At 35.0% G+C, this 144,179-nt stretch overlaps 4 protein-coding genes, 2 long non-coding RNA genes and 1 pseudogene across 20 annotated transcripts in view; 4 read left to right on the forward strand and 3 right to left on the reverse strand.

The window, feature by feature from the left end:
* The window catches only part of LOC114261301 (uncharacterized), a 9,354-nt gene extending 9,178 nt beyond the window's left edge, over positions 1–176 (forward strand). The window contains exon 3 of the long non-coding RNA XR_003628899.2: positions 1–176. This exon is cut by the window's left edge and continues 152 nt beyond it. This is a non-coding gene — a long non-coding RNA (uncharacterized LOC114261301).
* A 14,886-nt stretch (positions 177–15,062) lies between these two features.
* Positions 15,063–25,124, forward strand: LOC114291709 (microtubule-associated protein 70-1). Its single transcript, XM_082898597.1, has 11 exons — positions 15,063–15,406; positions 17,479–17,564; positions 19,748–19,813; positions 19,905–20,075; positions 21,376–21,546; positions 21,666–21,821; positions 21,933–22,079; positions 23,199–23,270; positions 23,349–23,894; positions 23,972–24,159; positions 24,883–25,124. The coding sequence occupies exons 1-11, from the start codon at positions 15,193–15,195 to the stop codon at positions 24,899–24,901; spliced, it is 1,836 nt and encodes a 611-aa protein (XP_082754723.1). The 5' UTR covers positions 15,063–15,192; the 3' UTR covers positions 24,902–25,124.
* Positions 25,125–33,512: 8,388 nt separating this feature from the next.
* Positions 33,513–85,613, forward strand: LOC114273973 (DNA gyrase subunit B, chloroplastic/mitochondrial). Of its 5 annotated transcripts, none has more exons than XM_082898602.1 (22): positions 33,513–33,787; positions 34,384–34,528; positions 44,141–44,221; positions 44,329–44,442; positions 45,676–45,732; positions 49,005–49,106; positions 50,058–50,208; positions 50,325–50,401; positions 56,491–56,601; positions 58,387–58,457; positions 58,833–58,974; positions 64,190–64,288; positions 64,440–64,568; positions 64,653–64,767; positions 80,204–80,271; positions 81,483–81,596; positions 81,673–81,789; positions 81,920–81,973; positions 82,059–82,164; positions 83,512–83,642; positions 84,402–84,475; positions 85,348–85,613. In XM_082898602.1, the coding sequence occupies exons 1-21, from the start codon at positions 33,645–33,647 to the stop codon at positions 84,468–84,470; spliced, it is 2,196 nt and encodes a 731-aa protein (XP_082754728.1). In that variant the 5' UTR covers positions 33,513–33,644; the 3' UTR covers positions 84,471–84,475; positions 85,348–85,613. The 5 variants fall into 5 exon arrangements, with proteins under 5 accessions (XP_082754728.1, XP_082754727.1, XP_082754725.1 ...); XM_082898599.1 differs by having other exon boundaries at positions 33,524–33,787; positions 34,366–34,528; positions 85,326–85,613; XM_082898600.1 differs by having other exon boundaries at positions 33,524–33,787; positions 34,366–34,528.
* LOC145804505 (ADP/ATP translocase, mitochondrial pseudogene) lies at positions 53,164–53,992 on the reverse strand (annotated as a pseudogene).
* A 4,290-nt stretch (positions 85,614–89,903) lies between the features above and the next one.
* LOC114274367 (uncharacterized) lies at positions 89,904–102,672 on the forward strand. 5 transcript variants are annotated; one of them, XR_014346363.1, is made up of 5 exons: positions 90,038–90,201; positions 90,507–91,308; positions 91,505–91,686; positions 96,879–97,061; positions 101,605–102,030. It is a non-coding gene; the product is annotated as an uncharacterized LOC114274367 (long non-coding RNA). The 5 variants fall into 5 exon arrangements; XR_014346362.1 differs by lacking the exon at positions 91,505–91,686 and adding an exon at positions 96,745–96,787; XR_014346361.1 differs by lacking the exons at positions 90,507–91,308; positions 91,505–91,686 and adding an exon at positions 102,112–102,672 and having other exon boundaries at positions 89,904–90,201; positions 101,605–101,820.
* On the reverse strand, positions 92,613–102,440 carry LOC114317061 (uncharacterized). Its single transcript, XM_028263756.2, has 8 exons — positions 101,376–102,440; positions 97,452–97,584; positions 96,892–97,107; positions 96,396–96,551; positions 96,011–96,263; positions 94,634–95,034; positions 93,185–93,301; positions 92,613–93,086 (listed from the first exon to the last, which is right to left on the reverse strand). The coding sequence occupies exons 1-8, from the start codon at positions 102,377–102,379 to the stop codon at positions 92,751–92,753; spliced, it is 2,616 nt and encodes an 871-aa protein (XP_028119557.2). The 5' UTR covers positions 102,380–102,440; the 3' UTR covers positions 92,613–92,750.
* Positions 102,673–111,372: 8,700 nt separating the features above from the next.
* On the reverse strand, positions 111,373–115,248 carry LOC114274003 (uncharacterized). Of its 7 annotated transcripts, none has more exons than XR_014346365.1 (5): positions 113,083–113,895; positions 112,937–112,996; positions 112,721–112,824; positions 111,611–111,722; positions 111,373–111,498 (listed from the first exon to the last, which is right to left on the reverse strand). XR_014346365.1 is itself a non-coding variant. In XM_028215870.2 (5 exons), the coding sequence occupies exons 1-4, from the start codon at positions 114,966–114,968 to the stop codon at positions 111,614–111,616; spliced, it is 375 nt and encodes a 124-aa protein (XP_028071671.1). In that variant the 5' UTR covers positions 114,969–115,248; the 3' UTR covers positions 111,373–111,498; positions 111,611–111,613. The 7 variants fall into 7 exon arrangements, 3 of the variants coding, with proteins under 3 accessions (XP_028071671.1, XP_082754729.1, XP_082754730.1); XR_014346364.1 differs by having other exon boundaries at positions 111,611–111,741; positions 113,083–113,868; XM_028215870.2 differs by lacking the exon at positions 112,937–112,996 and adding an exon at positions 114,901–115,248 and having other exon boundaries at positions 113,083–113,176.
* Between the last annotated feature and the right edge of the window lie 28,931 nt (positions 115,249–144,179).

Below are 144,179 nucleotides of genomic sequence, written 5' to 3' on the forward strand. Positions count from 1 at the left end.
ATGAAGATGTGGGAAAAAGAAGCCTTTGTTTGTTCACCTCTTGAATTTTGTAGCTCATATTATATCTTTCAGTTGGGGGGAACATGATAGTTATACATGTCTAGCTGAAACAATTTTTACCTGAGTAACTGTTATAACTGTTTTCATGCAATGTTGTTATGACTATTTGATGACTATTGCTTAGTAATCATTTTTAGAAAGGTTTAAATTTTGTAATTGGTGAAAATTTGGGGCATATAACTCGATTCACATGGAAATGATAGGCTGCCATTTTTGTCATACTGACGTAACGTAAATGATATCTTAGTGGTGATACTATTTAGGCTTCAATAAGGCTACTGGAAGAAGCTCTCTCTGGATGTTCAAATGGGGAACTTCTGAGGTCTTCTGAGATTTTTACTGGGGCTTTCTCATTGCATCCACGATCTGCTGTTTGGGAAGCAGTTCTGTCTGCTTCTCCATCCCCTGGAAACCACTTAGTTTTCATGAGAGAATTGAAATATGTTGTGTTTGGATTTTGGATTTTGGATTTGTGGATTCATTCTCTTTTACCCTTTCTTTTTCTTGTCACTCCACAAATCGCTATCCTACTTTTGGTGGGGAAAAAGCAGAATAGGTTATTTAGCTTTCATCCTTCAAGATCCCTCCACTGTGCGGGGACAAATGCCGATTTTGGGAGTTGGTTCTATGCAAGCATAAAAAACTTAAAGTGAAAATAAGAGCGCTTATCATTCAAAATTAAGCGTTTAAACACTTGGTAGAGGTCATAAAAGTGTTACTTTCCAATGTTTTTGGCACTATGTGAGGGACATTGATTTCATGTCCTCTCATCTGAAAAGCTTCCATCTTTTTAAGTCCAGGTAGTACCACAAATTTCAGGTGGTCCTGCTTTTATGACCCCGTGATCTGGTGGAGTTTGTTTGGTCAGCTTTGGCCGTTGCTGCTAATACAGATACAGCTGCTTGTGATTGCACTTTTTTTGTTGTATTCCTCTTTGTTGCTTATTACCTCATATTTGGAAGTTTGCTTATCCTTACCCTTGTATTGTTCTTGTTTGCTCTCAATGAATTACTTGCCAAAAAAACTCCATGTTCAGCTTTGTTTGGGTGTGGGATATGAACATTTTTTTTTCTGCTTTCCCTGCTTGCTTGTGCCAACTGTCCATGTTGTTACTTGAAGCAAAGGTCTGTTCTCTGGAGGTGTCTGTTTCTGTTTCGTGATCCAACAGTGTATTGTGTTGGGAAGTCCCATTAACTATATGTTGGAGAAAATAAAGTAAAAGTAACAATTATTTTTCTGGTCAGGTTAAAAAATAGTAAGGAAACGAATCGGGATTAATTCAGTTGACAGTTGATCAGAATTCAGAACTCATATACCTCACTAGGTAGCCCAAGTTTGTTGGACCAAATCTCGCCAAAGAGGCAAGACTCTATCTCTCTTAACTACGGTGTTTGATGTATCAAAAAAATGAGAAGAAAATAATTATATATTAGTCCCAAAAAAATCATTTTCTCTTTTCTGTTTAATTACCTAATTTTCTTTTCTCTGGACAAGTTTGTGATCCAAACTTTAGCCTCAAATACCAATTTGGGGAGTCTATGTAGTGCATCTGTTTACTTAACTTACATGATAATCGACAATCTACACTGCTTGGATTCATTAATGGGATAGGGCTTGCTATTTGGCTTCGTTTTGATCTTATGTTTTTTGATTTCCAATAATTGAAGAGTTATTTGTGAAGCTAAATTTATTATTTTTATTATGTCTGTCAATTTTATTTTATTTTTTTTCTTTACTTGTTAGAGGACTCCTCCTCACCTTGTACTTTCACTTCCTTTATCAATAAATTTTCTTTTGTTGCTAAAAAATAGCAAAAAACACAGGCTACACCACTATCTTCTAGCACCTCCTGACTTTGACATTGGAACTGCTTGGGTTCAACTGTTGTCCTAGATTGTAGAGTTTTCAATAATTAAGTCCAATTGTGTTATCCCTATCAAGGTCCTCCCATTGTGTTGCATCTAGGGCCGGAAGAAAAATTGATAGAAGTGAACCGATCATTCAAGGTTGATCAAATTTCAATTCTCAGTCACTTTTTCATAAAGTATAGTATGTATTAGTCGTGTGAAATATTTTACACTGATATCGAACAAAATATTATATTTAATTACTTTAATATTCTAATTCTTTGAGCATTAGAATGTAAATCACAAATAATACACATTTTGTCAGGCATTTATAGTTCAACTTTTATCACTTCTCTTATTTGTTTTTTATGTAAAATTTTACAAATTTCTCTAAAATTCCTTGAAGCCTCATTAAAAAAACCGACAAAAACAAACCTTTGCATGTGATTGGTTTTAATTTATCAAATCAAACCGTTTACAATTCTAATAGCATGCCAAAACTAATAAATGGGCTTTAATTATTTGTCCATTGTATGGATTTAGCTTTAAGCCTTTCTCTAGTGATGATATCCACTAGGTCTCAAAGCAATAGTAGTAAATAGTAAACACTAACCAGTGTATTTGTTGAGAATTAAGCTAAACCTGAACTAAACCCTTACATTTTTTTTTTTTGTTGTTGTTGTTGTTTTTTATTTTTTCAATAAATGGGATTGAGTAGCCATTATATAACTTGATTCTGCTGGGTTGACCAGAGCTGAATGGCTGTGGCTTTCCGTGGCGGTGCCAGAAAATTGAATCAGAGAGGCACTTATTAATTACCATATCAATAATTTTTACAAAAGTATTTTACGCAAATTTTTACGATGGATTTCGAGGAACATCAAAAAAATAATGTTATTTGTAACTAGTATATTACCGACAATACCAAAAAATATAGATATAAGTCTTAAAATAAATTATATAATGATAAAAAAAAAATTATACAAAATTTGATTAAAAATTCAAAATAATGATAATACCACATCATCATTGATATGTGATACCACCAATTAATAGTACATAAATACATAGAGAATGAACCTCACATGTCAAATATAACTAACAATTCAATAAATTCCGTATATTTATAGTGAGATTACTTATATTTACATGTCAATAATAATGACATCACCGCTACATTCAAAAAATTTCATAGATAATATGGTTTATAGTAATCTCTTCATTTTCAATTAAAACAAATATTATTATTCTCATAATTTTTAAAATGTCATTGGCATTTCACTTTAATAATATTTTTGTAATTTTTTTCTTTAAAATATTTTCTTTATGTTTGCAAATTTTTTTTAAAAAAAATCTCAAAATCCAGGGGCACGTGACCCTTCTTGACCTTCACTCCCTCCGCCGCTGGTGGCTTCCCTCCGCCAAAGGTCCCGTTTCGATAATCCGAACCGTTTAATGTGTAGAATTCGTCGAATGCTATATGTCCTTAAAAAATCACGTTGATCAAATATTGATAGCTATCTCATCGTATCAGTTTTCTATCAATCGTTTATTTTTTCATCATCTATTTTTTTATACAAAACGGATTTGATTACATAACTATCGATATCCGATCAATATAATTTTTTTATAAATATATAGTACTCAACGAGTTTTACACGTTGAACGGTTTGAATTATCAAAATAGGACTTGTAGCGGGCCTCCACGGGCCCAATAGCACTGGAAGGAAGCCAGGCCCTACTTTTTATTGTAAAAATTTCAAACAATGGCCTCCCTCTTGGGCTTTACTTGTTTATCAATGTATTGCTTATTAGGTGAGAAATATTACACACCTATGTCCCTAATTTTTGTGCCAATATTCACCTTAATTTTTGAGAAAAAAAGTACACATAATTCAATTACAGAAAATACATAAAATACCATGGGTATCATATATTATGAAATATATACTCATGCAAGCGTTTGATTTTTATTTTTTTATTTTTAAATGAGAAATTTCATAGGATCATGAATAACTTTCTCACATACACATGTTTTGGTCCTACAAGAACGTCACATATATAACACTATTCTAGGCAATGTTGAGGTTTGACTTTTCCAACTAAAAATATATATATATTTACTAATTGTTTAGGAAAATGTAAAAATAAGTTATTATTTTATTCTTATTGCAAATAAGTTTTACAGATTTCTTAATACAATCCAAAACAGGTTATTTTTTAAAGTATGAAATATTCTAAACTATCAGTCAAACGTAACATAAATTTGAAATACATCAATCAAATTTAATTACCTTATACATTCTAAACTCTTTCACATTCACACCTATGTGAACTCTTAAATACACATAACAATATACAATGAAGTTGCTCCATGATCCAATATTTTACTGTTGTTAATTTTAAAGGGTATATATATATGTTTCATTCTAAGTCAAATTTTACTAGAATTTCTTATAAAAAATCATCCAGATAGAATTTTAAAACTATGTGATGACACTACTGGTTCTTTGGGAAAGGGTCGGGCTGATCCAGGCCTCTCACACCGCTGTCCGACTGCTGGGCCCACTGAGTAACCTGCACAAGAGTCCAACGGGGACGAGCAAGTTAGAGAGGAGAGATCAACGGAAAATAGAGATAGGATGGTGATAAAGAATTTTACCTTCTCTTTGTCTTAGAAACCTACTTATATCCTTTGTTCATCATTTCCTTGTCCACTCCGACCTGTCATGTTAGCCGAAAGTCTATGTTCTAACTTACCTTGTTCATGGTAAGGCTATTCTGTTCCGACATGAAGGGGTTATCGTAATAAATGTTGCAGGGAACCTCATTAATGGCTGGATTTTTGTCCACTTGTGTGGCTGGTTCTTCTCTTGACAAGTGTTTAAATGTCATTGGTTCTTGGTGCAACGTTGGGTTCTAAGGATGTTGAGTTTTAGTATTTGAATCATGAATTGGGCCTTAAGTGGTGGGCCAAAAGCCCCTATGAGCCCACCTATGTCACTATGAATCACCATAGCATTTTAATTAAAATATTATTTTTTTAAAACAACCAAAGGTGATATGATCACTATTTTTGTATGAGATATTCTACAATAAATACTCTTAAAAAATTACGTATCATCTATAAATTATAATATTTTGTGCCTCATTTGCAAAACTAAGGGTCAGTTTTGTTTAATTTTAGAATTATGATTTGAGTGTGGAGTTACATTTTAAGTTTTAAGTTTTTAAATAATGATTTGAAAAAAAAAATGGGGGTTTTTTTTAAAGGTCCCTGATATTAAGATTTTATAACATAAAAGACACTCAATATTTTCATAATGTCTAAGGTCCCTCAATATCAATCCATAGAAAATTCGATCCAGAGAATTTCTCTGGACACATCACAGAGAAAATTCCAAATTTCTCTGGATATATCACATAGAAAATTTCAGAGAAAATTTCAAATTTCTCTGGATAGTGCTCTGTTTCTTGAAGCAGTGGTTCCACTATAGAACGAATTGATTTTGCTGTGCTACCCAGATCCAGATCAACTGTGGCACAAGTCTTTAAGTAGGAATGCTTCCATATATTAAAACTATGAAGCTTTTTATCAGATTCCAAATCAAATTTCCAGAGAAAATTTGATACATAAAATTTCTTTGGACATCACAGAGAAAATTTCAAATTTCTCTGAACATATCACATAAAAAATTTCAGAGAAAATTCAAAATTTCTCTGACACATCACAGAGAAATTTTGAATTTCTTTCTCTGGATAGTGCTCTGCTTATTGAAGCAGTGGTTCCACTATAGAACCAATTGATTTTGCGGTGCTACCCCAGATCTAGATCAACTGTGGCAAACACTCCCATCTCGACATGCCTTCTTCTCCCAAATCCTTCTATGCTCGCCCTTCTTCCTCTTCTTCCTACTCTCGTAGATCCACCGTCTTGATCCTCTATTTCCTGATCGGACTCACCGGCTTCGTCTTCGATTTCGTTGCGATTTCGAGACAGCCTTTGGGATATAAATGTAGAGACGATAAACCTCAATCTGTGTCGGTGGTTTGGGAGCGAAGCAACGGTGGTGGGAATGGGAATGGAAATGGAAATGGTGATCAGAAGAGGTACAAAGTTATAGGATTCGTCGGAATTCAAACTGGGTTCGATCGTTGCGTCAGACTTGGATGCCGTCGGATCGACAAGGGCTTCAACGGTATACTTCTCTATCTTTAATCTAATATACAGGTGTGTTTAGGGACCTTAGACATCAACAAAAAAATTGTGGATCTCTTCCATTACTAAAAATGTAAGAGGGACTTTAGACTAATTTTCCAAAAAAAAATTATTTGATTATGAGTTTTGAAAATAATTTTGGGATAATTTGGCTGTGTTTGGTTTGCTTTTGGAATCATGATTCCAAAGGCAAAGTTTTAAAATCATTTTTCAAAATTTATAATCAAATACACAATTCAAAATTACTTAAAACTCAATTCAAAAATTAATTTCAAGACTCATAATCAAACACACAACTCAAAACTCAACTCAAAACTTTTTTGATAAAATAGTGTTGAAAATGGTTAGTGATGAAATTGTTAAATTATTTTTATAAAAAATCTAAAAAATTATATTTAAAAAATATCTAAAAAAATAATTTTTTTTTTTCAAATAACAGGTTGCAATTACAAAAATTTTAAAAATTTAAAAAAATAAAAAATAAAAAAATTGCACTATTCTAGTCGCCAGGCCGGTCAACCAGCCGTACGTCCGAGAGGGTCTAATCTGCTCTTTTTAAAATTTAAAATTAAAAAATTTATTTCAAAACACTTTTTAAAACTCTTTTCAAAACTTATAACCAAACAAATTTTCTCTTTTCAAAACTCAACTTACAATCCCACGCTCAAATCACAACTCTAAAAAGAGAATCACAATTCTAAAACTACCAAACACAATCTTTATAATTTTATTATTATTATTTTTTGATTAATTGATGTATAGAATGCAAGAGAATGTGAAAGGAAAGATAAGAGAGAAAAAACGATTGATTGATTGAATAATAATAATAAAGAGAAGAGAGGAGTTTTTAAAGTAATTTTGAGTTGTATTTTAAAAATATGTTTGGTTAACATGTTTCATCCAAATCATGATTTAAAAACAGAGTTGAATTTTGAAAAATAAACTTAAAAAAAGTTATCACTCCAAAAAAAAAAAAAAAACAAAAATTCGAAAAAGTTATAAAAAGTCAAAATTTTACATTATATACATCAATAATTTTTCTCACAAATATTTATTCAACTAAAAAAACTCAAATATATTAATTTTTTTATTTTATAAAATTAAAAAAAAAAATCACCCAAAAAAAAAAAATCTAATAACTCAGTCTGGACTTGACTCATTATTTTTTATAATCCCAAACGTACATTACAAGTCCTTCATCGTACACACGTGGCATGTGTAGAGAAATATTTTGTTTGTAAGCAAAGACATATTCATATTCATATGATTATTAAGATTTGATTTTATTATACTATATACATACACTGTTACACATATGTACACTCAAATTATTATGTGTAACAATTATAGGCACTCGTGTGGTGATAGTGAAGTGAAAGAGATATAGAGATATAAGCCTATGAGATAGAAAATATTCAATATTTTTAAAACATCATGTGTTTATCTTTTTTTTACTAATTATTATATATTATGATTTTTTATATTTATTAATTATTCAATATAAAATTATATATTTTATATATTTTTTTAATTAAAATATTTTAAAATATTACGTGATCGTACCTCAAACGATTCTGTTAAAAAGATCCTATTAAATGTGTATAAAGCAAACCAAAAATAGGACCCCAGCAATTGGTTAGATTCACGCTTTGTCTCGCAAGGCATTGCATGTGCTCTTACCTTTCACTTTAAGCCCACTCGCATGTGCTCTTGTCTCTCTCTCTCTCTCACCAATCTTTTTTGCTTTCTCTCTCAGCATTCTTTTACATTTGATCCAACTTTTCTTCAATATGCCATTATACTTTTGTTCAATTTGTTGCCACAACTTTAAATTCGACCAAACCATTCGAATTTAATTCAAATTTGTGTCGTAATTAAGCTCACTTAAGGAAGAAATATGACACAAATGAGCCGAGTTCAAAATTTTATTCAAGCTCAATTTAGACTTCATTTGGAAAGTAATAGTTTTAGTTTAAAAAGTCAAAAAATTATTAAAAAAATAAAAAGCCTATAACTTATATTAAAAAGTCAAAAATTTTATTTTCTCTCTACTTTTTACATATCTTTTCGTAAAAAATTAAAAAGTCATTCTAAACATACAAGCTTTTTTACCTCATATTTTAGCTAAAAAATCAAAAAGTTATTAAAATAGTATGTTTTCAAACTAAACCGTAGTTTGAGATAAGTGAATCAAAATTGATCCAATTTGAATGTCTTTGTTATATTAATTCAAGAAAAAAAGAAAAACACAACAGTTTTCACTACTATTAAAACATTTTCATTGATTTTAATTTTTTTAGAGAAATTATTAGATAATCTTAAGGTATTCTTAACAAATAAAAAATTATAATATATACTGAATATGTTATCATTTGTCTCTCAATTATTTAACAAAGATATATTAAATGTCATTTAAAATTAATATAAAATTACTGAATAATTAAATTTTAATTTTTTAAAAATCTTTTTCAAATATTCTTAAAATAAACTTCTATATTAAAAACAAGAGGTACAGTGGCATTTGCGTTATAAAAAAGTCATTTGAGCTTTATATTTGGTTTGGAATGTTTTAAAAAAGTGTACTTTTTGACTTATTGACTTATATGGGTTGGGTTTGGGTTGGATTTGATGTGATGTGATTTAAATAAGATGATCTGACTTAAATAGGATAGTGACTTTTTGATTTTTGTATTATTTAGTGTACCCCAAATCAAGCCATTAGGGATAAAAATATCATAAAGTTAGAGGTTGTTAGGAATGGTCTAAATAAGTGTATTTTTTGTCTTTTTACGAAAAGATGTGCAGAAAAATAGAGAGGTTATGTGATAAAAAAAGATAAAAAGATGAATTATTTTGTGTATGCCAAACTTGGCCTTAAAAATTCTATCAAAATTTCTACCATATATCTCATATGAGTATAGGATTTAGAAGAACTTTTAAGATTTCTAATATTACTCTTTAGAGATTTTGCTATCCAATCTATCTATACTATATATTAAGCAAAATGAGGTTTTTAACTCCCAAGGCTTGTGGGAGGTTTAATATCCCAATCTGAATTTTTTAAATTTTTTATTAAAAAAAAAACTCAGTATTTATTGATTTGCTCAAAATTCCCTGATCAACATTTATTAACTTTTTTCAATCCACATATCTTTTCACATGCCTGCATTTATTGATTTGGTTAAAATCTCCTAATCTGCATTTAAAATCCCCTCAAATAAATATAGATACAATCCGTGTATAGTTACTGTAGTACCCTTTTCAACTTCTCCCATACACTATGATTAGTGATAAAATTGTTAAATTATTTTTATAAAAAATCTTAAAAAACATAATTTATATATTAAAAAAAATCTAAAATAAATATAAATACCTATAATTATCTCGTGCATAACATGAGTTAGGCTAGTATCTAAGGCCTCGTTTGGGAATATGATTTTTTAGTAACTTTTTGACTTTTTGGCTAAAATGTGATGTAAAAAAAACTAATATGTTTGGGATTACTTTTTCACTTTTTACGAAAAGATGTGCAAAAAGTAGAGAGAAAAGAGAATCTTTGACTTTTGGTATGTGTTGTTGGCTTTTTGATTTTTTTAATAATTTTTTGACTTTTTAACTAAAAATGACAGTTGCCCAACGAGGCTTAAGTAAGATAAGTATAATGGCCCTGTTTGGTGTAGCTGTTAAAACAGATTATAGATTATAACTTAACAGATTATAAATTATGACTTCAATCAGAAGTTGTTAATTTGTTTGGTATAGCTGTTGGATTATAAATTTCAATTGCTGAGTACGTGTTTGTTAAATAAGCTGTGAAGTAACTTTTTCAATTAACTTTTATTTTTTATTATTCATTATTTGTCCACATTTTTCATAAAAAATAATAATAATAATTTATAATCTATTTGGGTCTTTTCTTTTTTTTAAAAAAAATAAAAAATAAAAAAATTTAAAAGTATAACCGTAAATTAATATGTCCACAGCAGAAGCTGATAATCAGAAGTAAGGGGTAAACAGCTTCTTAGAATTAGTTTTTTTAAGTTAAAATAAATTGTTAGAGTCATAAACTGTTTGAAATAAATTTAACCAAACAATTTAAAATAATTTTTCAAAAACTAAAAGGTATAAGTTGATTAAAAAAAACTTAAACAAACACCCCAATGGGCATGACAGATGGCCAAAATGACATATATTTCTATCATTTATTGATTGTCATATTGTAAAAGTAAAATTCAAAGAGTCACTTTAAAATTGACCCCAGGTGTTGAAAACATATCAATCTTTAATCCAATTTTTAACACATGACAATTAATAAGTGATCTACATCATCTTGGACAGTTACACTATATATATATATATTTAAATTATGATTAGTTGAAGGATTTGATAATGGAAATAAAAAAAATAAAAAATATTTTTTTTTTATAAGATTTGAATTTCAAATAATTATATTTGGTTGAGTTGAGAAATTAATAAATAAAAGAGTCCAAGTGAATCAAAAAAATAAAAGGTGTGATTACATTTTCTTTTCACTTTCTTTTCCTTTATATTTTCTATTATAACTAAACAAAAAGTGTGATTGGATTTTTTGCACTTTTTGTTTTTCTTATCAAATTCTTTAACTAAACACAATCTTAAATAATTGAATTTTTTAATTTTATTTTTTGGCTTGTTTGAATTCATTCAACACATGGGCCCCATTTGAGGAGTGTGTGATTTTTAGCTAAAAAATCAAAAAATTATTATAAATTATCTCATTATTTTTTCTATATATATATATATTTTTTAAAAAATCAAAAAAATCAAAAAAAAATATTTCCATAGTGGAAGCGTTGGAAATACTGAAACGGTAGTTTCCACACAAATTATAACCGACCACATCACATCAGTTCCTACCGTTGGGATTAAAAAGCCAAAAATCAAATCTAGCCGTTGGATTGTTGTAAAGATGGACAAGTGTTTGGTGGTCCCTACACATACACAGAATGCTTTACCCGCCCACCCACCTAGACCTCATTCTGAATAACACCTAATCACATTTGAACGAAACAAGCATTTATAGCCGCCAGATCAAATAACATCGTAGGGCCCCAATTCAATTACAATCTATATAATAATATATCATCAATGCTCACCTGATTAGTAGTCGAAGCATAGCAGTATGTGTACGGACGAGTTTTTTACTTTTTTTTTAAACGTGTTGTAGTTTGGACGGTTCGAGAATTAAAAGGATAAATTATAAATATATTTTTTGAAATTTATTTAAAGTAAAAAGATAATAAATATTTTTTTATTAAAAAAAATTATTTAATAGAATTAATTAAAAATAATAATTTATAATTGTTCTTTTATACAATAATAAAATTACTTAAATTATTAATTAAAATATATTTATAATATCATTAAAAATTATTAATGGACTTGATAATTTATTAATAAAAAGGACTATTTGTTATGAAATTAAAAATCTCAAGAACTAGAATGTAATTTTCAGAATCACAAGGGTAATTTATATTTTAATCAAACCTCAAAGAATATATTTGTAATTTACTCAATTACAAATTGAATAGCAAATTAACCGATAGATAAATCACAATTTAAGTGTTTTTGAGCAGATTAACAGATTGAAAAATATTTTAACTAATTATTAAATATTTACATAATATGTAATAGTAATTTATATAATATTTTTTATATATATAATACCAACTAATTTTACGTAATATGTTTCATATATATATCACTATAAATCTATAAATAAATTTTATATTTTAAATCTTTTTTACACTTATTTTTATTTTGATATTTTATTAGAGATTAAAAAATATATACTATATATTACGGGATGGTTTGAGATGATTTAAATAAGTGTACTTTTTTACTTTTTTATGAAATATAAGTTGAGTTTGAAGTGAGATGATATGATTTACATAGGATAGTGACTTTTTAACTTTTTATCTTTTTTAAGGTATTCCAAACAAGGCTTAAGTATAATGAAGTAATTTTAAAGAGAGATTTTATAATTTTTTTAAATAAAACGTACAAATTGACTCAGTTTTTTATTGGGAAAATCGGTTTAAGGTCCCTATCCAACTTTTAGTAATGGATTAGGTCCACAATGTGTTCTTTTGTAGCCTAAGGTCCCTCAATGTTATTTTAGAGTGTAAAATACCTGTCTTACCCTTATTTATAATATACGTTGTTTTGAATTTGGCAGCTAAAGATCATATTGGTATTTTGTGGGAGATTACGTGAGAATGAACTTGACGATTCAGATTTTTGTGGAGATTTCTAGGGTTTTTGTAGGTGTTGAAATCTTGTTCGTTGTTTGTAGGTGTTGAAATCCTATACGAGTTGAAATCATGTTCGTTATTTGTAGATGTTGATCGATCGTGTAGGAGTTGAAATCTGGTTCATTGTGTTTGATTTGATTTCATGTGGAGTTGAATTAGATAAGTTTTCAATTTTTGATTTGATTTGATCGTGTAGGTGTTGAACTAGGTTTTTGTTTTTAGTTTTGATCAATGTGAGAGAGACGAATTCAGTGTTGTTGTTTTTGATTTTTGAAGTTAATTTTTCATTATCTGTTATTGATGAATTTTCGATGGAGTTGATTTTGATTTTTGGAGTTGCTTTTTCATTCTCTGTCAACATGGTTATGAGTTGTTTTTTGGTGCTCTGTTTTTCTACGTTTTTGTGCTCTGTTTTTTGTTCACTTTGCATTTTTTGTGTAGTGCAGAGAAAATTGCAGGTTTGTTACTATAATTGAACTCAAATCACAGAGAAAATTGTAAACTTGTAGTGCAGTGAAAATCACAGAGAAAATTGTAAGTAGGCAGAGAAATTTACAGATGTAGCAATAGAGTAGTAAGTGTTTTTTTTTTTTTTTTTTTAATTTTTTGAATTGAATGTTTTGTGAACATAACAGATCTTCTCTGTGATTTTTTTATGTGCTTGTGTTTGATATATTTTTGTCTCTTGATGTTAATGTGTTTTTGTTTTTGTTATATTGAAAGTGAATATGAGTTCACAAATTTCTCTGGACTTTTCTTTGTAGTCCAGAGAAAATCATATGATTGTATTACAAATGATAAGTATTACAAATTTCTCTGGACTTATATGTTGTGTTTTTATGTGTTTTTATATGTTTGCACTTTTCAAAGTTTTCTGATATGTTTTCTTTGCACTTTTCATTTTTTTTTTTTTTTTGCACTATTCATGTTTCTGGACTTTTCTTTGTAGTATAGAGAAAATCGTAGGTTTGTTATTATAATCCAATGAAAATGACAGAGAAAATGTTAAGCTTTGTAGTTGAGTGAAAATCACCCTTGAAGTTGGTGTCTTGATCTTGATGCTTATTGCTTTTTCAACTTGGACTTGTTTTTTTTTTTGTGGTGTTCTAGTGCTGCTACTGCGTTTTGATCTAAGATCATAAGACGCAGACACTGAGACTTTTGGTTTCTTTTTCAGGATTTCTGGGGTTGTGCTGCTTCTGCGCTTTGCCATTTCTATAGAATGAAAACATAAACATTAAATCCCAGAGAAAATTACAAGGTAGCAATGATTACACAACAGAGAAAATTACAAGGTAGCAACATAAACATGACAGAGAAAATTACACAACAGAGAAATTTTGAGGAAATGGAGCATTAAACAAAATAAATATGCCAGAGAAAATTAGACACAAGACATAAACATATTGTGGCCAGAGAAAATTATAAATGCTGCCAGAGAAAATTAGACACACAAGTAAGAAAAGTAATTTGGCCAGAGAAAATTAGCCACACCAATAGAGTAGTAAGCCACAGATAATTTGCTTGAGAAAATAATGCAGAAACATAAGCATGCCAGATAAAATTACACAATAGAGAAACACAAATGTAACAAGCCAGAGAAATTTACAAAAACAAGAACACAAGAAGCTTCAATAAGAAGCCCCAAATGCACAGAAAGCAGTTCAATTTTGACAGTTGGAAGGAAAGCAACCCATCATCAGTTGGAAGCAAAGAAATTCTGGACTTCCAAAGAATTTCTCTGGATTCAACCCAGAGAAAAATTTCTCTGGTCCAGAATTTCTCTGGAATGATAAAACTCTGATTTGATCAATTTGTCATTGGTTTTGCTGCTGCTGATTCAATCACAATTTCCTGCACAAACAAATTAATAGTTCTTCTATGAGTTTGTGATAGATTTTCTTTAAACTTAATGGTATGAATTTCTCTGGGTTGAATCCAGAGAAAATTCAAATTTCTCTGGATCACTTTATCTGGGTTGAATTTCTCTGGGTTGAATCCAGAGAAAATTCAAATTTATCTGGATCACTTTATCTGGGTTGAATTTCTCTGGGTTGAATCTAGAGAAAATTCAAATTTCTCTGAACCTGAAGATATTATATTCAACACTGGATATATATATATATATATATATATATGTTTGCAACCATAGATAAGATAACTAAGAGTGACTGTTTGATTATGGTTGCAAATGGTCTTAATTGATTAATTATGATATATATACTAGTCAAGACTGTAAGCAACAGATTGTATATATATATGTATGTATCATATATATATATATACATCTATCAACTCCACTCTACTCTGTTTGTTTACCCAGAAAATCAAATTTGTCAAACTTAGTACTTTTGTTTTGCTGAATTTGTTTTCGTACTCACCGGAAAATACCCAACACCAGTACCAGCATGACAAAGGAGAATATCCAACAGACGTAGGGTATTTTGGTCCAAAAAATTGATAAAATGAGCTGGTATTTTGGTTAGGGACCTGAGGCAGTATTACATTTTGTAATGTCCTTTATGCAGAAAATTGTTATTATTAGGGAGCTTAAAAAAAAAACCCCTTTTTTATTTTATAACAGCCTATATTTGCCCAAAAAAAAATAAAACGTACAAATTGACACGGACACATATTTATTCCTAAGCTTTCAAAATTAATCTCTCTCCGTGTCTCTGTGGTTTTTAAACCCCGCCTAAACCCCCCCCAGCTTAATCTTGTCTATTATAACTGCTCATACTCTCTCTCTCTCTCTACTCTCTCTCTCTCTCTAATGGCGAACAATCACGATAGATGCAACGGCAATGCTACGCCGGGATCGGAACAGGCGATGATGAAGCCGACGGTGCTGACAACGTCGAAGTCGCGGAAGAAGCCGGCAGTCGCCATATCCCGAGCTGGCTCTGAAGTCGACGACTTCATTAATCTCTTGCACGGCTCCGATCCCGTCAGAGTCGAGCTCAGTCGGCTCGAGAACGAAGCCCGAGGTTCATACCTCTCTCTCTCTCTCTCTCTCTCTCTCACGCACACACACTGTTTGTTAGAGTCAAGCTACATGCAGGCACAAACGAAAATGAAGGCTTGAATTAGTTAATTTTCCTGGAAAGGTTTAATTTCCATGGAAAAAAAAAAAAATGCCTTCTCATGTTTCCTTGTATTTAGAGATGTGTGCGTGTGTGTGTGTGTGTGTTTTTGTGACATGGTTAATACTGAAAATTTGAATTTTTATTGTTTTCAGATAATTGAAAACATTTTGGTTAATTTGGGGCGACATTATTTGGAATTTTTTTTTTTTTACCTGTTTTTTGCTTTTATGTATACTTCCATTTTTTTTTTTTGTTCTTTTTTTTAATACAAAAATTCAATTGCGTTTCTGTTTGGTGGTGATGAGATAAGTTTAAGCTCTGTTTGTTTGAACTGCAAATTAATGGTTGAAATTTTCACATAGCGAAGAGGATGTATTTGAGGTTCCAATTGTGTTCATGAATATCACGTCGATAAGTCATGAATTTTGCAGGAAACATTTCTGTGTATTGTTGTTTTATTTTATTTTATTTTTTTGTTAGTATCTATCAGTTTAGTTGGATTTTTTTGACAAAAACATTATTCCCTTGGCAATAAATTGAGCCTTCAATATTAAGCCTTTGGGCATTTTTGAATGAGGCAATCAAATTAATACAATGCTCTCATTGGATTTGAAAATATTAATTTAATATGGGTGGCTCAAGTTCCATTTGGCATCAGGCACTTTTGTTGTCATTAGTTTCGACCGAGTTCCCTTTCTACCTGCCTCATTGTGGAGACATTTTAATCTGAGTGAACTACTTCCCAGGGAAACATTAAAAGTTTTCTCAGAAAATTATTTGAATACTGGGTGATATTGGAAAATTTTATTTAATTGGAAATTGGAAATGGAAATTATTTGAATAGTGGGTGATATTGGAAAATTTTATTTAATTGGAAATTGGAAATGGAAAATTTTATTGTTCAATTGATTCCGCCCCAACCCCCCCCCCCCCCCCCCCCCTCTCTAAAAATGAGTGCTTACACTGATATTCAATTATTTCATTGACTAAAATTACTAAATGGACAAATATTTTTGTGCAACTTCATTGAATGAGGTATTTTTTTTCTCTATTCCTTCGATAGGCAGTCTTGTTGCAGGGATTGTCTCGAACACATGCTATTCCCTTATCTGAATCATGTTATGTTTGGGATGATACTCACACATATTGAAGTATCCATGTAGACTCTTTTTTTTTCTTTTTTTTTTTAAAAGTGTTAAATTGTTGACTACTGACTCATCTAATTAAGCTGTTAGAGAGATGAGTAAGTATATTTATGTCCTCCACACATCTCCTCACGTGTGTCAGGCTTTCCTCCATAAGTGGGTCAAAGAAGTGCAAGTATTATAATTATCAGGTAGGTAGTGAGGTTTGAACTTAGGATCTATTTATCATGTTGTGAGAGATACATAAAAAAAATATCAACATTGGCCAAAAAAATCAATTACTTTACTAGTACATTATATCACCTCCCCCCCCCCCTTATGAATCATCAAGATGATCATGGAATATTTTTCTTTAAAGATGATATATAGTAGTTGTTTGGCATGTGCTAAAATAGCACATACTATTATAGCACATTATCCTATTTAGGTCACAATCATCTTATTTAAGTTGCATCACATCTCTACCACATCACTTCAAACCCAACTCATATTTCATTTTTTTCATAAAAAGTCAAAAAGTATACTAATCTAGTACTTCTCAAACAACCCATAATATGGGTATAATCCTTTTTGTTAAGTACCTTAGTATGCTCACTTTTCTATTCTCATAACGGAACAAAGACATTCTTAGGACTCATTTTTGTTAGTCCAGAGTTTATTTGAGGCAGCTCTTTTAAAATGCTTCTGACTTCTGAGCTAAAGCAAAGGTGTTTAACTACTTATATATAAATCAACAAATGAAAAATATGATAGGATTATAATTTTAAATGTAGACTGGGGTTAGTCCAGTTATCTGATAGGGTTTATGTTGTTTCTTCGCATCTGCAGACAAGGACAGGGAATTGGGAGATGCACATGCAGAAATCAAGGCATTAAAGTACTCTGAACGTGTAAAAGAGAAGGCAGTAGAAGAGGTATTTTAATTGGTTTTAGCTCCAAGAGTTTGCTCTTATCTGTACCTTCTCCAGTTAATTTTTCTATATTATCAACAAGCAGGGTTACCTATGTGTTGATGGATATGAAATCGTGGCCTTTCTCTGACTCTATGGTCAATCCTTATATTTTCTTACCAAGAATTTCTAGTTTTGATGGTACTTCTTCAGCTGATTGACAATGACAAATTTCGTTGCAATAGAAAGAGAACTTATTTTTCTATAGCTCTAATAACTCATTTGAACAAAATGAATTTTGTTAATCACTAATATTCAACTAAAGGAGTCAAGAAACACTAATATGCATCATTTCTAGAACTTGAACATGTTTTAAATTCAGATATCCATATTCTATTGAGAGCCCTCCCGAGGAGCTGAACTACATTTTCATGGCTGATGTGATGGGAATCTCTTTTGAGAGGCTTCATAATTAGGCTTGTTTATTCATCTCCTTGCACCAAAAAATATATTCTATTAGAAGTTCACAAGATTAACAAACTGAGGAGCATCTCAAGCAATAGGATGCGGCAGCTAGTTGTAATGTCCCAGATCTAAATTGTGGGTCTACTTTGAAAATTTGAGCTTTGGTTGAGGATAGGAAAATGCCATTGTAGTTCACTTGTTCTGCAATAACCTATAGGTCATCATTTTGAGGCCTCATTAAAATTATGATGGATTGTTGAGCAAGGGGCCTCCTTGGGCTTTTTCTTAATGGTTGAGCTTGCATGTCTTGCTTTTTGTTAGGCATTTTCCCTTTCTTCATTTGCCTTTGAAGGATTCCACATTCTATTTTTTTCGTGTTTCCAAAAAAAAAAATGTGTGGTTTTTATATAGGAGAAATAGAAGTTTAACATAGGGTTTTCAGAACTGCAAAGTGTGCATTCTCTGTCTGTTTACTATTTAACTAATCTTCCCACAGTAACTGTTTGTGTGTAACCTTTGGTCTTTCATATTGAGCTTGTTGAAGTGACATGTCTATTTTTCACTCAATACATCTCAAGGTGCATATATTGTCCTGATGAGGCTGGCTAATGCATAAACACTTCATAGTGAAACATTTCATCAATCAATACCAATTACAGATTTATTGACCGTATGTCATTTGCAAAGTTGAATATCTGGCGGTGAAATAATTTTCATGGATGTTTGTAGGCCTTGTCACTCAATTCCATACTCATTGCAGTACAAGATAGTCCAGATTCTGGGTTTATATGTTTTTGGTAAAACAAGCAATTTGTTGCGGTGAAAATACATGAAATATGATTTATTTATTTTTTTCTTTGGGGTGTACAATATTAGTGAATTTTTTTTTTATAAAATCCCACTTTCTAGGTCTTGTAACATTCTATATTATTACCAATCCATAGTTGAATTTCACCAATATTGGTTGGCTTGTTTAGTTGATCTGCTCAAAGTGGTTCATAGCAGATCGATAACATGGCAAACATTGAAGGGCAATTACCATTATGTTTGCTTGTGGACCTATTAAGTAATTTTTTATTAGATTTATTAATTTATTTATTTTTATCTTTATAAATGGCATTGAACCTTCAAGGACCTTATATTGATGTCATCATTAGGAGTTAGAACGAACAAGTAATGTGGAAGTTCTCTTTTGATTGAACACGATGGTTTATATTTCTCCTTAAGTATTATTTTTACATTACTAAATTTCTAGACCATTCACGTAATAGTCAAATTAATCAATAAATCTTTTGGTGTTTGATTTTCTTGCAACATATTTTGATACTTTCTCCATAGGGTTCACTTTTTATGCACATTAATATGCTTTTTTCATTTTGTTCTTATTTAATTTTTTTTTTCTTCCAAAAAATGCATTTGTCTTGTTTTTGTACCTTTTTCCTCCAATCTATAAAATTCATCTTCACTTACTATAGTTAGTTGATGAAAGAATGGAGCTCTTTGGCTAAGAAGTAGGATTTTGTTGTTTTTTTTGTACTTTATCCTTAAATTTGAAATATTCATCTTCACTTGAAAGAACTTGCTAATACATAAATCAAGCTCAACGCCAAAAGCTTGGATTAAATAGTCTTGAATTGATTTTTAACACATTCAAGGATTAAGTTATAAGTTAAATTTACTCTCTTTCTGAATATATTTATAGTGATGCTGCTCATTTATTCTTTTGGTCAACGCCATTGTAGCTAACTGATGAACTGAATAAAGTAGATGAGAAGCTAAAAGCTACTGAAGCTCTTCTGGAAAGCAAGGTACTTTGTGTTGTGATTCTGTTTGTTGAAAGCCAGCTCTTCGTAGAAGTTATATTCTACATGTGCTGATGGGTTTGCCTTAATTTTCTAGAACCTAGAGATTAAGAAGATAAATGATGAGAAAAAGGCATCTTTGGCTGCACAATTTGCCGCAGAAGCAACCCTTCGAAGAGTCCATGCTGCTCAGAAAGATGATGAGATGCCTCCTATTGAGGCCATAATTACTCCACTGGAGGCAGAGCTAAAACTAGCTCGGTTGGAGGTAAATATCAACTTCTCCAACAATGACTTCATAACTTTCTTTCTTTGCTCTTGAGTCATGGCCATGGTGTACTTTTTCCTAACTAAGCATGGTCATGCTGTACTAATAACATCATCCATTCCTACATATCGTGATTGATGTAGAAAGCATTAGGAAACACTCTCGTTGTAGCTCCGATGCCAAAGTTGATATAGGATGGTCTTTACTGCCAAATAATCATAAGTACGTGGGAGCAGGTTAACAAATTATAAAGTTAGGGTTAACAAAGTTTTAAGGAAGGGATTTTAGTTAGGCAAAGAAAAATAAAGTTTTGGGGCTGCAGTATCAACAGATAGTAAAAAACTAATTTGCATTTAACCAACAGGTCCATCTCACCAATTCTAATTCAACCAAAAATATGTAGTTGTTGGAAATGAGGGCTAATTAAGAGCTGTAAAAAGAGAGAAGAAAGTGAGCAAAGTCCTTGAGAATCACTCTACCTAGGGTTAAAGCTCCACATCTGTCACGAGAGGCATAAATTTTGAGAATTGTCTTATGCTCTTTGTTTGCATTTAAGGTACTGTTTTCTAACATTTGGGTTGCCCCTCAAAATCATATGAATTTTTATATGGCCCCCATCACAAGAAAATGTTCACTCTGCGCATTTATTAAATGTTCTATGTACTTCCCCAGCAGAAGAAATTTCTGGGTCAGCTACTAGTCACGCGACGCCTAGGTCTAGGATTGCATCACACAAATCTTAAAATGCACAATCTTTGGAAATTTCTCTTAAAACTTGCTTGTCCTTGATTCTAATGTGCTACACCTATACGTAGACTTCCAACGGCAACTAATTTTTGTACAAAGTCTAAATCTCAAACACTAGATAGTGGTGATTTTGGAAGCTTTTAACAAGTATAAGCCAACCTTAGAACTATTAAAGACTACAGAAAGAGCAAATAAAATGACCCAATAGTACAATCCATTTCTAAGGCTTTTTGAAATTGGCTAAGTATTCTTGAATCCAAAAGTTAAAGAAGAGTGAACTAAAGAAATATTGGCAGCATGTTTACTCAAAGAAAGCATAGACCAAAACTAAAACTTGATCATGAAAGCCATTGGCCCACCATAAAATCCAACCAATTCCTAAAATTTCCCTCCTTCAAAATTTATATTTCCTTGAACTTTTTATGGATTCTATGAGCTTTCTTGGCCCCATTGTGAAAGTGTTCAAGCCATTACGGGGATTTGTTATTCTATGTACAGGATTATGTTTGAAGGATAAGTCTTTTAATTATGCATGAGATTTTGGCTTTGTTAGGTGGCAAAGTTGCAAGATGACAACAGAGCACTTGATCGCCTTACCAAATCTAAGGAGGCTGCTTTGTTGGAGGCCGAGAGAACTGTTCAGATGGCTTTGGCGAAAGCAGCCTTGGTTGATGATCTACAAAACAAAAACCAAGAGCTAATGAAGCAGATAGAAATATGCCAGGTTTTATTATGTTTGAAAGTTCTCATTTTTAAGACTATAGATGTAAATGCATGCATGTACTTTGGTTATCGACTACTGCTGTGCAAAATCTGAGGTATTATGTATTCCTTTTGTTTCAGGAGGAGAATAAAATCTTGGACAAAATGCATCGGCAAAAGGTTGCAGAGGTTGAAAAACTAACCCAAACTGTTCGTGAGCTCGAGGAGGCTGTTTTGGCTGGAGGGGCTGCTGCCAATGCTGTGCGTGATTACCAGAGAAAAGTGCAAGAGATGAATGTAATAACCTACTAAGCCTAATATTCGTGGAATTGTTCTCGAAATAACTGGTGGCTATCTCTAATTTATAATTTTTTTACGAATCTGGTTCTGTTTTTAAATCCTGTGTAGGACGAGAGAAGAACTCTGGACAGAGAACTAGCTCGCGCAAAGGTTACAGCAAATCGGGTTGCTGTTGTAGTTGCAAATGATTGGAAGGATGCCAATGACAAAGTAATGCCTGTAAAGCAATGGCTTGAAGAAAGAAGATTCTTTCAGGCATGTTATATTCAAAATCACTTTCAATGATATTTTGAGATTTGCATCTTCCTTAATTCATCAAATAGTAGTGTAGCCACAAGTCAGATTCCATGGCTTTCAGTGAAAAGCTTCACATCACTGCAGCAAATTACTGTTTAACATCACAGTTAATAAATTCTCCCATTCTGATGGGATTATCATTTTATCCATTGGTGATTCATGTAGACTCCCTTGGTTTCTTGTGAGTTGTGAGAATGGTAGAAAAATGTACTTGGAAATTTGCTTTCCGTAATATCTCTTGATATCTTAAATTGACATATGAACAAAACCAGGAACCATCAAGAGTCTATACTGTTCCCAATGTCCCATGTAATTCTCTAATGGGATGCTATTTCTCATATCTTGCGTGTGATATCTTAAATTGGCATATGAACAAAACCAGGAACCATCAAGTGTCTGTACTGTTCCCAGTGTCCCATGTAATTCTCTAATGGGATGCTATTTCTCATATCTTGCGTGTGATGAGTATAAAGTGAGATCATTTTTAAAAGATATGCAAATGCCTGGAGAGCTGAACTAGACAGTAGCCACTATGTTGTTTTCAGAATTACTTTTGAGCATCTTTGTTTGGCCCTTTGTACTAGAATGTGGTTAGTTTCGGTATGTGGAACAAGATCGGGAACGTGGTATGCCACATTATCTAAAATGTGGTCCGATAAGGGTAGACTTGTTTAGATTACACTCTAAGAATTTAAAATACTTCAAGAACAATTTTCTTTTAACAATTACACATCAAATAAAATGTTGCTTTCTTTTTTCAAATTAATCATGTTAAAACATATTTTTATGAGCATTAAAACCCAATTTTATGTTTTGTGATGCCGAAACTCCACTATTTGATTTGTTTTTTCTCCTAAAGTAACTTTTAAGGTCTATATTGGAAAATATTTTTGGGATTGCTTTGGATTGCTAAATTCATTGTTATGGAACGTAAGTGTACCATGTTTTGGAATATGCGTTCCAAAGCGTAAATTACTGAAGTATTAGGTGTTTTCTAGTAACACTGGTTTGGCCATTTCCTCGTCTCAGCATTTTGATGTTTCAAATAGAATAACATAGTATGGTATATCCATGTAGGGAGAAATGCAACAGCTTCGAGACAAACTTGCAATAGCAGAGCGCACCGCAAAGGCTGAGGCACAGATGAAAGTGAGTAGCTTATTAGTTGCTTTTGTTATTTCTACCATAGACCTTATGTTAATGGCCTGTTGGTTGATGCTTACACAGGAAAAATACCAGTTACGATTTAAAGTTTTGGAAGATAAGCTTAAAGCATCTCTTAATGGTATTTCCCGAACTCCCAGCAAAGGAAGAGGCATAAGCAATGGACACTCACGACGCCAATCTCTTGGTGGAGTGGTGGAGAATTTGTCCAGAACACCCTCGAACGGTTTTTTGTCAACGAAAACAAATGGTCAATCTGGGTCCTTCCGGTCCAATAGTGCTAGTGCATTATTAAAGCATGCGAAGATTTCAACAAGATCATTTGATGGTGGAAGCAAATCAGTGGATAGGGATAAGTCAGTTCCGAATACAATTGAGAAAGATGACAGACCCATTGATGCCGGTGATCATATCCAAAGTAGTGAGATGTTTTATTCACACGAGGGGAATGGAAATGGGAATGGGATTACCATTGACAAAACAAAAATAGAACATGAAGATTATGTTTCTGGAATGTTGTATGATATGTTACAGAAAGACATCATAACTTTGAGGAAAGCTTGCCATGAGAAAGATCAGAGCCTTAAGGACAAAGACGATGCAATTGAGGTGAGAGATCTTATGTATCAGTTTAGCGCTCTGTGTGTGTGTCTCTGACACTATTGTCTCTGATGTGCACTATCCAGATGTTGGCAAAGAAGGTCGAAACATTAAATAAAGCAATGGAAGTTGAGGCCAAAAAGATGAGGAGAGAAGTAGCTGCCATGGAAAAGGAAGTTGCTGCAATGCGTAATGGCAAGGAGCAAAATCGAACGGCACAACGCCTCAGTGCTCCCCGTGGAGCTGTAAATGGTGTTCAGTTGCATTCATCAAGGTGAATTCTTTATATATGTATCTGGCTTCAGTTTGTAGAGGCTTAAATATTTGGGTTTTTTTTTTTTATTATTTTGGTTTTTGGTATTTTTTTTATTTTATTTTAACTAGTATCTGGTACCCTTGAATTTATCGGGTATACATATCTGATGAAGGTGTTTATTGCATGTGTGTGTTGTGCATACCCTTTTGATGATTTTGATGAGCATCTGATTTATTTTAAGAGAAGACATTCGTTAATGCTGTGTTTGGTTGGGGGATTTGGAGAGGGATTTGGAAAGAGAAAGGGAAAAGGTGTGTGAAACTATGTGAAATATAGACATAATTTATTCACATTTCACCTACCTTTTCCATTTCCCTTTCCAAATCCCCTCCCAAATCCCCCAACCAAACACAGCATTTGGAACAGAGATGGGCTGTAAATCTGATTCCATGAACATTCTCCGTCTTCCATGAAAACCAATGCTATTTGAATAGGTTTAGTAGTTTCCTTGAAAAAAGATTGCTTTTATTCCAGACAAAGTGAGTTTCTAGCTATCCAATTTCATTGTTAATTGTATGGAAAATCTACTAGTTTATGGATCAATTCTGCTACAAACGCATAAATCAGACATAGATATGAACACAGAACACACAAGAATGGACAAAATATAACAAAATTTATTAGTGTGACCCGCTTCTAAAATCGGTTTCTGTGGAACTGACTAGTTTGCTTAATTTTCAGGAATACTCGAAATTTGTAGGTAGCAGCAGATAGGTGATCATTTCCAATGCTAGAGAATGTCATACTGAAGTTGATTTGTGCAGTCAATAGGTTGTATGCATTTATAATGATTTTTTTTTCCCTCATTGGCCATCTTGTTTCGTTTTCTCAGCCAACTGGTAGATTTGTAGAGAACTGACTTCAATACAGATCTTGTTGTATATTTGTGTACTAATGGTATTATTGAAAAATTTATCCCTCAAGTCTATTGTGCAATTCATATAAAAATGTTGATTTTGTAAAATCCTATTAGGGAAGGTGTAGTATCTCTAGTTACACTCCACTAAAAAGTTTTAATTTATCTCCTTGCATTCTCATAATTCCATACATACTCCCATTACTCTCTTCATTTCCTCACACCCCTTACGCCTTTCAAAACCAATGGTGGAGTCAGGTCACATATTAATTACAAGAATAAAGATTGGACCCCCTTTCTCTCACCCCCTTTTGACTCCCTTTCTTTTTTGATTGACCACTTTTTCTTTTTCTTTTTTTCTTTTTTTTTCCTTTTCCTTCAATCACCACCCGTCACGTGTGTGTGGGGGTGGTGGGGGTTGAAATTTGAGGGGGTCTAAATCACTACTGTAATTACAATCTCAAATTTTTTCTTCCCCAATCATTAACAATAACATAATAATAATTTTTCGAGCTAATGTTAAACATTAAAAATTAATATTCATTGCAAAAAGTTTTTAATTTTAAATTTTTACAATTGATCCTGACGAGTTTTCATCTTTTGAAATCTTTCCATGATAGTATCATTGTCAATGCCATCAAAAATATCTCTCAATGTAGACAACCAAGCTATCATTCATCCATTCATCACCCATTCGGTTCTGCAACCGATTCTTCACAATATTCATAGTTGAAAATACCCTCTCAACAGTAATAGTTGCAATAGGTAAGATTAATGTTAAAGTCAAGAGCAAATACACCAATAGATATACTTTGTCTCTTTCAGTCTCCACCATTTGTTTAGCAAGATCGACAATTCCATTCAACATTAAGAACTCATTACTGGATAGTATATCGATAATATATGTATCAAGTTGACCATCAAGTACCATGAGCTCCACTGATGAAAATTCTTTGGGAAAAAATTCAGCAAAATGACAAATCAAAATTTCTAATTTTAGCACAAATTATAACAAATCAACATCGCTAATTTAAATATTAATCACTACAAATTAATATTTTTAATTTTAGCACAAATCAAATCCCTAATTTTAGCACAAACAACAACAAACCAAAATCCCTCATTTTAATATAAATCACCACCAATTAAGATTGGTAATTTTAGCATATCAAAATTTATATTTTAACATAAATAATAACAAATCAAAAATTTTACAAATCAAAACTTAACAAATAACTATGAATTAATACTCATAATTTTTATCTAAAAGGTAAAAAAAATAAAAATAAATAAAGTCACATGTAAACAATGAAGAGAAAATACCAAGTTTGTAGTGTGGTCCCAAATTTGTGTTGTGTGATTCTAATTTGGTGAATCGCAAATCGGTAAATTACAAAGTAACAAAAGGAGATAAACAAGATAAAGAAAATACGAAGATACTTAACAAGTACGGTGAATAAATAAAAAAAGAAAGAATTTCATACACTTTTAGAGTTTTAGAGTTTTAGCCTTACTGTAATTGGAGTTGTGTGCACTCACTCAAAAAAAAAAAGTTATGTGCCAGTATTTGGTTGGGATTGGGATTTCACAAAAAAAAAAAAAAAAAATTTAAAAAAAGAAAAATAAACAAACAAACGTGGGTGCGTGTGGTGTGTGTCACTGGGTATGAGATCCATTTGGGAGGGTTGTGTATTAGGAGGGGCATTGTGTGTGAAAGTACCCCACTAAAAAAAAAAAATCAAAAGTTAGGGGGCACGTGACCCCTGACCCCAACATCCCTCCGCCACTAGCCACAACTACTTTCGATCGTCGTAGCAACCACCTCCTTCACTTCCAACCGTCACCTCCCAACGTTTTCCACTGCAACCACTGGCACTCATTGCATTCGCAAAATCTGAACCCCAGATAATAATAACCGACCCAATAATAAAAAGAAGAAAAAAAAGAAAGATCCCATGGATCCATACGTGAGACACGAAATAAAATAAAAAATCACTGAAATAGAAATCATACCTCTCCCTCTGTTTATGTTACATAAAATTCATGCATCATATATATCACATACAATCTTATTATTCAACATTTACGTGTTTCTAGATATACAATATGTGATACAGTGAATATACTTCAAAATATTTAAATGCTTCGTGTTGTAAATTGTAATCAACTAAAAAGAGCATAACCCTTAAACAAGATATGCGGCGGACAAGTAAAACTCCGAGCCAATCAATAAAACAGCCACTGCTCATATCCATAGGCCTACTCAAGGCTGTGATCTAACATCAACACTTGAAAAAATTTAAGCAATGACTGGTAAACCAAAGGTCTAGTAGAGAAATCTTTTACTCTGCTAATATAAATTCCACAATGTATATGATCATGATACATTACGCCGGCCTTAAGTTTTTAGGGGGCTTAAAACAAAACTAAAAAAGGGGCCTACATTCATAAAAAAAATAATAAATAAAAAAAACACTCTATTTAGTATTATTACTGGCGATTGATACTAAAATAAATATCAAAATGTATTCATTCTAGAGTAAAAAAATAAAAATTACCATTCAATTCACAAATCACAATCTACTAATTATTTTATATCTGATAGCAAAGAAAATATAAAAAAATAATTTAATGAAACAAAATTATGGCAAAAAAAGTAAGAAAAAATTATTTATTCCACTAAAATTTGATAGATAAAGACGGTAAAAAAAAATTAGGACAAATTTATTATTCCACTAAAATCTGATAAAAAAGAAGGTAGAAAAAAATTAGGATAAATTTATTTGTTCTATTAAAATTTGATAGTAAGAGGGAGGGAGAGAGAGAGAGAGAGGAGACTTACTGTGTGTGAGAGAGTGAGTCGCTACCGTTGTTGATTTCCAATCAATTTCGGCCGCTGCTTAGTGCTCTGCTTATACTTGGTATGCTTCCTTTCTTTCGTCACTTTGTGATAGAGAGAGATTGAGAGCTTGTATGTATTAATCTTCTCCCGGGGCCATCAACACTTTTTGTAGATATTTTAATTTTAATTGAGCCTAATCATACTTATAAATAAATATGGTCTAACAGAATATTTTTGGACCCTATGAATTGGCTTAACAAAAATAATTTGGGTCAATTTAAATTTGTAATATACTATAATATTTTACTAAATTGGAGCTCCTATTTTAGGCCAAATTTTTGGGGCCTAAGGCAAAAAGCCTCAGTGGCCTTAGCCCAAGGCTGGTACTGGATACATTATAAATACAATAACTATGCTTGGTTGCATTTTTTTTGAAAAATTGATTTGAAAACTCTTTTTTGAAAAAAAATCCTTGTTTGGTTTTCCAAAAAATACATCATTAAAATTTCAAATTTCCCTCCAAGTTAATGATTGAAACAATTAAAAAAACACAAAAAATTCACATCAAAACATTCTCTCACGTACATTATATATATATATATATATATACATACTTGGTTTTATGAAAATATAATGTGACATGTACCCATTTATGGGTATATATCTTACCATTAACTGTATCACTTTTTTATAAAATTTCCACTCATTGCAACCATAGAAAAGTGATTTTTTTTTTCTAAATTGGCATTCAAAAATTTATTTCATATAATCAAATTTTCATAAATGTTATGCACAAAATGAAATCATAAATTTGTTTTCACAAAATTGTACACTTGGCAGATTTATGTACAAAATTTTCAGAATAACCAAAATTTATTTACAAATTTGCTTAAATGGTAAATTTATACAAATTTCCAAAAAACATAAATTTATACAAGTTTCCAAAAAACACAGTGAATTTATGTACAAATTTCCGGAAACCAGAATTTCAGAAAAAACGCCCAATTATTTCAAATTGGCATTAAAAAAAATGTGAATTGATGTGTAAATTTATTTATGAAATCATAATTTTTTTTACAAATTTACAATTTAAAACAGGTGTGTTTGGTAACGTTTATGTTTTCAGTTTATATTTATAAAAAATTTATAAACTGATTTTTGTTTATTTTTTATTTATTTTTAGAAAAACATAAATTACAAACGCGTTTGGTAATTGACAAAATGTTTAAAAAAATTTAAAAATATAAAAAAGAGTGAAAAATGGCAAGTGGCGGCGGAAGACGGTGGTGTAAAGTGGTGACGGTGGGTGGTGGGTGGGTGGGTGGGTGACGGTGGCGGGTGGTGGATGGTAGCGAGTAGGTGGTGGCGGTGGTGGTAGCGAGTGGTGGGTGGTGGTGGCAAGTGGGTGGCGGATGGCGGGTGGTGGATGGCAGGTAGGTGGCGGATGGCGGATGGCGGGTGGGTGGCGGATGGCGGGTGGGTGGTGATGGTAGGTGGGTGGGTGGGTGACGGTGGCGGGTGGTAGCGAGTGAGTGGTGGTGGCAAGTGGGTGGCAGATGGCGGGTGGTGGTGGGTGGATGGGTGACGGTGGCTGGTGGTAGGTGGTAGCGAGTGGGTGGTGGTGGTGGTGGCAGGTGGGTGACGGGTGGATGGTGGGTGATGGTAGTGGTGGCAGTGGAGGGTAGGTGGCAGGTGGTGGTGGGTGGCTCGTGGTGGCTGGTGGGTGGTGACTGGTGGTGGCGGATGGTGGTGGCGGACAGTGGATGGTGGTGACGGGTGGTGGGTGGTGGTGGTTGGATGGCAGGTGGGTGGTGGGTGGTGGTGGTGGCGAGTGGGTGGCAGGTGAGTGGTGGCGGGTGGGTGGTGGTGGCAGGTGGGTGGTGAGTGGTGGTGGCAGGTGGTGGTGGTGGTGGGGGATGGGTGGTGGTGGCGGAAGACGATGGTGGAAAATGGTGGCGAGTGGTGACTAGTGTTGGGTGATAAAAAAAAAAATTAAAAACTGAAAAGGGAAACACATTTTTTGTATTTTTATTTTTTGGCCAAATTTATAAACTGAGACAACTAATTTATAAATCAAAAATTTTACTAAACAAGTTTTTATTTGAGTTTTTAAAATTTTTGTAAATATAAATAGAAAACTGAAAACGTAAGTGTTACCAAACGACACCCATATATTTATGTTTATATTTATTTTCGAAATCGGAGAATATCCATGAAATTTAAATAAATAGTCAAACTGAAAAATAGTTTTGGATTGTCTGTCTAAATAATAAAAAACAAAAAATGTACCTATATGTAAAGGTAATAAAGAGGCAAGAGGCTATGAAGAGGAGTACAAGTAGGTTGTATTAAAGCCTAGGCTATTCACATCACGTGAGGAATCAGATCTTATATATATATATTTTTTAAAACATAACTCATTTTTCAGAATAACCAAACAACTTGTATAAAATTTTCTAAAAACCGTGTTCAAAAAATCACAACCAAACACAGTGAATTGAATTCAAAAACTGTTTTTGATTCAAAACAATCTTTTCATTTTCCAAGAACATAATATCAATTTTGCAAGGTTCATCAATTATACAAGTCTCGTTTCAATACACAAAATAATCCATTCAATTAACCGAGATAAATCCCTAGGTCAATGTATCTGTTAGTGGTCTCCCGAAGCACCACCTAATCACCTCCACTTATTGGTTACTAACAAGAAGAAAATTGATACATAATCTAGTGTAGATTTTCAGTCTTTCACCTTGAGCCAACTTAATCACATTCTCATTCAGAAAAAAACATTTACAATTTTAAAATCATAAATCAAGAGTTTCAAATATCGTTTTTAATTCCACAAATTCTATTCACAAATCATGCTTATGAAATTCATTTCAAAACATACATTTCCAATTCTCATTCAGTTTATTTTAAAATCAATTCTTAGTCATCTCTTTCAATTAATTTCACAATGTTCAACCAACAGTTCTCAAACAATATTCATTTCCATCGCAATGATTTGAAATTTAAAGTCCAAATCAAGTCAAGAAAATGAAGTGTTGAAAGTTGAAAAAGAGCAAACAAGTTTTCCATTTTGTGTCGAGCACAGTCTAAGTGCTTGAGCACTAACGTTGCTGAAGAGAAAAATATTTTGCAACATTGTGCTTGAGCACAAACATGATGTGCTTGAGCATGACCAATTTCAAAATTTTCCTATTTTTAGGGTTATGTTCAAGACAAAAAGAGGTACCAATGTCCTTTGAAAGGGTACTTTTGGGGCATGTTTGATTTGGTGGATTAGAGCATGGGATTGAGATTATTAATCCGTGGGTCCAATTATCCTATATTTGTTTTAACATTTTGGTTTAGGATTATTAATGCGATGGATAATTAATCTAACAAATTTATAGGATTATTAGTAATGGAGTAGGGGTGAGATTATTAATCCAATGGATATTAATCAAATTGGATAGTGAATACCACACTAATTTAATAGAATTATTAATACTTCACTATTAGTCTTGTGAATCAAACATGACCTTGAAGGCTTGGCCTTGGCAAAGGGAACAAGAAGAAAGAAATAAGTTTGACGGTGAAATTCAAAAACGAAGCAGGGATTGAAAGATGGAATCACTAATCTATATGGAGATTTCTTCTACAATCATAAGTGACTATAGACTCCATCTTGGGGTTTGATGAAACCCCAAGAGTTTTATATTTTTACTTGAGATTGATGTATTATGATGATGATTGTATAACATTTTTCAGAGTTTTTATGCAAACAAACTCTTTATTTAAATTCATATGTATTTAATTTTCTCGATTTTAAATACATAATTATAAAATGGTATTTCTTTGCATATATTAAAATCGTCGGATGAGTCATACCTAGAACACTGCTTAGGGACTTGGGGGGGGGGGGGGACTCCAACCTTTGGCCACCTCTTTCCTCATTTTTCTCTTCTACTTTTTGCCTTTTTGGTTCAATAAGCCATGGGGGCTCTATCTTCCCGCTCTCTCCCTCCATGGGAGTTGTTCTTCCCCTCTTGGTGGAAGTTTTTTGTTGGTCCTCTCCTCTCCCCTTCCTGCTGACGCTAGATCTGCCTTGTTCTTCCTCCACTGACTCACGCCGAAGCTGTGACCAACATTTCGCCACCACATCTAGCCGTTTTGGATCTAAGGTCAGGTCCCTTTTTTCTTTTGCTTTGTTTTCTTTGGTTTTTGGTTGTTCTCTTGGAGTCCATTGGTACTGTGGTTGTAACCTATGATTTATCTCAAATATGCTCTAACGACAAACTCTTATGATTGGCTTTGCTTCACAATACTAGCACAAGTACTATTGTGCATCTGGATATTTTCATAGTTTTTCATCTTTGTATTTCTTGTAATATTTTTACTTTGTTTGGTGTATAATCTATTTATTGGATGGACTGTTTTGTAAATGCTAGTTGGCTATCCTTAATGGAATTTTCTTCTAATAAAAAAGGGGGTCATACATAGGGAAGGCAAGGTGTGTCTATGGCATTAGTTTAACGTAGATGCTTTGTGTCAACAATGATGATTCATGTACCAGATTTGAATATATGAATTTTTCTTGAAGATGTTATCGGGTTTGTAGCCACAATATATCATTATCACCATAATAGTGATTTTTCATGAAGTGAATCAATAAATCCTAATTATGAGATTGGTGGTGGAGTAATAACTCTAAAACCCTCACTTTCATATCTAATCTTAACGTTACATTGTTTTTGTTAGGTTTAGTTTTTAATCTTCTTTTTTTTTTTTTTTTTAATTATCATCATATGAACAATCTTTATTGAATTAATTTAGGAGTTGATCTGAAATTAATGTACACTAGCCTATTTGTTATATTGGAACGATACCTGATCTTAATCGCTATTCTATTGAATAATAGTTTTTATTTAATTTTTAATATTTATGTTGGGCATGAAAAGTGACCCATCAATCTCTGTTTTTATAGTTATAGGTCTGGTTTGGAACCGAATTGGATCATTTAGATATATACATATATATAATTTGTTATATACGTAAACACTCATATATCTTATTAATATCTAATATATTCATAAGTTGTAATTTTTTTGGTTTCGCAAGTTTGTTCTTGTATAGTTGTAAACAATTACCTAAACAGTATTTTGTGATCATATTATGAATGTTGACAATATTTTAAAAAATCTTAATTCTAACTTGAACCGAACGGGGGTTAACTAGTTCGGTCTAGTTTGATTATAAAATTTTCATAATTTGGCTTGATTTGTTTCTAGATTTTATGGAATAATAAGCAATAGTTTGGTCTTTGTTTCCTTCTAAACCAAACCAATTTGAATCATACCAACTCTTAAACTTAAAGATAAATAAGCCCAGTGAATAAGATTGACTCGTAAATGTTCCATTGGAAAGCTGCCGCAGCTTCTATTATCGGCCCAATGAGCTTGAGCCCAGTCTAAGATTAGCCCATTTCAAAATATTTTAATTGGGCCCCACCAAACTTCAATAAGCCCAAATCATTTTGGGCTAACCCAGATTCTACCATTGGGCCCAACCAAACTTGGCCCAAATTTTTGTTCTTCCAATTCAAAAACATAAGGTAGGGTTTAGAGGGAAAATTGAAAGGGTTTTATATCTTCATTCATATTCATTCATCCAAATTCATTACCAAAAATCAAAAGAACTCACAGCACAAGCCTCAATTTTCTCCACCGAGAAAGCGCGAAAAAATTTTTGCTTACTCGAATGGCCCTTCTGAAACCTCCTCTCAACTTTGCACTTCGGTTAATGGCCTCGCGTTTTGTCACTTACTCATCTATTCACTCCCGCGGTCTTTCTCTCTCCTCATCCTCTTCTCTCTCTCGCTCTTCGCTTCTTCTCAGAACCAGGTACCCTTTCTGTATAACCTGTTTGGTTTCTGAGAAAAAGTTGGAAAATATAAGAGGATATGCTTTCAACTATGTGTCTTATGTATTTCTGTGCCTTTGCACAGGAAAAGTAGTAAAATGGGACAATATTTAGACTTTTGTTTGAATGTCTATGTATATTTCAAGAGTTTTAAAGTACTAATTAGAATGCTTTCTTTAATTTTTCTCTTATACCATTAAGACTAACGGGTTGAAATACGTGTTTCTTTATTTTCCTGCATTTTCTCGCTAATCAAGCAGAGTTTTAAGAGTTTTGAGTAGCTATGCCATCTCTGGATTAAAAATTACATTCTAGATTCTTTCTAGTTGTCTTATATATTAAGCCTATTATGCTGGATTTGGGAAGTGATTTGGAAAGAGAAAGAGAAAAGGTATGAAAATTCTTGAAATTTAGCATTATTTCATTCACATTTTACTTAATTTTTCTCTTTTTCTTTTGAAATTTCTATCCAAATCCATGAACCAAACATGGCCTTAAGGTTTGAAATTGGGGTTTCTTTACTTTACTGCATTTTTTCATTATGTTGCGTTGTTAACAGGCTCTACTCTTGCTCCAGGATGAGTTTTCGATTGCGAAGGGTGTCAAGTAGTTTTTTGATGCAAAATGTAGTGTCTCCGCGAGCTTTCATGTCATCAAGCATTGCAACAGAAGCTGTTCAGGAAAGTTCGACCTCAAAAGCTTATGGGTCTGAACAAATTCAGGTAAATTGATGGGTTATGATCATTATGGCACTGCTGTTTGTGCGTGGTTAATGCTATTTAGATGTTATTTTGATGGCTTCTCAATGGAGGAAGAAGTCGTGGTGAGTTAAGTAGTTATATGTAATATGCATTATAAACATAAGAGCTTTAGTTGGTGAAAGCTATAGTTGACGGAATTCAATGGAGTGGTGGGAAATATGTAGAAGTAGCAGAGAAAACAAATGGGAACTTGGTTTTTATAGGCCCCGATTTAGGTTGGCAAAGCTTGAATTTGATTGAAAATTTGTCAATGTGCTATAAAGAAGAAATTATTGACAATTTTAGCTGTCATTCAAACTTGGTAGAGTCACATAATATACATTTTCTAGGCAATATGTTTTAACAACGCAAATAAATGAGAAGAAAACATGTGATATAAGTAAAGTATAAAATCAATCATGAAATAATTGACTATTTCTAACTTTTCTTAATATGTGATCATCATATGACCACAATCCTCTTAGTGCAAGCTATGAGTTTTAACATTGCCCATTTGGATCATAAAATCAATACTGTATTCTCAATGAATTGTAATTAGTTAGTGTGAAAGGTGACATTGTTGAGTTGGTTGCTAAATATATATAATGTAAAAGGGAAAAATTCACTTTATTCCTCTTGTGGTTTAAGGCAGGAGCACTTTACTCCTTTATAGCCAAAGACCCCATGTGGTTTCAGACTTAAACTATAACCATTACTTTTTTCATCCAAACTAACGGTAGGGGTAATACACGCCAACTTTGAGAGTGGGTCTATTTTTATATTTTAAATTTAAATTTAAATGAAAAAATACATTTATGCCCTTATCTTCATCACCACCACCAAACTCTAACAACCCTAACAATGTTACCCTTCACTTCATCTTCTTCATTCAAACCATGTCAAAACCCTAACCTAGCTCAGCAACCCTCTCTCAGTCCCTCATGTTGTTGTTTTGCCACCTCCCTAGCCCTTCCCACCCCCTCCAGCCACCAAGCTAGCATCCCTCTCTTTCTCTTCTCCTTCATCTCGTGACACCATCCCTCTTTTATAGCTCCCCTTGCCACCATCCATCACCTCCCTTGCCTTCCCCACTTTTTTAAGCCACCATGCCGCCACCCTTTTCTCCTCCCCCACCACCGTCGTGACCGCCTCCCTCTTCCCGCAATACCCTTGACCGTCTTTCCCTTTGGGTGTAAAAAGTAAACAATTTTTTAGCACAATAAGATCTCTATGCTAATTTAATAATAATAATAATTTGTAGATTGGCTTTTTCTATGGTGATTCATAGTTCGGCAATAGGAAGTAAAGACACGCTGCATTGATGTCAAATATTTTGTTTGATTGATTGATTTTGTTTTTTTTGTGGCTTTTGCATTCCTTTGATGGTGATTTTTTTCCCCTTTTAACCAATTGTTTGTGATATCTATGATTGATGCAAAGTCAAACAGTGAGCTTTATATATATATAAATATAAATATATATTTTGTATATATGTGTTTTTGTAATCATAAATGAGGTTAAATTGGAAATTAAGTTAAAAAAATTAGAATTCAAAATTAGAAATTAGGTTATAATTTTATGGTCTTTAAGTTAGTATGTAGTTAAATTTAAAAACTATGTCTATGGCAGGAGAGAGAGAGAGAGAGAGAGAGAGAGAGAGAGAGAGAGAGAGAGAGAGAGAGAGAGAGAGAGAGATTTCCCCCGCTCCGCACCTGCACCTGCATCCGCATCCGCATCCCCCGCCCCGCATGGGTTTTCCTTGCCCCGTTGAGGAAATGGGACATGGATGAGTTTTGCTTCCCTGCCCTATTTTATCTGACCCCCGCTCCGATTATATTTATTAATATATTTATATGTATATAATATATAAGTTTTTTATTATAATAAAATTAAAACACTAAAATATTGTACTTAATATTAATTTTTACTCATTTACTTTTTATCTTATATGTTACAATTCTTTTTAAGTATAAATTATTATCCGTAATATACTATAGTATTTATGATTTTTGTTAATATTTTCATTTTTCAACTTATAAAATTAACCTATCTCCCGGCCCGTACCCAACACCCCCCCGATTTGCCCCACACCCGATATGAAATGGGGTGGGGTGGATTACAACAAACCCGACCTGTGACCATCCCTATGCTTTGTCCTTAAGCCACAAAGGGATAACCAATAAAATGACAACCTTATTGAGTAGGCAGCTATGATATGTGTAATCTGAAAAGAGTCCACACTATGTTATGCATTAACCAGTGAGTGAAGGGAAAATTTATCAGATTGGTGGCTATAACATACACAATCTAAAAATGTTTCAATTAAGTGATATTTTACCAAACATATTTGCATTAGAATATTGGAGCATTGAATTATTATTATTAATTGATTGGCACACCCCTAGAAACTCATGGAAGTACATGTTTCGAGTCTTTAGACCCCCAAACCAACATATTGATTTTTTAGCTTGTAAATGCTATTTGGGGAATTTTATTTACATGATTACGATGAGCATTTAATTTTAGAACTGTTTCTTCATTGGTTTGTAATTTTTGTTTTTAATTTGTTTTGACTCATGATTATTAATCAAATAGTATTTATTTATTTATTTATTTTATATATTATTTCACATTAGGTTGTAAACAAATTGAATAACTAAAGCATGCTTTGAGCTTTACTCTCTTAAAGCCTGCCCAAGTCAACTGTTTATTTAACCATGTTGAGGTTGAGTCATAATTTTACTGTCACCTAAGAAATGAGTCAAACTCAACCATTATGGTGTTTTTTTGACTAGGCTCATTGAAATGGTATGATACTTTGGCATTTGTGTTTCTGTCCCATGATAGTTTTGTCATGGGTATTTTGGTAATTTTCATTATTGCTGTCATGGGTTGTTTTAATTGGGTTTTATTTATGTTTCTTATTTAGTTTTAAATTAGTTTTAGAAGTGAAAGATAATTTAGTAGTTTCCTTTTCTAGTTATAGTTGGTTTAGGAAGTCTCAAGTCTATATAAAATCATGTAATGCTTCTAATTCAATAGAGTTGGTATTTTATAAAAATTTGAGAGTTTTGAAGCTTCTTTATGGATTGTGTGATACAATCAAACTCTAGGTGTGATGCCTAAGAGATTCTAGGAGTGATTTCTAGATTTGTCTCCTTCTTCTCGTTCTTTCCCTCTTTTATTTTCTCCACTTTTAACAGCCCAAAAAATACTGTTCACGGGTACTGTTCACAGCCCCTAAATAGTGCCAAAATCCCATCTTTTCATACTTCAACTCTTGCCCATTATTTACCCTAAACGAAGACTACTTGTCCCCTATACTTCTATTGCAATTTCAGCCATAAAATCCAATTAAAACCAGCCCCAAAAGCCCAGATTTGCTGCTGCCCTAATTGTCCTACTCATTAGCTCAATTGTGACCCTTCCTAAGATGTATTTACATTTAAACAAGTAAACATAAAAAATATAATAAAATAGTGGTTAAATGTTTTTATAAAATCTTACCTGGTGTTTTTCTTTTGACCACTCAATCATGTTTTGTGATTTTGATTTTGAGCATTAGAAGTAAAATAATGAAATTATTAAGCTAACACCTAATGAAAAATGTGGCAGCTTTTCGAACCAAAATTTGATATCAGAACTTCATCATTTTTTTAATATATATATATATATATATATATTTTTAATAACTAGAACCTCTTAGAAAACACAAATTTATATTTTTTAATTTTTTTTTATTTCTTCTTTTACTTTTGTCATTGTTAAAACCTATCACCTACTTCATCCACTAAACCTAACCCACTACACCACTACCATCTCACCATCACCTACTTCATCCACTAAACCTAACCCACTACACCACTACCATCTCACCTACTCCACTAAACCTAACCCACTACACCACTACCACCTCCACTTCACCTACTCCTTACCTACTACATACTCACCCTCTTCTATATATTAGGAATCATGAATCATTGTAATGTATATTAATAAATCAATCAATAATACATCAATATATACATAATTGATTCTCTCTCTCTTTCTCTATACATTGATTTTTACATGGTATCAGAGCAGGTTTAGAACCTAATATTTTCGCTTCATCGGCGGGCGGCAACCTCACCTTAGCCGCCCGCCGGACCTCATCCTATTCCGCTGTCCTCTCTATCAATACATATAGCTTCCAGTTCGTCGCCACCAGAGGCGACTTCTCTACATACAAAGATCAACCACTCTCGTGGGGTAACAAAGATATACATACATGGGTCTTTCTCTCTCTCTCCAAGATGGGAAGTAGAGGGCAGTTCATGGAAGTTTGGAGACCAAAACTAAAGCAGGCATCACTACCTGGCTCCATGGTTTCACCGAAGCTCTCTCTCTCCACATCCATTGTACATATTCAGCTTTATTATAAGCAGCATGTGGTACAATGACATTGCTAAGTATGGTTTTCTTGCGCATGCAAAATCTGGAAATACTGTTACTGAGCTATCGAGCTCGCCGAAAGCAACTCAGACGGATAAACCTACTGACCTTGGGGGAGTCATGATTGGAATAGCTGAACAGGTCTATTCAGTCCTCCTCTTGAATGTATTCTTCCTAGAGTTTTTTGTTACAGGATACATACCTTACATTGGGAAGATGCTGAATTTCTTACTTCTTTCCTGGATGTATGCTTACTATTGCTTTGAGTACAAATGGAACTTCTCTGGACTGAGTTTGGACAAAAGACTTGATTTCTTTGAATCCAACTGGGCATTCTTTGCTGGTTTTGGAAATCCATGTATTCTGGCTATTTTCTTTTTCTCTCCTCTTGTGAGCTATGGGGTCATGGCTATACTCCATATGCAGCAACAAGATGCCCACGTCGCCGTCTCCTTCGAGATCCCCGACCGCCGAAGTCGTCGCCACCGGCGCCCTCCGCCTCCTCGAAGCCGTTCGCTCCCACATCTCCGCCACCAGCCGATCCCACATCAAATCCTATCAAGCCGGATCCTCCGAAATGTTCGGATCTACTCTTCCTCCATCGAAAGGAGTTGTTCCTCTTCACGATCTCCCATATCAGAGGCCCTGGAACAGTCGCCTTTAGCACACTTATCTCTGCTCGCGCATCCTTATACATGCGCTGGAGCAGAGCCAGTTGGGCGTTTAACTGCTGCACCTCATTTGTCCTACTCTGCAGCCGGTGCGACAAGTTTGTGACCGCAGTCATGGTTTCCACACATGACTTCAATGTATACTGATTGGCCTCAATATCCGTTTGCACTGCCATTTTTTGCTCCACCGACTGCATCGGAAAGTTCAACGGAGCAAAACCAGAGGTGTTTGGTTGAGGTTCACGGGCCACCGCACCAGTTATCTCTCCTGTTGACTCGTTGAGGTCAGGAAAGAGAGTGAGCAGACCACGGGAAGAAGAGGCCATGTTCTGGGTAGCTGAACGGGAAGAAGATGCCATGTTTTTTGGGTTGCTGAGTGTTTCAGAGAAAGGTTGGTTACAGAATGGCAACAGAGTGTTCCAGAATCTCTTTCTCAGAAACGGAAGAGTTTTTTCAAAGGATTTTCGGCGGTTTCAGACTGGTTTGCACAGCCTCCGCCTCAACCTTGGTTAAATAGCCGAGGCCGACACGCCACTCTGTCGCTCACGTGCCTCGCCGCGTCTCCGGCTCACCTTTTGATGGCTCGACGCTTTCTGTCAGGCACGCCTTTTGATGAAGTGGGCGCGCCTTTTGAGGGCGCGACTTTTGAGGGCTCACTATATACATCCATATATATATATATTTGGGCAGCCTATATACATACAGTGTATTTTTTAAGGGTCCGACAAGACTCTATAAACTGTCCCGACATTGATTCCGGTTAGCTCCTTCAAGGGTCCGACAAGACTCTGTAAACTGTCCCGACATTGATTCCGGTTAGCTCCTTCAAGGGTCCGACAAGACTCTGTAAACTGTCCCGACATTGATTCCGGTTAGCTCCTTCATGGGTCCGACAAGACTCTGTAAACTGTCCCGACATTGATTTCGGTTAGTTTCTACAAGGGTCCAGCAAGACTCCGTAAACTGTCACAACAACTATCACAACATTGTCTGCTACAACGGTCCGACATGACCCCATAAACTGTCTTCTACATCGGTCTGACACCGCCATCCAGTGTCCTCTACACCGTTATGACACCACCATACAGTGTCCTCTACAACGTTATGACACCACCATACATTGTCTTCACCATCGGTCTGACACGACCATACAGTGTCTCCTATCCTCTTTTCTTTTATGTATTCGTCTATTTTCTTGTTTTGTTACTCTCTCCAAACTCAAGTTGGCTAGTTCCTATCCCCCTTGAGTTTGCGGGGGGCTGTTAAAACCTATCACCTACTTCATCCACTAAACCTAACCCACTACACCACTACCACCTCACCTATCACCTACTTCATCCACTAAACCTAACCCACTACACCACTACCACCTCACCTACTCCACTAAACCTAACCCACTACACCACTACCACCTCCACTTCACCTACTCCTTACCTACTACATACTCACCCTCTTCTATATATAGGAATCATGAATCATTGTAATGTATATTAATAAATCAATCAATAATACATCAATATATACATAATTGATTCTCTCTCTTTCTCTATACATTGATTTTTACAGTCATGTTATTGAAACTTCTATATCTTCAATTAATTGAGAAAGAATGTTAGTTGTGACGACCAATCTAGTTTTTAGTTGCATGAAGTGGAAGTGGGAGCGGGGCCAGTGGTGAAGGCTAGGGCTGCAAATGAACCGAGCTGTTCATGAACAAGCTCGGCTTGGCTCGTTAAGGGCTCGGCTCGGTTCGTTTAGTAAACAAGCCGAGCTCGAGCTCGCATAAGCTCGACTCGTTTATCTTTATTTAAATTATATAGTAAATATATTATTTATATATTAAAAATATATAAATATATATAAATAATAATATAAATACATTTTTTATATATTAAATAATATAAATAATATTTTTAATTTAAATATTTATATTTAAATAATATAAATAATATTAAAAAAAAATTATCGAGCCGAGCCGAGCTTGAGTTTCATTAAAATTAACGAGCCGAGCCGAGCCGAGCTCGAGCCCGAGCCCAGTTCCTTATCGAGCCGAGCTCGAACTCAATAAACGAGCTCGATAAGTAAACGAGCCGAGCTCGAGCTCGGCAAGGCTCGGCTCGGCTCGGTTCGTTTGCAGTCCTAGTGAAGGCCGAGGAGTGAAAGCATATGGAAGTTTCTGAGGCTGGTAATGTGTATATATTTTATAAATTAAATATATAAATATATTCTAAAAATTATTATTTTTTGCTTGGTTGAAATATATGTTAAAATATGAATAATTATTAGAAATTGATGTCAACTACAAATTGTCTTTGTTAAGTATAAATACATATTATGTAAATAGAAACTACTAGAGAAGTTTGAGTTACTTTTCTTTTATTTCTGTGATATATGTATGTTTGAGAGGTGCTTAATTGGGAGCGAATTTGTTTATTAACGGAAGTGATTTCCTTACAATTTCTTATTTCGGAGCGTAGAATCTCGTTTCTGAGTAAGAAACGTCACCCAAGTAGGAGTTTCTTGCTATTAAGATCTAGTTTTTAACTTGAAAGGGGTGTAGGTACAGTCAAAAGTTGGCTTCAATCAATTAAAAAATATGAAGCAATCTATTACAGAAAGGCTTATTTACTTGATTCAAGATAGTTGATTTTTTCGAACTTCAAATACTTTGATATTTGATACAACTTTTCATCTTGGAAATATTTGAAAATGAGGAAGGAAAGGGTGAGACATAAATGAAAATATAGAATCATCTTCTATAGTCACTAACATTATTTATTATGTTTATAGATCTCCAACTCATTGGGGAGATTAGGAAAATGGGCATAGAATAGAAGAGGCATTGATCAATAGTTGAGATGGGATATCGTAAGAGAGTGTTGGTTCAACGAGGATGGAAAATTATAGATTTGATTGATGAAGAAGGAGGTTTGAGTTTGTTTGCGATCGTGGAGAGATGCAGAGTATCCAATCATCTAGGTGTCGCTGTCAGATTTGGCTACAGGTTGAGGAGCTTAAGTGGTTCTTTGTAGTGTTTAGGGATGCTTTGTCCTTGTTTCATCAAAACTTTTGTTGATGTTTGGGTAATAGTTGAGGCAAGTAAAGGTCAAATAGGGGTGGTTGGTTTATTTATCAAAAAAAAAAAAAAAATAGAGGTGGTTGGTTTTCGAGTGTGAGCTGTGGAAATCGAGAGGTACCATTTTGTGTTCTTATTTGAGTTGAGATGACATGGGTTGGGGATGAATGGAGGTGGTACAGAAGTTTTAGGAGTTCCAAGGTTGAAGGAGTTCATAGATGATGGTGGATAGTTGATCATAGAAGATGGTGATAGTCGATCGTTTCAATGGTAATCAAGGATGGAAAGAGAAGGGTGCTTGGTGGTCTAATCATATTAGATCAACAGAATGTGGGTTGGTGCTGTGAGAATGACTTAATTGCCTTGAACTTAATTGAGGATGTAGATACACAGATTAGACAGGAAATGGTTGCGCAACGTAGCCAATCTCAAGTTATTAGGATCAAAGTTTTTTAAGGCTAGCGTGCAACATGAGGCACTTTACCCCCTCATGAGGCGAGATGTAAGCTTTTCAATTTTTATTTTTAACAAATATAGAAAATATTTTATAATGGTAAAAAATATTAAAAAAGTTTAATATGAAGGTGTAAATACTTTTTTGCTCTAGACGTTGAGCATTTCACTGCAGTTATGGAAGTTTGCCCTTATTGAAGGTGAAATTGACATTTTAAGCTTTAATTATCGAGCTTCTCACTTGAACCTTAGCTTTGTGTTTTTTCTTAGTTAGTCGTTTACCTGATTTTGCCCATGAAATGTCTTTATAAAAGAGATTCTTCTTTTTTATATTTAAACCATCCATTAGACTAAGTGTAATAATACCTCAAGACAAGTTCTCCATATGCGTAATCCTCGTATTATATGCAGAAGGGGTACAAGCCGCACCTTAGATGCTCGCGTTAGATTGTGATGTGCAAGCCTTTGGAAGTGTTGCCTAAAAATCAAAACCTCAATGCGAGTGTCAATAATGCCTTTTAAAACTTTGATTAGGATTAAGGCATGTGGAATTCGTTTGATTTAAGTTATGTTCATGAGGTGTGACCCACCGCTTCCGACAGGCCTATGAACATATGTTGTGAATTGTGGGCAGATTCATATTATTAACAAACGCATAGTTTTGGAGTTTTCTTTGATTCTCTAAAAGAAATCGTCAACACTGACAGATGCCATGGAAATCACCATGTGTTGTTCATAGATGCATAATTCCATTTTTAAATTTTGCAGTAGCCTTTTTGAAATCACATTTCTTGTCATAAAGAAGCAGATGAACTGTACAATGCAATTCATTTAGGTGTTTATGGAAGCGATTTGAAGATACTATAGACGTATGCATATACACATATCTTGTAATCTTGTTTTAGCTCTCCTGTTGGCTTACTTCTGGTTTATTTTCCTATGATGGCTACCTGATTTATTCAGGTACTGGAAGGTTTAGACCCTGTTAGGAAAAGACCAGGAATGTATATTGGAAGCACCGGACCTCGTGGTTTGCACCATTTGGTATCTTCTTTGCTTTTTTGCCTTCTCAGCTTTAACACTTCTCATTGTGCCAAGTCTATTTTATCTAAACATGAGTTACAAGATTCACTGATGTTGATTTCTTTTAGGTTTATGAAATATTAGATAATGCTGTTGATGAGGCACAAGCAGGTTTTGCTTCAAAGATAGATGTCGTCTTACATGCGGACAATTCAGTGAGCATTACTGACAATGGGCGTGGGGTATGTTTGTATTCTACTTTCTGTAGCCAAGTAGGAGTTCTCTTAGGTGTAAAGATTTGTTGAGGCATAAACCAGACTGTTTTCTTTGCAGGGGATGTATTGAGATTCTTGACATGGATGCTTAATGTTAGCATGCTCTCACATGACTATATGCTCGGTTTTTGTGTGCACGTGCATGGGTCCCTATTTAGCCACATTGTACATTGTTGAATATTCTGGCAGTTTGCTTGATTTTCTACGGTGTGATACAAAATTGGATGAATGTGATGTTGTGAAAGAGATGTCCCTCAAATGGTATTTTGCATGATATGTTTTTATATGCAAATAATAAATTTTTTCTTTCTTGAGAAAATTATGATGTGCCTTAGTAGTTGTTTACATTGAACTTTTCTCGTTGGAACCTCAATGAATAAAATGCAGGAGGCTATCATTACGTATTTGATACAACCCAATATCCTAGATCTCTAATAGTGGCCTATTCAACCATATTTATATATTTTTAAGTCCTATTTTATCTGGGACCTGTGAAAAGATAAGTTTGCAAATAGATATATTTAACATGTTGGAGTCTTACAAGGATTTTATCTTCTGAATGTTGTTTCAGTTTATAGAAAATCTGGCTTAAGGAATTGGACATAGACTTGGTTTTATTCTCTATTTCTTTCTCATCCCAAATTTATGGAAGAAGAAGCTCAGCCATGCATGACGCACACTTAATGAACTTGTTGAAAGAGTCCTGATTATCCCCAACTATGGATCCAATTTATGCATATCACTGTGACTAAGGAGTAATTCACATGATGTTTCCTGCTTAGACTGCTACTTCTTTGGAATCCATACGGCATACTTGACATAATTTTGGGATACGTATTTTTAATAGTTAATGATTTTGAATTGCGATGATTATTTGGATGTGATATGCATATCAGTGTGACTAAGGGCTAATTCACATGATGTTTCCTGCCTAGGCTGCTATCTGTCGTGGAAACCTTACAAAATACTGGACATAATTTCGGGATATGTATTTTTAGTTGTTAAAAGTAAATGACTTTGAATTGTGATGATTATTTGGTTTCTATTATGTTTAGAAAGTCTACACTAAAATGCTGCTTTCGTATTATGTTTAGCAAGATGTCATGTTGTTAGATTTTGCTTATAAAATTCATTTAAACCAGCTTTTGATGTGTTATTGCAACTTTTCACTTACTTCTATGTATCATGTGTGGATTGCAGATTCCAACAGACTTGCACCCAGTGACCAAAAAATCGGCTTTGGAGACTGTGTTGACGGTATTATTGCATAATGCACAAACTGCACTTTAAATTTTCTAGTATGGTTTAGACTGGGGGTCATCTGGTCAACATTCCAAGCCCATGTTTTTCCAGTTTAATTCTTATTTTCTATATGTTTGTACAAAACTCATACTACGCATGCCAATTATGTGAAACAAGGGAAAAGGACAAGCTTTATTTGTTTATTTCAAACCAATGCGGCTCACTTTAGGTCTAGTGGGGGCAGTTGCCCCCATTTGAGTTTATATTTGTTAACCACTGTAACTATTATATTACACATTTAAAATTGATTTAAGTTCAGGCGATTTGCCCCTACTCACCATGTTTTTTGATTGATAGGCCACACTTTTGCTTGTTTATGGTTTTGCCCAAATGATTTTTGTCTCTATTTTTTAATTTTCTCCATCTTTCTATATTTTTTTCAGTCTCTTTTTGATTTCTAATCATATTGCCTCTCTTTTTCAATATGGCACATGCATGTTTGATGTTGACCTAATAAGCATGTACATGGCTACGTGACACGATACAGACACACCAAAGCAACAAATTTTAAAAAATGCAGAACATGAGACATGGGGGACACGTTCAAAATGTATAGTTTTATATATTTTCTATATATAAACACTTCATTTAAAGATGATAAAATATAACATAATACTAATTTTTAAAGTTTAGAGGAGGAATATGTATAAATCTACAATTTTTTTTTCTTTTATCATTTGATCTCATGTTATTTTTTTCAAACTTGTAATGTGTTTCATGTGTATCTAAACATTGGACGTGAATTTCCCAAGTGTTCAAAAGTGTGTTTGGGTCTAAAAATAGGACACAAGTATTACGTGTGTCTAGAATTGCCAATTAGAAAAAATCCGTGTATAGTTTAAGTAAGATTTGCCCCTGCTTGGCAAAAATCCTAGCTCCGCCCTGTTTCAACCTTTGAGTTTTCAGTGTACTATGTAAACCTTTGTCAGATTTTCTTGTTGGGCTTTTGCAGCTATGTGGGAGGAATAGTTTGGATGAATGATAGGAAAGCTAGCAAAATAGAAGTTGTTAGTAGGTGCTTCTGTATATGTTTGTACTATATGTATATGTTGATATATATGTAGAAAAGAGACATTCATATGTTTTTTATTGATCTTGAGAAAGCATATGATAGAGTGCCTCGGGATATAATCTGGTGGGTGTTAGAGAAGAATGGGGTGACAAAAGGTTATATTGATGTAATTAGGGATATGTATGAAGATGTGGTGACCACTATTAGATCGCCTGCTGGAGAGACAAGTGAAATTTCATTTACTGTAGGGTTATGGATGAGTTGACGAGAAATATTCAGAATGATATGCCACGGTGTATGCTTTTTGTAGATGATATCGTGTTAGTGGATGATGAGACTAGAAAAGAAGTTAATACTAAGTTGGAGACTTGGAGAGAAGCACTTGAATCTAAAGGATTTAGGATAAGTAGAATAAAGACAGAGTACATGGAGTGTAATTTTAGTAACAATAATAATGGAAGCAAAGCAGAAGTGAAGATTGAGAATTAAGAACTACCTAAGAGTGATTATCGTAACGGTTGGAGAGATTGGAGCTGATGTGGTTCATAGAATTAAGGCAGGATGGCTTAAGTGGAGGAGCATATGAGGTACTGTGCAATAGACAAGTACCCACTAGACCAAAAGGAAAATTCTATAGAACGGCTATTAGATTAGCGATGTTGTATGGGACGAAATGTTGGGCAGCGAAGAAATAATATGTAGATAAGAGGAGTGTTGCTGAGATGAGGATGCTAAGGTGGATGTGTGGCAAGCCTAGAAAAGACAGAGTTATGAATGAGTATATTCGAGAATAGGTAGGAGTAGTACCGATAGAAGATAAATTGAGAGAGAATAGATTGAGATAGTTTGGTCATATACAACGGAGACCAATAGAGGCAGCAGTGAAGAAATGCGATACAATGATGGTAGATGGAAGTGTTAGGGGAAGAGGCAGACCTAGATTGACGTAGGCTAGTGTAGTAAATAGAGATATAAATCTTCTTAATTTGACTAACGAAATGGCCTTTGATAGAGCCGAGTGGAGAAGAATGATTCATGTAGCCGATCTCATTTGATGGGACTTAAGGTTTGGTTTGGTTATATGTATTAGTGCATCCATGTATAATCTATCTATTGGGCTTTTGCAGCTATACATGAGGAATAGTTTGGATGAAGGTTAGGATAACAAACAAAATAGAAGTTGTTAGTGGGTGCTTTTGTATATGTTTGTATTGTATGTATTGTTAAATAGCTTGATATACAGTTTTGCGTCCATTTGCTAACAACTTAGGCTTTTGGGAAAATTGGTGACTTAACAAGGTATCAGAGATTTGGTTGAGAGAGGTCTTGAGTTCAAGTCTCTCCGTTGGCATTTGGTATTATGGCCCCCATTTGGTTTCTTCCTCTCTGCTTGATTGTTTGCTTCTCCTTCTGTTTGTCTCTCCACATGCAAATCGGGGTTGCACATGAGGGAGGGTGTTAAATAGCTTGATATACATTGTTGGGTCAATTTCCTAACGACTTAGGCTTTTGGAAAAATTGGTGACTTAACATGCATATATCTATCTATACTATTATAAAGTGAACACAAACTCTTATGGTGTCCTGAACCTCTACTCTCCTCATGCCATGTGGCAGTATTTTTATTTTTTAAAAAAAAGTTAAACAAAGAGATGGGCAAGGCTTGAACCCATGACCATGGGTTTAAGTACGAGCACTCATACCACTTAAGCTAAGTACACATTATATTATTAATTTCATTATTATTATTTTTTATTCCTACTTATTTAAATTGCACACACATCGTGTGTGCCACCCACTAGTATATATATATTAGTGCATGTGCATCCATGTATAATCTATCTTTCTGTATATTTATATAATTACATTGCTAGAAAAAGATGGACGTTTTGGGAATTGGCAATCCGTTATGTTGGTCGATATGACTTGATAGATAGATTTGCAAAGAAGAATGTTTAAAAAACTGTGTTTTTAATATTTCTACTATCAATAAAACATGGACACAAAGATAGAGCCTGGATTCAATTCTTTACTGACATGCATTCATAGAAAATATGCATAAACAAAGCACAAAGCTGTGAGGACATGTTGATCGGCACATGTATGTGTTTTCTCATGTATACATATGTTACAGTATATATATTTGTTATTGAATAGCTGATTGAGAAAATCTTTCTAATTGTTCAAATATGGTGTAAATAATATTTGGCAACAGATTTTACATGCAGGTGGCAAATTTGGTGGTTTAAGTAGTGGTTACAGTGTCTCAGGTGGACTACATGGCGTGGGTTTGTCCGTTGTGAATGCGTTATCTGAGGTGTTTACTTTCATTTCTTATACCTTTATGGGCCATTGCATTTAAGTTGATTCAGATGTATGTATCTATCAGTTTTGTTTAGTCTTTTAAATGTTGGAGGAGAGCATTTGAGTTCCTCTTGGCAGTGAAATATGATTTAGGCTTTAATGTTCCAATTTTGATGCACTTACCTGTCCTTTCTAGTGCAGATAGTACACCTGTGGAAAACTTTATAGGGTTTTAACATTACAGTATGGGTTTTTGATTAACACTGAAATGAACCTTGTACTTCTATTCTGTGCTACATGCCTACATTTAGAATATTGATGGAAGGGATTACTAATGCTGATTGCATTTTCACACTATGATATTATTTAAATAAATAGGTGTCTAAGGGCCTGTTTGATATCCTTTTCATCATTTTTATTTTCATTCAGTTCTCATTTTCTCAATTTCCAGCAATGACTATGAATAATGAGCAATTTGCCCACCAAGTGGGTGGCAGGAGCAGCTAGCAAGTGAACCGGGCTAGGCACTTGATGAAAAAATTATTGGACTTCCTATTCCTTCTTGTTGGATCGTACTAGGATTCCCAATTTTGACAACCGTGTTTTAGGATAGCACAAGAATCTCCAAATGTTTTTGCTTTAACTCTCTTCATCAGAGTTCAACTACTTTGCCTTGATTTGGCTGTTAAACATGCTGCTTGTGTCCCTTTGCTGTCAAACTGTATTAGGCACTCTACATTTTACCTGCTAATGAACATTCCACAACTTCTTTTCTTCTTCTTCTTCTTTTTGTTTTTTATTTATTATTGTTATTATTATTTATTTTTAAAAACTAAAATTTTTATAATTAAACTTTCCCAACTTGTTATGTCTTAGTTATATTAGGGATTTCAAGTTTGCTGGCATCAACGGTTTCTGTTTATCAGGACCGAGTCATTTATTTCTGTCATGTCTTGGTTCACAGGCATTAGAAGTTATTGTTTGGCGTGATGGGAAGGAATACCAACAAAAATATTCCCGTGGAAAGCCTGTAACAACTTTAATATGTCATGAGCTTCCAGATGAATCAAAAGATCGTCAAGGGACACACATTAAGTTTTGGCCTGACAAAGAAGGTTAGTCATGACTTCCTGAATCCTTTATACTTCTCATTATCTGGTCATTCAATTCCTTAGTGATAGTTGCTTTTAATGATTCCATATTCTTTTTCTGACTATGAACCTTTATGCAGTATTCACTACTGCAATTCAGTTTGATTACCCCACCATTGCTGGACGAATTAGGGAGCTTGCATTTTTAAACCCTGAGGTGGAGTCATTACAACCTGCTTGTAGTTCCGTTGCATCTTTGAAACTTTTAAATCTTGATTTTAGCATGTCTCTTGAATTCTTCATTTTTTCTTTTTGGATTTGGTGTTTTTTTATTTATTTATTTTAATACTTTGAACAAGGTGGAATTTTCCTCGACATTTACCAACCTTAAGTCGAATCTGCTTTCTATTTTTGCAGCTCCTCGAATGTGGAGATGTGGTCCATCTCAATCTGATGAGTGCATATTGTGAAATATGCTGGATTATTCTTATGTTATTTAGATTAGTACTTAATGGTAGTTTAGTCTTGGCATATGCAATTAAGATTTTAGAGTTTCTTATGTGCCTATTTAACTTGTACCTTGCATTCAATAATGAAATAATAATAATCTGATTACCTTTGCAATTGTTTCACATATCGTACTTAAAATTTCTTTGCGATAAAACTGTGTCCATGCAATAATGTTAGAAGATTATATAGGTAAGCCGGTGCGTAAAAAGGGCTGGCCTGCTCTACCTCAACTTGCATTGCTCATCTCCCCCTACATATCTCAAACCTGCAGACGGAGCAGCAGGTTGTAGAATTTGAAGCTATAATGAAATAACATAGGTTCCACATTAGAGTTGGCATAATGAATGGCCATAGACTAAACTGGGGACCTAATTCGATGCAGTGAGCTTGGTATCGCATTTGCTGATTTCCCCCTGTTTAACTTAGAGGGTGCCCGCTGCCTCTTCTTCAGATGTGTCCTTGACAATCTGGCAGTTGTCAGCCTCTGCTTTTGGTGCTAGGAGTGCTTGGTTGTGAGGCTTTCCTTTTTCTCAACAAATTTGGTTGTGTCAGCCCTACAGAATTTTATGCAACATAAGCCTACAAGAGTTCCTATCATCCAATGTTAAAATTGATGTATTATTGATTGATGTATGTTGTATATTACAAATGGTGAGGGGCTCCTTATATAGGAGATGTAGGTATAGTGGAGTAGGTGGTGGTAGGTGTAGTAGGTGGAGTAGGTGATGGTAGGTTTGGTGGTAGGTGGAGTAGGTGATAGGTTTTAACAGCCCCCGCAAACTCAAGGGGGATAGGAACTAACCAACTTGAGTTTGGAGAGAGTAACAAAACAAGAAAATAGTCTAATACATAAAATAAAAGAGGATAGGAGACACTGTATGGTCGTGTCAGACCGTTGGTGAAGACACTGGATGGTTGTGTCATAACGGTGTAGAGGACACTAGATGGTTGTGTCATAACATTGTAGAGGACACTGGATGGTTGTGGCAGACCGTTGTAAAAGCTAACCGGAATCAAATGTCGGGAGCAGTTTATGGGGTCATGTCGGACCGTTGGAAAATACACTGTATGATGGTGTATATAGGCTGCCCAAATATATATATACATGGATATATATATCGAGCCCTCAAAAGTCGCGCCCTCAAAAGGCGCGCCCACTGCATCAAAAGGCGTGCCCGACAGAAAGCGTTGAGCCATCAAAAGGTGAGCCGGAGACGCGGCAAGGCACGTGAGCGACAGAGCGGCTTGTCGGCCGCGTCGTCAGTGTCGATATAAACCAAGGCGGAGGCTGTGGAAACCAAACCAAGCTGAAACCTCTGAACATTGTCATTCTGAAACACGCTGTAAAAACTCTGTATCCAACCCTTCTCTGAAAAACTCTGCGTTTTCGGAGAGAGAAACTTTGTAACACTTTGTAGTCCAGAAAATGGCCTCTTCTTCCCGTGGTCTGCTCACTCTCTTTCCAGACCTCAACGAGTCAACAAGAGAGACAACTGGTGTGGTGGCCCGTGAACCTCAACCAAACACCTCTGGTTTTGCTCCGTTGAACTTTTCGATGCGGTCGGTGGAGCAAAAAATGGCAGTGCAAACGGATATTGAAGCCAATCAGTATACATTGAAGTCATGTGTGGAAACCATGACTGCGGTCACAAACTTGTCGCACCGGCTGCAGAGTAGGACAAATGAGGTGCAGCAGTTAAACGCCCAACTGGCTCTGCTCCAACGCATGTATAAGGATGCGTGAGCAGAGATAAGTGTGCTAAAGACGGAAAACAAGGAGCTGAAGCGGAAGGCCACCGTTATGTTCCGATTTGGAGGTCCGCCATATGCTGCAGTGGAGGAGCAGGGGGGAGTGAACGTGCTCAGTGGATTGGGAAACACGGAGGCAGCACCGTCAAGGGTCGCCTAGGACGGAGGCAAGAAGAAAAGACCGGCGGAATAGGCGAAGAAGTGAGGTCGGTGGGTGGCCGGCTGCAGAAAAGAAAAACAAATCTTTGGGTGTTGTGTTTTGGTTGGTTGGTTGTGGGTTTTTTTTTTTTTTTTTTTTTTTGTGTGTGTGTGTGTAAAATTGTGATCGGGGTTGATCCCTGAGATGAATAAAAGATGGTTTGGTGTGCAAAGCTATATGGTATGAATGGAATTTGAAAAAGATTAAAAATAATGTGAAAGAAAAATAAAGAAAGAAATAATAAGAATAAATTTGAAATCAAAATGAAAGATGGGGGAAATAAGGAAAGTGGTTCACGTGGTTGCTTGTCCCACTTTTTTTTTTTTTTTTTTTTTTTGTGGATTAATAATAATAATAATAATAATAATAATAATAATAATAATAATAATAATAATAATAAGGAGGAAAGCATGTGCGCTGGTGTGAGAAAATAAAGAAAATAAAATTGAAGAGAAGTTTGTGAATAAAGTTGAAGTAATAAAAATAAAAATAAAAAAGAAATGTGAGATTTAAATTTGTTTGGACGGGTCCTACCACTAATGGAAAAGTAAGATGATGGGTGTGCAAACCTTGTGTTTCGTTTTCTTTTCAAAAAGATGGATTAAAATAAATATAAAAAAAGGAAAAGAAAGTTGAGTGGGGAACAGGAGTGATGCAGACAAGCCCACGTGAGTGAAAGAAAAAGGATAGTGGGTGTGAAAGTTGAAAAGCCTCTTAAAGTAATCCTTGAATGCAAAGTTCAAGGCCTGAGTGGGGAAATAACGGATGACATTAGCAGTATTCCCTCTCCACAATGATCCAAACCCTTCCCCACGAATTGTTCTCTTGAAGCATTCTCCAATTCCCTTGTAGGGTTCAGCAAGACGACCAGTCTTAAGCATCTCATCCTGGTTTTGGATCAAAAGCTTTACACGCTCAATTGGAGCAGCAGCAGTTTTGGACACAGCAGCTGAAACTCCACCCATAAGAAAATCAATGGCAAAACCCGCAAAGCCTTTCTCAGCAGGAGCTTGAACAAACACAGGTGAAGCATTTGCAGCAACCAATGACAGATCATGGGTAGTTCGGCATGTTTGTGTCATGGGATACTGCAACGCAACGCTAGAGTAATTCCCATATGAAAACCGTCTCTGGTAAGGAGCAGGCTTCTGATAGCCCCCATAGCGCATTTGCGCATTGGAGCTCAGATGTAGCTGGCTAGCTACCTTATGAATGATGGTTGGGTGCTGATGTTTATCAGCCATTATGTCTTGGAAATGAGAACCCCGACCGTTCCGATCGGACCAAAGAACTAAATTGAGAGAGAGAAAGTGCTGTTTTAGAGAGAGAAAGAAGAGAGAGAGAGAGGGAGTGAAGGCATGTGTAGAGGTCCGGCGGGCGGCCAAGGCGAGGCTGTCGCCCGCCGGGGAAGCAGAATTACTAGCTTCTTAACCTTGCTCTGATACCATGTTAAAATTGATGTATTATTGATTGATGTATGTTGTATATTACAAATGGTGAGGGGCTCCTTATATAGGAGATGTAGGTATAGTGGAGTAGGTGGTGGTAGGTGGAGTAGGTGATGGTAGGTTTGGTGGTAGGTGTAGTAGGTGGAGTAGGTGATAGGTTTTAACATCCAAGATACTAGGTTTGAGAATAAGGTGACATCCCTGGATCTAGTGGTTGTAGGTGGGGCTTTAGGCAGCTGACTGCCTGAATAGAATCAATCAGTATTCTATTGATTGTAGTGTTATGTTGTAACCAGTGATTGCTCAGGTCAGTGTGTGATCACCTTTGGTGAAGCAACTCTTCAGATGCTCTCCCCGCTTATGCCAAATACCCCTGGCTGGTTCCACCGGGTACCGAAGGAACTTGTTTGGGAATAATGGGGCCTTACTTATTCAGGGGGACTTGATTCTAAAGTGGAATGTTTGATAGAATCGATATTTCACAGAAGAATGGCTTATTCAGGGGGACTTGATTCTAAAGTGGAATGTTTGATAGAATCGATATTTCACAGAAGAATGACTGAGGCCAAAAAATCCTTCCTCACATCCTCTTGCAATATGTGGCTTAATCTATAAGGAAGTTAACATACCCTGGGAAAATATATTGTGTCCGTTACTTGTCAGCTTGATTTTTGTTTTATGTCTGTTCCTTTTGTAAAGCTTGCTTCTATCTATGTATAGTGCTTCCCATAAATGAAATCAATAACATCGACGTAGATTTTTGTTGGCTTGCATCTGATTAGCTAGATAATGAGAGACCCAAAGTAATGGCAATAGAAAGAGAACGAGAGATCCAAAGTAGTGAGAAAATGACTTGTAACTGTGAAGCTATAAGTATAAGGTATCATACCCTTGGGATTACAAAATAACCTGAGATGCGAGGGAGAAAGTTTTGTTTAACGTTTCTGGATATTTCTAAGTAGGACAACTCGAAAGTACTAGACTTCAGTCCCAAGCAAGGTTTTAAAAAGCGGCCGCAACCGTTACGTAACGCCGTTTCGTAACGGTTTTGGTGATTACCGCCACCCGTTACGGCCGCTTTTGCAGTGTGATTGAAATTCACAGGTGTGTCGACTGTAGTGGTTGCCGTAGCGGTCGTAACGGTGCCGTAACAGTCGTAACGGCCTGTTACGTACTGTTACGTAACGGTTCCGAACTGTTTCTTTCGAAAAAACACACAAAAAAAAGCTGAAAATGGTGGAAGAGAGATAGAGAGAAGAGGGAAGATAAAGAGAGAAGATGGAAGAGCAAGAGATAGAGAGAGAAGATGGAAGATGATGAACATATTATTGATTGATTTGTTGAAACTGTAAAACTTATGCTATTCTATTCAGTTGCTATCACTCAACCATTTTGTTTGTGTGTGTCTATCTATATATTGTTGGATAATAATAATAATAATAATAATAATAATAATAATAATAAATGTGGTCATTATCTATTTGGCTTGGTTAAAATATGTATATATATATATTTAGGCTCTTATTTATTCTCTTACTTTGGTCATTGTTTATTTTATATATAATAGTTAGTGATGGATTTTTTGTATAATATAAAGCCATTAATTATTAAAATAAAATGTGAAAAACTCAGTTTATAGTGATTTAAAAATATAAAATATATTAGATCATACTTAAAAATTTACAAAAATTGATCAATATTTATTTTAAACCTAATAAATATGATCATGGAAAAAAAATATGCGTATAGGTAAGTTTTTTTTAAATTGTGCTAAAAATAAAAAAATTCACGGGTCCGGTTACCGCAACCGTTACACTACGGCCTTTACACCCCGCAACCGCAACCGCAACCGCAACCGCGCCACCGCCACCGTTACGGCGACCGCAACCGCTTTTCAGAACCTTGGTCCCAAGAAAGTTGTGATTTCAGGAGTGGATTTTGGAAGGAAAGAATTCATTTACTTCCTGCAAATTGCTTACGTAAGAACTAGTGTCAAATGACGTATTGTTTGAATATGAATGATGCAGAATTATATTGTTAGACAATGATAATCTTGGAGGATAATTAGTTTTTCCTGTATCTGATGTGCGTTTCAGGTTTGATGATTGGAGATCAATGGCAAGTCATTCTAGAACAAGTTCCTGTGAAAATAATTGCTTATTCTTTCAGAGAAAAGTTTTTTTCAGTATCTTACAGACTGCCCAAATATTTTTAATTTGCTTTATGTCAATTATTGTCTCTCATTATATACATTTCTTGTCAGAAATGGATCTTTAGCCTTTAGTATTATTTTTCCAATGGTAAAATGTAATTTCATTTTGTTGATGTGCTGCCAGTTTTTGTGACTTTTGTGTCCATGTATTTTATGGTTCACCATCCTTCTTGTTTCAATCTTTACAGCTTGCTATTGTTCTTAAGAAAGAGGATACAGATCCAGAAAAGTGCCAGTTCAATGAATACTGCTATGCTGGGGGATTGGTTGAATATGTGATGTGGCTAAATACTGACAAGGTGAGCTTGTTTCTATTTGTGTATTCCTTCTATTCTTATAGCTCACTAATTTTGTTATTGCTATTTATCAATTCTTCAAGTTTACACCATTTTCCATCCAAACTGAAGTATGTAAATCTTTTCTCTTTTTCTTTTCTTTTCTTCCCTCTACGTTTCTCATCACTTTGCTGCACCAATCACAGCTTTGTAGATCTTGTTGCTTGCACATCTTTAGCTTCAGCAGTATGATTGTAAAACCTCAAAAACTATTTACTTCAGCATCCATTTAGGGTTACTGGGTCCAACTAGAAATATGAAAAGAAAACCCATAGCCCCCTTTAAGTTTTAGATGAACTAAACGTAACACCAAAAATCAAACTCGAATGAAAAATTTGAATAGATGAACAAACTAATACGACTATTGTGACTTGAATCAAACTTGAACAAAAAAATTGAATAGATGAGAAAACTGAGGTGCCGTTTGGCAACGTTTACAGTTTACTATTTTTTGTACAAAAAACATTAAACATGGTTATGTTTGTTTTGGATAAAAATGAAAACAAAAAGCATGTTTGGTACACAAGTATTTAAAATTTTGTTTGGAAACAAGTGAAAATAGGGATTGCGGGAGGTGACTGTTGACGGTTGGAGATGGTGTTGGAGGTGGTTGTCGACCACTAGAGGTAGTGGCCGAAATTGTTGCCACCGGTAAGAAGCAGTTGGCAATGATTGGAGGTGGTTATTGGCCAAAAGAAGTGTTGGTTGAAAGTGATTGTCAATAGTTGGAGATGGTGGTCGGTCCACTGCCTAAAGTGATTTTTAAGAAAAGGTGGTGGCTAAAGGTGGTTACTGCCAGTGAGAGGTGGTTGGTGTGGTAATGACAAGTAGTTAGCGGTTAAGGGAGGTGGTGGCCAAAGGTGGTTGACGGAGGAGGTCATTGATGATGGTAGCCGATAAGGATGAGTAGGGATGGCAACGGGATAGGTTTGGGGTAGATTTGTCGTTCTCCGCCCCCCCCCACAACATGTCATATAATATATTGTGGATAATAATTTATAATTAATGAGAGAAAGCGAAACCAAGTTTACAACATTTAATAAATTTTGTAAACTGTTTACAACTTTTTGAAAACGAAAACAGAAACCAAACGAGTTTTTGTTTACAGTTTTTAAAAATTCTCTAAATATAAAAGTTAGCAATCAAGCCTAATATTGTTGTCAAATCGTGAATCGTTTTGCTAAAATAGAATATTCACTTTATTTTATATAGTATATAATTTTATATGTACATATAAAATATACACAGTGCTTAAAATGGAATAAATATCAATATAGCTAATTATTATTATTTTTGTTTCTTTATAGATAGATGAAAACAACATCGTCACATGTATTATGCAAACAAACACAAAACAGAACACACTCTTAGTGAATTGCAAATTAAATCTTTTTATTTATTCAATTTCTGAATCAACATGATTGGAATCATTTTGGTAAACTCTTATCAAATTGTATGAATTGAATCGTGAATTGCATGATTCTAACAACCAGTATATGACTATTGTGACTTGAGCAAATCAACCACACAATTTTCTTTTGACGCCTGATCATCCAGCTTTTGCTCCCAAAAGTTGCATGTGAATGTTGATAACATCACAAAGGCTGAACTTAGATGTTATTTTTCTGTTGATATGTGAAGGCTGGATATGATTGTTTACTAATTGCATGATTATGATATTCACTGCTATAGAATTGACATTTGCATTATGCTTTTTGCTGAGTATTGACTGACAGTTCTCTGATCCAGAAACCACTTCATGATATTGTGGGTTTCAGAAAACAAGCAGATGGGACCACAATTGATGTTGCTTTACAATGGTAAACATTTGTCTCTTTTTTTCCCCCTACCTTTTTGCATTTTCTGAACTTTTTAATTTTTTTTTTCTTTATTCTTTTAAATACTTTCTGTTGATACACAAGAAAGACACAGAAACTGATTCCCTAAGTTTTGTTGGTTGTATCATTATCTTGTTGATGCCTTTGCATGGATCAGGATTTGTTAAAAGTTGGAGGGACTTGGTGCTTTTTTATATAAAATTTATATTTATATAAAAAAAGTAAATATAAAATATTGTTCATGAGTGGTAAATGCAGAAACTCTTTGGTTATCTGCTTCAAATTGCTTCAAATGTTAATATGGTAAACCAGTGTAGTCAATTGTTTTTATAGTTTTGTTCTCAACCTTTGTTATAGGTGTTCTGATGCGTATTCGGATACCATGCTGGGATATGCTAATAGCATACGCACAATTGATGGTGGTACTCACATAGATGGAATGAAGGCTTCATTAACAAGAACTCTCAACAACCTTGGGAAGAAATCAAAAATTCTCAAGGTGCTTTTGTTTTTTTTTGGTTTCTTTGTCTTTTTCTTGCCCGTTGTTTGGCCTTTTCTTTGTTTTCAATGAAAATCTTTGATTCTTCTTTGCTTTCTATCTGACTGTACTTTTTTTTTTTTTTTTATCTCCTCCATCTTTTTGGTAATAAAACGATCACCTGTACATCTTTGATATTCATATTGTCTGTGCCACTAGAATTATGTTTTAGAAGCAAATAATTTACTAGAGAACAAAAAAACATGTTGAAAAGAAAGAAGTTTGGTTGATGTCTACCTGGATATATACGTATTGATTTCTTTGTTTATGTGGATAAATATGTTTTGATTTCTTTGTCTTGTTTTTCACCTTTTCTTACAAACAGATGTATGCCCTTGGGAATGACTGCTTGTTCCACTTTGTTTTTCTAAACAAAATCTCCACTTCTAAGAAAAAGACATTTTACAAGTTATCTGATTGATGTTTAAATAATATGATGAGTGATATTGTTTTATGTCCTCTGCTTTTTTATGTAGTTTTAGGAATTGGCTTTACAATGGAAATAAGTTTACAATGGCTGAGTCAAACTCGATATTTTGGTTGTTGTGGGGTGGACGGTAAGGTTCTGAAAAGCGGTTACGGTCGCTGTAACGGTGGCGGTGGCGCGGTTGTGGTTGCGGTGTGTAAAGGCTGTAGCGTAACGGTTACGGTAACCGGAACCGTGAATTTTTTTATATTTCGCACAATTTGAAAAAAACTTACCGATACGCACATTTTTTTTTCTATGATCATATTTATTGGGTTTTAAAATAAATATTGATCGATTTTTAAAATTTTTTAAGTTTGATCTAATATATTTCATATTTTTAAATCACTATAAATTGAGTTTTTTACATTTTATTTTAATAATTAATGACTTTATATTATACAAAAAATCAATCACTAACTATTATATATAAGATAAATAATGACAAAAGTAAGAGAATAAATAAAAGCCTATATATATATATATATATATTTTAATCAAGCCAAATAGACAATGACCACACTTATTATTATTATCATTATTATTTTCAAACAATATATAGATAGACACACACAAACAAAATGGTTGAATGATAGTAGCTGAATAGAATAGCATAGGTCTTACAGTTTCAACAAATCAATAACATGTTCTTCATCTTCCCTCTTCTCTCTCTATCTCTCTTCCCCCATTTTCAACTTTTTTTTTTTTTTTTTTTTGTGTTTTTTCGAAAGAAGCAATTCGAAACCGTTACGTAACGGTGCGTAACAGGCCGTTATGGCACCATTACGACCGCTATAGCAGCCGCTACGGTCGACACACCTGTGAATCTTAATCACACTGCAAAAGCGGCCGTAACGGGTGGCGGTAACTACCACAACCGTTACGTAACGGCGTTATGTAACGGTTGCGGCTGCTTTTTAAAACCTTGGGTGGACCTAATGTCATGACTTTTCACCAATTTGGTTATATGTTTCAGAATTTCGCATGCTGTCTGTGTTCAACTGCTAGTTAAGTATCTCCCCTTTAAAATAGTACTTTTGCTCCTTCAACCCTGGTCTTTCCTAGGTGGCTTGCAGGTTAACGGCATACAATGATAATGCGCTCGAATTAAACTTGAACTTATGTAGAAGTGTACATTTTAGGTGGTGCTTCCATGGTTGAGTACTAAGAAATGGACACGTGACATGACACAAACACCACCCAGATAATGCCAACATGGAAAATTTAATAGAAAAATATAAGACACAAGTGGAGGACACCCAAAATATATGGTTTTATATATTTATTATATGGCATATACAAGGATAAACAATCATTACATGTATATATTAATCAAAGAATAATTTTTAAATTCCAAAAGAGGAGAATATGTATAAATTTATGTTGTTTTTCTTTTATCATTGGATTCCAAGCTATTTTATTTAAACTTATAATGTGTTCCATGTATGTAAAAGGAATAGAGACTTGTTACCCAAGTGTTTGAAGCTTAGTAGCAGGAATCGTCTCAGATGGCGACGACTCTGAGGAAAAAACGCGATTTTGCGCTTCTGAGGAAGGATCGCATCAGAATCGCGAATCTGAGGAGAGGGAAACGCGAATCTAATGCGGGAAGGGAGCACTATTGAGAGGGCAAGGAGAGTACCTGGTCGCTGGCTTCGATCCTCCATTCGACGACTTCGATCTCGTCGTTTGACTTCCCCGTCGAAGCCCTAGTCTTCGTCCCTCTCTTCGAAGCCCCAGGTCTTCGTCTCTCTCTCTCTCTCGCTTCTCTCACCCTCGATCTCCTCTTCGTCTCTGTTGCGTCTCTGCTTCTCCCTCTCTCGATCTATGTTGCGTCTCTTCTTTTCCCTCTCTTTCTTCGTCTCTGTTCTCTCTCTTTCTTTCCCTCTTCGATTTCATTATTTTATATAATATAATTTATCATATATAATATATATATATAAAATATAATTTATAAATTATAAATTATAATATAATATAATATATATATATATAATATAATTTATAAATTATAAGTTATAATATAATTTATCATAAACAATATAATTTTTATTTGTAAAATAAAAAATTATTTATTTTATTATATATAATATAATTTTTATTTATTATTTATTTTTTTAACAATTATTTCTTAACTTTTTAACATATAATAAATTATCTAATTGTTTAAAAGAAATCTATTTAAATCATATATAATAAAAAAATCTTCAAAAATTTATGAAATAAAACATCTAAGTTTTATTTATTATTTATTTTAACATAATTTATTATTCATTATAATAAATAAAATACAATTAATAAAAATAATACATAAACGCTCCTAATTTACAACTTCTCTAAGTGGCCACGCTCCCCCGCTCCTGGCCCCGCCCCCGCTCCCGCTTCGTGCAACTAAGGTTTGAAGCATATACAAGCCTAGAAAGTTTTTAAAAACAGTAATACATGTTTGGATGTGTATCCGACACATGTTTGGAAGTCTTCAACAAGTGTCGCGTTGTGTCGGTGTCCGACACGATACATGAACTTCTTAGAAGTGTCTGTGCTTCTTAGGTTGAGTAAAGACTTTCATCTTTTTCTCAAAGTTTTAACTGACACTTGATATTTTGTTTAGCAACTAATACGATGATTGTAAGAGGTTGGAGTCTTGTATGCTTTGATCTCAGGGCATGAGATTTACCAAAACACTATTGACTAAATTTCATATTGTGTTATGGACATTTTGATCGAGTACTTTTTTCATATTTTTTTATTTAGGTTATTTTATCTTTCCTTCTCTTGAAATTATTTCAATTACTCTCTCTCTCTCTCTCTCTCTCTCCTATGTGTGTGATTACAACTGCCACCTAATGTAAATCAAATGTAAAGTTTTAAACATTGGAAAATTTATGCAGAGAACTAATTAATTTCTTCTGTGTACCAAGTTCACCTCTTGCATTGCAAAATGTACTATCTACTATAAAATAGACAAAACTCTAGTTGTATTCATTTCGACTCTGGAGAGATGTTAACTAAAATCAGTACTCATTAGCTAGTGCATGGTATATGGAGATATTTATACTTCTTTTCACATATGGGAATATATAATTCAGACTCATGTGACAAGCCAAGGCCCCAAAAGGGTCACTAACAAAGTACCTCACATAGAAGCCCATTTATTACGCAATATGGACAAAAATGGTGCTGCTTGGATCTTGGGTAGAGCCGGGTGATATTTTAGTAGGTAAGTTAACGCCCCAGATAGTGAAAGAATTGTCGAATGCTTCGGAAGATAGATCATTATGAGCCATAGTTTGTATTCAAGTATCTAATTCGAAGGAAACTTACTTAAAACTACCTCAATGTGGTAGGGGTCAAGTTATTGAAGGTTGGGTTGTAGTTATAATCCAGAAATGATTTTTGTATATATTTTACAAAAATGTGAAATCAAAGTAGGTGATGAAGTAGCTAGAAGACATGGAAATAATGATATCATTTCAAAAAATTTGCCTAGACAAGATATATAAAGGTAATGAAAAATTATATTCTTACATAAAATTCATGCATAATACTTGACAAAAATGATGTGGCAGTGTCATTATTGTAAATAAATCTATCTTCAATGGTGTTTTGTTTTGAAGTGAAAGGTTTACAATGAGCCACATCATTATATATGAATTTTTTTGTTTGTATAGAGCATTACTCAAAGGTAATTAGTATAACATAAATGTTAGTGATGTGAATCTTAAAAAAACTTTTACAATAACATGCGACAAGCCCATAGATATATACTATATTTTGGCTTCCTCTTAAAAGTTAGAGGATGGAGGAATTCTTTTATAGACCTTTCAATTTGGGACTGAGGAGCAAAGATATATGTTACTGGAGATGAATTATTACTTTTGTAATGAAAATTTATTATGCTTATGCTTAGCAATTTAAGTGGTAGTGTATTGGGGGTGTTTGGTGAGTTTTTTTGAGCCAACTTATGGCTTCTGGCTTTTAAAAAGTTATTTTGGACTGTTTGATTAAGCTTATTTCAAATAGCTTCTGATTCTAACAACTTATTTTAAGTCAAAAAAGCTGATTCTGAGAAGTTGCTCACCCTTTGCTTCTGATTATCAGTTTCTGCTGTAGACATGTTAATTCACAGCTACACTCTTAGATTTTTTTATTTTTTATTTTTTTAAAAATAAAAAAAGACCCAAATGGACTATAAAATATTATTATTATTTTTTATGAGAAATGTAAACAAATAGTGAATAATAAAAAATAAAAGTTAATTGAAAAAGTTACTTCACAGCTTATTTAACAAACACTACTCTGCAACTTAAATCTATAATTCAACAGGTATACCAAACAGATTAACAGCTTCTGATTAAAGTCATAATCTATAATCTGTTAAGCTATAATCTATAATCTGTTTTAACAGCTACACCAAACAGGACCATTGTATTGTAGGCATTTAATATGTATATATATATATATATATTTACAATTGAGCATTTTCTTTTTCACAGTATGTTTATTTTTGAAATACATAAATTTTCTTCTAATCCCTCCCAACCTTAGAGTTTTTCATGTATCCTTGCTCCCCCACCCTTGCTTTGTGCAACTAAGATCTTGCCTTAAGCTCTTGGCTTTATTGTGTTGACTTTCCACATTCTCCTTGTGTTTTAACATAGCCAAAAACTAAAAAGTATGACTATTAAAATCTTGTTTCTTTGATTCCAGGAGAAGGATATTAGTTTAAGTGGTGAACATGTAAGGGAGGGCTTGACATGTGTAATTTCTGTCAAAGTACCAAATCCAGAATTTGAAGGACAAACAAAGGTATTCTCAATTTCATCATCGCATTCACGATCACTGATGCTTTGGGTCATGAATAATGATTTTAGCAACTCGAAGTTTGAGATCATCAATCACCATTTTCTTTCACTGCAAATGTTTATATTACTGCTTGTTTCATCTTTTACCTTGAAAGACAAGGTTGGGGAATCCAGAGGTGCGGAAAGTGGTTGATCAATCTGTTCAGGAGTATCTCACTGAGTACTTAGAGTTGCATCCAGATGTACTTGATTCAATCCTTTCGAAGTCCCTTAATGCTCTAAAGGTACCATAATCATAGCTCATGACATTTTTGTGGTTCAGATATATGCATTTCTCTTGTAAGTCATGCCTGTTAATCTCTATTTAGGCAGCTCTGGCGGCAAAGAGGGCAAGAGAATTGGTGAGACAAAAGAGTGTTTTAAAATCATCTTCTATTCCTGGAAAGCTTGCAGATTGCTCAGCCACTAATCCTGAAGAATCTGGTATGTTATGTGTGTTCTTTTATCAGATCATTGTTATAATTAGAGGTTGACTACTGCAATGATGCATTAAAGATGATTTTTTATTTTTTATTGTTGATAAGTGTATTTAGGGTACTTAAACAATTATAAAGTTAGTAGATGAGGATTTTTTTCTCAATCATAGTAGCATTTTAATAATTCAGTTAGTATCATTTATGTAAAATCATTATTTGATGTGAAGTTGAGCTACAAGAAGAAAGCAAGAAAAAAGAGGCTGTATGGGAAGAGCTGCTGATAATATTAAGCTTAATATTATACCATAACTTGCTAGTACTTTTTTTTTTTTTGGCAAAAATTGTTATTTTACAAGTAAGTTGTGCAAACATGCTGTGTCTCCATGTATGTGCCTATTATGTATTGTACAATGGTAGATGAGGAAACAACTTTGGTGGCTTTTATACTTGTTTTTATTAGTTAAGATGACATCACTCACTTTGATGATATTCTGACTCTTTACTCCATCCTAATGTCCTCTTGCCTGATCCTATTCAATTAATCTGTAAGCAACAATATATTCAGTGACAGGTAAATCTGTCATTTGCTGTCATTAAGTATTAATTATAAAAGCAGAGGAAACTGAGGCATGCAGATTTACTCTCTCTCAATGGTTTCTGATTCTTTCTATCTTTGGGACTTGACATTCAGTTATGAATAGAAAATATCATTAATAGTTTTGGAAAAATTTAAGAAAATACTTTTGAATAGCAATGCAACATATTCTTAGAGACTTTGAAAATGTGAGTTTGTGCTTTATAATTATTTTTGAATAACTTGAGAAATTTGGAAACAATTATTGCAATTATTCCATAAATATTTGGGATATTCAAAAAATTGAATGTAGTTCAAATATGTAATATTGATTATTTGTTCATTTGGTGAAAATATTTGGAGTATGGAGAATTTCATTACTATGTGCAGGAGTGGACTCTAATAGCTTAAGATTTTGGATTGGTGGATTATCAAGAAATTTTATTACTAGTGCACTTGAGTGGTCCCTGATAGCTTAATTTTTTGGATTAATAGATTGTCTATTTTTGACTGATGTTTTCAAAGGCGTTGTTGAGGCTCGCCTTGAGGCGACACTAAGGCACGGTATTGAGCCTTTTATATTTAGGCGATACTCTCCAAAGGTTTGCATATCACAGTTTGAGGTGTGCACATCAAGTCTACCTTGTATGCCTTTTATGTGTAATTGAAATACGAGGAGTACGCATATTTTGTTAAACTACTGAAATATGAGTACACATATTTTGTTAAGCTTAGTCTAATACAATACATATAACATAAAAAGGAAGAACCTCTTTTGTAAACACAAAGCTAAGGTTCAAGTGAGAAACTCGACAATTGAAACTAAGAATGTCAATTTCACCTTCAATGAGAGTAAGCTTCCTTCTTTGTTGTGAAATGTTCAACACCTTGAGGAAAAAAATATTTATACCTTCATATTTAATTTTTAATATTTGTTAATTTGTTAATTTTTATTTATTTATTTACTATATATAAAAATTCAAATTTTGAAATGCTTGTGCCTCAATGCCTTGAGACTATGCCTCGCCTCATGAGGGATAAATATGTCTTGCATTATGCATTCACCTTTAAAAATTTTGTTTTGATATTGGTGGTTCTTTTATTTTTATATTTTGATTTATGGTTATTATTATTGTTTTTGTTATGATTACTATTATTTTTTTGATGATTGGGTAGGAGATCGATTTGTAGTTATCATACTTTGATACTTTGTGGTGGCAAAAGAACACATGAATCTGTTACGAAGGAGTTAGTAGTGCCTCTAATTTAAGATAGGGGAAAACCATTTGAGATGGTATTGTCATGTGATGTGAATCATAGACCAACTAACATTCCAATGAGGAGGAGCAATTTGATCCATGTGGGGGTTGGTAAAAGAAATAGAGGACGACCTAGGAGGACTTGGGTTGTGGTGATAAGAAAATACACGACTATCTTAAACTTAATCAAAGATATGACTGCTATTAGAACCAATTGGAGAAACCAATCCATGTAGCCAAGTAATTGGGACAAAGACTTGTAAAGTTGAGTAGTACTTTTGTGGCGTCTAGCTTCTTAGAACTTGCTAAAGGAAATCTAGTTACTTAGAAAAAAGCAAAGTTTGTGTTCAAAGCCAAACACACTTTTGCTCAGATAACATTTGAGATGATATGGATTAAGTTCCTTTCACGATGATTGAGATCCAAAACTAGAAAAGTTACGAGGATGTTTTGTGACAATCAAGCTGCTATATTTGTGAGAATATTGTGTGAATATTTTAGATTATGTTTGATTGTGTGAATATTTCGTTCTTAGGATTATTCTTATTTCCTATTTAGGATTAGGCCTAGAATTGCTATATTTATTAGATTTACAATTTGTATTGTTTTACAATTGGATAGACAGATTGTTCATTCAAAAATTTTACATGGTGTTAGAGCCGTGTGTGTAGCTTTAGCCATCTCGAAGCAATCATCGTGAGTCATCTTTTGGTTCCTTTCTAGTCGATTGAGCTCTTTTTCGATCGAAATTCGGTTCGTGAATCCTCTATCTTGTGGTTTAGGTTCATCTAGTTTAGGTTTGTCAGATGAGTGTGCATTTTGCCATTAGAGGGGCCATTGAAAGTATCACTGTCCTAAAAAGGGATATCCGCCTGCTTCGTCTTCTCAGCAGTCTCAAACCTAGTTCTGCACTCCTCCGACAAGTACTTTTCGGCTTCCCACCGCTTATACTACATCAGCTCCTGCTCCTGATTCTGACTTGGCTTCATTGGGTGTTCAGATTAGTCAGCTTCAGCATATACTGTCTACTTCCTAGCCATCCCCGTCTGCCTCCGTTGTTTCTTCTCTTTATTCAGGTTTGCTTGGATCTTCTTCATGTATCTCTTCATTTGTCTGGCTTTTTTATTCTGGTGCCTCTCATCACATGACTCCTTATCTCGTCTTACTTTAGAATTGTACTCTCTTGCCTTTCCCATTACTGTTAATGTTGTTAATGGGTCTGGTATATCTATTATATTTGTTGAGTTTGTCTGCTATGTCTGCTATCTCTATTCCGTCTATCATTTATGTTCCTCAATTATCTGTTAGTTTATTATCTATCAGTCAGCTTGATGCCTCCGATTTTGATGTTGTTTTTTCTTCTTCTATCTGCTTTGTGTAGGATCGGATGTCCAAGTTGCAGATTGGGACCGGCCGTAGAGTCAGAGACCTCTATGTGGTGAAGAGCTTGCATCTGCCTATGACTACCTCTCCGACAACCTTTTCCTCTTTTCAGTTAGATTTTCTATCAAGTCCTTTCTATTTGTGGCATTCGAGATTATGACATTTTTCTGTTGACCGCTTATGTTCTTTAGCTCAGTCAGGTATGTTGGGTAAAAAGTTTTTCCTAGTTAACTCATCGAGTGTCAGGGGTGTAAACTTGCCAAAATGACAGCCTTACCTTTTCGTAAAAGTACTTCTATATTTGATTTACCGTTTCTTTAATTCATACCGATGTTTGATCACTACACAGTTTGGATCTACTATTAAATTGTTACGATTTGACTTAGGTGGGGAATATTTTAAAGGGCAAACTTCACTTTACCCTCCTATGGTTTGGGCCGGGTGCGGATTACCCCCATGACATTCGGAAATTACCACATAACCCCCATGTGGTTTGTGGATTAAAATGCACAGTTAGCTTTTCCGTTAAAGTGAGAGTCACGCGCTTGCAAGGAGAGTAACACTATTTTTAAGACAAAAATGCCCCTAGCACATCTTCAAATTTATAAACAATGCCATCAGATCTGTAAACCTCTACCCAGAAAAAAGAAGATGTTTTGATCTCCATCTCTCTCTTGGATTATGCCTCGAATCCTCAGAATCGGTGTCTGATGGTCTTCATCTCCGTTGGAATCTTAACTTGACGTCTCGGCTTCCTCCTTCGATCCGTCTTGCAAGTGTAGGGTAACCCTAGGTCGAATCTCTACTTCATCGACTGTGTGCTTGCCGCCCAATCCTTCCCAACTTTGGCCTCCTGTAGCTAAGTGGGTGTGATTGGGCGCATCTTTCTTGGTTTGTTTGGCTTAGGGATAGATGATCGATGCATCGACGAGACTGACTGGTCTTAGTAATAAACTTTAAATTTCCTATACTTTAGCCTCGTCCAATTGAGAACGACTGGGCTTTCTTTTCCACAATAATGGAACTAGGATAATAAGGGCATTCAACAAGTCTCTTCTTATTAAAGTAAAGCACTGAATATGGTTTGAAATGTGTAGCTATATATATAATCTATATATATGTGTATGCACATTATATAATCTATATATATATATATATATGTATGTATGTATATCAAAGCTAATTCAATTAATCAAAAAAAAAAATGATTATATAATCTATATATATATGTATATTAAATCTATATATATATATATCTGTGTTATGTTTAATATATATTTTGCATCTGCTGTATTAGGAATAGTTGGGAATAGGCTCTGTATATATATAGTTGGCAATTCGCTTGGTGTATGTGTAGCTTATTTTGCATCTGCTGTATTAGGAATAGCCTCTGTATATATAAAATCTATATGTAAGATGATGAAGATGAAATGGAGAGAGAGAGAGAAGAAGATGAATGAGGGTATAATTGTCAATTTACAATTTCTGTTAACAGAAGTTAGTGTGCGTTTTAGTCTACAAACCACATGGGGGTTATGTGGTGATTTTCGAATGTCAGGGGGGTAATCCGCGCCCGACCGAAACCATAAGGAGGTAAAGTGAAGTTTGCCCTATTTTAAAATTCAGTTTTGTGAGTATTGGCCAATTTGGGTACCATTCACCAAATTTCTTGTACTGATACACCTGCCCAAAATGGTCGAGCTGAGCGTAAACACCGTCATTTCCTTGAGACAGTTTGGTCTCTCTTTCTCTCTGCCTCTGTTCCGGCTTCGTTTTGGGGTGAGATAGTTCTTACTGCTGTTTTTCTTCTAAATTGTATGCCTACTCCCTTTCTCTCTGGTAGGTCTCCTTCTAAATTGTATTTTCTCAACTTCTCAATTACTCCCTCCTTCATGTGTTTGGGTCCACTTGTTTTGTCCTTTTACCTCGTAAAGATAGGATCAAACTTAGTGCCTGGTCTATCCTGTGTGTCTTTTTTGGTTACAGTCTCACTGTTATCGCTGTTATAACTTTGTTTCCCGTTGCTTTTATGTTTTCTTGCCATGTTGTCTTTCTCGAATGTTTACCGTTTTTTCAGTTTCCTCCTCTCACAGTTTCTAAAGAGGATTTGGTTCATATTGATCCATTTCCTTACGAGGTTCCTACTGATGAGTACATCTCTGTCTAGGAAGCATAGATACGGATACGACACGATACGGATACGGCGATACGACAAAATCTAAAAAAATAGGATACCGGTACGGCTAGGATACGTTTGTGAAAAATCTATTTTTTAAAATTATTAATAGTGAGTTACACATAAGCTAAAGAACGTTGAGAAATCACAATGTAATTTTATAATGCAAAATATTAACTTTTAAGAATTTTGTATTAATTTAAGCTAGTAGCTTGTTTGCTACTTAAATTTTTAATAGGTCTTGCAAATATTTCATTTTAATATCAAGTTTAATATATTTATATTACAATAATAGAACAATTCACAACTTGTCCCTATGCTTTTTCCTTTGACACTAGTGAAAAATATTGTATTCAAGTTTACTTGATTATTCATTTATTGATAATTAATTTTACTATTGTTATATTCTCTTGTTAATTCTTACTTTCTATATAGTTATAGGGGACATGTGTGAAATAATTAGGATACATCAATTTGATAAATTCTATTATTTAACTCACTATACTCTTCTTATCGAAGAACTTAACAAAGTATTAGAAAAATATTCTTATATTTATACTTGCAATTATATTATATTATATTATATTACTATGTAAGAAATGTTACAATTCTAATTTCATAAAACAAGTAAACATGACTTGAAGTATCCGATACTTCAAAATTAAGTATCTGATACTCAGAAATTAATGAAAAAATAATTAAGAAGTATCCGATACTTTTAATAAGTATCCGATACGTGTCTGTGAGTATCTAAGGAGTATCGGTATCCGATACGGATACGATACGGATACGTCACCCTATTTGAAGTATCCGTGCTTCATAGGTCTCTGTTGTTTCTTATGAGTTTGTTCCCTTTTCTTCTCCTCCCACCCCTGCTGAGTCCCTCTCCGTTGTCTCTCATGAGTCTATTCCCTCTTGCTTCTTCTCTTCCTTTGTTATTAGTTAACTCTCATCGCAAAGCTCTCTCTCTCTACTGGTTGTCTCTACCCTTGCTGTTGCTGCTCCTCCTCCTCTAGCTTTTGAAGGCACTGATCCTATTACCCGCCGATATCCTGATCGTGAGCGGCATCCCCTGAATAGGTTGGGCTTTTCTAATACGTGTTTTTCTGTTTCATATCGTACCTTCTTGTCTGCTATTCATTCTTTTTCAAAACCCCAATCTTAGAAAGAGGCCTGTCAGGATCCTAATTGGGTTTGAGCTATGGAGGATGAGTTGTCTGCATTGCAGAAAACTGCTACTTGGGAGCTGATTCCTTTGCTTGTTGGCAATAATCTGGTTTGCGTATATAGTCAAGATTCATTCTGATGGTTCTCTTGAGCATTACAAAGCTCGTTTGGTTGCGAAAGGTTTCTCACAGGAATATGGTATTGATTATGAGGAGACCTTTGCCCCTGTTGTCAAGATGACTACTATCTGTACTTTGATTTATGTTATTGCTGTTCGTCATTGGCCTCTCTATTAGATGGATGTTAAAAATGCTTCTTAATGGCCATCTCGCTGAGGAGGTCTATCTGCGTCCTTCCCTAGTTTTCCTCATTCCTATGGATGGGTTTGTCGTCTTTAGCGTGTTGTGTATGGTTTGAAGCAATCTCCTCGTGCTTGGTATGATCACTTTCAGGCAGTTGTGACTGAGCTTAGGTTTCATCATTGTGCCTAAGACTCTGCTTTGTTTCTCCGCCACACCTCTACTGGTTTTGTTGGCTTATTATTGTATGTGGATGATATGATTATCACTGGCTCTATCTCTTTTGCTATCTCTGAGGCTAAGTAGCATCGCTTCCGCATCTTCGAAATGAAGGATCTGAGTCCATTGCGGTATTTTCTTGATATTGAGGTAGTTTCTTCTCCTAAGGGCTCCTTTCTGTCTTAGGCCAAGTATGCGATAAGGTTATTCACCGTGCGGGTCTTATTGACACTAAGATTTCTGATACCCCCATTGAGCTTAATGTGAAGCTCAACACCACTGATAGTGTCCCTCTAGATGATCTTACTTGATATCGAGAGCTCGTGGGTTGCTTAGTCTATCTGACGATTACTTACTCTGATCTTGCCTATGCTATTCATGTGATCAACCAATTCATTTCTGCTCCTCGCTTTACCCATTAGGTTGCTTTGGTTCGGATTCTTCGCTATCTTAACGGTACTATCTTTCAGGGCTTCTTGTTGTTTTCTACTTCTTCATTAGAGTTGGTAGCTTATGCTGATTCTAATTGGGCTGCTAATGTCACTGATCGCAAGTTCACTTCTGGTTTCTACATTTTTCTTAGTGATTCCTTGATTTCTTGGAAGAGCAAGAAACATACCGTTGTTTCTTGTTCCATTGTCAAAGTTGAGTACCGTGCTATGGCTCATGCCACTGCTGAGATTGTTTGGCTTCCCCGTCTCTTGTCTGATTTGGGTGTCCCTTAGTCTTTACTGACCTCTCTCTATTGTGACAACCACAATGCTATTCAGATACTGTCCTCCATGAGTAGACGAAGCACAGTGAGATTGATTAACACTCTGTTCTTCAGCATTTGCAGTCTGGCTTTATCTCGCTTCCTTTCGTCTCTTGGCTTTTGCAACTTGTTGACTTTTTTATCAAGACTCACTACTGTTCGATTTCAATTTCTTCTTGGCAAACTCTCAGTATTTTCTGCTAAACCACCTTAAGTTTAAGCGGGGGTGTGAGAATATTGTGTGAATATTTTAAGATTGTGTTAGATTGTGTGAATATTTTGTTCTTAGAATTATTCTTATTTCCTATTTAAGATTAGGCCTAGAATTGCTATATATACATTAGATGTACACTTTGTATTGTTTTTACAATTGAATATATAGATTGTTCATTTAGAAGTCTTACAGCTACCAATCAAATGTGTGATGAGACGACAGAGCCTTTAGAACTATTATTATTTGAGAGACATTGTGAAGCAGATTCGTGTTGATTAGGTTAGGTTAAAAAATTAGTTTAGTGATATACATTTACTAAGTAATACATTTTAGGTGGTTTTCCTTTTACCATAATATGATACTTAGAACTAGATTTCATCATTAGCATCCTTTAATAGATAACCTAGGCTATGAATAGGTGTATGGTGGATACAGTTTTGGTGATCGAAGTGAGACTGGAGAAAGTATCTTAGATTTTGCGTTAGCTTTTGACCTGGTGGCAACTAATACTATGTATAAGAAGAGGGAAGAGCATTTGATAAGCTGTAAGAGTGGGTCAGTTATGAGCCAAGTAGATTATTTTTAAGTAAGAAAAGTGGACTGTCTAAAATGCAGTGATTGTAAGGTGATTCTTGGAGAGAGCCTGGCCTTTCAACATAGGATTTCGGTACTAGATTTATGTTTTAAAGGGCAATATTGGGGGTGTAATTTTGGCTCGTGACCCGCCCACAACCCGACCCGTTAAGGCCCAAGCCCAACCCGAGGCCTTGGGTTAGGGCCATCGTTTTGAAGCTCGGCCCAACCCATGGGCCCGGCCCGTATCCCACCCCATCGGCCCGCTTAAGGCCTGCCCAAAAGCGTAGCCCGCCCGGCCCACCCGAGGCCCAGTGTTATTTTTAATGGAAAATAATAAAATTTTGGTGGAAAAAATAATAAAAAAAATTTTAAAAATTGTTTAGGCCCGCCCAAAGCCCGAATACCCTTTGGCCTGGGCCTAGTTTTCTAGCCCGTGGCCTGAGCCGGCCCGATTTTTTGGCGGGAGCCCGCAAGACCCAACATGGGCCCGGCTGGGCCAAAATTACACCCCTAGGCAATACCAAGCTAAGAAGGATGGTGGGCGTTGTAGGACGAGATGGTGGGACCTCAAAGGGGATAAACTAGAAATATTTAAGAATAGAATGGATAAGGAAGGCACTTGGGACTTGGAAGATGACGCTAATACTATGTGGAACTCGATGGCCAATTGTATGAGGAGAATCTCAAGGGAAGTGCTTGGAGAGTCGAAAGGAACGGGACCCAACTCTAGGGAAACTTGGTGGTAGAGGGAAGAGGTTCAAGCGGTTGTTAAGGCAACAAAAGATTGCTTTAAAAAGTGGCAGAATGATAGAATTGAGGAAAACCTTAAGCGCTATAGATTGGCTAATAAGGAGGTCAAGAAAGTAGTGAGAGAGGCTAAGTTGAAAGTTTATGATGGCTTATACACTAGACTAGATAGTAAGGAGGGAGAGAAGAGGGTATACAAACTTGCTAAAATATGGGAGATGAAAATAAGAGATTTTAATCAAGTTAAGTACATCAAGAGTAAGGATTCTAAGGTATTGGTGAAGGATGAAGAGATTAAGGAGAGATGGAAGAACTATTTTGAGAAACTATTAAATGAGGAACATGGAGGTACGTCAATAGGGGAAGAAATAGCCAGTAATACGATAAACCAAGACTATAGGTTCTATCGCAGGATTACGAACTTTGAAGTGGAGATTGCACTTAAGAAGATGAATTAAAATAAAGCTTTAGGACCTGATGATATCCCTATTGAAGCTTGGAAGTGTTTGGGGAAAAAGGTGGTTGCTTGGTTAACTAGGTTGTTTAGCAAAATTTTATTGACTAGGAATATGCGAGATGAGTGGAGGAAGAGTATTTTGGCACCAATCTATAAGAACAAAGGAGATGTCCAAAATTGCAACAACTATAGAGGAATGAAGCTGATGTATCATATAATGAATGTATGGGAGAGGGTGATGGAACGCCGATTGCGAGATATAACAGAGGTATCAAAGAATCAATTTGGGTTTATGCTTGGCAGGTTAACAATGAAAGCGATCTATCTGTTGAGGAGAGTAATAGAAAAGTATAGAAAAAAAAAAACGACATTCATATGGTGTTTATTGACCTTGAGAAAGCATATGATAGAGTGCTTCGGAATATAATATGGTGGGTGTTAGAAAAGAAAGGGGTGACAAAAGGTTACATTGATGTGATTAGGGACATGTATGAAGGGGTGGTGACCACTATTAGATCGCTTGTTAGAGAGACAGATGAATTTCCTTTCACTATAGGGTTATACCAAGGATTTACCTTAAGTCCTTATCTTTTTGTGTTAGTAATGGATGAGTTGACGAGAAATATTCAGGATGATGGACCATGGTGTATGCTTTTGCAGATTATATCGTGTTAGTGGATGAGACTAGAGAAGGAGTTAACACAAAGTTGGAGATTTGGAGAAAAACACTTAAATCTAAAGGATTCTGGATAAGTAGAACTAAGACAGAGTATATGGAGTGTAAATGTAGTAACAGTAACAATGAAAGCAGAGGAAAAGTGAAGATTGAGAACCAAGAACTGCCTAAGAGTGAACATTTTTGTTATTTAGGGTTGATTATTACAATGACAGGGAAGATTGATGCGGATGTGGCTTATAGGATTAAGGCGGGGTGGTTTAAGTGGAGAAGTGCATCTGAGGTATTGTGCGATAAACGAATACCCACTAGACTAAAAGGTAAGTTCTATAGAACGGCTATTAGACCAGCGATGTTGTATGGGACGAAATGTTGGGCAACTAAGAAACAATATGTCGATAAGATGAGTGTTGCTGAGACGATGATACTAAGGTAGATGTGTGGCAAAACTAGACAAGACAGAATTAGGAATGAGTGTATTCGACGATGGGTAGGAATAACACCGATAGAAGATAAGTTAAAAGAGAATTGATTGAGATGGTTTGGTCATATTTAATGGAGACCAATAGAGGCAGTAGTGAAGAAATGCGATGCAGTGACGGTAGATGGAAGTGTTAGGGGATCGGGTAGGCCTAAATTAACGTTGGCTAGCGTTGTAAATAGAGATATGAATTTACTTAATTTGACTAACGAAATGGCCTTTGATAGAGCCGCGTGGAGAAAGGGGATTCATGTAGCCGACCCGATTTGATGGGACTTAAGGTTTGGTTTGGTTTTGTAAGAAATAATGTATAGAGAAAGAGAAAGAATAAATTGTATGTATTATTATTGATTGATATATTGATATATTACAAGATTGATTAATTACAATTGCTATACAATCTATATATAGAAGAAAATGTGGTAGTAGGTGTAGTGGAGGTGATAGTGGGTTAGGTTGGGTTAGGTGAAGTGGAGTGTGTGGTGAAGTGGAGGTAGGTGAAGTGGAGTGTGTAGTGGAGTAGGTGAAGGTAAAGATGGGAAATTCTAACAGCTCCCCGCAAACTCAAGGAGGAGAGAAACTAACCAACTTGAGTTTGGAGAGAGTAACAAAACAAGAAAATACATAAAAATAAAAAAGGATAGGAGACACTGTATGGTCGTGTCAGACCGTTGTAGAGGACACGGTATGGTGGTGTCATAATGGTGTAGAGGACACTGGATGGCGGTGTCAGACCGCTGTAGAAGACAGTTTATGGGGTCATGTCGGACCGTTGTAGAAGACAGTTTATGGGGTCATGTCGGACCGTTGTAGCAGACAATGTGGTGACAGTTGTTGTGACAGTTTACGGAGTCTTGCTGGACCCTTGTAGAAACTAACCGGAATCAATGTCGGGACAGTTTACAGAGTCTTGTCGGACCCTTGTAGAAACTAACCGGAATCAATGTCGGGACAGTTTACAGAGTCTTGTCGGACCCTTGTAGAAACTAACCGGAATCTATGTCGGGACAGTTTACAGAGTCTTGTCGGACCCTTGTAGAAACTAACCGGAATCTATGTCGGGACAGTTTACAGAGTCTTGTCGGACCCATAAAGGAGCTAACCGGAATCAATGTCGGGACAGTTTACAGAGTCTTGTCGGACCCATTAAAAAAGTCACACCCTCAAAAGGTGCGCCCAATTTTTCAAAAGGCGTGCCATCAAAAGGCGTGCCCAATTTATCAAAAGGTGTGCCGGACATGATGGCGAGGCACGTGAGTGTCTTGGTTGGCGTGCCCGTTTGTCGGCTGGTGGCAAGAGGCGCGCGATGCGCGTGGCTGCCTCGGCTATAAGACGGAGGCTGAGGCTGAGGCAGAGAAAAGCTGCGAAAAACCTCTGAAACAAACTCTTCCTTTGCTGAGAAACTCTGTAATACTCTGTAACCAACCCGTCTCTGAAACACTCAGCAACATGGCCTCTTCTTCCCGTCCAGCTACCCAGAACATGGCCTCCTCTTCCCGTGGTCTGCTCACGCTCTTTCCAGAACTGAACGAGTCCACAAGAGAAATAACTGGTGCGATGGCCAGTGAACCTCAACCAAACACCTCTGGTTTTGCTCCATTGAACTTTCCGATGCGGTCGGTGGAGCAAAAAATGGCGGTGCAAACTGATATTGAGGCCAATCAGTATACTCTGAAGTCATGTGTGGAAACCATGACGGCGGTCACAAACTTGTCGCACCGGCTGCAGAGCAGGACAAATGAGGTGCAACAGTTAAACTCCCAGCTGGCTCTGCTCCAACGCATGTATAAGGATGCGCGAGCAGAGATAAGTGTGCTAAAGACAGAAAATAAGGAGCTGAAGCGGAAGGCCACCGTGATGTTCCGATTTGGAGGTCCTCCATATGCTGCAGTGGAGGAGTATGGGGGAGTGAACGTGCTCGGTGGACAAGGAAACACGGAGGCAACACCGGCAAGGGCCGCCCAAGACGGTGGCAAGAAGAAAAGACCGGCAGAATAGGCGAGAAGAAAAATCCCACTGTTCCGATTTGTGTTGGTTGTGTTTTGTTTTGTTTTGTGTTTTTTTATTTTTATTTTTATTTTTTATTTTTTTTTATGGTGTAAAATGCTGATCGGGGTTGATCCCCGGCATGAAGAAATGACAAGTTTGTAAAATGTTGTTGTTGTTGTTGTTTTTTTTTTTTTTTTTTTTTTTTTTTTTTTTTTTTGGGAGTGTTTTGTTGAAAAAATAAAAATAAAATGAAAGAAAACAAGGGAGAAAGAAAATAGATAAAAAAATATTTATAGATGGATTATATGAAAAACATCAGTGCGATTGTTTCAAAATAAAGTGGGGTATTTAAAAAAGAGGAAAAGTGACTTGGAAAAAATAAATAAAAATAAGTGATTTTTGAAATCAAATGGAGAAGAGAGAGGGACAAACCCATGTGATAAAGTGGAGAGAGAGTCGGTGAGTGGGGTGCAAAAGGTGAAGGAGAAATGATGGATTGAAAATGGTTTGGGTCAAAAGTGGACACTGTTAGTGGGGAACATGAGTGCATTGATTATTTGATATAATAATAATAATAATAAAAATAAAAAGTTAGAACAGTTGGAGAGAATGAGTGGAGTATGGTAAGGGTTTCATCCAAAGCCAAAATTCCTGCAGCGAATCACTTCGCAAATCCTAGCATGAGTTTTTTCTCTTTCCAGGCTTATTCATGAATTTCCTGGTGATTTCAATAGCCTCTGGTGGCATTGTGGCAGAGAACACCCCAACCTGGATTTTGGGTGGCAGCAACTGAGAACACCCCAACCTGGATTTTGGGTGGCAGCAACTGGAAAATATCATAGATCTGATTTTTAAAAACCTCGTGACAGCATTTCATCAGCTTCATCCAAGACAAACATTTTGATGTAAACAGGGCGAAGTGATTGTCTCCGCAACATGTCAAACACACGACCAGGAGTACCAACAACAACATGAACCCCACTGGAGAGAATGCGCTGATCTTCGCGCACACTAGTCCCTCCAACACAAGCATGAACCTTCACACTTTGCTGGGCAAGTTCAAGAGTGGGTGGAAGAACCAAAGCTTGGCACTCAACCAAGCTATAATCTAGCTGCTGCAGAATTCCAGAGCAGAATGTTGCAGTGTTTCCAGTTCCAGACTGTCTCGTCATATGAGGTGAAGAATTCTTCTCCATCAGCCTCACACGTGACTACAGTTGCACAAATCTTTGTTGATTTTATCAGCGGAATAGGTTGAGGTCCGGCGGGCGGCTAAGGTGAGGTTGCCGCCCGCCGGGGAAGCGAAAATACTAGGTTTTAAACCAGCTCTGATACCATGTAAGAAATAATGTATAGAGAAAGAGAAAGAATAAATTGTATGTATTATTATTGATTGATATATTGATATATTACAAGATTGATTAATTACAATTGCTATACAATCTATATATAGAAGAAAATGTGGTAGTAGGTGTAGTGGAGGTGATAGTGGGTTAGGTTGGGTTAGGTGAAGTGGAGTGTGTGGTGAAGTGGAGGTAGGTGAAGTGGAGTGTGTAGTGGAGTAGGTGAAGGTAAAGATGGGAAATTCTAACAGGTTTAGACATTAATACAATTTTCATTCTATTTTAATAGTTATTCTACATCTGGCCAGTTTTCAACCTCAAAATCCATGTTTTTTTGAAATTCAATTTTGAGGGCATTTTTGTAGATGATTGTGTAAATATTGTGTAAAATATTGTTCAAGTCTTCCTTTGCGCTTAACATTTTCGTTTACACTCTTCCTACCATCATTTTTTTTTTTTTTTTTGGAGTAGCAACAAAGAATTTTATTAAAAAAGAAGAATGAGAGAGGACAAGAAGTCCTCAAACAAACAGAGGAAGAAAGGTAGAAGAGTCAAAACTCTTCCTTACCATTGCATCTACTACTGGTGTCCGTTGTACATGATCAAACCATTTTAATATGTTCTCTCACCTATCTTGAATTGGTTTTATTCCTACCATGTCACAAATGTACTAATTTCTAATTCTGTCTTTCTTCATCTTACCACATGTATATAAGAATATTCATCTTAGCTAAACTCAGTTATTAACATATTTTCTAGTTGTCTAATAATTTGTCCCGTAAAACATTGTTGGCCTAATAGTTTCTTTTACAGTTATTTCTGAATAATCATGCAAATGGAAAATGGTTAAAATATAGTCGAACTACTCAAAAATTAACTGCAATCCATTGCCCCAATAAAATCAAAATTCTATGTCTTCATCTTAATATTCAATGAGCAGGTCTTGAATTATCCCAGATTATCATTTTATTTATTTTTTGATCGGTATGTGATTTCACATATTAACTTTCTAATACCTAACAATTGACAAAGTCCCACCCTTGACTTTGGATCTGTTTTCTTCATGACTTAAGTGAGATGTTGTCTCAGGTTTGAATTTTTTACTTGTCATTATTTTAATCTTTGGCAGAAATATTTATTGTTGAAGGAGATTCAGCCGGTGGTAGCACAAAACAAGGTCGTGACAGGCGCTTCCAGGTGACATTTCTTACCCTTTTTTTTTTTTGGTAGTAGCTAGCATTGCAAGCAATAGTTATAGCTTCATTTGGACTCTAATACTCTATTATTGTAAATTCTGTTTCTAAACTGTGCATCTGCTTTTAATTTATATTTACTTTCATGTAAAATAAGTGTTTATTGAAAATTAGAGTTGCTTAACTTTGGTGCTCCTTGGGCAGCACTTTCTGGAAATAAGTTGCATATGATTAATATCTGCACAAGATGATCGTTTTAGACAAACAGAGAAACAAGAAAGAAAGCAAGAGAGAGAGGGAGAGAAAATGTTCAAATCTTAAGTAAGTGGGGTGAGGGTAGAAACAAACTCAGTGAGTGGACTCGTGTCTTCAGAAACCTACAAGTCACCTCTGTTCGAGGCAAAATCTGGCAGGGGCACCTAGTGGAGTGCAAAAGCCAACTTTGGCCTAGCTTGCTCAAGCCCGCTTCATGTGCAGATTTGGGTGGGACCTCAGTATACCTTCAAGAGTCCTGTTTTTAGAAACTCATGCAAAATGAGACAGGACTTAAGGCAAGTAGACAAAATCTAATGCGACTTGTATGTCAAGTGTCCTAATTTGATTAAACATGCAATGCAATTATACCTAAGAGCGTGACAGAGTGATAACTTCCATCTTTGGGTCCGATTCTTTGGCCTTGACACTCTTAAACACTCAGCTTAGTCTACAAGCCCATTGCAACACATCCCAATGACAACAAGGCCCATGTTTTGTCAAACGGAATTGTCAACACTCAACTTTACCTTACCTAAATCCTATAACATAGGTGTTTGTGTAGAACATTATTTTAGGTCTTATATCAATTTGTCCTGTAACATATATTACAGATCAGATCCATTCGGGTTGATAGTTATTAGGAAAATGATGCTCTGCTCCTTATTCACTTCTTGTTTGTCAAATGAGCTCCAAAAAGCTGAGCCTGTGGTTGGTTGTTTACCTCTCTTTATTGTGTTGTTCACTCTGCCCTGCATGCATAATATTTTCCTGTAGCTACAGTTACATTGATCTGGCCCACTTTATGGAAATGGTGATGGTTTTCTGAATTGATAGAATTTACAGGAGATATCTCCACTTTGTACTTTGAATTTTATCAATCATCAGATGTCCTAACTGCTACATTCTTCAGGAAATGTATAATAATAATCACCGTAGAAAGATTGTGGTGACTTGATGCAGGCTGTTCTTCCCTTAAGGGGTAAAATTTTGAACATTGAAAGAAGGGATGAAGCAGCAATGTACAAGAATGAAGAGATTCAAAATCTTATTCTAGCTTTGGGACTTGGAGTAAAGGTTGACTTATTTTATGCTATTTTATTTCTTGTCAACTGTTTCACCTATTTGATTGATTGAAATTTCCTGGTTTCAGGGAGAAGATTTTAAAAAGGAGGCTCTCCGTTATCATAAAATCATAATCTTGACTGATGCTGATGTAGATGGCGCTCATATCCGAACATTACTATTGACATTTTTCTTTAGATATCAGGTATGTAATTGATAGAATCCTTGTTTACATTTACTGGTGCGTAAAAGAGTAGAAATTTTAAAGGTATTCTGTAAATGCTTGGGGGGAATCAGTTACACTTTGGTTTATGGAGTTTTTTTATTCCTTGCAGAGGGCTTTATTTGATGAAGGATACATTTATGTTGGTGTCCCACCTTTGTACAAGGTTTGCCTTCAAATTTGATAGGTTCAGCTGACTTCTGGAATAGTAACTTCCATAATTTTTCAGTTCTCTTTGTTGAAATAATTAGGTTGAAAGGGGAAAGCAAGCATATTATTGCTATGACGAAGCAGATCTGAAACGACTACAGAATTCGTTCCCTCCAAATGCATCATATAGCATTCAGAGGTTCAAAGGTAACATGAAAAGTATGATATTCTTTGTTCTCCACTTCATGTTTTGAAGGAAATGGAATAGGGATGCCATATATCTACACCGATGTGCACATCAGCATATTCTGAATGTGGTGGGTTGTGTGTATTTTAGTTGAAGTAAGACGATCTCTATTGTATCAAGTGTCGTACACAAAGAAAGAGCTCTCTGAGCCTAACGTTAGATTAGTTTTCCATGTGTCTTTCATTGCAGCTCACAGTGTCAATAGTGCTGAGAGAATTACTTAATTTAACTCCAGCTTCATTTCATTCAGTAAAAAAAACAAAATTGGGAAATAGAATGTGTGATGATGGTATTTTGTCCAATAATTGGAGCATTATTCATGTTGTGATGATGTGTCCAGCAATTATGCCAATAAATAAAACTTCAAATTTATGGAAGCCATTTTCCTTTAATCTATGTTACATGGACTCTTCAAATTAAATCAAATACCCGTGTCGGACACCCGACACTCGGACAAGGGTATGGGATATGTGTCGGATACTTTTCAACGGATACTTCTTATATAATTGTATATAACACTATTATTATATGTATATATTATTATATAATTGCTATAAATGTCATTTTGACACTATAAGTTACATATAATACCATTTTATCTCACATATTAGATTAAAAATATAAAAATATGACATTTTTTTGCCGAGTCCGCGTATCCTTAAATTTATGATTTGATGAGTCCGACCTCTAGATACATACCCGCACCCGACACCCGTACCCGAGTCCATGTAACATAGCCTTTAATTCAGAGCTATGTAGAGTTTTTTATTGAGCAAGCTGTCATTTGATTCAATTGGAACGCATGTATGCTCCAAGAACTCTATAATTTCCGTGAGTCTTTTGGTTCATGCCAAAATTTGAAATATCCATGAACAGCAAAGACATGACGTGAATGCACATCTTCCATCTGTTCTTGTATTGGGTTGATTCAAGAGGAAACCCTTTTTAATTTGGAGTTCCATTTCTCACGGGCAATGTCCATGATTCCAAATTCATTTCTTTCAAGTGGCAACATATTTTGGTTGTTTATGCCAAATTTTATTTTTTAATTGCAAAAAAAAAAAAAATGTGATTCATGTGTTCACTGTGCTTGTCCTTGTGGGGACACATTTTCTGTGGCTGGCACAAACTTCTGTATGCTTTTTTAATTTGAGCATTCAACTCGTGCAAGATATTATGTCATTCCTAAGTTTAGTCTTCCTCTAGTGATCCCGAACTGTTTTCATTGAACTTGCTTTGGAAGTAGATTCATGTTCCATCCTTTCCACTTGTTTTTCACTTTATATGTTTAAATAAATGGAACTCAGGTTTAGGAGAGATGATGCCTTTACAATTATGGGAGACGACACTTGATCCAGAGAGAAGATTGCTAAAGCAACTAGTGGTTGAGGATGCAGCAGAAGCGAATGTTGTTTTCTCCTCTCTTATGGGTTCCCGGGTAAGCAGATGCATTAATTATTTATTTATATTGAATGGAAACAAAAGAGAAATAATGTTAAAGAGAAAAAATGAATTACAAGAGAGTTGAAGGACAAGAAGTCCTCCAAAAAGCGAAAAAGAAAAAAACAATATCACAAATTACATGTCACTACACGCCATCCTTCAATCCCTAGAAATAAAAAAGGATGGTATAACCTAAAAGTAGAGGAGACCAAAGCCCAAGAGGAAAACATGAAACAAACTCTATCCCATAAAAGGTTAGTAGATGCACTATAGCTTGTGTTGGAGTTGGTCATGATATTCTGAAGCAACTTAGGTATTATGGCTTGCGACAGAAATTTTGCAAGCTCGGAGCTTGTACCTACATATGTATATAATATAGAAGAGAGTGACTTGGGTCTTTATTGTGTGGGAAATCACCAGAGAACATTCTTGCCAATGTGTTTAAAAAACTTGAGCAGATTATTCTGTCAAGTTCATGCACACATACTGTAGCATGTTTTTGGCTCCTTAGGGCATTTGATTTGTGTTTTCGCCTGGTATGTGGTCCTGTATGAGTGCCTGCACAGCGAACTAAAACCTCCATAGAAGTGATCATTTTAGATTCTAGGTAACTAAGCTTCTCAATTGCCATGCTAAATCAATCTTGTTTATATATGCATTTACCTTTTTGGATTTTACTTAGCCATCATTTGTGCTTGTGCTTGTACTCGTAAAAAAGATAAAAGAATAATATCTTCTGTAATTTCTGTTTTAGGTGGATGTGCGGAAGGAACTTATTCAGAAATCTTCAGGCATGATCAACCTTGACCACCTCGATATCTGAACAGGGTATATCATCAACTAAAGGTTGAAAATTGTTTGCACTGTATATTTTACGAGGTCAATCAAGTGTAAACGCTTCACAAGGGGAAAGAGGCAATCAAATGTAGACATTTTTATAATTTTGTGTGAAGCGGATGCATCTTTATTGCATTTTGTCCATTTAAGGTGTACCGGTAACATGTATGTGATGTTATGGACGTATTGAAGAATACATGCTATATTTCTGTATTCTCATTCCTAAAACACCAGTTGCAATATCTTGTGAGATTATGTGTGTTATATTTATTATTTAGCAATAGGAAAAAATTTCTCATGTTGAGATCTTAACATTAGAGAACTTGAGAGGCCTATAGGGCTCATCACAAGTCCCGTTTCGACAATTTGAACCGTTCATTTTGTAGAGCTCTCAATGTATAATATTTATGAAAAAATTTAGGCTGATCAGGTAATTGTAACATTTTCATTTTATAGTATTTTTTTCTAAAAAAATGAATGGTCTATTTCAAGAATATATCTGTCGTCTATTTTTCAGTGACAAATACAATACAATGAAAAAGTTATGAATATTGGATCGAACTAATTTTTTTTCATGAATATTAAACATTGAGAGTTTTACAAAATTAACGGTTCAAATCATCGAAACGTTACTCGTGGTGGGCTGTATAGGCCCCTCAAGTTTAACCCAAAAATTAATATTGTGTTTGGATCTTGAATTTGAAAGGAAAAGTGAATCCAAAAATCTGTGTACAAATTCTAGATTCAAGTGCAACTAATGTTGATATGGATTATATCCATTTTACTGTCTTAGTTGTCAGCTGCTCTCCTTCCACTATTAATTTCTTCACCAACTTTACAGGGGTTGTTGATTGATGATGTAGGAGATGATGGGTGATTCCTATTTAAGGACTTCACTGATGATGATGGATCAGTGTTGTGGTTCAATTGATTAGTCAAGACAATCTCCAATGGAGAAGTTGAAATTGTTTGTACAGCGTGTTACATGACAAAAGTCGTAAAATTGAAATTTATTTGTGTTGAGCGTTTGTTAATTTAGTGATTGTACTAGTGCTTTGATAGAGATGTTTAGTGTTAAATATAGAATAAAATGTGAAAAAATATGGGGTCTTCTGTTGCTCTTTGTTCATTGTCCTTTTTCTTCTCTTGTTTAGTGCACAGTTTAGCACTCGTGTTGTTGCTTGACACAAGGAGCTTCAATTAACCCGATCCATGAGCCTGATCCTTCCACACCCGAGCAAACCAAGTCACGTTGCAGGTCATGTTCTCGTATTTCTTTCATTGGAAAACTCCAGCTCGTGATCCATGGAAGGCTTTGATCTTGGTGACCGGCAGACTGGAGCGGTGGGTCTACAAAGGTGAAGAGAATTCCTAAAATTCGAGGAGGATTTTTTTTGTGATTTTAGAATTGGGACAGTTGGACACTAGAAATCATACATGGATCCTACACTGACTTACAACTAACATTAGGAGAGAGTTAGCATCTCCATTGTCAAACTGATCAGTGCATTGTAGAATTATATATTGTCACGTATGGCAAAAAGTTTTCCTTCGAATTAGAGGTTTTGATAACTTAATTTTAACACTTAAAATTAAATTTATTTGTTATAATAAGTAATCATTTATTTTCTTAAAATATATTAAAATGTTATGTAATTATTTTTTTACATTTAAATCAAATGGATTTGAATAATGCTATATGCACCAATTAGTGTACTAATTAGTGTACCAATGATAATGTGACATAATTTAAGAAATTTTTGGTATTTGTAATTTGTATAATGAGTGATATTAAATTCAATGTATAAAGAGAGAAATACAGATAATAATGTATCTATTGATGTATTATTGATTGATTTGAATATGTTTACAATGATTCCTATATATAGAAGAGTAGAGTAGGTAGGTGTGTAGTAGGTGGAGTAGGTGGTAGTAGGTGGTAGTGGTAGGTGGAGTAAGATGTAGTTTTTTTTTACATTCAACAGCCCCCATCAAACTCAAGAGGGATAGGAACTAACCAACTTGAGTTTAGAGAGAGTAACAAAACAAGAAAATAGACTAATACATAAAATAAAAGAGGATAGGAGACACTGTATGGTCGTGTCAGACTGTTGGTGAAGACACTGTATGGTTGTGTCAGACCGTTGTAGGAGCTAACCGGAATCAATGTCGGGACAGTTTATGGGGTCATGCCGGACCGTTGTAGAAGCTAACCGGAATCAAAGTCGGGACAGTTTATGGGGTCATGCCGGACCGTTGGAGAAGCTAACCGGAATCAATGTCGGTATAGTTTATGGGGTCATGTCGGACCGATGTAGAATACACTGTATGATTGTGTATATAGGCTGCCCAAATATATAGACATGGATATATATATCGAGCCCCTCAAAAGTCGCGCCCTCAAAAGGCGCGCCCACTGCATCAAAAGTCGTGTCCGACAGAAATCGTCGAGCCATCAAAAGGGGCGCCGGACACGTGACGATGCACGTGACCGACAGAGTGTCGTGTCATCCTCTTCGGCATTGGCGATATAAACCAAAGCGAAGCCTGAGGCTTGAAAGCAGAACAAACCAGTTGAAACCTCTTCGTTCTCTGAGAGCTGTTCTCTAAGAGCTGCAAACCCTGAAACACTCTGTAACATCTGAAACACTCAGCAATCCAAAACATGGCCTCGTCTTCCCGTCCAGCTACCCAGAACATGGCCTCTTCTTCTCGTGATCTGCTCACTCTCTTTCCCGACCTCAACGAGGCCACAAGAGAGATAACCGGTGCGGTGGCCCTTGAACCTCAACCAAGCACCCCTGGTTTTGCTCCGTTGAACTTTCCTATGCGGTCTGTGGAGCAAAGAATGGCAGTGCAATCGGATATTGAGGCCAATCAGTATACATTGAAGTCATGCGTGGAGACCATGACTGCGGTCACAAACTTGTCGCACCGGCTTCAGAGTAGGACAAATGAGGTGCAACAGTTAAATGCCCAACTGGCTCTGCTCCAGCGCATGTATAAGGATGCGCGAGCAGAGATAAGTGTGCTAAAGGCGGAAAATAAGGAGCTGAAGCGGAAGGCCACCGTTATGTTCCGATTTGGAGGTCCACCATATGCTGCGGTGGAGGAGCAAGGGGGAGTGAACGGGCTCGGCGGCGTGGGAAACACGGAGGCAACACCGTCAAGGGCCGCTCAGGACGGAGGCAAGAAGAAGAGACCGGCGGCAGATTAGAGAAGAAAAATCCCGCCTGTGGATGTGGTTGTTTGGGTTTTGTTTGTTTGTTTGTTTGTTTTTTTTTTTTTTTTTTTTTGGTGTAAAATTGTGATCGGGGTTGATCCCCGACATGAAGAAATGATAAGTTTGTAAAATGTTTTTTTTTTTTTTTTTTTTTTTTGTGTGTGTGTGTGTGTGTTTTGGTAGTGTTTTGTTTAAGAATAAAAATAAAATGAAAGAAAACAAGGGATAAAGAAAATAGATAAAAAATATTTGTAGATGGATTTTATGAAAAACATTAGTGTGATTGTTTCAAAATAAAGTTGGGGTTAGTGCCCCTGCAAAAGATATATTATTGGAGAGTGGGTATTTAAAAAAGATTAAAAGTGATTTGGAAAAAATAAATAAAAATAATTGATTTTAAAATCAAACGGAGGAGAGAGAGAGAGACAAACCCATGTGATAAAGTGGAGAGAGAGAGAAGGTGAGAGTAGAGAGCATAATAATGAGTCTGGGGTCTGTCGGGTCCATGAGAGGTGGAGTATTATTTTTTGAGAGAGTGAGAGGAAGTGATAATAAAAACAATGTGTTTATCTGTGTATGATAGGAGAGAGAGAGAGAGAGAGAGAGAGAGAGATTCCAAGACCAAGGGGGCTATTATGGATACAATAGGAGGTAACCCTTTTCAGCTATGGAGAAAGTAATGGCTAGCCGGTATTCAATTCTGTGTATAAAGAGAGAAATACAGAGAATAATGTATCTATTGATGTATTATTGATTGATTTGAATATGTTTACAATGATTACAATGATTCCTATATATAGAAGAGTAGAGTAGGTAGGTGTGTAGTAGGTGGTAGTGGTAGGTGGAGTAAGATGTAGCTTTTTTTACATTCAACAAGTGAGGTCAATAATAATGTCATAACTAGTGTTGGTACACTACTTAGTACTAAGTGGTACATATAGCAACACCGAATGAATTTTCCCATCCTCTATGCACAGTTACACCGTTTTTTTTTTTGGTGAGAAAACAGTTACACCATTGTTGAGATGCAACACCATTACTCCACTAAAAAAGTAAATAAATAACATTGTGCAAAGTATACATATTTTCGTTATTTTTCTGGGAGATAAAATTTGCCTTTAGCATTTATACTTTATTTTATGTGTTGACATTTGGAAATTACATGAGTTATGTATTTATTTCACAAATTATCAGAGTTATATATTTATTTTCAAATGATAAGTGCATAAATACCACATCGTTTAGATGTCAAAGATGTTAAAGGAACTAATCTACTCTAGTTTACCTCGTGTTCAACGTGTTACTGAAAATCAGCTCGATATGTAAACAAGTTAAAGTTAAACACAATCTTAAACTTATTAAGTTTTTAAACTAAATTTGAACGACTCACTACCCGACTCGATTAGTTTATATGCATTATAACAACTTTTACTCGTGTTCAGCTTATTAAATACTCGTTTAAGATTGACTCGTTAATTAAATAAGTCAAATTTAAGCATATTTTGAGAACTTAAAAGATCTAATTATTTAACTCAATTGGTCTCAACTTTTTATTTTATTTTATTTTATTTATTTTGTGTGTGTAGGATATCTTAGGTCAGTTTGTACTTTTTTTTGGATATATAAGGTATTTGCGCACACTAAACTAAGTTTGGTCTTCCCATATTTATTCCTTACAGCTTGTGGTACCAAGAGTTTTGTTAGAAAGGGGAGTTGAACCTAAGATCTTCGGGGAGCAAACTTCCAAATACCAAGCCTCATTTACTATGCCAAACCCTTGGGGTTATCTCATTTTGATCCTTAACATAGACTAATGTTATGTTTAGTTCATGAATTTTGGTAGGAATTTAGACAGAGAAAGGGAAAGGAAAAAAGTATATGAAAAGTGTGTGAAATATAACTGTATTTCGTTCACATTTCGGGAGTGTTTGGGAAGTTGGGTTGGAGACTGAAATAGTCAATAAAGACAAAATATGTTAAAATAACTAATGAGACAAAAAGTTATAATCAAACCGTAATTATTTCATTTTTTTTTTCTCATAATCATCAAATTAACTAAAAAAAAGCCAACTATAATCCTAAGTACAATTTTTTTAACCAAATTACAATAGTTAAAAAAATCAAACTAAAATAACTTATTCCCTAATAAACTCTCCTTTTTTCCTTTTGTATTTCCAAATCTCTCACCAAATTTATGAACCAACCCCACCTCTAGTGAATTTCTTTTCCTCATTGTTTTTGTATAAAGATAATGACGTCTAAAAATCAACTCCAAAAAGCATGGCAAATGATATGCCAACATTTGTTTTAGACAGAATATCCTACAAAGTATCCGGAATCAGTTGAGAAGTCAACATGCTCTTTTAAAAAAATTGAAATTTTAAAAGCTACCCACTCAAAGTTCACTACATGTTTAACACCTTCTCTTGATGATTCTCCAAAACCCATTTCAATCACTCTTCTTTATCTCAAATGCATTCAACTCTTCATCAAGGTAATATGCCCACTTCAATAATGCCATCTTTCTTGTGCAAATTTGCTTGTTCTAGTTTTAGCTGTCATGAATTTCATATTTATTGAAAAAAGAAAAATACAACCCATTACTGCACCAAATCATATTCATATGCCTTTTTCCAGTTGAATGCCCACAAGTGAGAAAGTCGGGTATTTGTGGTTGGAATTTGTTTGACCAATCAAATTGATGTGCTGAATCTAACTATTTAGTATCCCAAAAATTGATTTCTCTTCAATATTTAGGAGCATAACTTTGAAATCTTTCTGTGTTGTTTATCTTCACAGTATGGAATCTGTGCTGCTGACAAGTCATGGAAGCATGAAAAGAAGAAACCTTTTTATTTATTTTTTTACTTTTATTGAACTTATTCATTAATTTTGACTATCATCTCATATTTTATCATATTAAATTCTACTCTACCTTCCTGGAGTTCATTCTCCGAGGAACTCCGTTTAAATTATTCCGCCGAAATTTATTAAGACAATTCTTATTTAATATAGCTATTTACGCAAGTATTTTATGATTAAGAAGCATCTTGTCGATGTAGGCGCATTGATTGGTGTTAGGTCTAAATGGGTTTTCTATTGGTTCAAATTCACATTTAGGGGCATCATTTTTTATGTTGAATTAGGTGCATCCTGCTATGTTAATTAGAATGTTGGTATGATACTTTGATGAAGCTACCCTTGTCATAGAAAAATTTATCTCTTCAACATACTAAGAAATGGGAGTGGAAACCATTTATTTTACTTTATGTTGACAGAATGAAGAATATGACATTAGCAAAGAATCAATCGGTCACATGCCATGAAGAGAAATGGTGGTTTAAGTTTCATTAGCCAGTTATCGAACTTATTTCTTTTAGCACTAAGTTGGATAAAATTTTACCCAATTGTTTGATCCTCTGATAATGCAATGCATGATTTACCTTGCTCATCAAGTCTGTCTTCTTTGAATCAGTACTTTAGCTCAGAGTCTCAATGTTGAATCTTCAACTAGGGAATTTTCTCATGAACTCAATTAAGCTAAAAGAATATGAAGTACAGACTCAATGAAATGAAATTGCCACAAAAATGACCAAAGGGGGTAATACTCATACTCATTTTCCTAACAATGTTGTCATTGGAAATTCCTATTTGCTATGCAAACTAGATCATGAATAACAAGAAATATTCTCTTGTTCAAAGCAGGCTTTGAATTGTTTGGGCTGATGTATTTAATCGAACTTGTTGGGAAACTGACTAAGGAAAAAGTTTCTGATGCCCATTATCTCTACTTGCAGGAGTTAGCGCATTTGCTAATAATGGTTATTAATTATTCCATATTAGCAGTTGATGTGCGAGTCAATGATTCCTACAAACCTTTTGAAAGAGGAATTTACTACTCATCAATTGACCCAAAGTGTAGTCTTTCTAAACAATTATTCTAGGGAAGTGTTGGATATGCTAGGCAAAGAGTATTAAGGTATTATTACCGGATGAAGTGACAAATGTACTATGGGAATTAGCGTACAAATGAGGGTAGTCTGTGAAGTGATAAGTATACTATGGGAATTATCGTAGAAATGAGGGTCGTATAGTCTCTGAAATTATTTAAGTCTTTCCTCCAGCTGACTTAGCTTGAGTTGTACTGTCAGATATTCAATTATTTATAAATATTGAAGTCATTTGACATTTTTTCTAATTATTCACGAGACTACTGCTTTAGATTCATTTGCTTCAAATGTATAACATGCATTTTTGTACTCATATTCACTCTTTTAACCTTCTTTATATTTTCCCTGAAGTTTTTGCGGAAATCCCTACCTTTTACTAGCATTTCAGCAATTCCATTGGCTATCAGTTCCATATAAAGTGTTAAAATCGTATATTTTATGCTTCAACTGAAGGATTTTCCTGCATGCTTTTATTCTTATCCTGGAAGATGTAACACAGCAAAGTTACCCATATGTAGACATAAAATTTTGGTGTCATAACATTTCAACATGATGATGGGAGGATGTAATCACTGTAGATACCAATTAATTGTTATCAGAACAGAAGTGCATGCTAGAACATTCTTTGCTTTTGCATGGAGTAGGTATTTCTTTAGATCCTGAAAACAAGTGTTGCTGTTCTCTTAATGGTTCTTTGACTGTTACAAAAATAAAAGTAACCATATGATAAGAATATTAATCTAGTGCAAGGTAAAGAGTATGTGAAAAGAATTCACAATATGACTCCTTAGATTTTATGCATGTTACTTGAAGTTTAGTGTGGTCACAACCATTTTCCTCATTTGTTTAAGTTTATTGTAGTTGTAAAACTATTTAGTGTTGGAAAATGAAAGCCCATGTGTAGGATCTAAAAGTTTTATATAAGCATACTGAGGTGTCAGTTTACCCCCAAAACTGAAATAATAACATTGAATGGATTATATTTCAATGAACATATTCTGTTATCAACAAAAAGAATTGATTATCCTAGTAGTTAGTAAAAAAAAATGTTGCTTTGAGATGGATGAGAAACACTTTTCAAGGTCGCTAATCTTTACAAAATATCATATTCTCTTAGGTTTTTTAGAAAGGTCTCTCCAATGACTGAGTCAGCCTTGACAAAAATGGCAGGATAGCCAATTGGAGCTTCTACCCAAGCTTCAGAACCTTGTTTCGTGTATAGATTTCCGGTCCAAATATGTTTCCAAGAACAACTTTCTCCTACAGGAAAATACACCTTCACATTCTTTTTTCCTTTGTCAAGAACAGGCACAACTAATATCTCGTCACCAACCAAAAATTGCTCATAACTCAAGCTATGCACATGTTCATCATCTGGGTAATGAAGGAATAGGTGGCGACAAACAGGCAAGCCTTTCTGAGAAGCTTCCTGTTTTAAGAAACAAACACATGGTCTTAGATACATCAGTGCAACCGCAACGTTATTCAATAATTTATGCAAAGACTGTCTACGAAATTCTGTCTCACCTTAACAAGTTGGATCCTGTAAAACTTCCAAGCTTTATACACTTTTGCAAGCCGTGCAAAATGTGATAAAGTCTTGTGGTTTGAGTAAAACTGGCTGTTGCTGGCTGGTTTATTTCCCTGATAGGAAAATGTTATTAAACATCAGAAACTTGTAGAATCAAACAGGATGGTCTCTTCAAGGATGGCATTTCAAATTGAAATCATGGGTTAATATATTTATTTTATTTTCTAGGTTAAAATGGTGTTCACAAGGTGTTAGAGAATTTCATGCATAATATGGGAGGTTAATGCATGGTTTTATGGAAAATTCGAATTACTAAAAATGCTTGTTGGCTTATTGTCCGACTACACACGTCAAACACATTATTTCATATCCTCACCCTAATGTTAAGTGTCTAACACTAGTAGTTCATACATTTAGAAGAGTCCATGTAACATCAATATCTATTTATGAATTTTAAGGCTAGCTTCAAAATGCAACTCGTGACATGCATCAGGGAAAGTGCAATAATGCAAGTCATGGTTTTTTCTTAAAGAATTTCGTGTAAGAATAAGTTTCCATGATGAAGCCTTTATATCAGGCTTCACAGAAAGGGAAAAAAAAAAAAAAAAACCTTTTGCAGATAATCACAACTAATTCTAGAAGAAATTCAGAGTGTTTTGGTGTTTGAGATAGCGTAAGAAGTGATAGTTGTGGAGATTCAAAATTCTATCTGTAAAGGTGCATTTTATGTTTCTTTTTGTCCCCAATATGACATATAAAGTATGTTACATGGACTCTTCTAGCTGTGAGAAGTTCTATTGTTAGATAAATAGCATGCGAATGGGTATAGGATATATTTCTAACCTTTCTGGTAAGGTGTAACTAGCAAGCATTTCTGGTAGTTGAAATTACTACATAATTGTACGTCAAACTCTCTCACTATGTTCCTTCCTTACATAGTTGCTTCAAAATGAGTGAAATGCTTATTTTGAACACTATGTTTTATAAAACACCTTTTTACCCTAGGAATATAGATTTAGATATTCAGACCCATCCTGGTGTTGTTGGGATAGGGTATTAAAAAACTCATAATCTTAGACACATACTTACATGCTAGACATGTCCATGTAATATAAAATAAAAGATAGACCATTAAAAATTATGGTTGTATATTAGAAGACATTCTAGAGGTTGTGACCTGGAGCAATAGCAAGTGCTATCTGCCTCCAACACCATGGTGCAGACTTGAGTCACTAGAATCAACCTATCTACCTACTCTCTTTCCCATACCCTACTATAAGCAGGAGTTTTGTGCACTAGGCATGATCTTTTTATGTTAAGGCATTTCTCTGCCCGTTGTTTCCAATGTCAAAGCAGCTAAAATTGTTAATTGCTAGGGGTGATAATGATGATGACTTATGGATTTTACATGCTTTTTTAACCCATGTGGAAGCTTTTTGACATACCTCATGGGTGCGGAAGACAGTTGTAAATGCATTAAGTTCCATCCATCGCAGAAGCAATTCCTCACTTCTTTGATACTTGAAAAAAGGTAAGTTTACAGCACAGTAGCCTCCGATATCGCTGTGATTGAAAGCATACCCTGAAATACCGCTGCTCAACAAGCCAACAACAGAACTCTTTATCCCATCATTAGCCTGCCAACTCACCATTTGGTCGCCTTCCCAGAATAGCATTCCCCATTTGGGGCTATCCCTGAAACCAGCCCTCATGAAGAAAACCAAGGCCTCTTCTGGGTCTTCCCTCTCTTCACCCGAACGGTTACTTTTCCATTCTTCCACAAATTCCCGGTTTATTTTGGCCCATAATTCTGGGTATCTGTTATGGGCTGAGATGGGATCTTCACCTAAAGGGGGAGTGAATCATCCTGATTAGTTTTGTTACATGTACAATTGTTTAGAGAAATAGTAAAAGAACTCTGCATCTGTGTGTGTGCATGCGCATGCATGTTTATTGTCCTTCTTGTTTGCTTGGGGTAGTGAATAATGAAAGATAAGTTAAAGAGAATTTTATTTCTTTAAGATCTGAAATAACTCTTTTCTTTATGCTGCTGTACTCTTTCTCATTATAGCTTCGTTCAAGTTTGAAGAATGAGTTTGATAACTTTGACATCCATGTGAAGTTCAAAGTTACATAAAACCAAGCACTATAACTGCGTAACTAGTTTGATAGATGTTGATGTTTGAGTCTTGGAAACATTACAAAATAAAGTCATGATGCCTCAAGCTATGAGCAGCTCGTAGCGGAATGACAATATTTTGCTTTTCAGTAATTAGAAGCCTCGCACATTAAGACTTCTTGGATGATTTCATTCTTCTATACAAATTTCCTTTATAGAGAAAGTAGGAAATGGGTACAATTCAAGCAGGTTGTATTGTTCTACTACATGCATCATGCAAGTCTGGATGTGATCTTACATGCTATATTTGTTTGCGGGATTGGATTAAAGGGAATTAGTAATCCCTTGGGATAATTGACTGGATTATACATACTATCAGACTCAATTTTTTTGATAGGATTTCTTTTACTATGTTTGATTAGGGTTGGATAAAGTGGGACCAATTATTTCTGACCATTGGATGGTATGCTAGAGATAATCTAATGCCAGGCCTTATTGCAGCGTGACTAATACCACTGGATTGGTATTAGTTCCCACACAAAGTGCAGGATCACTAGTTTGGACCCTTTTTTCTCAACCAGCATGGGATTATGCAAGCCCTATTGGGCCATTAATCCTGTATTTTTATCTTGCAAGCAAACATAGATATGGCATATGTTGGTAGAATTCTTGCTAGTTCAAAAAAGAAGTCTGAATGTCAAACCTGAATAAAGGGTGGCATCCACAGGAAGGCCTTCACCAAAATCAGCCATCCATCCTCTGACACCATCATCCACCATTTCCTGTAAAATTTGCTTGAACCAACCTGCTGTGTGTGGGTGTGTCAAATCCAACATTCCCACATCAAAAGCTGTATTGGGAACCATGTATGGTTCACCGTTCTTGTCTTTGACTAAGATATCCAACTCCTTTGCCTCCTCATAGAGGTTTCTCCTTCTGTTTGGCTTCTCATCCATCTAACATAGCAAATGTACATGTCAGAAATTAACAATCAACGTGTTTATCATATGCCGACCAGTATGTTCTCAAATAAAACAATTTCGAGAAAAAAAAATTAGAAGAGCATTAGTAGGGTTGAAGGTAAGCACCAGAGCTAGGCAAGGGTTGCAGTATGTCATCACTTTAATATGCTGAGCACTAAGATGTCTAATTAGTTGCTGCCACCCAAAATACCTCGTTGTATCTACTTCCCAATTCCACCAAAGCTGTGATCCAATTACTGTGTTCCTCTGACCCACCCAGTCCTGCATATAACAATTACAATAGAGTGAGGCATTATGCTTATTGCTTTAATTTTAATGTTTTGTCCTTTATGTATATATGGTTAATGGTTATTTTCATAGGCAGATTTTTTCTTTTAATAGAAATTTCGACATTAGTTTTGATATGGAAACAAATCAGGTTCCTGAATTTATTTTACATTTTTTTTCCCCCTAGGAGGAAGTTGAGACTTATATGGCTTAAAATAGGCAGTATAAAGGTTTTCTAAACTTTTTTCTGAATCAGTACATAAAATAGAGAAAAAGAATTTGCATGTCATTGATAGTGTTATTTCATATATTTTCACGTAGGTACATGCATTACCTGTAACCAGAATGCTGAAATGGGGACATCGTAGGTCTGTAGTTTGTCCCAAACATCTCGTACAAGATCTGTGCCGCCCTGCATTCCAACCACGGCACCAGATATAATCCACTCAGGAAGCTCTGGTGGTCTTCCGATGACTTCGGTGAATTGTTCAATAAACTCCAAAGGTGAATTCCCATGCAATATCCTACCTTGAATAGAATCTCCATGCATCTGCAAACATACCCAAACCAATGAAAATGAGAAACTGCTACTATGCAATTTAAATGGGAAAATATTACAGACATTAACCTTTTTCACTGCCTCTCACAATAGAGTGGGGCCATACCGTGTGCTGTGTGGGCTCGCCTCCATTGTTAAGGGCGGTCAAAAAGTTAGATTTCACCTACCCATTTTTCCTTTTCGTAAAATGTCCTCTTTTTTAAATGAGTCTAATTTTTTAATCATGTATTGGTTTGCTTTTCGTTATAATCATTTGAAAATTCGGTGCTGAATTTTCATCAGCTGATTTAACTCCAAAGTGGTAGAAAAACAAAGTATAAACATCCAAGTGTTACCTGTATCTGAACTCTGTCATGTTTTGTTAGATCGAAAACTGAATACTTGTATCCTTCAAGGTACAGAGATTTCATTTTCGATGTTATATAGAAAGGTGAAGGAGCGTAGGTTGTACTCCAATCTCCGCCAGCCCTGCATTAGATAACTTTTTCTAAGTACAACAATCCTAGTTGAAAGATAAATTGATAGAGAGAGATGATTGATATGTATATATTGATTGATATTGTTACAAGATTGTTGTATGTATTGATTTGTATGTTACAAGCTATTATATAGGAGAGGTGTGAGGTAAGTGAGTGGTGGTAGTGGATGGTAGTGGAGGTGGTGGGTGGTAGTGGAGATGGTAAGTGTGTTAGGTTTAGTGGGGTGGATGTAGTGGGTTAGGTTAGTGGGTTAGGTTTAGTGTACATTAACAGCCCCCCTCAAACTCAAGGAGGATAGGAACTAACCAACTTGAGTTTGAAGAGAGTAACAAAACAGAAAAGTAAACTGATAAATAAAAAACAAAACAGGATAGGAGACACGGTATGGTCGTGTCGGACCGTTGTAGCAGACAGTTTACGGGGTCATGTCGGACCGTTGTAGCAGACAGTTTACGGGGTCATGTCGGACCGTTGTAGCAGACAGTTTACGGGGTCATGTCGGACCGTTGTAGCAGACACTGTGTGGTCGTGTCAGACCGATGTAGAAGACAGTTTACGGGGTCATGTCGGACCGTTGTAGCAGGACAGTTTACGGGGTCATGTTGGACCGTTGTAGAAGACAGTTTACGGGGTCATGTCGGACCGATGTAGCAGACACTGTGTGGTCGTGTCAGACCGATGTAGAAGACAGTTTACGGGGTCATGTCGGACCGTTGTAGCAGGACAGTTTACGGGGTCATGTCGGACCGTTGTAGAAGACAGTTTACGAGGTCATGTCGGACCGATGTAGAAGACAGTTTACGGGGTCATGTCGGACCAGTGTAGCAGAGGTTGTGGTGGTGCACAGTGCGCCATGAGCGACTTATACATGATACTGTGTATAACCCCCCCTCAAACTCAAATAGGTGTGAAGATAGAAACCTATTTGAGGTTGAAACAAAGGGATTGATAAAGCTGACCGGTGTAGAAGACACTGTATGAGTGTGTATATAGGCTGCCCAAAAAATATACATGGATGTAGATATCGAGCCCTCAAAAGTCGTGCCCTCAAAAGGTGTGCCCGCACCCTCAAAAGGCGTGCCATCAAAAGGCGTGCCCGAATGCATCAAAAGGCGTGCCATGAAAAGGCGTGCCAGTTTGTCGGCGAGAAGAGGCGCGCGATGCGCGTGGCTGCCTCGGCTATTTAACCAAGACAGAGCTGAGGCAGAGGCGAAGACAAGCAATTGGCGAAAATTCTCTGAAAAACTCTTCGTTTTGCTGAGAAGGTTTTGCTGAGAAGATACTCTGGAACACTCTCTATAACACTCTGTTGCCCAGAAAAAATGGCTTCGTCTTCCCGCGGGCTGCTTACCCTCTTTCCCGACCTCAACGAGTCCACAGGAGAGAGAACTGGTGCGGTGGCCAGTGAATCGCAACCAAACACCTCTGTGTTTGCTCCGTTGAACTTTCCGATGCGGTCGGTGGAGCAAAGAATGGCAGTGCAGTCGGATGTGGAGGCGAATCAGTATACTTTGAGGGCATGTGTGGAGTCCATGACGGCGGTCACAAACTTGTCGCACCGGCTGCAGAGTAGGACAAATGAGGTGCAGCAATTAAACTCCCAGCTGGCTCTGCTCCAACGCATGTATAAGGATGCGCGAGCAGAGATAAGCGTGCTAAGGGCAGAAAACAAGGAGCTGAAGCGGAAGGCCACCGTGATGTTCCGATTTGGAGGGCCACCAGATGCTGCAGTGGAGTATGGGGGAGTGAACGTGCTCGGTGGACGAGGAAGCACTGAGGCAACACCGTCAAGGGCCGCCCAGGACGGAGGCAAGAAGAAGAGACCGGCGGCAGAGTAGAGAAGAAAAATCCCGCCTGTGGATGTGGTGGTTTGTTGTTTTGTTTTGTGGTTTTTTTTTTTTTTTTTTTTTTTTTGTTGTGTAAAATTGTGAACGGGGTTGATCCTGGAGATGAATAAAATATGGGTGTTGTGCAAATTTGTAAATTGTTTTTTTTTTTTTTTTTTTTTTTTTTTTTTTTTTTTAAGATATATATATTCTATATATTCCTAGTGGGATGAATAGTGGGTTCTGGCGACAGCATATTGTGGGGGTGTGGAGTCTGACAAAAGAAAGAGTGGGATGCAGAAGGGAAGATAGGTTTTAAAAATAAAAAGAGGACATGGTGGGATGTGAAAGATGTTAATATAAAGGGGACACTGTCATGGTGTTGGCTTCAGAAGAAAAAGAAAAAGAGATATAAGTTTATGTAAAAGTGGACATAGTGGAAGAAAATATAATAAACATATACATAGATATATATTAAAATAAAATTATGTTGAGTGAAGCATCAGTGCCGATTATGATAATGGGGCCATGGAGAGAGAAAGATTTTGGTCTCGGCTAAAGAGAGAGAGAGTGCCGTGTGAGGGTGTGTGTTGTCTCCCCCTCTAACCCGTGTGTCTATGTGTGTTTGTGCTGGGTGTGTTGTGTGCATGGGTCTAGAGAGAGAGAGAGAGAGATGGCCATGATTGGCCAGGTTGCCGGAGGAGGACGTACTGAACGGGGTTGATGATGCTGGGTGTCTCCTCTTTTCTGTCCCGTGTGTATGTATCGCAAGCTTTTTTTTTTTTTTTTTTTTTTTTGTTTTGTTTTGTTTACACTGGAGAGATCCGTGGAAGAGTGTGCATGGGTGTGTGTTGGATCGGTCGACGAGTCACGAGTCGTCGCTGAGTCACCTGTCTCAAGCAGCCGCGGCGGCGGCGGCGAATGTGGACGGTGAGAGCCGGGAGGTAGAGGAGAGCTTGGATACTGCGGAGCCGGATGAGGCGATACTGAAGACGAATGAGTCGTCTGGTGACGGCAAGATTGAGCTGGAGCTGACGCTGGGGTTCGAGCCGTGTCGAGATATCACAGCGTGAGTCAGGAGAGGAATGAAGAGAGTCGTCGGCGTGAGTCGTCCGATGATAGGATGGAGCAAGTTGGCGGGCAAGGGGGAGGGTCCAACCAAGGAAGAAAGTAGAGAGGATAGCCACAGGGGGTGATGGGTGGGAGTTGAACCAGTGGATTATTGGATCGTGAAGCTGGCCGAGGGCGTTGATCATGGGTAAGTTGCCTGCGTTGCCGATGTCCGTGATGTTCTCGACGCCAGAGGGGAGAGACGGGTGCGATGGGAAGGGAAGGACCAGGGTCTGGATTGAAGATGGGTGGTGGGTTGAGAGGAGAGGGTGCAGGATTGGGAGGTTCTTTGGTGTCACCAGAATGGTGATGGTGATGCCACGGAGAGCTAGTTGGTGGGTTAGGTCCAGCATGGGTAACATGTGGCTGTAACTGAGGATGGGGACGCGCAGTTATCACTGTAAAGTAGAGAGAGAAAGTGTGAGAGAGGTCTTGCGAGTTGACGGAGGTCTCAAATTGGTTGAGGTCCGGCGGGCGGTCAAGGCAAAGTTGCCGCCCGCCGGAAGGCGAAAAACACCAAGATCTTTAACCTATAGCTCTGATACCATGAAAGATAAATTGATAGAGAGAGATGATTGACATGTATATATTGATTGATATTGTTACAAGATTGTTGTATGTATTGATTTGTATGTTACAAGCTATTATATAGGAGAGGTGTGAGGTAAGTGAGTGGTGGTAGTGGATGGTAGTGGAGGTGGTGGGTGGTAGTGGAGATGGTAAGTGTGTTAGGTTTAGTGGGGTGGATGTAGTGGGTTAGGTTAGTGGGTTAGGTTTAGTGTACATTAACACTAGTGATTAATAATTAAATGCTAGTGATTCAAAGACTAGAATTTAGTCTTACCTGTAGCTAACCAAGTTAGCAGCAAAGGTTATTGGTTGATCTCCTCTTCCAATCCCCTGCTCTTGAACAAAAATAGGTACCCTTTTTCCTTTGAAATCCATGTGAGAAAACTGCTCTCCAAAACCATAAAATCTCTCATTTTTTTCGCTTGAATACGTAAGACAGACCCTGTTGAATTCCATGCATTCAACACCATTCATCATCACATTTTCTTGATTTGTTGATGCAGCTGCTACAACAGCTGTTCGCTTTAAAAGATGCCCAGACCAACCAAGTCGACTCCTAAACCGGCTCAGCCTCCGCGAAAAGCCCTGTTGAGTTCCATAAGTTCTTTGTGAAATACTTTGTTGTGATTCAAAATTGGGTTTTCCAAGCTTCACTTCAAACCCAATTTGATTACTGGTATTTTGATCAAAGAAAACCCAATACCTTGCAGAAACAAAAGGTTCATTTTCCAAAACCTCTGATTCCTCATAGATTCCAGAATTTCGAATTTTCTTTTTCACTCTGTTAACACTGAAAATCCTACCTGTAATTAACAATACAGGGAATTGGGTATCATTTGGATTTTTTTTTTTGTCATACCCAGATGACAAATCATTGTCTTCTCCCTCTAGGCTATGATCAGATTGATTAATCACCTTTATATCTTCAATAGTTTGATGATTACATACCAAATGAACATCTTTGTCTGTTATGACAAATGATCCCCTGCTTTCTTCAACCTCTGTTTCAGCCAATGCTGCAGAGACAAAGGCTTGTCCAGGGATGGTAGACCATATGGGTCTGTTGGGCTGAGATTGATGAGAAATTGAGAGAGACCCACCATTCTTGGATTGCCAAGTCAACTGAAAATTCTTCCCAATGCAAAAGATTTGATGTGAAGGGAGTGTTTGGGGATTGAAAGATAGAGTTCCTTGAATACAAGGGAGAGATTTTGGATTTGAAGGGAAGGGGTTGTTGAGATGTTTGTGGTGCTTTTTTGTGATTTTGAGAGTTTCCATTTTGGATACAAGAGAGAGCTCATGGAGTCATGGGTATATATATATAGGTTCATATATCAATAATTTTTCATTGAAAAAGTGTATATATATATTGAAGGTGGAATGTGGGGAAAAGAAAAGATAAGAAACTTCTTGCATGAAAATGCGTGTTGTTATCTACACTGGTGATAGAGATGGTTTTGAAAGATTGATTTGAAACTTGGAACAATGAATTTGTTTAAGCAGCTGTACTAAATTGACCTAGTTGCCCTCATTAATTAACATTTATGAAATGGAGTGTACTTTATGAATAATACTAGACGTACTAATCAATATATTAAGTAGTATATTAATAAATGACGTGACTTACTTTTAGATATTTTGAGTATTTATAATTTGTATAATAAGTGAGGTCAATAATAATGACATAGTATTAATTGGTATATTAATTGATACATATCGCACCATCGGTATGTGCTCCCACCGTTTTTGTCATTTGTTTATTACTTCTTTGTTTGCCATATTTTAAGTTTTTATACTATTGCCCTGGACTTTGGATTATTTTCAATGTTACCCCTTATTGTTGGAAAAGACACAACAGTGTTGAACAAATTATACCTACATCCCCTGTAGTCTGTCTTTTTTTGTCGATTTGGTGCTTGAAGTTTACATTGTGTCAATTTCTCTCTTTAGTTTTTCAAATTACTTCAATTTAATCTAATTGATAACATTCATGAAGAAAGCGAACAAAAATCAAGGGCAAAATATTTCATTTGATTTCAGTTATTATAAGGATTAAATTGATATAAGAGATAAATTATAAGCACTACGAGTGCAATTTGCCCTCTAGTTTTTTGTTAAACTTTTGACAAGAAAAAAAAGCAAGGAAAAAGGAATTTTAGTTGCTTCGATATCTAAATACTTTTTTTTTTCTTTCCTATTTTAATTTATCAACAATTCAGAAAACTAGTTTGGTGAACTATTTTCAAAACTTATTTTTTAGAATAACTCACTTTTTTACATCAAAAATTTGTTTTGCAAAATTTAGAAGTTGTTTTTGCAAAAGATGGGTGTTTTTGAAATTTTAATTATTTGTTTTTGAAAACACAAGACAAAAATTAAAAACAAAAATGAAAACACAAGACAAAAATTAAAAAAAAAATGAAGAAAATGAAAACACAATAAAACATTTACTAGTAATCATAAGCTCTATCCAACCCCACCCTACATTAGTTACAAATAGTTCAAGACTTACTTCTAACCTAATAAATGGAGAGTTGTATAGCGTTTAGCACAATGCATTGAACAGTGTTTGGCAAAGTCCATGACTTACTTCCATTTCCCTATTCCCGTGGCTGAGAAGAAGTTTCACTTTTTTTACTCACCTTTTAAATTATAAAAAATAAACCCTTCGATTTTCTCTAATAATAAGGAAAGATTTAGAATTGACAGAATTTTCCAATCCTGCCTTTCATTGAAGTAAATTTGGAGTGGAAGCAATTTCTACAAGAAATTCAAAATAAACTCGATCAAGAATCTAGTGATCTCAGGGGGTCAATTGAAAAAAAAAAAATAAATTTGGGTAACAAATTACATCTACCCAAGTATAAGGGGTTCTATTGTAAAATGAAACATTTAAATCCAAATGGAGGGTCTTGTAGGTATTCCACCAATACAATTGACTTTGAATCTTTCAAATTTTAAAATGTTCCGTAAGAGAGAGAGAGAGAGAGTAATGAAATGCCACATACCACAATCTCATTTTTTTGTTTTTTTAAAAGTCATAAATGGTGGTGAGGGTGGCTCAGTGAGAATCCAATCTAAAAGCTTCGCCGTCCAGACAAATGTTTTGACTTTTTTTTCGTTTCTTTTTATTTATTTTTTATTTTTTTAATCCTTTTATTTATTTATTTCATACTCGGCAGGTGTATCCAAATATAGTTGACGTCTGTAACCCTATTAAAAAAAAACTTTATTAGGAGATAAAAAGTAATATTTGATCATTTTATTTTACTTATGTGCCTATATGCAGGATAGCACCCCTACGTGGGGTTATTACATCCCCAATGAAAAAAATATAAATTCATGAAAAAATTTATAAATTTAATTATTAATATTTATAATTTTTTTTATTAATTTTTAATTATTTTTTCTACACCCTACTAATGTGAAATTTCCCTTTTCTTTAAAGGACTCTTTGGTCATTTTTGTGACTAATTTGTGTATCAAAAAATTTATAAAATTTCAAAAAAATTACGGAGATATTCATTTTTTATGTTATTTATTTATTTATTTATTTATTTATAAGCATTATAATTCCAATAACATCGACAAAAAACAAAACTCTAAAACTATTTTTGAATTTTTATTTTTTCATATATATATTTTTTTATCTTTGGTAATTTTTTTAATATTTTAATCATATTTTTTACATTTTTTTTTCAGATTTTTTTTTGTCTTTTTTTAATTTTTTCTTTCATATTTAGTGAATTTGTTATATATTTCCTTAAAAATAATTTTTTTTTAACTGCATATTGATTAAGTGCATTCAAAAAATAATTAAAATAAGAATTTTTTTTAATTTCTTTTTAAAGGTAACAAAATATGTAAAACAAAAAAAAATCCAAGTTAGTTTTAAAAGACTAAACTAGACAGATGTTATTCCCAAATTATTTCACAAATATATTATATAAATTAATAATGTTACGGTGACTAAATTTTAGAAATCATTCAATGAGTTACTAGAGTCGTTAGATTAATGGGTTGGCTTTTTATGTTTTATACCAATATATAGTGATATATCAGATGATATTTAGAATTTAGTATTCAAATTTGGTCAACATAGCGTTATAATAATATTTAAATATATTTGTTTTGACAATTTACTAGAAAATCTTAGGCAATATTAAAAGTAGTTCTCAAAATAACAATTTTTATTTTTATTTTTGTATAAACAAAATAAGAATGAATATAATTCTAATTTTCCTGACAAATTATATTTAGCTTTATATTATATTTGTTATTTATGAAACCATGTCACAGTTTTACTAATTTAAGTTATTATGTGAATCCGAGAATTTGATGGAGTTGTTTTCCTATGTGGTCAATACGTACTTTGAAATATTCATGTTTGGCCACCTTTCTTTTAGTCTTTTAGAAAGGTGTATAATAATGTATTCTAAAAGTTTGAAATATCAATTTTATTAATGCTCCCCCATTGACTTTTATTTACTTCCACTTGAATCATTCTTGATGCACTAGGGGGCCTGTTTGGTGGACATGACAGGACTCATGCGATTTGTTCCCAACTTATTTTGACAATTTAAATTGTTTAATTATAGAGTTGGTCAAATATATTATTTATAAAAAATAAGATTAATTATGTATATGTAATCCCATAATTAACTCTTAATTGTTTTCTAAAAAACTGTCAAAATCATGTTGATAGTTTATTATTATTATTTTTTTAAAAGATAAATGTGATCTTATTATAGGGTTATAAATGTTGAATAAATTTGATTTTTTTAGTGAATAATCTACTCGATGAATCTCATAATATAAATTATTTTGATCATCGAAATGGGTTTGGGACATGCCCCAATGGGCTTTACAACACAATGTTCTTAGGCACAACACCAACACGACTTCGCTATTTAGTGCAGATGTATGAACTGCTTAATTTTTGTCCTTTGATTTTTTTAAAATTTGTATTAAATTGTTTGGTGTAATTTTTGCTTAAGTTTATTAGGCAGAAATAATTTAAAGATATTGAAAAAAATTGATTATTTAAAAGTTAAAAAAATAATATATTTGACTTGTACTTTCTATTAATCAGCTTTCAAACAAGTCCACTGGGATTGTTTGGTGCAGCTAATATGAGTTATATAATTTTATTTATTTAATTTGAGAATCTATACTACATTATTTAGCGTGATTTCTGCATAAACTTATTAGATAAAAAAAAATTAAATATATAAAAGAAAAAAAAAACTAATTATTTTTAAATTTTTAATTTTTAATTATCAATTTTCAATTTATACGAAAGAACACCGAATAAAACCACTATTCTTTCAGTGGCATTGTGAATCACAAATGTTACTGATGGAGTTAGGTTGAGGCTCACGCGTGATAGAAAAAGTTGTGAATACAATCAATTAAGGTGTGAATTTAATAAAAATTTTAATTTATTATTATTATTATTATTATTTCTTTGAAATTATTGCCATGGCTGATTAATGTACACACCTCTAAACAAGGCTCAATTTGAAATACCGCATAAACTCTTTATTTATTATTATTATTATTATTATTTTGGTTTTTTCAATAGTAAATTAGATTTCTTAAAAGGATTTTACTAACGTGTACCTTAGGGCACATGCTTTGTTTGTTTGTATGTTATGCATGAAAGTGAGTGTAATAGAAAATATATAATATTTTTAATTTTTTTTATCATGTGTCATAGGGGTACATGTTAATAAGACCCATCTTCAAATATATTTGTCTATATAATGTGTATAATCAAAATATATAAAACAATTATATATAATCGGATGGCATTGAACCTAATGAAAATTGGTGATGTATGAGCCCAACTCAAACCAACGAGATGAATTTGTTGATAAAAAAATTCTTACATCTCATTTCTCACTAAAAGCTTTAGCTTGTTGACTGCTTAAGACTACAAATGAGTTGAGTTGAACTTTGAGATTTTCAACCTTGGCGCTAATTGAAATTTTTGTATTTTTTTCCTGTATAATTAATGGCATTTAAGCTCCATTACAAGTTGGTTGGACCCATAAATTCTGAACTTGAATTAATATATGAGATATGGTTTTGGTGATGCATAGATGACACTAGACGTGAATGTGGCAATGTTCATCGAAACAAATTGCAAAATGATTTCTCTGTATGACAGTGTACAAAATCTTCTTTCTTTTTGTTTTATTTGTTTAAGTGCAATGGATGCTTAGAAGTTAGACCAACCCGTCATAAATTTCTATCTCTTCCCATAAATATGAGTTTCTTTTGAATTGCTTTTGAATCTTCCCATACTTTGAGTTCTTATTCTGAATTGTTGCACTCTCATTATGCATGTGACCACATTTCTGGCTAGATTCAAATTACCAAAATGCCAAAAACAATCATTAGTGATGTTGTTAGTGTTGCAAAAATTGTATAAAGTATAAAAAATATATTAAATTATGTGAAAGTGTTTTAAAATATATGAAGAGTATATTGAGATCGTAAATATTTGATATTTAGTAATTTTTATCGACATTTCTTAGGACAGTCATTAGTAAAACCCTACAGATTATAGTGTTATTTGGTACAACTTAATTTTTTTTATTCATATGGTCTTTTCCAATCTATTTGTTACTACAAATTAGAGGGAAAAAAAATTGATCATTTAAAAATTAAAAAATAAGTATTTTTAGCTTTTACTTCTAATTGTCAACTTTTAACTTGTGAAAAGGTGCACCAAATAAATCGGCTCTACGTGTCAAATATGGCAATTGATGTCTTGTTAGAACATGTATATGACTTCTAGTTGATTAGACATATTATAGCATATAAATAGAATAATTAATTCATGTGACTCTAATATTTGAAATTTTTGTTATTCAGATTAGATTTTGATATACATTCCACCTAACAAAATTGATAATTTTTTTAATCTACAACTAATAATGCAAAGCAAATATATAATTGAGATTTTATATTTACATAATCATTACAAAACAATTATGAACAAGTGGGGATTATGTTTCGCATTAATTTAATTAAATAACTAATCTTACAGTAATTTTATAAATTATTAATTCTCTAACTAGTAATTTTACTAATTAATCAAACAGATCTCTACAAGTCTTACAATGCATATTGTGAGCGTAATGAGAAATTTAAGAGGCGGCGTATGAATTTGTTTATGCGGCTATACCAAATTGACTTATGTTGCTCTCATTAATTAACAATTTAGAAAAAGAATGTATTTTCTCAACTATGCCCCAACTGTTGTTGTCATTTGCTTTTTCACTTCCCTGTTGCCACATTTCATCTTTTTACACCATGGCCCTGAACTTTGGATTATTTTCAATGCTAACTCCTTATTGTTAGAAGGGTCATATAATTTGTGAGAAACTTCTAAAATGAAAAAGAGCAACGAAAAAGGAATTCTAGTTGCTTCGATGGCTAAATAAATTACTAAGGGCCTGCTCGATTGTGTTTTTTCTTTTTTCTTTTTTCTCTCTATTTTATTTTATTTTTTTGCTGAATTATTTTAGAAACCCATTAATTTTTTTATAATAAATATAACTCACTTTTTAGAAAATTCCAATTTTTTTTCATTACTTAAGCCCTTAACACAAGTTGGGATGAACTCCCAATGTTTTAAAAATCAGGCCGGTGAACGAATCAAAAAAGAAATTGGGTGGATGTATCACCGGTTCAACTGTCAGTTCAAAACAGAATCGAATTGTGATGTCATAATTATTTTATAAATATATTAAAATTAGTTAATAATAATATAAAAATTAAGATACATTTATTTAAATTATTTGTTTTATATTTTAAGATACATATAATTACATAAATATATTTATTATTATTTTTTTTGTAAAATATATTAATTATAAATAGTATTCGAAAGAAAATGTTATAATAATATATATTTAGCAAACATAAACTAAAGTTAAAGGTGACATAGTGGTTATTATTTCATTTTTTTTATTGAGGTATTTTTATGTGAAATTAGTTTTGTAAAATTATTAAATATATGTTTGTTTGGAATAAAATATAATAAATATCTTAATTAATATTTTTTTACATTATATAAGCAAGCAGGTTTGGTGACTGAATAGAAATAAGCTGCTCTTTCAACCAGAGGTGTTACAAACATCTTTTTGAAATTTAGACAGTTTAGAGGGTATATTCAGACGGTTTAATTGGTTGTACCAGCTAGTTCAATTTGATTTCAAAATATTTTTCATATCTTTATCTCTTCATATCGGTCGATATTTCTTATTGTGAGTTCCAACTAGGGCATAAGAGAAGTTAAACCCTTTCAATCTATATTATATCACTACAAGAATTAACACTTTTGGCAACAAAAAAATTGGTCGCTAAAAGTCTATTTTTGGTCGGCAAAAGTTATCCGCGACCAATTTTTTTGATCGCTACTTTGGTCACCAATTGAGGGTCGGCAAAAGTAATTCGCGACCAAAATTTTGGTTGGTCGGCAAAAGTTGGATTTGCCGACTAAATTTTTGGTCGCTAAATATTTAATTACTGCAACTAATTCATTTTGTCGCTAAAACACTTTGGTCGTGAAAAGTGATATTTTCCCGACCAAATATCTTAGTCGCCAATTGACACATTTCACGACCAAAAAGTTTGGTCGCCAATTATCACATTCAACAACCAAAATGTTTGATCGCCAATTGTGACATTCCACGACCAAAAATTTGGTCGCCATTTGTTACTTTTCGCGACCAAAACTTTTGGTTGACAAAAGTGGTCGGCAATAGATGTATTTTTTGCGACCAAAACTCTTGGTAGGCAATTGTGATTTTTTGCGAAAAAAAATTATTTTGAATGTCGCGACTAATAAATTGGTCGCCAAAGCAGGAAAACAATACACCTGTAATTCCTAATAATTCATTCAATCCATAATAAACCTATAATTTTAAAGCATCATTCAAATTAATTGAATCATTAACATTCGACACAATACAACTATTCTAAGTTTTTATTCACAACTCACATCCATCTAGCATAACAATTTGAAACATAACTATTTGTTATCTATGCGCAGCTATCAACAAATAAAACTACTAATATTTGTTATCCATACACATCCATCCAAAAATATTTAATCCTCCCAAAAATGCTCATATTGCCAAGTAGTCTTGTACAATTTAGTTTCGTGAACTTGTTAAGAAATATGTTGGGGAGGGTGCTCATCTGGTTCGTGAACTTTTGATCCACTTTTCCCAACTTTTGATCCACTTTTCAATGATGGCCCCATTGATATTGTTTTAGCCACTTCAAATGTTTCTGGGTACAAAGAAAAATTATGTCACTATGAAACAGCACTACCGAGCAAAGATAATAAAACCTCAACAAACTTCACTACAACATACCTTGAAAAGCCCCAGAGTGCTTCAGTCGTTCAAGAACAATAGCTAAGGCAGGTCCTTGAATATCTTTCAAATTCTTAGTCACCTAGTCATGTAACAAGACAATAAACTCAGGAGTTCTGCTAGATTTTTGACAAAAACCAAAGGAGGCACCAAAAATTTTTGTCTACATACTGCATCAGGACCACAGACTCTGAAAATTTCACCAATGCATACTTCAGCTGCTTTATGAACATCTGCTAATTTATCCTATATATAAATGCAAAACCAAGCAATTAAATAAAATGATAAAAAAAATGATGAGTTATTTGCCCTTAAATTATTTTTTTGAAAATTTCAAATTTTGCAGCAGTAAATACCGTCATAGCAGAAGCAGTTGGTTTTAGCAGATTTACAGCATCAGGAAAATTGCTTAATCCACTAAGTTTCCTTGATAGCCAATCAAAAAGATCCTTGCGCCGTTCCGTGCCAAGCTTCGTATCCATCAAAGCAGTAGTGATGTAAGGCACCTAATAAAGAAACAGAATTGGAAAATTTATCAGAGAAGCATGATAGTGGCAGCAACACTGGATTGCAAACCCGTATCTTTGCAAAAATCAATTAATCCTATAAACATATACATCGTATTGAGACAACTAGCTGGCATCATAAAACTGTACCTGTTACTGTACCTGCAAATTTCAGTAGACGATGATTAATAAGCTAACAGCCATAACAACCCTGCCAGTAAAATAAGCAAAAAAGTTAAATACCTGTGTCATTGTCAAATCCTACTCCAACACAAATACAATTCAATGATTGCTAATTGGAGGTTGAGCAGTTATATTAGACATTAATTACTCCAACAAGCCCAGTAAGTGGTCATCCAACAAGCAGTTATAAAGCATAATTAAATTAATTTATAAGGATTTGCTTTTTGAGGTGAAAAGATAAATTAATTACTCCAACAAGCCCAGTAACATTATCTTCAAGAAGATAGAAGTGGTCATCCTTGGCCTTACTTTCCTGTACATTTGTTATAGTTAATAACATAGTCTGATTAGTTTAAAACCTTCTCTCATAGAGCACAGAACAGAGAGAGAGAGAGAGAGAGAGAGAGAGAGAGAGAGGGGAATACCTTTCAAAGAGGAGAGCAAAAGGAGCAAAGACAAGAGCGGCGACAACATTCCGGTAGACAGCGAAGGTGTAAAGGCTCATCCCTTGGTTTAGACCAAACTTGGCTATAATACCTAAACCCGCATACCCAAACTGCAACAAAATCATTGCCAAGTATGGCTTTGCTCTCTTATACACCTCCATTGACATATTGCTGTCTCTCTCTCTCTCTCTCTCTCTCTCTCTTGCTCTCTTGTATGAAATGTGAAGTGCTTATGGGCAATAGCAGCAACATACCTAAGGTTATATATAAGGGTTGGCTTAATGAATAGAAATTAATCTCAATTTCACACGTCTCGACTATATATATATATGTGTGTGTGTGTACTGATTGGACTTGTCTAGTGAAAACTAGTTTCATCAAAAATCAAAACTAGTGGCAATTTCGACCAAATTTGTAGTATCATACACCATTGTTGCTGACTAAGGAGGAGGAATGAATAGAGGATCATTTGGTTTGGAAGTCCCATGTAGGGTTGCTTGGCTTTTAGCTTTTGGATGCAATGAAAAATTATGGGTCGGTGGTGCTAAGACAAATTTACAGAGTGTTTGAACTTAATATATCTATTATTATATAAGAGTGTGAAGAATCTGTCATAATATTTGAACTTAAAACTAGTAAGGCAGAACTGCTCCACTTTCTCAATCTGGTGAACTCGAAAAATCCCAAGAGTATTGCGACCATGAGAACCTGCTTCTTTGCAGAAGCAAGAAGAATATCCAGCATATCTAGTAATTCATGCAACATAAATTCAACAAAGCGCAGCTAAAGATTTATAACCAAAAAAATAAAACATAAAAGCCACCATCTAAAAAGCAGAAACACTTCTAAAAAGGTGTTGTTTCCATGTTCAACGTTGGACACAGACACTTGTTAGACACACACCCACACATATCGGACACATGACCAAGCATGTCCTATTATTTATTAAAAATGAAGTCATTATCATTTTCATGTATCAAATCTTTTTAAAAGTTGTCAGAGTGCTCGTATCGTGTCATATCTGTGTCCATGCTCCAACATTCTTTAGTAGCCATAAAGGCAACTATCATTCATGGAAGTAGTTATAACCTTATTGGTAGCTGTGAAGGATGGATCCAATCATCTAGATGATAAGCACATAGTGGCTGTTCAGCAGTAGCAATCAAATATTTGTCATCTCCTTCACCAGTTACCTGTACAAAAATAACTAAATCAGACATCCTCTTGTTATGGTGAACTTTATAAAGCATACCAACAATTTTTTAAGCAAAAAATGCTAAATACACGAACGGATTTAAAAAAAACCTGATTAAAGTTTCCTGTGTGTTACAAAACTACAGCAAGAGCCTGGTAATCAGAGAAGTACTACAGCCACATAATATACCGATATATCTAAATACTTTTTGATATACCCAGAGGAAATATAGCACATGATTGTGGATATTAAATACCTTCGCCCTACAACTGACTGCATCTTCGAGTTTTTCCTCTTCTAAAGCTGTTTTTGATTGTCTGTCGTCCATCTGCAGATGAGCACGCTGCATGCTGCCGCAAAGAAACGGAGAATACAGAAGTTATACAAAGCACTGACCAATTCAGTGTCATTATTCTACCAGGCAAGTAACATGGTGTATTGCATTGCACTAACACTAATAATAATGTCTACTTTCCCGACATTTCTAAAACACTGTTAAACTGTGAAAAAAATACCGGTATGCAATGTTTTCGCCAACTATGCTGCCGTCATCTTAGGTTTCCGGAATCTTTTTATTTAAATCAAGAAACACAAAGAAAATAAACCCAAAAAAAATAGAGGAACAAGAAGCTTCCTTACCCATAAGTATTAACTCGTTGAACCTATGGAAGACAACAGAAGCCAGATCATTTCTAGTGAGCAAAAGAATAAAGCAAGAACATACTAGGAAAAATTTTCATAACCAAATTAATTGAAGTGCTGGCACTATATATGAAACTTAACAATTAATGGAGATAAAAAAGATAATTCCATTATTAAATGAATATCCATCAAATTATCTGAATAGAAATTAATTATTAAATGTTTCATTATTCATACTATCATAAACAGTTACAAAAATACATGACAGATGTTCTCAAAACAAAAACTCAAAGAAAAATATGTAGAAATATAACCTTAGACTCTCCCATCTTTTTTATGCCAAATCCAGAAAATGGAGTGATCGTGTCAAGATGCTCAATCATTAACATTCGACACAATACAAAATTTTTTTGGTCGGCAAAAGTGGTCGGCAATTGTGTAAATTCTTGTAGTGTAGTGTGTAAATGGTTTAATGAAAATAAGAGTCTTTATAAAATTACAAACTCAGAGATGTGGTGTGTGCACCATAAAAAAGTTAGAAAACATGTGAAGAAAGCTATTATTAAACAAGAATGTTAATGCTGATCACCTAAAATACAGAATAGAAGGGCCATCTAATACAACCAAAAAAGAGAAGAAAAAAAAAGAAGGTAGACATTGAAAATCACAAATTTTAAGTGTTCATTGCATCCACTCGAAACAAAAAAATCTTTTGAAATCGGATGGAAGAGAGAGAGAGAGAGAGAGATCATCACAAAATTGCCACATTTGAAATCGGAACGCTGATCCAAACAATCAATTTGTCCAGTTCAGGGTGTTTTCAAAACTAGCTGTTTAGGTATCTATGTGCATTAAGTCATAGGGAAAAAATAGTGAAAGAGAGTTCATAAAGCATTTATGTCAGTTGCCACACCATAAGGCCCCCCTGTTTCTGAAATGTGCACTTTGTGTGTTGGCACCCCATTTCTCAGGACTCAACTAAAAAGGAATTAAAACACCAAATTGGGACAAACATAACATCTTGCAAATGATATTATGTGTCCACGACAATTCCCTCTTTATCATTTTAAACAATAAAATACCAGCAGACAATTTTGATTGACATAGCTATACATTTATGCATACACAAATTAACTCAACTAACCCTCAATGACAACTGCTTATGGTTTGCCTCAACACATAAGTACATACATGTATACACTGAGATACAAGGAGAAATGCATAACATTTCTTGGAAATTGTCAATGCCATATAACCATATGACTAGCTCCAATCTTACTGTCAGGTAAGGTCTACTTGTAATAAATTAAACGAACTAAAACGAAAAAATGAAGCTTAAGCCACACATTCTGCAAACTTAGCAATTAGTATTCAAGAATGAACATGTCAACTGGGACTATAGACGCCCAATGGTGATGAGAAACAAGCTTACCTGGTCAAGAGTAGACAATTGCATGAATCTTTCATAGTATAATTTCCAATCTGGCTCAACTTCAACATTGGTGGGTGTAACTAAGTATACTAAATGCAAATCAGATGCAAGCACAAATCCTTCTCTAGCCCTTGAAAGGTCATCCAGTACAATCTAGAAAAAAATTAAAATATATAAAATATAAAAATACATAATTAAAGTCAACAATTCCTTAATTCATCCATTCAAGATCAGTATGTTCAATAATGCATTGATACCTGAAGCACATGATATTAAAGAAAAAGAAGGAAAAAAAATGAAAAGAAAGAATGGAGGTGTAAATATATACAAGGGATTCTTCACGGCAGAGAGAACTACCAAAAGATGCACGTCCAAGAGGTGTGGTGCTGTATAACTTAGTGTCTTCATTCCATTCAATAAATTTTCTGTGGCATAACCATCTGAGAGAATCCTGTCCTGACTTCACTACATCTTCAAATGGCTTTGTAGAATTGAGAAGAGTACACCTCACATATCGATGAATATCATTGGCAGTTTGAACAATTCCACCAGCGACAACTTCTAAGATTGCATGGGTCATCCCATTCGTATCTTCAGAAAGACAAGAATGCAGCGGTGGACAGCTGTCATTAAGAATTCCCATAATTCTTTTGACGTCTTCTGGTTTGCAAAGTAGAACCTGGTTAGATGAAATCATAAAAATGATCAAAATCAGAATTAAAGCTAGAATACTAATTTGTTTAAGAAAACCAATCTGCATTATTAAAGGTATCTTTGACCAAAACTTGCATGAACAACATAAAAACAAGGATATAACTATATGAGCAGAGGCAGATCCATCCCCACCACCAGTTCTGCCCACCAACCTAACACTGATCTCCTCAATCCTCTCTTCTTCCATAGCCCCCAAATTCTACAACCTCAGCAACAATCAATCAAGAAATGAACCCAAATGGAATCAATCAACTAACAGAGAATCTTCACATTGTCTTTATGTTGAGAATCAATAAGAATAACAATAATCTCTCAGTAGACATGGTTATTAAATTCTTATCTGCTTTAACATCAACTAACAGAGAATCTTCACATTGTCTTTATTTTGAGGTCATCTAACAAGTTTAAAAACCACACACAAAAAATGTGGATTATTGAGGACTTAGTGAATTTGCACTTGGGAATGTTAAAGGAAGCATTCCAACTCCTGAATTTTCCATTATACCATAATGTAGTTAGTTGAAAATCATCTCATTAGACACTGGATTACATACACACTAGCCAAAATAATTCAGTTTGTAGACCATGTGTTCTAGACATTTTTTAATGTGAAATATTTATTTCAAAATGCATTAGTATTGTTTTACAATATTATATTGTAAAACTAATAAACAAAATTTAAAGTAGTTCTACGGGTTGCAACAACTCCTAAGTTATGCACTTTGGCATTAATGTTCCCCATTAGACAAAGGCCCCATTATAGTTTTTTTTTTTTAACTACTTTACATATTCTCCATTTTCAATTTCCTTATATTAATTTATCCACTTCAAATGTCATACCGCTCACAAGGAACATACACCAAGAAAAAACATTCATTCCTTTGGCATACTTCCCTCCCAAGTTTTGTCTATATCATAACCTATCATCCCTACATCATCTTTCACTCTTACCAATTTACCTTGTTGCACTTAAAAATATCCAATCTTGAAGCCTTCAGTTAATCCCAACAACCCCATATCTCACTATATGTTTGTATGAATGTCAATGGAGAGAACCACAAATGATGTACATTTAGGTCATCTCGATTGCACAATTTGCACAAAATGGTTTTATTTCACCATCCATGCCATTCAATCACATGTTACTCTAAACATTGTTTTATAAGAAAAGTACATAGAAAGGAAGCCAAAGAAAAAACAGTTAAAGGAACAAAAACAAATTATTATCAAATTAATTGATGCTCTGTTTAATAACATGGCTATCTGTTCACACGTTAAGGATCCAATCCAACCTTTCCCTTTCCTGTTACATGAAGTGGAACTAGGGAGAAGAATTTTCACCTGAACAACATAAACCATGGCATTAATTGTATAGAAACTCGGCCTGAGTCCATCAGTAGATACAGCACGTGCCTGTCAATATTCATGTCACCAATGAAATTAGACCAAATGGTCATATGCCAGTCAACAGATGCAAGTATTAGCATAATCAAGCACAACCTGGTAGTATATCTCTGCCCAGAACAAAACTAAGAGTGCATATTGTAGACGCGCCCCGAACGCCCCGGGAGGGTTCGTCCCGTTCTGTTCATTTGGGGTTACCACAGTTCGGACTCGACTTGTGTCACGGTTCTTAATCTGAACCAAAGAGTCCAAATCTGGCAAATCGTTTTGAGAAACAGATTTTTTTTTTTTTAAAAAAAAAAGTAGTGCCAAACATGGACTGCTTTGCCAGATATAGAGTCGCCACCTAAATATTTTAAAATGAGGGAATTTAGGAAACCCTGACTCAGTGCCGAAGGCCACATGTCCGTCATCACCGGAGTTGTCTCGGCTCGGGAGCTTGGGTACGATCGGGGAAGGTCAGCTATGAGCACCCCCTTTCGCCCGGTCCGAAGACCGGCCTCTACTAACCGTGATATCCGTTTTTGAAAACTTTACGTGTTCTTAAACCGATTGTTAGCCTAGAATTACTATGTTATGCGCGCAGCAAACAAGTATAGACCAAATCGCCCAAATTGGAATAAAAACATTTCTCATTTATTTTGAAAATGGTTTGCTATTCGCAAGTAGGCTAAAATACAGATTTTGCAACCCTCAAGTGGGTTTTTGGAAAAGACGGTTTTGCCACTATCCAGTGGGCTTAAAAAAAAATTACAGTTTTAACGCATTATCCCAATTTAAGCAATTTGACCTCCACCCACAGGCATTCAAGCAGTTTATCTCATGTAAACACTTAGCCGCATGGCAAGCATACTATTATGGCAACATTCACACGCAGGTTGGATGCTAAAGCATAACCACTTACATTGTACTCCGTGCCAAAACAATAAACTAGTTAGCAAATGTGCATGTCCTAGTTCATGTTGTTTTGCCTAATGCAACACATACAAGATGCAATTTTAGTTAGGCTCGGTTAACCTAAATATGGCATACGATATGCAACCAACTGATTCATGTATTCAATTTTGAAATTTGGAAATACGAATGCGGTTAGTATGATGTACCGAGCCCGGTGCATGTCAACAAATGCATGAATGCACGCATGCATATCATAAGGTATGCTAATTTCAAAAATGCCCTAATCTACCATCATAAGCAGGTAAATAAAAGGGAAGAAAGAAATGGGGATTGGAAGACATACACACACTCAACCACACTTATTACATGTTTACCCTCACTCAGAGGGTCCGGATGAATATTACAGTCCCAAATAATAAACAAATAAAATTATTACAAAAATTTCTAATTTAAATTAAAGGAAAGGTGACGAAGAAAAAAAAAGGGTAGCCGCAGCCTCTGCCTCGGGATGCGCGAATGATGCATGCTCGAATCCGTCTTGCCCAGAAAACCCGTACTGTACTCATGTCGCCTCTGTTTGTACTGCCTTGTCTTTCTGAAAATTGCCAAAGTACTGGAGCAAGTTCCTTGCATCCTGCAGAGCACCACCGGCCGGACAGAATTACCACCGGCACTTCACAATTCCCATCGGCATTTTATTGGATTCATCGGCACTCCAGATAGTGCCGGTCGGCACTAAATTCTGCCGGTCGGCAGAAACTTCCTGCAGAAGACAATTTGACAGCAAACAGAGAACAGACAGTGCATGGCATGGAGTTCTTGGACACATGTAAGCATGGTCATACTTCCTATCATATTTTGAACTCAAAGAAGCATGACCTTCGATCTTTGAGCCATCAATGGTGTATGATGACTCAAGGGATCAAATTTGCCACTTAATGTAAGGATGTATGCAACAAACACAATGAACTCCGAAACCTTATCATGGCGAAGTCAAAGGCCTCGGGGACCGAAAGTTAAGGCGTGTTACATCACTTGTGGTATGAACGCCCCTCAACTCTCACACTTGGTTTGACACCCCAAACCAAGTAATGCAATGCATGTTATGCAAAACATGGCTCAAAATGCAACATGATATCATTGTGCAAGGTATGCCAAGAATCATGCAACTAGTATGGCAAGCATGCAATATTAGACATACAAGACACAAATGTGATGTAAACATGGACGTTTTGAGCAATAGAATCATCATGTTACAACAACACGCGAAGCATCCATGCATCAATCATGAAGCAATCATGCAAAGATGGCTTAAAATGGCAAAGGGGCAGACCCTCACCCTCCTCAAAACAGTGGCCAAAAGTGTCCGATAGATGGACCAATGTTCATGCCAACATGCAAGCCAAAAGTCCTATGGTTAAGGCACAAAAGGGAAACATTTCACTCTCATCAACATGACCACTCATGGCATGATCAAAACAAAGTAAAAAAACAGAATTTTTGCATGCAAAATGGGACCCCAAAAACTCCTAATATGGCAGCTAAAGTATCTCCCATGAAACATGTGCACTAAGGCCCATTCCTAGGCATAAGAGGACACATCCTCAAGGCATTAAAGAGGCCATGCACGCACACATACAAGCATGATTCTTGGACTAAAATATGGTCCTTAGATGATGTTAAATCGTGAGGGTAATCACAAACATACATGCTAGAAGTCAATATGCTCAAAGCTTTCAAGCCAAAATACAAAGCAACCCTAACAAACATGTCAAGCATGATCAAATGGATAACCACCAAACTTTAAGCATGGAAAACAATACCAAAAGCTTCATGGGACCAAGCCAACATACACAAGAATCATGGCCTAATCATGATATGTACTTCTAAGCAAAGTAGAGCAACACAAAGCAAGTATTACAAGCATGCAAGGAGGCATAAATCTGGCCAAAAACAGAGGTTGCATATGACCTAAAATACCCAAAAAAAATCTGAAATGAGGCCAAGGATCATCAAGCACACATGCTACCCTTTTGAGCCACAACTCAAGGAAACAAAACCAAGAAGGGAGAGGGGTGTCCCTCCCCTATGCAAGACTTCAAACCATTCTTTTTTGACACTAAAATACACTGATTTTCAGTGGTCAAAAGACCAAAACACTGAAGTGAACAAAACCTTATGAAAGGAGCACCAAAATGGATCAAACAAGGCTTAGAAGGGGGAGTTTGCACTCAAACCACAAAATGACCTTAATGAAAGTGCTAAAGCAGGAAAATACAAGCCCTTTTTATGTTATACACAAGAGCTAAAACAGCAAGCTAGATAGGTAAAAAACTATTGCAAGTTTGGGGAATATAAATCAAGATGCTCACCCTTGAAGAACCTTTGAAGAACAAATGGTCTAGCCTCCTTCTTTGGATCAAAACCAGTCCAAAACTCAAGAAACAACTCCTCCAAGTCCCTCAATCTCGGAGTAAGGTGAAATGGTGTGTGTAATGGTGCAAAAGTAAGGTAAAAACCACCTTTTGAGCTAAGAAACACACACAAAGGAGGAGAGAGGGGGAGGTATAGAGATAATATGTATCTATATCTCAAAGGTCTGGTTTTTGGTTGCAAGAAGCTAACCTAGATCAAAGAGGAAGACCCTCCTCTTATAAGACTCCCTCTTGCAAAGCTTATTCAACAAGCTTGGCTAGAGGGAAATCCCTCCATACACGTGTATGGAGGGGGGGAAGAGTTGGTGCCAGCTATCACAGCCGGCACAAAATATCTCCATAAAGTGGATGAACAGTGGTCGGCTGCCCAAAAATGCCATTTCGGCAAAAAACAATGCCGACCGGCAACAATCTATGCCGACCGGCAATAAAGTGTGTCGACCGGCAAACAAAAGTGCCGATGGCAGAAAAAGACCATCCGGTGGCCTCCAGCCACTGCCGGTGGTGTGTGGGGATGCCTCATAAGGCATTCCCTGCCCTTCCAAGGCAAAACACAAGTGTTCGGTGCAAAACCAGACACTAAACGGTCAAGTTCGGAGATCCTGAGGCAGGGCGCGCGAGCCGAGACCTCCGGGAACTCCAAACGAACACGAACATGGATAATCACCGTGTGTTCAAACAGTGACGTCCAAGTCTTGAGGACGGTCAAAAATGGGGTGTCTACACATATGTTGTGAAGAACGCAAGGCTCGGCATATCAAGCAAGATATGTTGGAGAATCTGACAAACAGCATGGTAAACTACAAGTTAAAAAAATAAAAACTAAGACAGAAACAAGGAAAAGAAACATTAACAAATATTGCTCCAAACCTCTGGTTGCAACTTCTGAACATCCCGACGGCAAATAAAGACTATCGATCGAACTGTCACATTGTAAACAATCCACACTCAATACAAAGGTAGTAAACTAGGAGGAATAAATTTTTAACTTCATAGCATGAATTAAAGAAGGAATACAAAATACACACCCCCATTGACCACGAAATTGAGAAAATGGAAGACCTTCTGAGTCGTCCAACCATACTCTGGTACTCTCAATTGTATCCGAACCAATTGTACCTAATCATAATCAATTTCCGGAAAATTAAAAACCTTATTCATTGCCAAAAAATTTCTCAAACATTGATTCCAGTACTCGTATTTATATTTACTTGCTCTAAAAGTACATAAAGATTATTTGACATTTCCATTTTTCACATAGGGGATAGGAAAATTCAGCCTATTAAACATTTTCTTCATTCCTAAAGATCAATATGAGCAAAAAATATAAGACTAACTAACTCATTAAAACATAGAAAGACAACCAAAAAAAAAAAACTAATTATGGGTAACCAAAATTATGCTAATTATGCTAAAATTATGCTCAGTAACCAAAATTATGCTAATTATTGCCTACCAGACATCTTCCCACTTATAGAGGCTCAGCTAGGTATATCCAACAAAATAAAGAAACATCAACAAAATAACACGATCTCAAAGTCTGAAGTTAACTAAGGTAATTAGGCTTTTTAATTAAAGTATGAGTTTTCCATATTTATCAAAACATAAACCTGGTTTATGTATTTATATTTTTCCTTGTTTTCTCATCAATCAAATTTGAGTAAAACAAAATCCTAAACATTCAATTTGAAACCCTAGAAACCCTAATCGACATGAATCCACAATTCACGTTAAATTCATCTGAATACCGAAAAGAAAGCAATCACAACCAAAGTAAAGAACAACAATACTGCAAAATCCTCAAGAAAACTCAGATTATATAGGTGAAATTAGATGGCGAATCAATAAATCCACATTACATCCATCACAACACAGGTTTGCTTTATGACCTCAATCCTTTCTTCTTCCATAGCCCTCAAATTCTACAGCCACAGCAACAATCAATCAAGAAATGAACCCAAATGGAATCAATCCACCATGTGTCTGGCACAACCCACTAAACCCTTCACTCTCAGCAATATATATATATATATATAGAGAGAGAGAGAGAGAGACCGAGGGCAAAGGCTAGAGAGGGAGAGAGCGAGAAACAGAGAGAGACAGACAGACAGAAAGACTGAGAGTGAGAGAGAACCTGTGAGGATGCGGCGGCGGCGGCGGTGGCGGTGGCGCTAGCAGTGGCGTACGACGCTGGTCAGCGATGAGGTGAGATTGGGTGAGGATCCCACAGAATGAGGAGTCCATTAGACAGATGGCGATGGCGATGGCGATGGCGATGGCGATGTGCGACGGACGTAAGCAATGGTGGTGAGGGACTTCGATGAGCTAGAGAGAGTGGGCACCGATTGAGAGAGAGAATATAGAGAGAGGGAGAGGGCGGATCAACATATAGAGAGACACAGAGAGTGAGCTGGAGACAGAGAGGAGAGACGGGATTAGAAATGGCGACCAAATTTTATAAATGGCGACCAAATTTTTAGAGAGAGTAGGTACAAAACGACGTCGTTTTATAAATGGCGACCAAATTTTTTTTTGTCGCAAAAAATTTTCATTTCCCCCCTCCGTGTTTCAAATTTCCCTCCCAAACTTTTCGCGACCAAATGACCAGATTAGTCGCAGAAAAAGTACCTTCGCCGACAAACTTTTTTAGTCGCCAAATCTCAATCAACGGCGACTAAAATATTAGTCGCTAAAAATACTAATTTGGCGACTAATTTTTTTTGGTTGCTAAAATGTAACCTTCCGCGACCAAATTTGAAGTTGGTCGCCAAAAGCATACCAATTTCTGCGACTAACTCATTTTTGGTCGCCAAAATGTGACCTTCTGCGACCAACTCATTTTGGTCGCCAAAAATAATGATCATTCGCGACTAATTAATATTTTGGTCGGCAAATGTCATTTTTTTGCGACCAAAATTTTTTTGGTCGGCAAAAGTGGTCAGCAAATGTGTAAATTCTTGTAGTGTATATACAACCAAATATAGTTGTATTGGCAAAAGTCTCCAAATATTCATTCCTAAATTCTCATAATTTTAAAGTTCTCGCTTTCCTACGTGCAACCCTCTTTGATTGTCTTTCATATTTTCTATTTTCCTCCATTTTCTATTTGTTTGATTAATTAAAATGAAAATTAATTTCATGGTTTATGGATAAAGATTTGAATTTCAAAATTCCTCCATATAGATAAACACATAAAAACTGATAAATAATTTATGAAAATTATTTTCATGGTCTATAGATAAAGATAAAAATAAAATGAAATAAAATAAATAGTTGGCTTTGAATGAGAAGAGTATTAATAATGAAATAATGAAGGCTGCACGGGAGGAGGCAGCACAAAAATCTCACAAAATTAATTTTCGTTACTATATTTATCCAATGTAATAATTTGATGTTCTTTCTCTTAGTTGTTAAAAATAATTTGTATTAGATCATTGCTTTTTTTTTTTTTTTTTTTTTTTTTTTTTTTTTTTTTTAAGGCTATCATTTGTTATAGTATTTTTTCAATCCCATCTCTAAATTCTCTCTTTCAAATGTTTGTTTTTTTAATAATAAAGTTTAAAACTAATTTCTTATCAAATTTGTTTTCTCGGTACTTATTTTATTGAAAGATCGAGACAAGTAAAACTTTAATATAATATATGAAATTAATAAACATAATTCATGTAACGTCCCGAAAGTTTTAACATCATATAAATACATCAACCAACATTCATTATAAGAGAAGTGTGATTCTTCAACCTTTATATCATTGATCATTAAGGTTTGTACAAAAATAATTTCACATGTGAATTATACATTCAATGACATCAAATACATGAATCTATAGCATGTAGAACATTAAATCCAAAAAAAAAAATAAATAAAATGCCCTCAAGGGCTTACAAATTCCAAGGCTTAAGTCCGGTTACACAAAAATGGTCTTTCGGACCCAAACAGTTATAGCTCGTGGCTAACAACAATATACTACAACAAAAATAAAAGCCCTATGCTGCCAACACATACGTCTACACTCTAACTTGGCGAGATCACCACGTCTTTTCCTGCACCAAAATTCTATAGAGGTGAGCATAAAACTCAGTAGAAAATTCTTAACAAAGTAGATACATTTTATACAAGTTTCTCAAATGGAATGCACATGCCATGCTATGCCTTTTGAAAGAAAATCACATATTTCATCCTTTGAAAACCATCATGCTTAATGATAAATTGAAATCTCAACAATTCAGAAAATTTTCAATTTAGTTCAAGGGGCAGTAAATATGACTCACGTAATCCTTAGGTTAGTGTCTGCAAGTAGACATAACTAGTACTACCAAATCCCCACTTCACCAGTAGCTAACCGGAAGGTAAGTGGTACCTACTCCGCGCGTGTTTTCTATCTTTCACCCGGGACACTTAGGCCAACTTAATCAAATTCATCTACACCTCCTATCCAGACTTACCAACGTATTTACCCCAAAACATTTCAATAAACCTCGTTTCACAATATTTCTTTCTCAATGCAAAATTTCAAATCCGAATTCAATATTTATAACAAGCAATGTATTGAAGTGTCAATGTAACAATTATCCATGTAATGCAATAATCAACCATGAAATGTAATAATTATCCATGCAATGTAATAATTCTTTCTCAAGACATCTTCTCGCAATTTTAGTGTGGTTAGAGTATCTCAAGGAATACAGGAACGTGACCCTAAGCGGTTTTCTCAAGACCTCTTCTCAAGATTTCAGCATGGTTAGAGTATCTCAGGTCGTGTAGGAATGTGACGTTGAGCGGTTTTCTCAAGACTTCTTCTCACGATTTCAGCATGGTTAGAGTATCTTAGGGCGTGAAGGAACGCGACCTTGTGCGGTTTTCTCAGAACCTCTTCTTACGATTTTAGCGTGGTCAGCGTGTTCTCGAGCAGTTTTCATCTCAAGGTGTGCAGGAACACGACCCTGAGCGATTTTCTCAAGACCTTTTCTCACTATTTCAGTGTGGTTAGAGTATCTCAAGGCATGCAGGAACGCGACCCTGAACGATTTTCTCAAGACCTTTTCTCATGATTTTAGCATAGTCAGAGTATCTTAGGGCACATATGAACACGACCCTGAACGGTTTTCTCAAGACTTCTTCTTACGATTTCAATGTGGTCAGAGTATCTCGAGGCATGTAGGAACGTGACCCTGAGCGGTTTTCTTGAAACTTCTTTTCATGATTTCAGCGTGGTTAGAATGTTCTCGAATAGTTTTTATCTCGGGGCATGCAAGAACGCGACCCTGAGCGATTTTCTCGGGACCTCTTCTTGTAATTTCAGCGTGGTTAGAGTGTTCTCAAGAGGTTTTTAATCTCTAGGCCCGTAAGAATATGACCCTGAGCTGTTTTCTCAAGACCTCTACTCGCGATTTTAGCGTAGTTAGAGTGTTCTTCCTTCTCTCACGATTCTAGCGTGGTTAGAGTATGTTTTCCTTGTCCATCCTATCCATTATATTTATTACATCCATTGTATCGTACTCTATCTTGTTACATGGATCTTTTTTGCGTAAACGCATCTAGGATCATTATCATCCCATTGCATTGTTATTTCCCAATAGATCATTACCCAGCAACTCATTCCTCACCTATATCATAGCACCCAATCACTTGTACTCTTTCTACGAAAGGCATAGTTTTGCATGTGCTCGCACCCTTTCACGTTGAAACATGGTTCTGTTATGTGTAAGCATCCATGCTACGCTGAGACTAGTATTGAGGGTGTAGGCACTTAGCCTGTGTTAGGCGTCTTTTGGCTCGTGCCCACTTCTTTTCTATATAAAACATAGTTTGATTTTGCATCCCCATTCCTTTATGATATTTGTGTGGTAGGCACTGCTTGTGGTTTGATTATTGCATTGAATGTTATTTGCATCCTACCTTTGAACTATGCTGGTTCAATTCCTTGCAAAGGGATACGTAGGCAACCCTCGGGGTTCAATCAACTGCATCTGCATTATGTGCCCAAGCCTTATGGCCTCGTCAAATAGGTCGTCTCCGGGTTTTGACATGCACTCACGCCATTTCATGACTCCGAGCTTTGTCCAAGAGGGGCAACTGTAGACACCCCATTTTGATCGCCCTTAAGACTTGGGTGCTTCACTCTGAACACTCAATGATGAAATGTTATACTGTGCAAATTTTTGAATCTTCAACAAAAGAATTTAGTTTTGAGCTTCGAACCCAAAACTTGCATACCATTTGAACAAACCTTATTTTTCTAGCTTGACCACTAAAAAAATAGCAAAAACAAAAAAGACTGGCACGCCACATTATGTTGGTTGGCCGGCCATGTTTGCCGAGAACAGATATTTTGTAGCAGCTAGTTGCTCCCATGCACGAGATTTGGCCAGCTGCTCTCCTTTGAAGATATTTACGTTGAAAGGCGGTGGAAACTCTATAAAAACAGCACATCACCTCAAGGTTTAGGGTTAGAACATTTCCCAAAGGCTTAAAGGTTTACCAAAAGTTCTTCTCTACCCTCTTGATAGATATACTATAGATACACCATTGGAGCTTAGACTTGAAGCTTTTTGCTGAGTTTTTCAACACAATTTCAGATATTTGAGAGTATTTAGATTGTGGTTTGTAAACCAAGAAACTCTTCCTCTTCTCTAGAGGTTGATTCTTCAACTCTTTTCATCACTCGACTTCTTGTTCTTCGTTTCAATATTGATTTTCAGAGTGTTTTTAGACTTAAACATGTGATTTAAAACTTGTTGAAGGTGGAAGGGTTAGCCCACCTTTCCATAGGCTTGTTCTCTAGTGTTGCTCTTTTGTTGTTTTTCATCTTTTTTTGCTTTTTTTCTTTCATTTTTAGCACTATTTTAGGTCAATTTTGATTAAATATGACTGGGTATACGTGTTTAAAGCTTATATAGATAGTTTAAGTTTGTCCTCTATCTCTCTTCTTGGAAGATATTGCAAAGCTCTCTTCTAGTTCCTTTTTTGTAGCATGGAAATGGATGTTTCATCCATGTTCCATGAGTAGGAAGATGAGCTTGCAATCATCTCTCCATAGCTTTCATTTCTTGCTTTTACTTAGTTTGGTTTTGCTTTTGCTTCAAAGCTACATGAGAGCTCTTTCATCAAGACCATTTGAGACACTCTTCTAGTTCCTTTGAAGCATTGACATGGAGGTTTCAATCCATCTTCCATGAGTAAGAAGAAGAGTCTCTTTGGTTTTCTTAATGATGGAACCTCTTGTGTATGAGCTTTGCTTCCAATAATGGTTTCGTTTAAACTTATTCTCTCTAAGCTTGAATATTCACTTGTTCTTGTTTTACATGAGATCTCAGTGTGTTTTGGCTATATCTTTGATTGTGTCTTTCATAATTAGTTTTAGTTAGCTTTGTATCCATTAATTGCCATCTCGTTGCTTCACTAATCATCATTTAAATACCTTGGGATGTTTGATGATTTTTGAAGCAAACCCACTCTCTCTTTTATAATTTTTCATGACAGAGGAGAGAAGAAAGAATGAATAGCTTTCGAAAACACTCTGTTTTGCTTTGTTCTAGTTCTGATTGTAGCAGATCCTCCACCAGAATCAATGGCCAGTCGGCCAGTCCCCTATACGGAAGGCCAATTCTATAGGCCGGCCAACCACCTTTTTTTGTACAACTGTGGTGCTTTTTCCAGTGAAACAGAGTAGATCTTGAGGCCCAAAACAAAGTCATTTTCAGACTGTGAACAGAGCAGCTTTTGAACAATGGGGGTTTTCGGAGGATGTTCTCGCCCGTGTCCGCATGATTCATCGCCTCTCCTTTGATCCTTTTAATTTAGCTACTTCAATTTGTATTTTGTATTAAATTAGTTAACCAATTCATTTGCGTTTGTAATTAAGTAGCCCATGTAATTAATTAGTTCATTTGCTTGTATTGTAATAATCAGTAGCTTTCATTCAGGTTTGTACTAATTAGTTAATTAGGGTATTTGGGCCCTCTTGTGCGAGGGAAAATTTGTAATATTTGATGTATGTCTTCCAACCCCCATTTCTTTCTCCCTTTTACTTACTTGCTCACTATTGTTGTATAGTATCATGTTTTCTCTATCATTGCCATGATTTGCATCCATCTTTGCATGCATTAAGTTTTGGCTCATCATACTATCATTGTCATTTTTACTTGAATACGTGTGCTACCGCATGCCTTGAATCGATTCATATGTCATGTTAAGAAGCCGAATCCGATAGTTTCATTTTTGTATGTGTTGCATTAGTCATGTGCATTGTTAGGGTCATGCATTTTTATAATTGCTTTCTTTTTCTTTGGCTTACCTCTGTGTGCTAGGTGAGCACTTTTAGCTTTAGCATATTCGTATGTGTGATTGTTGCCATGCTTAGCATCTTACCATGAGGCTATGTGCTTATTTGAAATACTTCTTTGAATGCCTGTGGATGAACGTTATTTTACTTGCATTGTGGATGATTTTGATCAAATGTTTTTGCGAGCTCATTTCTTTCCTTTTGAGTTGTGTGCACTCAAAAATCTTTTAAAAGAATCACATAAAATCAAGTTATTTCCAAAGCAAGCGAAACAGTCTATACTTGTGTGCCTCACATAGTAAGTTAGCATATTAATAATCAGAACAAGAGCATATAATGTTGATAAAATTCACATTATGATTATTAGAGGCCAATCTTTGATTGGGTGAGTGGGGTGCTCAATTCATGACCTTCCCTTCTTATACCTCATTTCCCGAGCTGAGACAACTTTGGTTACGACGGACAAGTGGCCTTTGGCACGAGTCACGGGTTTCTTAAATTTTTCACAAATATTTAGGTGACGACTTTGAAATCTGGCAATGCAGTCTATTTTTGGCATCTCTGATAATTAATGAATTTTCTAGGATTTGTCGAATTTAGACTTTTATTCATTTTCTTTTTTTTCACATTGCACTTGTGAAACTAGATTCAGAACCATGGGAGTTTGAACTGTAGAGCTATCGTACCTGAGGACACTAAGCCCCTCTGAGGAGCTTGAAAAACCAGCTACAGTAAGTATTATCTCGAATCAAGACCCTTGTTTTACCGCACGGTTGTGGCAAAGCCTGTAAACTGTTATGAGCACTCAGTTAACTTTTACCACCGCTTACCACCTACAAACCAATGGACTGTTTGAGCGCACTATCCAAATCTTTAGAAGATATGTTGAGAGCTTGTGTACTAGATTTTAAAGGTTCTTGGAAGAGACATCTACCTTTAGCGGAATTTGCCTATAATAATAGTTATCAAGCTAGCATTGGGATTGCTCATTTTGAAGCTTTGTATGGGTGACCATGTAGGTCATCGGTGTGTTGGACCGAGGTGGGGGATTCACCTATGCTTGGACCGAAATTGGTTCGTGAGACCATAGAGAAAATAGCTCTCATTTGGAAATGGTTAGTAACAGCTTAGAGTCAACAAAAGAGCTATGCAGAACGGAGGAGAAGACCCCTATCTTTTGATGTGGGTGATCATGCATTTTTGAAGATATCACCTAGAAAATGTTTAATGAGATTTGGTCGAAGCAGAAAATTGTCACCTAGGTTCATTGGCCCCTTAGACATTATAAAATGGGTGGGAGAGGTAGTTTATCGCCTTGCATTGCCACCACAATTATCCGGAGTGCACGATGTGTTTCATGTCTCCATGCTTCGCAAATATGAACTTGATCCTTCCCATGTCTTGGATTGGACAAATTTAGAGGTGGACGATAATGCTTTATCTGAAGAGAGACCGATGAAGATCTTGGATACTCGGGAACAAATTTTGAGAGGCAAAGTCATTCCTTTAGTTAAAGTGTTATGGCATCACCACGGGATGGAAGAGGCCACTTAGGAACGAGAAATTGAAGTTCGTGAGAAATACCTCGATTTATTTAATGACATGTAAACTTACTTGTTTGTTAATCTTAGATCATTGTAGTGGAAGGTTATAAAATGGGGGTAAAGGAAAGAAATATAAATTTCTATGCTGTTGTTTGAAGTTAACTTTGATTTCGTTTTAGTTTGAGAAGTGGTAAAGATTGAAACTATTGTTATTGTGATATTCATTTTTTCTAGGAATTGTTGGAGTTGTTTTGGCAGAAACCATGAAGTTTTGGGGATGAAATTCCTTAAGGGAGGTGGGCTGTAACAGCTGTTTTTGCTCAAGCGGTCATTTGGTCTCTTGAGTAGAGATTTGCAGCTCCTAATATCTCGTATGTTTGCAGGTGAGACTACTCGAGCGAAGGAATGGTTGCTCGCGCATAAAATGCGAGCTCCCAGTATTTTCACTGTAGCTCTACAAAACTTCTGAGACCTTGCATTCACTGCTCAAGCTGTGGAAAGTTTGCTCGAGCGGTCTGGTCGGGGCGGTAGGGTTATATTGCGATCCAAACACTTTTCTAACTTATTTCTCTCACACTCCTTCTCTCTCTAATAGCCCTCTTTCCAAAACCCTAGCTAGAACACCCTAGATTTCATCTAGTAAGAGCAAGAATTGATCTTTGGGCCTTCATTAAAGTTGTTATCCTCATCAAGAGCTACATTTTGAACCGATTAGATTGTGTTTTTTCAGAAGCTCATTGCGTGGACCTTCATCTCTCTTCGTGCAACCTTGATGTAGGAATACCTTTACCCTGATATATTTATATTTTGGCTTAAATGTGTGTGATGTGGAACTATTAAGATGGATGTGGTATATATGTATGCATATATGTATATATATATATATATATATATATGGGCTTTGTGTCGATGAAGTGTTTGTGTAAAATTGATGGTGGATTGTGGAATCAATTATGAAATAATGAATAAATATACTTGAATCAAGGAAAGTAAATAGTTAAAAGGAAAAGCCCCAAATTTTCATATGTAACCCTAAGGGTTGTTTTTTTATTTTGACTTAACGGTTAATGGATAAGTAAAATTGGGGAGTCCTTGTGATTATTTGTGTTGTGTTTAAAATGTTAATATTTTGGAATGTGTTTGAGGTGCCCACTTGCTCGATTCACGTGAGGGCGACGAATGTGGGGATGTTGTGAGGTGTCCACTGACCAATTCTTGCGAGGACGAAGAAAGTGGAAGGTTTGAGGTGTCCACTAATTATTTGTGTAAGGACGGAAAAATGTGGAGATTGAATGGTGAATTGTGTGTTGTGTAATAATTTCTAAACCAATGGAAATTCATGGGCATTAATAAAGGTCATGCATATTTAAACCAAATGTTTATATACTTTGTTAAAGTTATTCTCTATTGGGAAATTACTTATTCCTATTTACTAATATTTCAAGAAATGAAGAGCCCCACAACCGTTAATGAAGTAGAAGAAAATGAGTACCTTTTTTAAAAAATCTAAATTTTTGTGAACTTGAAGTTGTAATGTAATTGTGGAACTCCTTTTCTACTTTTATTTTGAATTTTGTACTTTTTGTATTAAATGTCACAATGTAATTAGTAACTTCGAGGACAATGTAATTGTTTTGTAATCTTCTCTAGCTCACTGAATCGAGATAAGTATTTTGTAATTTTGTAAACAAAATCTATAGTTCAATGAGAAAGAGAAACATTTGCATGGGATTGTGTCATGTGTTTATGTGGAGAATGTTCTTTTAATTGTTTATTGGAAATTATATGTGTGGGGTGTTACACGCGTTGATGAGTTAATCTTGATTATCAAATGTTAATTATTTGGGGATGTTACATGTTAATTAATCCGCAACACAGGTTTGAGTAAGGAAATTTGATACGCTTTGAAGGGAAAAGAAAAAGAAAAAAAAGAGTTGACCTTGGCTACGAACAATATCTTCAGCTCTAGAATCGAAATCCCTAATTATAGAAGAGAGGCCCTTGGCCACCGAAGAAGAAGAAGAAGAATTGTGAAATAAGAATTCAATTATATGCAAATAAATTTAATTTACCAAAAAGGTAAATCATGGAGGTCCTCTTCATTTGAGAAACTTGTTTTTTGTCCACTATGAGAGAGAATGTGTGTGATCGACGGGGGGGCTTTCATTAGGTTTTTGTCTTAACTTTTAGGGTTTGGGGAGATAATGATTTTTAGGGGTACGGGGGTGTGCATTTTAGCAGGTGTGAAATTTTCGTAAGGATAATTTTGATAAAATTTTGGGAGAAGAAATAAATTTTAAGAATTTTAAAATTTAAAAATAAAGGTCTAAAGAAATAGAGTTTCAAAATAATAAATAAGATGTTAATAACATCACTCTTATTTTTTTTTACACTCATTAGGATTTACTCTTTCATAGATTAAGGGGAAAGAAAAATAAGATCACCCACAATGCCCCCATATGTTTACTGAATTCATAACCTCTATTGTAAGAATTGAAGAAGATACCAAAATCACACAAGGATTATTCCTTAAAATGGATGGATATGATCAAATGAAATAATAATTTAGGGGTTAAACGTGGATGGCATAACTTACATCTGAGGTTATTTAGTATAATTTATTTGTGCTAGTAATAATGTTTTGGTAAATTATAAATATATTATTTGAGATTTACTTAAAATACAGATTGGTTCGTGATTCTACATCTCACCCTCTCAAGTTTCTAATTAAATAACAAATGCTCTATTTTATTAATAAATTATTAAGTTAATTAATTATTTTTAATGATGTCATAAATATATTTAAATTAATAATTCATATAATTTTATTATTGTATAAGAAAATATTTAATAATTTTATTTTTCTATAAATTTTGTTAAATTAAAAAATTTTGAGAAAATGAGGTAATTGCAATTCCAAACCTATAGGGGTAATTCTGTATTTTTTATTCTAGAAATCTGTGCAAGATTGTTTAATAAGCGGGTGCCTCTATTTACACACCACATTTGGTCTTAAGGCACACAATTACTCAGTTCACACCTTTAATAATTTAAAAAAACATAATTTTTCTCAACACACACCCCAACTTTCCATTTTTCCCTTAGTCCCACACCACTTAGTACACACCTCAAATTCAAAAAAAAAAAAAAAAAAAAAAAACTTGTGTAGAGAATGTGTTTTTGAATTTTTCTCTTCTAAATCTAATCGCACTCTCTCAAATCCATGGTTGCATTAGCCTGATCATCCTCTCTCCATGCCTCTAATTCATCAATCTATGGTTCAATCAAACTCAACCCATGTTGTCCCACACCATCACTTCTCACTGCAACAAAAATTACTCGGACGAGCCTCCTCCTTGGGCTCGAGATGAAGCTTCTCAGAATGCTTTGCAGTAGAGCTTTTAGATCCCCTTCTTCGTCTACTTGCTTGCCTCTGCTATCACTGCAATTGCCGCTGTGAGCTTCCAAACCTAATTCTTTTTTCTTTTTTTTTTCACTCATTTGTGTTCAATGTTCTGGGTTTTTTGTTTTTTTGATTGAAATTTGTGGGTTTGTGCAGATTGCTTCTGTTTTTGAGTACTTGAATCAAAAATCTGTTTTATGCTCCGTTGCTCGGATTCTTTGCGGTGGTGGCTAGGGTTAGAGTTTGGATGTGTATTCAATTAAGGTGTATATTTAGTTGTGGTCATTTTAGATAATGTCATTATTGTAATAAAAACAACTAATTAATGGTGTGCCTTGAGACCAAATATGGTGTGTAAATAGAGGCACCCTTAATAAGCTGATTTTAAATAAGGTTATTTTTAGTGAGAAATATTTTAGGGGTTGTTTGGAGTGATTACTATAAATTTTCTTTTTATCATTTTATCTTATTTGAATCATATCACTTCTTTATTATATTATAAAAATTTTCATAAAAAATAAGAAAACATATTTATTTAAATTATTCCAACCAACCACTTAAATTTAAATTGTCAACTTTTAACAACTTCACCCAACATCACAAATACATGAGGCTTTTCCCATATTAAGCCTATTTTGTATCTTAATTCCCAAACTAGGCCTAGTTTGGACGGAATTCCCAAACTAGGCTAAAGCGCTATTACTAATTGCGCTTTCACTGTTTGGAGCCCAAAATATGATGAATAGTGAAAGCGCTTTAGCCTAATTTGGGAATTCTGCTTTTAACATAAAAATTTTTTCTGAAGAAAACCACGCTTTCACTGTGCATCTCGTTTAATTCGTTTTCTGAACCACGCTTTCACGGTGCATATAATTTTTTTTTTCTGAAGAAAACGTGATTATGAATCACACTTTCACTGCTCATATAATTTTGTTAAGAAAACGTGATTCACAATCACGCTTTCACTGTTCATTAATGAAAGCGTGGATTGAAACCACGTTTTTATAACTTATATAAAACACGGAAAAGCCCTCATTTGCAATCACGTTTTTACACTTATTTTGATCTCCTCCCTCTCAGACAACTCCTTTGCTTGCTCAAGCTCTCCCTCTGCTCTCTGATTCGTACTCTCGCTCTCCTTCTTCCTCTGCTCTCAAACTTTCACTCTGCTCTCACTCTCTGTCTCTGCTCTCTCTCTGTCCGTTGTATGGCATCTATCTCTCTGTGTCTCATTTCAATCTTATGTGTTTATTGTGTTTGTGAATATGTGGTTTTGAATTTGAAATTAGAAATTAGGGTCATGAAATTATAAATGTGTTAGGGTTTTGAATTATGAAATGTGTGGTTAAATGTGTTAGGGTTTGGAATTATGAAATGGGTTAGGGTTTTAAATGTGTGGTTATGAAATTATGAAATCATAAAATGTTAGGGTTTTGAATTGTGAAATCAGAAATTATGATTAGGTTGGTTTATTGTTAATGTTTGGAACAAAATGAAATTATAAATGTGTTAGGGTTTTGAATTGTTAATCAGAATTGTTAATGTTTGGAATTAGGGTTTTGAATTGTAAAATGTTAGGGTTTATGATTATGCTCTATGGTTTTCAGGAATTTTTTTTAACTAAGAATAAAATTATGCGACTTGAAATTCATATAATTCAGAATTGTTAATGTTTGGAATTAGGGTTTTCAATTTGTTGAAATTAGGGTTTTCAATTTGTTGAAATTATTGTATATTTTTTGAAATTAAGGTTTGGAATTTTGTATTGTGAATAAACCAACCTATATTTGTTGAATTGAAAATTTTATAAAATTGCTTGTTAATAAAAGGAATTTTTTTTAATTGAGAATAAAATTATGCGAATTGAAATTCATATAATTCAGAATTGTTAATGTCATATTATGAAATTCATATAATTGAGAATTGAGAATTGAAATTCATATTATGAAATTCATGAATTGAGAATTAAGGTGGACTGGCAATTTCAATTCGAGATCCACACGCTTACATATATATGATCATTTTGTTCCAGAAAATAAGACTATAAACTATATGATTGAATTCAAAATCTAAAAATTGAAATGAATCTGAAAAATTCAAAATTTGAGAGTTTTGATCATGTTCTCATAATGTCAATTTTAAAAAAAGAAATCATGTTATCTTAAAGTCAATTTTATTCAGTATTTTACCTTTATTCAGTGTTTAGAAATTGGATTAAAATCAAGACTAAAATAGTCAATTTATTATTCTCAAACTAATTTAGGGACTAGTATGAGTGATCTATTCCCTTTTGAATGAATTATTTTGCATTTGATTTTGGTCTAATCTGTTAATATATATTATCCGTTGCACTTAATTCATGCATTGTGTAAAATTAAAGGATAAAAGTTGATACAATTAGAGCTTCAAGAATCAAATTGATTTGAGACAAGAAGCAAACTGCACGACTAGGGATTCAATTTGCCTTTTATTACAAATGAAAATCATCTACATTTTTTTAGGGGAAAGATCCGCATCAAACCCAAAAAATTTATACAAATTTTCTCAGTATACATTGCTGCTGTATTAATTTTTTGTTTTTAAATTTAATCTTCAATATCAAATTTTGTTTTTGTTTTTCTTAAATTTTAAGGAAGAAGTCCTAATAATTGGGTTAATTACTTAAAAGTCCTATTGGGAATGTTCATGTTCCATTAAGTTCTCTTTCTTTTTTGTTAACCCATAAAATCTTATTTTAAAAATATTTATTTATATAAGACTCATCTCTTTATTAAAAGAAGAAGGAATTGTGTCAATTCCTTGAGTGTTAGTAGAAAATTATTAGGTGTTACAAGTGCACCACATGACAATGTTATCCACTAATCACCAAGCATTATACCTTATGCCCTAATACAAAATTGTAGGCCCCACCCTCCCCATCAATCATAAATATTTTGAAAATCACCTAACCATGCCTCAAAAGTACTAGATATTTTCTCTTATTCAAATAGTATTGCTGATGTGGAATTTTATTCAAATACACATTTATTTTTAATAAAATATATATTTTTGGAGTCTACACAATGAGATTTATCAAACATGACCAATATTGAATATAAAATTTCATAAAAATAAAATATTACTTTTTTAGTTATACAAAACTAACAATTTTTCAGTTTGCGAAATTATCTAATAAAACTGAGAAAATTATCTAATTATGTAATAGAAAACCCAAAATATGAGACATAAACACCCAGAGAAGACTTCTCTTTATAATAGTACTAGATATATATACACCTTTATTCAGTATTTCACTTGGTAATATCAAGGTGGGGTTGTACACTTGAATCAGCCGTCTATTATTTGACTATACTATTTTACCCTCTAGGTGTATTTATTCAATTCAAGACATTGTGCATATTTAATAAAGGGCAAATTTCATTTCCATGTGCATGTGCAAACTACCAATCTAATTTGGAAATAACTATAATGTTCTTCTGGTTTGTGGACTAAATGAAGTATACCGTCAGACGTTTAATTCAAGTTCACATCAAGTGTGAAACATGTGCTAGGTCATAAGGGGGTTATGTTCTTATTTTCAAATATCAAAGGTAAATCACACATGGAGTAAAGCAAAGGGGGTTAAAGTCAATTTTATCTTTCAAAAAAATGACAAATATGAATTTCATAATATGAATTTCAATTAAAAATAGTAAGTGTATGGAAAGATTAACGTTTTTTCCTAAGTTAAATTTCATGAAACTAATCTTTACTAAATGAAATTATTCAAAAAAAATATATTTAATTTTGACTCTATTTTATTCAAAAAAAAAAAAATTAGAATACTGGTCCATCATCCTTTCTCTGTTTCAATGTAGTAACTATAACTAGTTAAAGAATTTTTGATTTTTTATGCCTTATCTCAATGGTCCATCATCCTTGCTCTTATGCCTTTAAGACAACAATTCTATCCCATATATATATATATATATATATATTCTTCACATAAATGAATTAAAGAGAAGCATCAAAAGAGGTTTAAGGATTCAATCGTGGATTGCTAGAGGCTGTAGATCTCTCTTTAATGAGTTTTATTTTTCTGTACCCTCTTTGAATACTGAAATATGAATTTTGTTACTAAAACTGTATAATTTTAAGTTACAATTCTTCGAGTTTTATGAAGTTCTTGAAATTTCGTCAAGGGAAACCCCCTTCTATTTTCTATTTTACCATATTTGTGAAATATTGATTTCTAGGTTTAAGATATGCACATTGATGTAGTAGTTGTTGACAAATTGCCTTTTGTTTTTTAGATTTTGAGTTGTTTGGAAACTGTAATCAAATTTCAATACTAGAGCTTGCATCATGAATTGATTTTTACAAGAAAAAAATAATATTGAAAGGGTACTCCAGAGCTGTTTTTTAATACCAAAAAAATTTATTTTCAAAAGCAAAACTCATTATGTTTTTAGACTTGCATTGTTGACAAAGAAACTATAAATGGTTAATGAATATTGGACTGTAATTTTTGAATGCGAAGAAATGGAGATTGATTCAAATAGTGATGAGAATATCATCAAATGCTAACATTTAATTTTATAATATTGTAATAGAAATTTTTAAAAATTTAATGAGCTGAATTTGTAATACATATAATAGCATTATAGTAGAAATTAAAATTTCGTCACAAAACTTAAAAAAATTTGAAAATGGTCTTAAAATGGGTATTGAACGAGCCAAAATGAGCTTTTTGTTTGAATTTCATAACAAGGCTTCTATGACCTCTAAAAATCTAAAAAGTGGACGAGGGTTACTATTTCACATAGGAAATAACTTTGTCATTAAGGTCCCTAATGGTACAAATTTGAGCAAATTAAATTAACTTATCTTTAATTGTCCATAAATTTGAAGAATTGGATCACTAGTTTTAAAAAATGAAGAACAATGTTTGAAACCTCTATTTTATATTGTCCAAATCAATCAAGTTCTTTCAACTCAATGAGAAAAATAATAATTTCATACAAAACTTACACTATGATTTAAAATGTTTGTATGACTTGTCCAGTTTTGTCCAATCTCACTGAATAAGAAAAATATTTGATAGAATGAAGTGTTTTTTAAATGTGTGATATATCTGTCTACTTTATCAAAATACTAAAAAATAGATAAAAATTTATGAAAACAAAACAAAATTAGTGTTTTTAAAATTGGTCCCGCTTACATGCATCCGATTAAATCATTGCCTAAATTAACGGTTGTTTAGAGTCATTATTTATTTATTTGCAGTGAATGCTTTTTAAAAATTGATCATATTGAGGGAGGGAGGGAGGCCGTTGCTGCAATGGTAAGGTTGTTTTATTATGCTGATAATAATATAAAATAAAATAAATCTATTATAATTCGAGTGTTGTGGATTCAAATCATAGAAATAATGGGCTTGTTTGGTTTGTTTTTCATAAAAAATTTTGAGAAAAATTCTCTACAAACAAATTTTCAAGAGTAATCAAACCAAACAAATTTTCTCAAAAAAAAATCTCAAATTTTTGTTTAGTTACCTACTTTCCAAAATAACTTTCTTTGTCATACACATCAAATCAATGACTTTTTGTAAAACTCTCTCCTCAAAACAATTTTCCACAACCATTTCTGAAAGAAGGCAAACCAAATAAGTTTTCCTACTTTTTATCTCAAAAACTACTCTACAAAGACAAACCAAACAGGAGATAGGGGATGCACTCCATACACATATGTGTTCATATACTTTAATACATTATTTATGTATCTTTGTTTGGGAGGAGATAGGGGATGTACTCCATATGTGTTCATATACTTTAACACATTATTTATGTACTTCACACGTGTGTTCATATACTTTAACACATTGTTTGTGCATCTATGTTTGGGAGAAGATAGGGGATGTACTCCATAGGTGGTTATATGTTTAAATACATTGTATTTGTATCATTATTAGGGAGGAGTTGGGGAATGTACTCCATAGATAATTAAGTTGGCCGAGGCGTCCGGAGTGAAAGTCTCGAGACCTTATAAAGTGAAGTAATAGTTATGTGAGATGAAATCTCATTTTGAATCATCGATAGCGGAAGTATTTAAGAGTCGAGCACCTAAATTGTTTGGTTAGATAATGAACCAGATTGAGGAATTGAATTGGATAAATAAGGAAAGTGGATGGTGGCATGGATGTAATTGTTGTCGGGCTATGAGAAGGATGTGATTTGGTGTATATGTGCCGATCATTTGTTGTATGATAATGTTTTAGTTATTTCTCATGTTGGGTTTAGTATATCTCTACTAGGCTTTGGCTCACCCCACTTGGGACACCATTTTCAGGTACATGAGACGTGCCAAGTTCAAGATCTTTACTTGGGAGGTCTTCGGAGTTGGAGACTCTGCTTTGTTATTTATTTTGTTGATTAAATGTAAAGATGTAAGCCTGCAGGGCATTCTATTATTTTTATAAACATTTGTAATTAATATGAAATACACTTTTGTAATATTAACTCTGATGTTTGTATGGAAATGTAAACCATTTATCATGTTTATGGAAAGATTGGATGTGGGAATTATGTATTATTTTGAGGGCGTTACAAAACACACCGTCTCTGGATACTGAATAATACGCATGCATATATCTGTTCTTCCTTTAAACTCTACCATGACTGTAACCTTTGGAATTGTCCCTTTATAGATCTTGTAAATCAAAATGGGTCAGTAGTTAAAAATCTTGTAGTTTTGTTATAAACAAACAAAATTGATCGTAATAAATAATGGAAAAAGCAGAACACAAGAGTTCCATAGACAAGTTATGTCCAAACAAACCAACATTCTTTATGTGTTGTAAGCTTTTTTCTAAAAAATCCAAAACATAAGGTTTATTTTAACTCATATTATAATTAAAAAATGAATAATGATTGTTGGATTACTATAGCGATCCTGGTTGTCCCTTTATTGTTCTGTTGTATTCCGAACTCGGTTCCGTGGAGTTGGTAGTTGTATACCTTGTTGTCACCCTTTACTTCCTTTGTTTGAGTTTTGGGGATGGGTTGAGTTTGTTTTGAGCAGGTGGGTTGAGCCTTGATTTAAATTCTTGTTGCTAGGTTTTTGGTCTTTCCGCTCGAGCGGGTCGTGTAGCGCTCGTGCGGAGATTGCATACTTCCAGTTTTTCGTGTCCCTGCAAAACTTCTGCAGGTGTGATTTTTACGTTCGAGCGAGTTTCTTTACGCTCGAGCGGTTACGCTCGAGCGGGTGCTTAGGCGCTCGAGCGGGCAGTACTTTTTGGTGTAAGTTCTGGAAGGGGGAAATCCACGCTCGAGCGGACTGGTTTTCGCACTCGAGCGGATGTACTTTATTCTTATGTCTTGGAGCTCGAGCAGGACTTCTAGCACTCGAGCGTACCTAGTTTTTTGTTCTTGACGCTCGAGCGTTGTGTTCTCCACTCGAGCGGGAATGTCGTATATCAGTTGGCAGCTAGGCATTTTAAAATCACTTTTTACATTCTCTCTCTCTCTCTCTCTTACTTTCTAAAAAGCTATTTTGAGAGCTCCTCTCTCTAGAAACTCCCTTCTCTCTAGGGTTTGATCTAGTTAGAGTGTCTCACTATCCTCCGGCCTTTGTAAAAAGTGTGTTGATCGTCAAGGGCTTCGTTTTGATCCGAGAATCGTGGTGTTTGGAGCATTTTCACTTTCTTCTCCCTCCCCATTTGAGCTCTAACTTCGAGGTAGGGACATCCTACTCCTTCTCATGAGTTTTGTCTTTAAATTTTGGCATTTTGATGAGTTGGGGGTTGTTGGGTAATTTTGAGAAAGTTTGGGCTTTTGTGTAATTTTATAAAAGCTGGGGTTTTGTTTATATAAACGTATATGCATGTTTGGCATAGAGAAATGAGATCAATATTGGTCTATTGGTAAGGAAATGGAACCTTAGGGTTGTGATGATAATTATGAGAAATGTTCTAATTACATTGATGAATTAATTGGTAAAATTAATTTGAAGAAAAGAGGAATTAAGTTGAGAATGTTGGAATTGGAGGTGTATGGGATTAAAGGGTGTAGTTAGATTCGTTTATCGCTCACCTAGTTGAAATGTTGATTATATATCCATATGGTGCATTTATTTTCAGTATAGAAATAACTGCTTTGGGCTATCGGTGGAGGATAGTCTTGATTGTTGTAGACACTGCATGATGATTAGGCAAACTAAAACTAATCAATTGAGTATGCTATTGAATTTAGCAAGTGGAATAATACATAAATTCTATGTATTGATTGATTGTATATGATCTATGTTTATATACATGTGTTGTGTGGGAGGAGATGAGGGATGTACTCCACGGTTTAAGGGAAGATAGGGGATGGACCTCTAAACCGGATTTTGTGTGACAGTGATACGGCACTACAATGTGTATCAGGCTGCGAATTAGAAATATTTCTGTTTCATTAATACAGCACTACAATGTGTATTATTTGAGAATATGGAAGTGTTTCAATTGATTTGATATAGCACTAAAATGTATATCGTTATCAATTGTAAAGCATAGAAGTAATTCTATGTTATGTTGATACAGTACCGAAATGTGTATCTTTCGCAAAGTGTGGGAATAGTTTATGTGTTATTGATACAGCGTTAAAATGTGTATCCTTCATGAATTTTGAAAGTATTTTAAAGATGAGTCTAAATCTCATTAAGTTATTTGGCTAGGCGTTGAGCCTTGTTTTCAAAAATCAAAATTTGAAAGGGCTTGGGAAATGAAATGTGACATGGACTTAATGTCATGAAATCGAAATGTGTTATATGTAGTAGTATCTATCTTGACCATCTATCAACTGCTAATTTTTTAGTCATTATTCATGGCTGGTTTAGTGTATTCCTACTAGGATGTGGCTCACCCTTTATGGGACATTATTTTCAGGTACAGGTAGCATGCCACCTCCAAGGACATAGCTTGGGAGGCTAGAGGCAGACAGATTGTTTTGTTTACTCTCTTTTGATGTATTACATGTAAATTCAAGCCAAGGGCTTAATATGTATTGAGTTAGTACTTTTCTTCTGTAACCAAGTGTTAACTTGGAAAGTTGTAAGCCCGTAGGGCATTTGTTTTTGTTGTTAACATGTAATATTTTTGTTAGGAACTACTCTGATAAATAGAAGAATATTTATCTTTTATACCAATGCATGTCTAAGTTGTTGGGTTTTAATGTTATTATTTTGAGGGCGTTACAACTTGGTATCAGAGCGTACCGGGTTCGAATACTTTGGGTACGTGGGAAGTGATTAGTATCGCAATGGGTTTGTCTCGCTTGTTAGAGACTTGTGTATGACATTATGTGTTTATTTGATAACATGTTTATGTGACTACTTGGGTATGGGATTTAGTTTCTAGGATGTTGATTGGATCCTTGGGTTTCTGTGAGTCTTGTTGGAAAAGCACGTGATCAATGTTGTTTCTAACCGGAACTTTAGTAACGCCTCGGGACTATCATTATCCGGAAATGAAATTCGTAAGTGCTTATGTGTTTATGTGCTTACGTGGAGTGAATTACAGTTGTCCATGCATTAGGATGTGAGTGTTATAGCTTCGGCACATTTGCAAATGTGCTAACGTTCTTCGTTACCTTTATTAGGATGTGAGGACGAGGACGTGGTAGACGTGGCAGACGTGGTAGACGTGGCAGGAGATGCCTTTACCGGATGATATTCCAGCACAGCAGAAGGGGGTTGGCCAGGCTAATGTGGCCGAGCCAGCAGGTCAGGAGCCTATGGGCGCTTTAGCCCGAGGGATAGCCGATGCTTTGAGGGAGTCTGTGGGTATTTTCCGAGCTGAGAATCCAGTTCAGGCTCCAGTTCAGGCCCAGGTTGTTGAGGCGGGGCCTTCATTCTTGAAAAGGGAGTTCTTCCGGTCTAACCCGGACGAGTTTATTGGGGATCCGAAGGAGCCACTGAAGGCTGACGAGTGGCTAGAGCAAATGAGTAAGACGTTCGAGATGCTTGGCATCAAGGACGGAGCGTTGAAAGTGACCTTGACATCCTTCCAACTTAAAGGGGGTGCGGGTCAGTGGTGGAAATACATGAGGGGCCGTGTTGCTGGCACGTGGGAAGCTTTTGTGGAGGCTTTTTAGGAGAAGTATTTATCTCCAGCAGTCAGGGAGAAGCTGAGAGACCAGTTCTGTCAGCTTTTGCAGTTGAGTTCTTCAGTAGCCGAGTATGAGGCTGCTTTCACTAGCTTGTCCAGGTTCGCACCTGAACTTGTGGCGTCCGAAGAACACCGTTGTATTGAGTTCGTGAAGAGGTTGAGGCGCGGCCTCAAGATAAGGGTTGGAGGTTCGATGATTCGAGATTATGGGCGCTTGGTTGATGCTGCAGCCCATATGGAGATCATGATGCAGGAAGAGGAGGGGCAGAGAGGCTCCAAGAGGAGCCAAGATGGTCAGGGTGATGGTAGGAGACAGAGGGGTGCTAACTCTCAGCAATCTCAGGGTGGTGTTACTAGATCGACCTTTCCGGTGCCGAGTGCAGGCTCGGGGAGAGGTAATCAGGGGGAGTTCACCTGTTACAAGTGTGGTCAGTTGGGCCCAAGGCCTCAGTTTGCCCACAGAGGGGAGGAG

The sequence above is a fragment of the Camellia sinensis genome, chromosome 12 (genome assembly GCF_055761805.1).
Source record: "Camellia sinensis isolate YWXY chromosome 12, ASM5576180v1, whole genome shotgun sequence".
Taxonomy (NCBI): Eukaryota; Viridiplantae; Streptophyta; class Magnoliopsida; order Ericales; family Theaceae; genus Camellia; species Camellia sinensis.

Excerpts from the sequence above, each read along its gene's own strand:
- LOC114291709 (XM_082898597.1), top strand. The coding sequence starts at position 15,193 with ATGGCGAACAATCACGATAGATGCAACGGCAATGCTACGCCGGGATCG. Across the intron at positions 20,076-21,375 it reads TAAAACTAGCTCGGTTGGAG|GTGGCAAAGTTGCAAGATGA; the intron begins GTAAATATCAAC and ends TGGCTTTGTTAG. Across the intron at positions 22,080-23,198 it reads AAGAAAGAAGATTCTTTCAG|GGAGAAATGCAACAGCTTCG; the intron begins GCATGTTATATT and ends ATATCCATGTAG.
- LOC114273973 (XM_082898599.1), top strand. The coding sequence starts at position 33,645 with ATGGCCCTTCTGAAACCTCCTCTCAACTTTGCACTTCGGTTAATGGCC. Across the intron at positions 50,209-50,324 it reads GTTTTGGCCTGACAAAGAAG|TATTCACTACTGCAATTCAG; the intron begins GTTAGTCATGAC and ends ACCTTTATGCAG. Across the intron at positions 80,272-81,482 it reads GTCGTGACAGGCGCTTCCAG|GCTGTTCTTCCCTTAAGGGG; the intron begins GTGACATTTCTT and ends GACTTGATGCAG.
- LOC114317061 (XM_028263756.2), bottom strand. The coding sequence starts at position 102,379 with ATGGAAACTCTCAAAATCACAAAAAAGCACCACAAACATCTCAACAAC. Across the intron at positions 97,108-97,451 it reads ATGACAGAGTTCAGATACAG|ATGCATGGAGATTCTATTCA; the intron begins GTAACACTTGGA and ends GTATGTTTGCAG. Across the intron at positions 96,264-96,395 it reads GCAACCCTTGCCTAGCTCTG|ATGGATGAGAAGCCAAACAG; the intron begins GTGCTTACCTTC and ends TTGCTATGTTAG.
- LOC114274003 (XM_028215870.2), bottom strand. The coding sequence starts at position 114,968 with ATGTTGAAGTTGAGCCAGATTGGAAATTATACTATGAAAGATTCATGC. Across the intron at positions 113,177-114,900 it reads AATTGTCTACTCTTGACCAG|CATGCAGCGTGCTCATCTGC; the intron begins GTAAGCTTGTTT and ends TCTTTGCGGCAG. Across the intron at positions 111,723-112,720 it reads CCTTCACAGCTACCAATAAG|GTATTATAGCCAAGTTTGGT; the intron begins GTTATAACTACT and ends ATGCGGGTTTAG.